The sequence below is a fragment of the Kogia breviceps genome, chromosome 4 (assembly GCF_026419965.1).
Source record: "Kogia breviceps isolate mKogBre1 chromosome 4, mKogBre1 haplotype 1, whole genome shotgun sequence".
In the NCBI taxonomy this organism is placed as follows: domain Eukaryota; kingdom Metazoa; phylum Chordata; class Mammalia; order Artiodactyla; family Physeteridae; genus Kogia; species Kogia breviceps.
The window spans coordinates 112,147,535-112,261,950 of record NC_081313.1 but is presented as its reverse complement, the minus strand read 5'-3'; the positions used below and the strand labels follow the sequence as shown (position 1 = coordinate 112,261,950).

The 114,416-nt window shown below is 38.2% G+C and overlaps 2 protein-coding genes and 2 non-coding genes across 17 annotated transcripts; 2 read left to right on the top strand and 2 right to left on the bottom strand.

The window, feature by feature from the left end:
- Nucleotides 1-3,482: 3,482 nt before the first annotated feature.
- On the bottom strand, nt 3,483-67,316 carry SEC24A (SEC24 homolog A, COPII coat complex component). 4 transcript variants are annotated; one of them, XM_059059909.2, is made up of 23 exons: nt 66,745-67,316; nt 52,840-53,328; nt 47,855-48,025; nt 45,875-45,952; nt 45,144-45,304; nt 44,693-44,865; nt 42,346-42,448; nt 41,199-41,325; nt 39,536-39,645; nt 37,007-37,119; nt 34,839-34,957; nt 30,238-30,293; nt 28,944-29,150; nt 27,745-27,865; nt 27,276-27,434; nt 21,140-21,313; nt 17,722-17,832; nt 15,609-15,784; nt 11,340-11,477; nt 8,736-8,840; nt 8,322-8,414; nt 7,053-7,156; nt 3,483-6,409 (listed from the first exon to the last, which is right to left on the bottom strand). In XM_059059909.2, the coding sequence occupies exons 1-23, from the start codon at nt 66,839-66,841 to the stop codon at nt 6,295-6,297; spliced, it is 3,300 nt and encodes a 1,099-aa protein (XP_058915892.1). In that variant the 5' UTR covers nt 66,842-67,316; the 3' UTR covers nt 3,483-6,294. The 4 variants fall into 4 exon arrangements, with proteins under 4 accessions (XP_058915892.1, XP_058915893.1, XP_058915894.1 ...); XM_059059910.2 differs by having other exon boundaries at nt 41,199-41,322; nt 66,745-67,306; XM_059059911.2 differs by lacking the exon at nt 45,875-45,952 and having other exon boundaries at nt 66,745-67,305.
- A 7,688-nt stretch (nt 67,317-75,004) lies between these two features.
- SAR1B (secretion associated Ras related GTPase 1B) lies at nt 75,005-107,448 on the top strand. 11 transcript variants are annotated; one of them, XR_010840239.1, is made up of 8 exons: nt 75,053-75,153; nt 85,370-85,445; nt 89,669-89,788; nt 97,527-97,592; nt 99,474-99,577; nt 100,651-100,782; nt 102,259-102,545; nt 105,501-107,448. XR_010840239.1 is itself a non-coding variant. In XM_067031666.1 (8 exons), exons 3-8 carry the CDS (start codon nt 85,388-85,390, stop codon nt 102,373-102,375), a joined length of 597 nt encoding a protein of 198 aa, XP_066887767.1. In that variant the 5' UTR covers nt 75,065-75,384; nt 84,682-84,797; nt 85,370-85,387; the 3' UTR covers nt 102,376-107,448. The 11 variants fall into 11 exon arrangements, 9 of the variants coding, with proteins under 9 accessions (XP_058915966.1, XP_066887764.1, XP_066887769.1 ...); XM_067031666.1 differs by adding an exon at nt 84,682-84,797 and having other exon boundaries at nt 75,065-75,384; nt 102,259-107,448; XM_067031665.1 differs by lacking the exon at nt 75,053-75,153 and adding exons at nt 84,085-84,243; nt 84,682-84,797 and having other exon boundaries at nt 102,259-107,448.
- Nucleotides 91,286-91,393, top strand: LOC131756557 (U6 spliceosomal RNA). The gene has a single exon (XR_009335715.1). It is a non-coding gene; the product is annotated as a U6 spliceosomal RNA (small nuclear RNA).
- On the bottom strand, nt 95,310-95,383 carry TRNAR-UCU (transfer RNA arginine (anticodon UCU)). The gene has a single exon. It is a non-coding gene; the product is annotated as a tRNA-Arg (tRNA).
- Nucleotides 107,449-114,416: the final 6,968 nt, after the last annotated feature.

Below are 114,416 nucleotides of genomic sequence, written 5' to 3'. Positions count from 1 at the left end.
GCATGCGGGATCCTCCCGGACCGGGTCACGAACCCGTGTTCCCTGCATTGGCAGGCGGACTCTCAACCACTACGCCACCAGGGAAGCCCATATGTTCTTTTTAAAATTATTCTTTTCCATTATAGTTTGTTACAAGATATTAAATATAGTTCCCTGTGCTATACAGTAAACCCTTGATGTTTATCTATTTTATATATGGAAGTGTGCATCTGTTAACCCCATACTCCCAATTTATCCCTCCCTTGCCCTTTGGTAACCATGAGTTTGTTTTCTTTGTGAGTCTGTTTGTTTTCTAAATAAGTTCATTTATTTGAATATTTTTTTAAAATCAGAAGAAAAGTGTAGTAATAATTTTTGTATAATGGTGAATCCAGCCTGGATTGTAGTCATTCTTATACTAACACAGTCATAAAATATAATTTTAAATATGCTTTTATAGAGGAAGGAGCCCACGAAAGCAAAATATCTACAGCCCACAAAAGTCATAATGCAGCCCTGGTGCACAGGAATGACTAAGTAAATGAGTAAATGAATGAAGGAATTGAATCCCTTGTCAACCCTTGCTGAGAGGACGCCATGGCCAGTTCATACCTGAGGCTGCAGGGGGTGAGGCAGCCTAGTGTGTCCCCTGCAATGAAGCCTGCTCGAAGTCAGCAAGTGGGTGAAACCCTGCTTAGATAGAAGGTAATAACATACTATTTTTAACTGTTAGTCACCTGACCCTGTCTCAGACAGAAAAGGATTTTGAAAAAAAGTGTAAAAACAAACAGCAACTTACCTTTTGGGTTCAACAACATAAGGAGCTCAGGTATAAACATTGAACATTCCCCCTTGATTGGATGATAGCTAAATCTCAGAGACATGCCCTAGCTAGTAATTTTAAAGCATTAGAAAAGGTTTCCCTGCATATCTGTACAGATCTACATCTCTGAGGCCCCAGACTGTGCCTTAAAAACTTCTACAGTTGAAATAATTAAGTACTAGTTATAAATGTGCAGAACTTGATGAGGTAAAATCCTGACGAGTCAAAACCAAATACAGTTCCAGGGTAAACAAAAGATGTTTTTCACTTGAGATAGCATATAGAAACCAAATGGATATTTTGATTCTTTAGATAGATGTGTTGATGTATAATGGCTGATGGAGTCAGGTAAGAATTTAAAGTGTCAAGATTTCATATTACATGCTTACTTATTTCTGGGAAACCATTTCCCTATGGGGTTTCCATAGTTATTAAATTTCCTTGTGCTTCTCAGTAGTATATGATTCCTTACTAAATGATGTGCATACTTAACGATTCTTGTCTTAATTTCTATCTCCCTCACTATAGACTTTACAAGGGCAAGCCCACCTCTATCTTTTTTTCTTGTGTGTGTTATTTTTTTGTCTCGTTTTTTTTCCTTTAAAATTTTTTAAAATTTTTTTTCCATTTTAAAATATTGACCACTTTGCCCCATGCTTAGCACTAAGAGCACTAGATTAAATTTACCTGTATAGTTGCAGAAATTTTTCTTTTGTGCCAAATCTTGGCATTTTCAATGAGTTTTATGTATAATTTTTATTTGATCCCAGCATTGTTTAGGTAGGCAAATATTAATACTTTGACAAATTGTAGCTATAAACTGACAAATACGTATGAACATATTGAGTCATAAGTAATAAAAGTAGAATTCAAATTCTGGGGTTAAATATAGACAGTAAGTTCATGCTTGGACACATCTCTACTACACATAGCAATCAGTAACAGTTAAAAACATAGAGGGAGGGACTTCCCTGGTGGTCCAGTGGTTAAGAATCCGCCTTCCAATGCAGGGGACGTGGGTTCAATCCCTGGTTGGGGAACTAGGATCCCACATGCCACAGAGCAGCTACGCCCACGCGCCACAACAACTGAGCCCATGCACCGCAACGAAGATCCTGTGCACCGCAACGAAGACCCGATGCAGCCAAATAAATATTTTTTTAAAAAAACATAAAGGGGGAAAAAAAAGAAATAGCTGGCTTCAAAAACAAGAGAAACATCTCAGCAGATCAAAGTATCAGAAACAGCACAGTGGAGCTAAAGTCAGGTGCCTGTTGGGCTGCAGATCCAGAAGCAGGCAATGGTAGCACATTCTATGTGTAAGAGGACCTGAAAGTGCTCCACGTGAGACAAAGGAATGAACAGGACAAACTCACTGCTTGAGGTCTGCCCTCCCTGAAAAATATTCAAAATATCATTTGCTATTGGACTTCAGCTTAATAAACAGAGAGGCAGAAGAGAGGGCAACAACTAGACTTCCCACTGTTGGTGACTGGAATGGTGATATCCCCTAATCACTGCAGGACAGGAGCCCTAAAACACCTCCATGAGCCCTAGTTTTGGGAAAATGCAACTAGAAAACCCATAGACAGGGAGGGGGAAAGCTTGGACAGAGAGAGATGTGCTAAAATGAAAATAACAACCCTCCCAATCAAATAAGTCTAGAAACCCAAATTCTAACAAATATGAAGAAATACAACATTTAAATTCTGCCATCCAAATTAAAAATTGGAATTCACTCCAGAAAGAATTTTATAGAACAATTTTAATATATTATTGAACAAAATAGGCAGAAACTAATCAAAAATAGTTAATTATACAAATATAAAAATCAATAGAGGAGATTAAACTCCAACTGGATGTAGTCACAGAGGAATTAGTCACAAGAGGAATTCTGGAGACTTCCCTGGTGGTCCAGTGGGTAAGAAAGATTCCGCACTCCCAGTGTACTCCCAGGGCCCGGGTTCCATCCCTGGTCAAGGAACTAGATCCCTCATGCACGCCACAACTAAGAAGTCTGCATGCCGCAACAAAGAGCCTGTGTTCCACAACTGAGAGCCGAGCAGCCAAAATAAATTTTAAAATAAATATATAAATATTTTTTTAAAAAAGGAATTCTGAAGGTAAAAAAAGAATAGTGGGAATGACAGAAGCAAATATTTTAAGAGAAAATATATGTCAATTATACCTAAATTTTAAAAATAAATAAAAATTTAAAAAATAACAGAATTTTCCAGAATTGAAGATAGACAAGGATCTCCAGATTAAAGCATGCTCTGAAAGGTAAACAGTAAACTCAGAGTATTAAAACTAGAATATTAAGGATAGAAGAAAAATCTTAAAAGCTAACAGATTATCTTCAAATAAACAACAATTAGACTTACAATAGGCATCTTATCAGTAACAAAAGGGTCCACAAGACAGTGGAGTAGTATCTTAAACATATTGAGAATAAAAAAATTGAAAACTCTTTCAATCTAGAATTTTAAACCTAGCTGTTCTTGAAGAGTGAGCATCCAGAATTTGGATTATGCCTTCCCAGACACTGACTCAGGTTTAAAGAACCTTCAGCAATAGTTTTCCATTTACTTAATTTGGGTGCAAAACAGCACTACTCAGTGACTGTCAAGTTATTCATACCAATTTAAATAACTAATTTAAATAACTAATCACAGTATGTAAGCTGTTTCAATTAACTTTATTGAATAGCCAAATTGATAAGTTAGCACAGTTCAAACGGTTATTTGCATGGGTTACAAATGACTTTGTTTTTACAGGAATAAAACAGTGAAAATTACAAACTGTAAAAAGGAAGACATCTTGTCTCTAACGTTTCAGAGAAGCAAGATTTAACACAGCACATTGAAGATCAATACATTTTTGAATTTGAAAACAAGAATTTAATGTTACAGTATTATACACTACTTTACAAAATTAAAATTTCTATATAAGGATTATATTTGTAATAGTTAACGAAATATTGAAATCACATTTGGTGGTCCCCTAGATAACAGCTGTTATTCATCTTTGATTAGAAGAAAATCTTTTATTCTAATTATTGTAAAACAGTCTATTAGACTCAATATATTACATTAAATTAAAACAATAAAATATATGCAAACTAAAATAAATGCTACAGCTTGAGGGAATATTAATGTGCCAGACTTACAGAAATGTTATTTTAAAAATCCTAGAAATTAGAAAAATAGAGTACTTTTTATGGTAGAACTGCCATGCTTAGATTTAAATACCAAGATTGCCCTTGTCAGTTATTTTAGTAGTTGCAGATCTGTAGAAAATTCAAGGATCTTTCATAATTTACAACTACAATAAAAAAAAATGGCATAGTGTAAATATTAGTTGCTTTACATCAAAAAGTAATACAAGATGAGATAGCAGGTAGTGCCCTAATTAAAAAAAAACAAAACTAAACAACACATTCAATATTGCAAAAAATAATTGCTTCATATCAATATCTCCAAAAGTTTCATTCATTCCCTCATTACTGGGAGAACAAATATTGTGAATCCTTACTAAAGTTATGTTTTTTATGACCTGGCTATTATAAAATTATTCTGGATTGCACATGTTATGCAATATCTAAAATAATTTTTTAAAGTAAATTTGTATAATACACTAACAAAGCATGTTGTAATAACAAGAGTCATACCCACTTAGGGATAAAAGTGAGGCACAAGGAAGATTATTGTCCCTAGGAGCACAAACTTTTCCCTCTGGAAGATTCTTTACTACTATTAAAAAAGAACCTACAATATAAACATTTAAAATTCACATTATGAACAGAATTTTAGTTATTTTAAGAAACATCAGTGCATAATAATGACTCAGTTTCTTCAGAAGAGGGGAAAATATAAATGTATTCTAACTAGCTACAATTTGAAAATTGCTTCCTAATAAATGAAGCAGCTTTCAAGAAAATTTCCAGTTCAATGTACCACTTGTATACTGAAAACAAACCTTAACACTGCTTAAGGGAGATAATATTTTTATACAACACAATTATTTTGATCTTGCTGGCAAGCAGTAGTATATACTCTAGTGGGACCTGTTTCTTCCCTACCCCAAAACAATTCAGTTAAAGTCAGCTCATATTGATGTAAACCTGAAAGTTACTATTTCATTGGTGATCATATGAGATCAAGATTGTAAACACATTTTTCTAACCCATTAAAACAAAGAAACAAAAATCTTTTCATCAAGTACTACTCATGAACAACTTTTACTTTAAGAAGTTCATATAAGACAAGATCAATCTGTGAAAACTGGACCAAACTCTTTTGAAGATATTCTATCACGGCACTTTAAACATACAGATGTATAATTTACCTATTTGTAAACAAAATTCACTGAATAGTTTTGACTATAATATTTCTCTGGCCAAATCAAAAAAGCAGTTTGTTGAGCATGTTCAGGAATGAAGTTTCTTTTGTAATTTTCATATATCAGATTTGTGTAGTCTTAATATCCACTAAACCAAACAGTGGCATTCATGCTTTAATTTTTAATATCCAAGAATAAATCTTATGAGCAGCTTCCAATTTAATTATTAAACTCCTTAGAAAAATGTTACTGATGCATTTGAGATAGTATTTAAGAAACCTTTAATTTCTTTCATTCATACTCATTTCACCAATATAATGCTTTTATTACACATCACAGAGCAAAAATGTACCAAATAAAACCCACTTAAAGGATCAAGATAACTTATCTCCTTATTATCATTGCCAGTCCCAACGTATTTATGAAGACAGCTCAGATTCTTTTCACTGCAGAATAAGACATTGTCCAACCAAGTCTTCTGCAGTCAAATCAGAAAACCACGTACTTCACTTCAAATCAGGGACTTTGTTCTTCAAGTATAGAGAATACTGACAGATTTTAAAGCTTGACTGTATCACTTCATAGTCTTCTCGAGCTAGACTAGAGTTAGTTTACTCTAGTTTTAGTTAACAAAATGATCCTTTTTCTTCCTAAAAAAACAATTGTGGGGGATGGATTCTAGTTTTCCAACATATTATTTACTTAAGAAATTTTTTGATTTTAAAAAGATCATTATCAATGGATTTGTAACTTCCCTGCAACATTTAGTCTTGTGAGGTTTTAAATGTAGCAGCCAAAAATTCAGAAAAAAATGAGAAATATACATTTGGAACACAGAAGTCTTTATTTTACAAAATGTACTTTGCCTCTGCAATACTGTCTTATTTCAATCCATAACAACTCAAACATAATTGGCAGCAAAGGAAAAAAGGTATCCAATCATATGTAGATATATTTTGATTTGAAAAATACAGTATTTCAGAGTTGCATGTTTGCTGTGTTCCTTTATTTGCTATAGTTTGTTGAGATCACAGTGAGAACATATAATCACATTAGTCCACAAACCTAATAGGAAAGGAAAGTATTACACATTTTCAGGTGTTCTGCATTATTGTAACTTTCCTTAGAAATTACTAAGTATCTTCATTTGTTCATTTATTCACTTGCTGTTGTATATGCAAGAGGAATTCATAATATGATAATGCAGATTCTGTTCTGTCTTCTACCATGTTTTGAAGGAAGTTTGCTTTCATTGGACTCTCATCCCTTAGGAATATAAGACAAATATTTACATACGTTAGACAAAATGTAATAGTGACATAAACAGTGGATTTGTCAGTCACAAAGCTTTTTTTTTTTTTTTTTTTCCTGCGGTACGCGGGCCTCTCACTGCCCTGGCCTCTCCCATTGCGGAGCACAGGCTCCGGACGCACAGGCTTAGCGGCCATGGCTCACGGGCCCAGCCACTCCGCGGCATGTGGGATCTTCCCGGACCGGGGCACGAACCCGCGTCCCCTGCATCGGCAGGCGGACTCTCAACCACTGAGCCACCAGGGAAGCCCTGTCACAAAGCTTTTGACACACATTTTGCTAATAACTGGATATAAAGCATAACTTAGTACTATTTATTAAAAAAAATTTTTTTTTTCTATATTCTTCTAAAGAGTTTGCGGGAATTCCCTGGCGGTCCAGTGGGTAGGAGTTCGCACTTTCACCGCTGGGGCCCGGGTTCCAACCCTGGTTGGGGAACTAATATCCTGTAAGCTGCTCAGTGTGGCCAAATCAATCAATCAATCAATAAAGAGTTTGCTTAAGCAAAAGGTCACACATATTTGAGTCACAAGGACTCAAAACAGGTCCTTGCAAGGCCAAATTGTTTCACTATCAGTAAATGACAAATTCAACTTACCTTATTACATAAAGTATTGGGTAAAATGGTCTCTGTTCTCTAAGCCAAGAGATGAAAGCTATTGTTCTGGCAGATTCTGGTGTATCAAGTTCTGGAAGGTCTGTCTATTAAACAAAAACCAGCAACATCCAACTTATTCTAATCATCTACAGTGTTTTTCAAACTTCATCTTGTATATGAATCACCTGGGGATCTTGCTGAACTGCAGACATTGATTTAGGAGGTCTGGGGAGGAGCCTGAGATTCTGCATACCACAGTTTTCTAGTAAGAGGTTGGAAACTTCTTAAAGGGACAGATAATAAATATTTTAGGTTTGCAGGTCATTTGGTCTCTGTTGCAATTCTCAACTCTGCCACTGTTCCACTGAAGTAGCCACAGACTATACATTATAACATCTAGAATTAACTGATCCATTCAGGCAGTTATTACAAATATAACCATTTCTCATCTCCTCATTACTTAAAATGCCTAGTCATCCAGACCAGCCATTAAGCTACTGCTTATCCTAGACAGAATCCTGACATATATGTCTTTTAAATATATAAATTTCATAATGACTTTTATAAATGAAGTTAAACCCATAAATATGAAAAGATGCTGACATAAAACATATTCCAAAGCTGGTGACAAACTGAGAGTTGAAACTGAAAAATATTATGTGAAATAAGACCATGTTATAATTAATTCTAACTTTAAAATTCACAGCTATCCAAATGGTACATAGTTTCACCATGCTTTCTCATGTGTTATTTCAAATACTCCTCCGTAAGCAATAGCATTCTTATTTTACAAACGAGGCTTGACCAGGTTTGACAAACCTGGTCAAGTCAAGGTTAGTAACTTGACCAAGGTCACAGAGCTAGTGACAGAGAGTCCACTATTACATTGTCCAATAATCAATATAAATCCAACTGACACTGGTCACAAGTCATTTGCTTGTGTGGAAATTAGCTTAGTTCTTACTCCAAAGCAGCGGTTAAAAGGACCCTGCCAAAGAACAATGAAATCACTTGCAAAAACACAAAACAGAAACAAAAAAGCCCTAACACTAATGCCAACAGCAGCAAACTTTTTTGGCCATTAAACCAAATTCTTTACTTTCTCCCTAAAGTAGTACACACACATAAGAATAAGTCAGTCAAAGATGCAAAATAACCTAAAGAATGCCTTTAAAATATAGCTATGATTTCAAAATAGGATGTTCATGTTTTTGCCACATTTGAAATGCCTTTAAGCCTATTATAATCACCATAATTACATAATCTTACCATAGTCTGTGGAATTAATGCATAGTTTTCAACTCCTAGAACTTGACTGAGAAAATTCTGTCCACAATTTCTTCCAACCCAAAGCATTAGTACCTAGGGACAGGAAGAAAACTATTTTGAGATGTGGCTTAACCGTAAGCTATTGACTTACCTTTAACCACTGACTATGTTACAAAAGATCAGAACAGTACGTTTACTGAGATTGTACAGCCTTCAACTGAAGTAATGATAACTACCATTTACCATGATGAGACATTTTATGCTTGGCATGAAAGGAGACCATGCAGGGAGAAGTGGCCAATACAAAAATATACAGATTAAATAGCATATAATCTGTTAAGGAAGAGAGGTATTAAGAGGAATGAAGGTAGTAGTATGCAGGGAGAAAAATCCAGCGCAGTCAAGACTACTCACAGAGCCTGCATCCATGAGGAAAGCTCCATCCCTGCTCAGCTTCTCCACTGAAAGCTGAAGAATAGGTGGCTGAGGTATAGTGCGATCATTGATGTTGATTGCACCCTAAAGAATTAAGCAAAAGATTAAAAGCTTTTAGTCATGTACCACAATGTTCACTGCAGCAGTATTTACAATAGCCAGGACATGGAAGCAACCTAAGTGTCCATCAACAGATGAATGGATAAAGACGTGGAACATATATACAATGGAATATTACTCAGCCATAAAAAGAAACAAAATTTAGTTATTTGTAGTGAGGTGGAGGGACATAAAGTCTGTCATACAGAGTGAAGCAAGTCAGAAAGAGAAAAACAAATACTGTATGCTAACACAAATATATGGAATCTAAAAAAAAAAGGTTCTGAAGAACCTAGGGTCAGGACAGGAATAAAGACGCAGACGTAGAGAATGGACTTGAGGACACGGGGAGAGGGAAGGGTAAGCTGGGACGAAGTGAGAGAGTGGCACTGACATATGTACACTACCAAATGTAAAACAGACAGCTAGTGGGAAGCAGCCGCATAGCACAGAGAGATCAGCTCAGTGTTTTGTGCCCACCTAGAGGGGTGGGATAGGGAGGGTGGGAAGGAGATGCAAGAGGGAGGGGATATGGGGATATATATATATACATATAGTTGATTCACTTAGTTATACAGCAGAAACTAACACAACACTGGAAAGCAATTAAACTCCAATAAAGATGTTAAAAATAAATAAATACATAAAGTAAAAAAAAGATTAAAGCTTTCAGATACAGGTAACAGGGAGCCACAATTAAACAAAAATTTTAATGAGTGTTACCTCTGAGATTTTGGAACTTATTTAGGTAAATCACAATTATTCATATTTAAATTTAAAGAAGAGGAAGAAATATGTATCCCTTATCTAAACAAAGTCACCATGAATCCCAATAAAGCCAAAATAATTTCTGATCTTAATTATTATTTTAAAAACTAATACAATAAATGCAATCAACATCATGTATCCTGAATGGATAAATGACATTAGTGAGATCCAAATAAAGTCTGGAATTTAGTTAATAATAACAGATGATTGCGTGGCTTAGATCAATGTACACATCCTGAGGGAAGAGTAAGTCTAATGCAAATGAGTTTTTAATAGTTCTCTCCAATTTAATATTTATTAAGGCCAGAAATAGAAGGTTTTCATTTATAATTGAGTACAGTAGTGCCATCTTAAAACACACACACACACTCACCTTTAAATATTTATAACTATTCATTTTTGACCAAAAGTTGATTTAAGTACTAAAACTTGGTACTTAATTAACCTTATCTAAAGGAGAAAGTAAATAAAATACTGACCTGTCAAGGGGTACTACCTTGATAAGACTTTAGCTCTACCAGGAACTATTAATCACAGCACCTTAAGATCTCTGGCCTTAGGGTGTATGGGCAGCAAGAGAGACTATAACTTAAATACAGCCGTTCAGAAATTAATGTGAACTAAGAAAACAGAGCCTTGTCCTTCTCTGGTGATAAAGATGGGAAGCTATCAGTGGCTCACTTTTCTAGTCTTGTAGAAAAGGCTAATCTGAAAGAATAAGGCAATGCAAGAGAGTCTATGAATCTGAGCTAGACCTGAGTTTAGTTATACCCTAAGCCTTTTGTGTGGTTTGTGTTTGAGTGCCACATCAGTCCCCTTTCCTTCCTAAGCTTACTTGCAAAAAAGAGAGTCCTGATAAATAAACCACCATAAGTCCTAGTAGTGCTTGTCTTTGAATGTATATGAGTGATTTATTTTTCTTCTTTCTAGTGGTTTCCGTATTATACACATCTAATATATTGCATCTGTATTTTTATGCTAATTTGCCTTTTTTTTAATGTGAGAAAAAGATAGGTCCAGTTAGTTGAACCTGTCAAACACAGGATTAATCTTGTTATTATTTTTGTAATACAAACTAATAATGTCATCAACAGTTTTCATTTGCTAAAGTTACCTCAAATTTCACAGGCAATTTCTCCTTTATTATGCAAGGTATCCTAAAATCTTTAAACTCCAAAAAGGTTTTAACCAAAATATTACTTCCAACATATATATCCTAATTTGATCACAATGTAGGAAGAAAGGTTATGATTTAACATTTTCATGCTTGTAGCTTTAACTCAGGTTAATTTCCTATCAAGGAAAAATAATGTTACAACTTAGATAAATATTTTCTCTTTAATTCAGGAACACCATTACACTAAACACTGACCTGAGGTATTTAAATTAAGTGTAATTTTACTCTAGGGATACTCCTTTCAGATCAATTTGCTTAAATAAATAAATCATAGGTTGCTCTGGTCAATCTGACAATCTCTTCATTTACTTAGATCTGCTCTAAAGATCTGTCTGAAATAAACAGTAAAGTTTATTATTTTAATAACTTAAATAAAGGTACTATTTTCAGGAGCTTCCCAAAACCAAAATTTCTTTATATAGGAATAAAATGAAAAGCTTTACAAAAGAAAACATCTTTCTTCATTTCTGCAGTGGATTCAATATAATTAGGCTTATAAACCTTTAAGTAAAAGCAACTAAAAAATGAATCAATCTTACCTCATCTGAGAGATTGTCAACTCTATACAAACTGGGATGAGTTGTGAGCATAAGGTAAACCAAAGGCTGATTTTTCACTTGACACATAGCAAAAATGCGTTCATCTAGACATGCATTTGTCCCAGTCTGAAATGATTTCTATAACAAAAAAAATACCCCCATTAAACAAAAGAAAAGGTATTTAACAAATACATGTAAAATTTTGCAAATATCAGTTGTTAAAAGAATATCTTCAGACAGAATTAACAAATTTACCGTTAACTATTCTTTCAAAAATATATATTGGGACTTCACTGGTGGCACAGTGGTTAAGAATCTGCCTGCCAATACAGGCAGATCTTCCCTGGTCTGGGAAGATCCCACATGCCGCAGAGCAACGAAGCCCACAGCTACTGAGCCTGCACTCTAGAGCCCGTAAGCCACAACTACTGAAGCCCAGGTGCCTAGAGCCTGTGCTCCACAACAAGAAGCCACCGCATGAGAAGCACATGCACCGCAACGAAGAGTAGCCCCTGCTCACCACAACTAGAGAAAGCCTGCATGCAGCAACGAAGACTCAACGCAGCCAAAAAAAAAAATATATATATATATATATATATATATATATATATATATATATATATACCTAATAAGTCACACACATCTATTAAATCGTGGCTATATCCTCACCTGAAAGTCTTGACAAATTAATTATCTGACCATGGCAAAGTCATTTAATCTCTCCAGCATGTTTCCTAATCAATGAAATCGATCTAAACACTCTATCTACCATATAGCAATAGTGATGTAAAAATCTAAATAACATCGCAAGAAGGATAAAGTTATACTGCAGATGACAAAAATAAAGACATGGGGCTTCCCTGGTGGAGCAGAGGTTGAGAGTCCGCCTGCTGATGCAGGGGACACAGGTTCGTGCCCCGGTCCGGGAAGATCCCACATGCCGCAGAGTGGCTGGGCCCGTGAGCCATGGCCGCTGAGCCTGCGCGTCCAGAGCCTGTACTCCGCAGCGGGAGAGGCCACAACAGTGAGAGGCCCGCGTACCAAAAAAAAAAAAAAAAAAAAAGACATGTATGAAATATGAAGGACCAAAGATCTAAGTTTCTGTAAAAGCTGGGTGATGATTAATGGTGGTTAACTACCCTTGTTTCTCCCACAGTTAGAGAAATTAAATAATGTAACAAAGCTCACAAATCAATCAGGAAAATTAATAATTTGAAGACAACTGCTTAGCACAATACAGATAATAAGTAATTGTGAGTTTCAACTGGAATATCAGCTCCATGAAGAATAATGAAGTTCTGAGGTAAGGTTTTAGTCATTTCTATTGATGGAAAGGAATAGAAAGAGGCAGAGAGATAACAGCAATGAAAGTATGCCTTAAAACAAATGCACTGGGACTTTCCTGGTGGTCCAGTGGCTAAGACTCTGTGCTCCCTATGCAGGGGGCCTGGGTTCAATCCCTGGTCAGGGAACTAGATCCTGCATTCCACACCTAAAGATACCACATGCCACAACGAAGATCTTGCATGCCGCAATGGAGACCCAGTGCAGCCAAATAAATAAATAAATATTTTTTTAAAAACAAATAAAAAAACCCAAATGCACTGACTATAAATAAGCAAGAAGAGATAAGGTTCTTAAAGAAAGAGTACTATGGGAAATGAAAGAAGTTCCATTTATTCATTCAAAAAATATCTACTGAGTGCCTACTATGTACTAAGAACTGTTCTAGATGCAGGGACAAAGTGGTAGACAAGTTAAAAATCCTTGTCCTTGTGGACAAAAATCCTAGTAAGGGAGAAGTAAATAATAAACAAGCAAAATATGTGGTATTTCAGTGTTAAGTGCTACGGAGAAAAACAAAGGAAGAAAGAGAGATAAAGAATGTCAGGGTGGGATGGGATGAGAGTACTGCATATTAAATGGGGAGATGAGGGAAGGCAGGCCTCAGTGAAGGAGAGCATTTAATGAAAGACCTGAAGAGGGAAGAGCTCAGATTCTTAAATGTTAAAATTTAAGTATTTATGTAACCTCTGTGCATTTACATTATATTCAGAAGTGGAAATACATAATTTGAGTTAAAGAAACTAGAAGTATATTCAAAAGCTATTTCTATCAATGCGTAACAGGTTGCCCTTCTTGCCTGGAAGAGACAACATACACCTGACAGGCCAATGCTGGAGTTCAGAAAGTATACAAATTGACAAGAGCAGTCCTTAATTCATCCTGGAATCTGGAATGGTTCCCCAGGTGATCTGTTAACGTGAGCTTTTTAATAAAATTTTATAAGGGAAAGTTATACTAAGCCTACAAGTTTAGACATTTTTTATTAACTGAAGTATAGTTAATTTACAATGTGTTAGTTTCAAGTGTGCCTCAAAGTGATTGTTTCCTCTTTTTCAGATTCTTTTCCAGTATAGGTTACTTTTTTTAATATATAAATTTATTTTATTTATTCATTTTTGGCTGCATTGGGTCTTCGTTGCTGTGCACAGGCTTTCTCTAGTTGCGGCAAGCGGGGGCTACTCTTCGTTGTGGTGCATTGGCTTCTTCATTGCGGTGGCTTCTCTTGTTGTGGAGCACAGGCTCTAGGCGCAGGCTTCAGTAGTTGTGGCACTCAGGCTCAGTAGTTGTGGTTCGCGGGCTCTAGAGCACAGGCTCAGTAGTTGTGGCACACAGGCTTAATCGCTCCATGGCATGTGGGATCTTCCCCGGCCAGGGCTGGAACCCGTGTCCCCTGCATTGGCAGGCAGATTCTTAACCACTGCGCCACCAGGGAAGCCCTGTATAGGTTATTATAAGATGTTAAGTACAGTTCCCTGTGCTATACAGTAGGTCCTTGTTATTTACCTATCTTATATATAGTAATGTGTATGTTAATCCCAAACTCCTAATTTATCTCTCCCCTAATCCCCGCTATCCCTTTTGGTAACCATGTTTGTTTTCTAAGGACATTATATTTTGGACATTGGAAAAATAAGCCTCCTCCACCAGGCTAGAGTTTCCTTTTTTTTTTTTAATTTTTATTTATTTATTTATTTATGGCTGTGTTGGGTCTTCGTTTCTGTGAGAGGGCTTTCTCTAGTTATGGCAAGCGGGGGCCGCTCTTCATCGCGGCGCACAGGCCTCTCACTATCGTGGCCTCTCTTGTTGCAGAGCACAGGCTCCAGATGCACAGGCTCAGTAGTTGTGGCTCACGGGCCTAGTTGCTCCGCGGCATGTGGGATTCTCCCAGACCAGGGCTTGAACCTGTGTCCCCTGCACTGGCAGGCAGATTCTCAACCACCGCGCCACCAGGGAAGCCCTAGAGTTTCCTTTTTTTCTTTTTTCAGGAGCCAGGGGTATGGGCAAAAGGTAGGCAGGGGAGACAAATAAATAATAATATAAAAAAATTAAAAAATAAAAAATAAATATTTTTTTAAAGTCCTCTATAAATAAATATATGCACAAAGAGCTACCAGATCATAGAAGGAAAGGCAACTGCCAGAGAGACAACATTTGAGCTCAAAGACAAGGATAGGAGAGCATAATGTAGATCATGGAAATAGGTACACATGTATAAGAAGGCATTTCTAAGATTAAGAAATGAAATATGGGACTTCCCTGGTGGCGCAGTGGTTAAAGAATCCACCAGCCAATGCAGGGGACACAGATTTGAGCCCTGGTCCAGGAAGATCCCACATGCTGCAGAGCAACTAAGCCTGTGTGCCACAACTACTGAGCCCGTGCGTCTAGAGCCTGTACTCAACACGAGAAGCCACTGCAATGAGAAGCCCATGTACCACAATGAAGAGTAGCCCCTGCTCGCTGCAACAATAGAAAGCCCGTGCACAGCAACAAAGACCCAGTGCAGCCTAAATAAATAAATAGTAATTGCACTACAAAAAAAAAAGAAATGAAATATGGCTGAAATATTGTAGGGAGCAGGAAAGCATCATAAGAAGAATCTCGTGTGTGACTTGTTGCTGTAGCGGTAAAATATACAGTTCCTGTTTTGAAAAACTGGAAAACCGATCATTTGCATGTTTGATAACATCAGTGAATACTTCATCAGTGAGCATCTCTTACAAAGAAGGCACATACTTTAAATCAGTATTTTGTAAATTTTTTTGGTTACAAATCCATTAAGATACAATAGGAGTTAAGGTCCCTGTCCTCAGAAAACTTAACTGATGTAAAGTTATATATACAACGTTTAGTGGTTCACAGGACAAAAACTTTGGCTGTTGACATTTTCACTGTGTTAGTTTCTGATACTGATTCTTTTACCTGTTTAAGGAGAGCCAACACAAACAGTGGGAAAAGCCGCAAAGAAAAAGGAACCATAAGTCCATGTTGCTGGTTACTTAGGACTGAAGAACGATAAGCTGAAAGAGAGTCTATGACAGCATTCACTAGGGCATCCCGAGCATCACTCAGACTGGCAGTCACAGACCTGTCAACAGCTAACAGAGGTTGAGGTAGGGACAAAAGAGAAAAAAGATAGAAGTTTAGCTACCCCACTGTTAAGGAAAGAAAAGTTTTTTAAAATTATACAAATTTTTCTCTCAAGTTATTACATACGCAAGGAACCAAACATAGCAGTTAAAAGCACATACTTTGGAAAATCAAACCAACCTGTGTTGAAATGTTCTTCTGCTATTTCCTAGCAGTATGAATATGTGGCAAGTAATTTAACCTTCATGAGCCTCAGTATCCTTACTTGTAAAATGCGAAAACTGTATTTTGCCAAATCTAAGATGTTATTAATTGTAACCCACCATTTTATTTTATGTATCATTGAGAAAGAAAAAACCCTGCAATTAAACACACATACTTTCTTAACACAGAGAATTTTTATTTCATATTTATTGAAAGAACTCTTGGCTATTTAGATGATCTTCATCATCTGTCATGCCACACTGTTTTATGCTTTTCTTTATACTCAAAAAATTTCTTCAATACTAAAAACACTATAATTGTTTTGAAGACTTCTCAAACTATAACTAAACTCAATTCACGTGCTATCAAAAATACACTCAATGGGGCTTCCCTGGTGGCGCAGTGGTTGAGAGTCCATCTGCCGATGCAGGGGACACGGGTTCGTGCCCCGGTCTGGGAAGATCCCACATGCTGCAGAGCGGCTGGGCCCATAAGCCATGGCCGCTGAGCCTGTGAGTCCGGAGCCTGTGCTAGGGGAGGGACTTCCCTGGTGGTCCAGTGGTTAAGATTCCACGCTTCCAATGCAGGGGGAATCCCTGCTCAGGGAACGAAGATCCCACAGGCCACGCAGCATGGCCAAAAGATTTTTAAAAAAATACACTCAATGAGGTGTTAACTGCTATGACCAAATTTGTACATAAGCAAGAAAGAATGAAGACTACTGTTTACCTGATCAACAGTAACTCTAAGACTTTATCAACTGAAGACATCCTGATTTTAAAGATTTTGACAAAATGTGAAAAAAGTACATATTGGGATCAACCAATTTTAATAACAGAACTATAATTTGTTGTGAAGATTTTTTTTTAATCCACAAATACTGCCTGATAGACAGTTGTTGCTGAAAATAATAATAATCACACTGTTACCAAAACATACCAGTTTAACTAAATATAAAGGCAATGACCCTCAAATTTCTTAGGTCACAATTTTTAACTTTTGACAACACATGAGACTAAAGTGAGGTTAGATTCTTTACCATGTTCCATTAAAGAAAAATTTTCCCAATAGGAAATTCAAGAAAATAGGTAATTATTCCTATTATAGGCAGATTTGAGTTTGAAGCAAATGGACCCACTGGTAGTCATCTCTGAAGGAGAAAGGGAGCAAGAAACAAAATGATGTTAAGCTTTATGTATTTGAAAAAAGGATCAAAAAAAAAAATCCAAGAAAGCAACTCTATCTGAGATGGAAAACATTAAGGAAAACATGGTTATTTAAGTCCATAGCAGGCAGATTGTGAGGCAGAAAACAGTTTAGTGGTTGCCTAAGGCCAGTGAGGGAAGAAAAAGGGAGTGAGCAGTAAGTGTTAATGGACATGAGGTTCTTTTGGGGGTGACAGAAATGTTCTAAAACTGGATTGAGGTGATGGCCACACAAATCTGTATATATACTCAAAACAATGGAATTGTATACTTAAATGGGTTAAGTGATTGTTATATCACTTGTATCTCAATAAACTGAAACTACATTTCAATAAAGCTGTTTAAATTAAAAAAAAAAAAAAGAAAGAAAAAAAAAGATCAGGTTATCTGCAGCAGATCCATTTACTTATCAGGCATACACCGGATCCAAAATATTGAAATCGTAAAGCTAATTATTTAAAGGAAAACAAAACTATGTGGACATTTCAAATGTTACTACTTGCAATATATTTGCAATAGGTGATAACAATTCTTACCCATATTGGCCAATAACCCTGAAATTGCTTGAACATCAGCTCCAAGAAAGACTTCATTTAGAGTTGAAACTACTGGCAAACACAAAGTATGAACACGAATTCTTCTTTCACCTTTGGACAAAACATACAAATGATAGTGAAGGACAGCACTATAAAAAAAAGTTTGTATTAAAGTTACTTGGAAAAATCAGTTCTTTTCAATTTGGAACCAAACAGGGTTATGTATAGTAAGCAGGGATAGTATCAAAACTTTAATTCGTGAAAACTCTAAAGCATTATTTCTTTTGTTTTTTTTTAACTACAAAATTATTTTTCTTCAAGGTATTACTGAAAAGACCACAGGGATCATATCCAAATGATGGTAACATGCTAGCTTCTTAAAAATTTCTTTTCTGAATTTTTTGGTTACTTTATCCTTTTTCATAAACACAATTTTGGGAAAATATACATACTGTAAGACAACACTACTCCAAGATGTGTTCTAGAGTTTGTTTTGATATTTAAAGTCCAGAGAAATTTCTTTCTTTTTTTTTTTTTTGCGCTACGTGGGCCTTTCACTGTTGTGGCCTTTCCCGTTGTGGAGCACAGGCTCCGGACGCGCAGGCTCAGTGGCCATGGCTCACGGGCCTAGCCGCTCCGCGGCATGCGGGATCTTCCCGGACCAGGGCACAAACCCGTGTCCCCTGCATCAGCAGGTGGACTCTCAACCACTGTGCCACCAGGGAAACCCCAGAGAAATTTTATGTTTCTTTTTAATCACAGGAAAAAAATTTAAAAGTAATAGACTAAAGTGCTCAGCACAGCCAAATTATAAACAAACAAACAAATAAAGCTTTCATTAAAAAAAAGAAATCAACTCATAGTCACAATACATCCTCTTTGGTAATTACCCACAACAATAAAAATCAATAAATACAAGAAACAAAAATGAAAATCTTTTGAGAGCCATAAAATATCAAATATCATGTCAATCTTTAAAAAATTACTAATGAGCAAGACCTTGAACAACAAAGAAAAAGAACAAGTAAAAAAAACTAGAGAGGATACCCACACTACAACCTGCAGGGACACATGAAGACTAAAGTAATTGTATCTAGGAGGAGCTCATACAAATAACTTTTAAAGAGAAGTGACATCTACAAAAAAGGGTAACATTGTTTAGTGCTTCTTGTCTAGATAAAAACATTGAGAACTAAAAGACATAAGGTACAATGTTTAGCCTATCATATTGGCAACAACAACGATTACACACATAGATGCAGGCACACACAGATACATGCACACAAAATCAGAAACTGAAATGAAAAGGGCACTGGATGGGACTACAAACGGGTAAAATATTTCTGAAAAGCAATCTGACAATACCAAGATTTTTCTAAACAGTTGATCTCTATACTTTTTATTTCCAATCCTAGAAATCCATCTCAGGGAAATTTTCAGAAATGACAAAGATTTGTGGACATGGATAGATATTATAATCACATTTTCCATAAAAACAAAACATTAGAAATAAACTAAACTTCAAATAGTAAATATATAAAAAGATATCCAATGTTAGTTATTAGGGAAACATGAAATAAAACTAAAAGTGATATCACTATACTTTATTAAAATGGCAAAACAGACAAAACAAACAAAAAACCTCAAACAAAACACAACAAACAAAAACTAAACACTGATAACAGCAAATGCTGGTGAGGATGCAGAGCAGCTGGAACTCTCATACACTGCTGGTGAATGCAAAATGGTACAGCCACTTAGGAAAAGTTTGGCAACTTCCTAAAAAGTTAAACATAAGCTCACCGATACAACCTAGCCATCCATCAAAAACACTGAAAAAGTATTAACCGAAGTGAAATCACAATTTATGCTCACACAAAAATCCACATGCAAATGTTCATAGGGGCTATATTTGAAACGGCCAAAAACTGGAAACAACCCAAATGTACCTCAACTGGAAAGTGAATAAACAAACTGGGTACAGTGGAATACTACTTAGGAATAAAAAATAACTACTGCTGGATGAAACAATATGGATGAATCTCAAATGCACTATGCTAAGTGAAAGAGCCAGATACAAAAGGCTACCTACTGTATGATTCTATTCACAAGACAGTCTTACAAAGGCAAAAAAACTACAGGGTCAGAAAACAGATCAATGGTTGCTAGGGGCTGGGGATGGGAGAGAAATGACTACAAAAACACAAGGAGATTTGAGGGGTAATGGAACAGAATATGATACCTAAATTGTGGTGGTGGTCACACACACATTTGTCAAAACTTGTGGAACTATACATTAAAATGGTAGATTTTACCATAGGTCAATTATATATTATTAGTTTTTTGGTTTGTTTGTTTGCGGTATACGGGCCTCTCACTGTTGTGGCATTTCCCGTTGTGGAGCACAGGTTCCAGACGTGCAGGCTCAGTGGCCATGGTTCATGGGCCCAGCCGCTCTGCGGCATGTAGGATCTTCCTGGACCGGGGCATGAACCCGTGTCCCCTGCATCGGCAGGCGGACCCTCAACTACTGCGCCACCAGGGAAGCCCCTAGTTTTTTTTTTTTAATGTTAAGAAAAATCAATGAGCAGAAAAAGGATTGGGATGTTCTTCTGTCAAATAAAAAATGATACCTAGAGACAGAAATCCATCTTACTTTCACATTTATGACATGCAATATTACAATCACAGTACAAAAACTGGACTTCTCTCATACTAAAGGTTTTCATTAAAATATCTGTATTATACACTTTGTATAGATTTTGGTGGGGCTGTGAAGGTCAGTAGACATAGCACAGAAACAGTTCCAAAACCTTTTTTAAGGAGACACAACAGAATAGGGTGAGAGCTGTGAATCTTTAAAATAATAAAAATAAATTTAACCAGCCTTCACATCATCTTTAGGACAAAACACATTACAAATTAATTAGTACTAAACAAATTATACGCTTAAAAAGTGTTTATCTTCCATTTGAGCTCCTTCAAAACTTAACTCAAACGTCACCCTCTGTGAGACCTTTCCTGGCAACCCTATCTTAAAAAACAATCCCCTAAGCACTTCTTAAACCCTTCACCTGCTTTCTGTTTCTCCTTAACTGATATTACTATGTAACATACTACTATTTTACTTATGTATCTTCTTTATTGTTTGTCTTCCCTACTAGAATAAGCACTAAGAGAAAAAGGCTTTTAATTCAGTTTTATTGACTGTTGTATTACCAGAACATATTTCAGACACTAAGTAGACTCTCAAGGAGTTTATCACAAGCCATAGACTACATGGCCAAATCAAAAATCTTACCTTTGCTATATCATTGTGCTTATAGTTAACAATACAGTATTTTAGACTTAAATTTTGTTAAGAGGATAGATCTCATGTTATGTGTTTTTGCCACAGTAAAACAAACAAAAAGCTTACCTTTGCTGGATGTATACAAGAGTGCTGACTGAAAGGAAACCAACTGAGTGTCAGTAAGACTCTCTTCCACTGACATCTGTACTGCATACCCAGCATCTGGGTTTACATTGGGTAAAGACAGTAAGTCTGTGGACCGAACAAAGAAGTTCCCATGGAAAGTATGAATGGAAAGACCTAGAAAAGAAAAATATATCAAAATGATTTATATACACCTACATATAGATATTTACATTTTATCCTTGTCACTTATCAGAATAGCACAGAGTAAATTAAAAAGTTTAGATGTGATGTTGTGGTTTATAAGAAATATATACTTGGTCTTTACCAGTTCCTGGCACAGAGCTCCTAAAACCCTTAGAATTCCCTAAGTGTTGACAGTCATAAAGGTATCTTTTGCTATGTTAACAAAGTGGCTTTGGAAAGCACTTAGGTAACCTAAGGATGGGGGCTGGTTGTCAGAGGATTCAACCATATGATAAGAGGGTTAGATCTTCCAGTTCAACCCCCCACCACTACCTCCAGGGAGGGGAGAGGCGTTAGAGGTTGAATCAATCACCAAATGTCAGTGATTTATCAGTCATGACTATGTAATAAAGCCTCCATAAAAACCCAAAAGGATGGGGTCCTTTAGAGAGCTCTGGGATTATGAATACATAGAGATTTGGGGAGAGTGAAGCTCTCAAAGAGATCAAGGAAGCTCCAGAAGCTCCATGCCCTTTCCCTTTCCCTATATCTTGCTCTATGCATCTTTTCTATTTTGCTGTTCTTGAGTTATATCCTTTAAAAATAAACCAGTAATCTAGTAATTAAAATGTTTCTCTCAGTTCTATAAGCCACTCTAGCCAATAATTTCAACCAAAGGAGGGATTTGTTGGAACATCCAATCTATAGCCAGTTGGTCAGAAGCACAGCTAACAAACTGGACTTGCAACTGGCTTCTTAAATGGGATGGTGGGGGTGGGTAAGGATGGGAGACAGTCTTGGGAGACTGAACCCATAACATGTGGGATCTGATGTTAGCTCTACATAGACGATGTAAGAACTGAGTTAACTGCTTGGTAGTGTGGAGAAAAACAACCCACACATTGTAACTGGAAGCAGAATCATATTAAAGAATACACAGTAGTTAGTGAGAGTGTGGAAGGAATAAAAGACATCTTCCTAAATGAATTCAAGTTTTCAAAAAACTTTTTTCAATAATAATTTGGCAATATCTACCAAAATTCTAAATGGCTACTTACTTTGACTCCAGTAATTCCATAACTAAGAATTTATCCCAGAATATCCTCGTAAAATATCCTTGTAACAGTGTTTCTACTAACAAATCTCACAACTGGTATTTGCTCACACTGACAACTCAAAAAAGAATAATTTATTCTATAGATACAATTAAGTGCCAAATTCGTATGTGTAAAAAAAAACTAAGCATAACAAAAAAAATCAGAAATATCTTCAATGACAATGAGTAGGAAAATAACTAAATTGTGATTTTTACATTCTACTGAATACTGGGTAGAAGTTAAAAAGCATGAGACAGATCTACATAAAGTAATATTATTAGATCTTCAAGATTTGCTGAAAACATGTACGTTATTTATGCTACTACACTGTACTATATATTCTCCATGGAGAGGTACATATGTATGTAAATGTATAGAAAAACTTAGCATTACCACAATGTGGTTATAGTGACTACATAAGGATGGAGTGAAAGTGAAATAACACACACACACAAGCTTATACAAGAGGACTTTAGCTTTATCAATAATGTTTTCAGTTTTTACAAATAACAGGTATATATTTTGCTTGTGAAATAAAAACCAACTTTACAACAGTAATCAGGAAAAAAAGGAGGATGTAGTTCTGTACATACAAAAACAAAGTATATACAGAAAAAGAAGCCAGATGTGATCCTCACTGCTTTTATTTGAAGGCAAAAATATATTCCCATGCTTATATATGCACGGGAAAACTTTTTCAAGGGCATATGAGAAACTCTGAGGTAGACCATACTGGCTTAAGTTTAATTTCTCATTTTATATCTTTTTGTGCTGTACCTTTTTTTTTTTTGTAGCTTTACCAAGAGCATATTACTTCATGTAATATGAATTTAATGTAATTTATCATTAAAAGAAAGAGAAACCTAAGCAAATTAACCACAAAGATTTAGTTAAATTAAGCACTCTAGAAAGAGGGCATAGGTTGGTTTCTATGTCCAAGCTCTTTATGCAAAGTTAGGTATATATAAAATAGCTTCTGTCCTGCCAAATAGAAAAAGTCTTAAAAGCACTTTTAGGACATACATTCCCCTTAATTTAGAGCCAATATCTGCAGAAATAATCATTTATGAGGTCCATCAATCTTGAATGAATGGGATACAACAAATGGGCCCTTTAAAACATAAATATTAAAAAACTATTAGAATTAACAAGCAAGTTCAACAAAGTTGCTGGATACAAGATCAGTATACAAAGAATTAATTATATTTATAGGAGAAAGAAATTTTAAAAATAATTCTATTTAAAATATAATGGAAAAAAATATTTAGGAATAAATTTAACAAAAGAAATGCAAAACTTACATTCTGAAAACTGCAAAATATTGTCGAAAAAATTAAAGAAGAGACATACCATGTTTTTGGATGGAAAGACCCATTATTGTTAAGATGCCAATATTCCCCAAATTTACCTATTAAATACAATTCCTACCCAATACCAGCTGGCTTCCTTGAAGAAACTGACAAGATGAAACTAAAATTCATACAGAAATGCAAGGGACCCAGAATATCATAACAATCTTGGTAAGGAAGAGAAAAGTTGGGAAGACTCATACTTCCTAATTTCAAACTTATTATAAAGTCACAACAGTCAAGAAAGTTTGGTCCTGGCATAAGACAGACATAGATTAAAAGAATAAAATTCAGAATCCAGAAACAAACCTTCACATTTATGATCAACTAATTTTTAACAAGGGGCCATGGACACCAAGACAATTCAACAGGGAGAGAATAGACTTTTTAACAAAAGGTGCTGGGACAAATGTATATCCAGATGCAAAAGAATGAAGTCAAACACCTACCTCATCAAATACAAAAATTAACTAAAAATAAATCAAAGACTTAAATATAAGAATTATAACTATAAAAGTCTTAGAGGACAACATACATATAAATGTTCATGACCTTGGATTAAACAGTGGTTTAATGCTACAATAAGATACCAAAAACACAAACAGAAAAAGTTGATAAATGGAATATCACCAAAATTAAAAACAATTGTGCCTCAAAGGGTACCATTAAGAAAGTGAAAAAGGCAACCCACAAAATGGAGAAAGTATTTTGCAAATCATATATTTGATAAAGCCCTTGTATCTAAAAATACATAAAGAACACTTAAAACTCAATAATAAAAAGACAAACAAACCAAGTTTTTAAATGGAAAAAGGATCTGAATAGACATTTCTCCAAAGAAGATAAATAACCAATAAGCACAAGAAAGGATGTTCAACCTCATTCACGAATAGGGAAATACAAATCAAAACCTCAACAAGATACCACATCACACCCACTAAGATGGCTAAAAAAAAAAAAAAAAAAAAAAAAAACAGGACAATAACAAGTATTGAAAAGGATGTGAAGAAATCAGTACTTTCACTGTTAGTTGGAATGTAAAATGGTGCAACTTCTAGAAAACAGTCTGGCTGTTCCTCAAAAAGCTAAACATAGTTACCTTATGACTCAAGTATATACCCTAGGTATAGACCTGAGAGAAATAAAAACAGGTCCAAAACCCTCTACACAAATGTTCATAGCAAGGGACATCCCTGGCGGTCCAGTGGTTAGGGCTCCGTGCTTCCACTGCAGTCGGCGTGGGTTCGACCCCTGCTTGGGGAACTAAGATCCCACATGCTACACAGTGTGGCCAAAATTTTAAAAACAGTTCATAGCAATACTATTCATAATATCCAAAAAGTGGAAACAACCCAAATATTCATCAACTGATGAAAGGATAAACAAAATGAGGTTATCTATACAATGGAATACTATGAGAAATAAAAACAAATGAAATATATTTTGGGGGGGGGTAATGAAATACAGATATATGGTACAACATGGATGAACCTTGAAAACATTAAAGTGTAAGAAGCCAGTTACAGAGGACCTCATATTGTATGACTCCATTAATATGAAATACCCACAACAGGCAAGTCCAGAGAGAGAAAGTAGACTAGCAGTTGCCTATGTGGGGGAATGAAAAGTGACTCCTAATCAGTACAGGGTAGCTTTTGGGAATGATAAAGTGTTCTACAATTGATCGTGGTAATATCGTGGTGAATATATTTAAAACCACTGAATTGTACATTTCAAATGGGTAAATTGTATGATATGTAAATTTTATCTCAATAAAGCTTCTATTTAAAAAAAAGGAAACAGAATGCTATTGTGGAAACTGATCAGTTATGGGTGACACCAATATCTGTGTGCTGTCTGGAGATGTGGCAACCTCTTAAGTGTTTACCTGATACTTCATTTGACACATCATTTGATCAACAGATTTTAACATCTATCTAGTGGACAGGTTTGTGGATCCTCATCTTTTGATACCTATTTTTTGCTACATATTTCACATAATCTTTCCACTGTAAAAAATTATTGCTTCATACCCTTTTACAGAGCAATAATATTTTAAAATTTGAATAAAAGTAGAAACAGGTTGATAATGTGGAGAAATGAAATATCAAGAATTATAATTTCCCACTTTCATAAGAAAATAGTTGTCATATTTAGCAACCACAAAACATTTATCCTGAAAAACATATTGAACATACGCATTCTGAAACTGTGAGACTATTTCCAAAGCAACAGTGCGGCAAGGTATTAGTAGCAGGTACAGAATGAGAAGAACACAAACTAAAAGATACCCTACTTCTGGAGATGGATGGTGGTGATGGCTGCACAACAATGAGAATGTACTAAATGTCACTCAAATGTATACTTAAAAATGGTAAAATGATAAAAATTTTTTAATTTTTAATTTTTTGGCTGCACTGTGCAGAATGTGGGATCTTAGTTCCCCGACCAGGGTTTGAACCTGCAACCCCTGCATCGGAAACATGAAGCCTTAACCACTGGACCACCAGGGAAGTTCTGTAAAATGGTAAATTTTATGTTATGTCTGTTTTACCACAATTATAAAAAATAGTTGTAACAAAAAAAGATCTTCCACTACTACTGTTCGATACGTGGAATAAAAATCCACCAGTAATATATATATATATATTTTTTGCGGTATGCGGGCCTCTCACTGTTGTGGCCTCTCCCGCTGCGGAGCACAGGCTCTGGACGCGCAGGCTCAGCAGCCATGGCTCACGGGCCCAGCCGCTCCGCGGCATGTGGGATCTTCCCAGACCGGGGCACGAACCCGTGTTCCCTGCATCAGCAAGCAGACTCTCAACCACTGCGCCACCAGGGAAGCCCAGTAATATGTTTTATTTTCTTTGGAGATGAGATATTTTTTCACTGAGATACAATTCACATAGAAAAAAACCCACACTTTTCAAGTGTACAATTCAGTGGTTTTTAGTATATTCAAAATAGTCCCTAGGGCTTCCCAGGTGGCACAGTGGTTAAGAATCTGCCAGCCAACGCAGGGGATGAGGGTTCAAGCCCTGGTCTGGGAAGATCCCACATACCATGGAGCAACTAAGCCCATGTGCCACAACTACTGAGCCTGCGCTCTAGAGCCTGTGAGCCACAACTACTGAAGCTTGCGTACCTAGAGCCCGCACTCCGCTACAAGAGAAGCCACCACAATGAGAAGTCCGCTTGCTGCAACTAGAGAAGGCCCGCTTGCAGCAACGAAGACCCAACACAGCCAAAATAAATAAATAAATAAATAAATTTTTAAAAATAGCAATTCCTATAAAAAAATAGTCCTTAGTTTTTCAAATGTGTCTTCTCTTTTCTTAATTGCATAGCCTGTCAAAGTAAGTACAATACCTTAAAAGAACAAATCTTTTTTTTTTTTTAGAAGAACAAATCTTATGAGAAAAGACTAGGTGAAAATATGTGTATATTTATTCATATCAAAAGCAACATTTACGCCTTTGTGAGTGTAAAAAAAAAAAGTGCCCCCACCTTTGGTACACCGAATCCTCATGACTGCCTCAAAGCCAATCTTCCGAGTGAGGTATCTCTGTAGTTCCTTCTGTAATTTCTGCACTTGCACTGGGTTGTGCTGATGGTGGTAAGAGGGATAATAATAGACACTACCTGCTGAATACCGAGAAATACAACCTGGAAAAGAACACATACTCCTTTTAAATTCTGCCATTACTACACCAGAGTAACCACAAGCATTTGAATCAATCTTTCCTTAGCCTCCTAAGATATTGGCAAAAAAGAATTATTTCATCCCTTTAAATAGTAATATAGAAATTTCTCTATTATAAATATTCAGAGTATAAGACTATAATGTTTATTATAAACTAAACTAACTTCCCAAGGGAATAAGAATTCTTCCACTTTGTCCTCTCTTTAACATATCAATCATAAAAATACCATTTTGACATTCACATGAGAAAAATAATCACTAGGAAGAACTTACCCAGAGAAGCCAAATCAGAATACTGTCCACTCAGAAGGAATAAGTCAACAGCTACCTGCTGACCAGAACAGTCCAAGGCTAATTTCTTATAGAAGTCAGTTGATGGTGTCAAGTGAATTTCCTATTCATAATTACAAAGAGAAAAAATTTTAAATCATTAAATTGTCATAAAATTTATACACCTATCAATATATACCAAGGGTTAACAATTATCCTTGGGCATTCTACAAAATCCTTTTGTTTTGTGATATTTCCTCTTTTTTTTTCAGTATGAAACATGTCCTGCTTAAGAATTTACTATTTTGTTTTACTTTTAAAAAGAAATATACTTATTATACTAATTTTGATAATCTATTAAATGTTTATTATGCTGGGGCTTCCCTGGTGGCGCAGTGGTTGAGAATCCGCCTGCCGATGCAGGAGACACGGGTTCGTGCCCTGGTCCGGGAAGATCCCACATGCCGCGGAGCAACTAAGCTCGTGAGCCATGGCCGCTAGGCCTGCGCGTCCGGAGCCTGTGCTCCGCAACGGGAGAGGCCACAACAGTGAGAGGCCCGCATACCGCAAAAAAAAAAAAAAAAAAAATGTTTATTATGCTGGAAGCTTCTAAACTCATATGTAATACTTTTCATCTGTCATAAGAGATGGGTACTATCGATGTTTTCATTTTATAAATATAAGGAAAAAGAGGGGCAAAGAAATTATGTAACTATTCAAGCTCACACATCTAAAAAGCAGTGAGACTTAGGCAGACTTATTCCAAGACTGACACCCTAATCATTATAGTATATGGCCACACTATCATAATCTTTTGAGAAATACACATCTCAAACTAAGTTTACACACCACAAGGTGCTCAAAAGCAATCCATGGCAGTCAATATACCAAACCATGACTACTTTTTTTCATCATCCAGGTTCTACTTTGTCCCTGGCAAGCATATTCTCTTAGTCTGCCTGACTTTCTCATCAAAGGCAGGTGGCATTGCTATGGCCTGCTAAAGATCTATACATAAGGTAAGGTGATTCAGATAGAAAATAATGTAATAAAATAGAAATGTCTACACAAAAGAGGAGAAACGCTTTATCCATTTCCTTATATTCCCTCCTTTTCACAACTGAAAAATAAATTTGAAATAAGCTCTGTACTCAAAGGGACAAGCACCCACATAAATCTTGATGACTTGATGACTTTCTAACCTTAGCAGATGACCTTTGGTTGGGTTCCTCTCGTGGTTTCAGGGCTCCCACTCCAAGAGTTGGGAGTTGTGTTTGAAAAACAGACATTCGACCACCAGTTGGGGACATCAGCTTAAAGGCAGCCTGAAGGGCTGGACCCAAGGCACTCTGGGTCTCCAGGGTCTTGGTGAACATTTGCGGCAAAGTTTTCAGCAAATCTTGGACGAGCTTGTGAAATAAAGCAAGAAAACTCAAGAGTGTTACAATAAAAAAATTTTTTTTCACATTAAGTCACTGACGCATACAACAAACAAGACATTGAGTCATGATGATGGTCAGAAAATCTACAGACAGTAAACAATGAAGTTGGTCAAATGACAAGAAAGCCATTTTAAGTCAACATTATAAATTGGCAAGCAAGACAAATCAAAATTGGGGCCTTACAGTTCTTGCACATGCAGTAGTCCAGCAAGACTATAAGTCCAAATGTATCCAAAAGAACCATCACAGTTTAGAGATTTTACATATTTAAATGCCATGAAATATGGCCTTCTCAATCACCTCTATACACTTTATTCTTTTCAGTTCCAAAGTGCGTTTAACTCTTCCCTACTGCAAAATCTAAGATAGCCAGTAAATTTGCCAACTAGTAATATTACTACAAAAGAAAAACAAAACAAAAAACAACTACCTATTCAGGTTAGGTTGTACAAATAAAGAGAGTTAATGGGAAAAAAATACTTCACACTATGGCGAAGTCACCATTGCCAACAGCTGAGACCATAGACTTGCTAGTTAAAATGTTACCCCTACGGCATATATGCATGTACAGGGTAGACAACATCCCCCCTTCAGACACATTCTGTTCACCTCTCACTGTATTATGTCATGGCAATTTCCAGGCAGGTAATAAGAGTTTCTTCTGAACTGACCCCAATGACACTCTGTGAATCAGAAAAGCAAAGGGCACTGAAAGCAGCCTAAAGTGCTTCTATGTAGTGACCAGAAGCTTATCTCAGCAACCCTCCCAATTTCCCAAATGGCTGGCAAGGCAGGTTTCCTTCAGGTTTCTCTCATTTATGGAATAGGCTTATCTTCTACCCTACTACAAATGGATACATTAAACTTAAAAGCAATCAGTTCAAGGGCAAAATCAAAAGCTGTTCATCTGATGAATTTTAACTAACTGCAAATATAAATGTTATACATCTTAGAAATGTCACAGAGAGAAGCAAAATTCTACTTAAAGTTCATTTAAAAAATATATTCCTTCAACATTTCAATTAAACATGTCAGATAGGAAAGTGTTCCTTACCTCTTTACTTTCATTTAAATTTACTAATAAGTTCTCTGGCATAGGTATAAAAACATCTGAAAGAACAAATAAATATTTCTCTTAAAACTTAATTGTTAAAGATGTTCCAAATACATAACAGCAATATAATTAACCACCCCCATACTTAGAGAAGAGCCATCTCCTCCGTTTGTACAGCAATGTCTACATATGTTCAGAGTCACCAAAAGAGCACTGATTTAGGCTTTTACTGCAGCTTATCTATTACCATGTAAAAAGTAAATAGCCTCCCAAATAGAAAATACTGACCCACAAGCACTCAGTAAGGGTTTGTACAAGTACTCTGCTTCTTAGGTTAAAGACAATTTAGAATCCTGCTTTAGAATTCTTGCTTAGCCCCAGAAGCCAGCCAAAGAAACACTCTGGCATTAAAAAAAAAGAGTTGACTAAGATGACAGACAAGAATTCTGCGTCTTGACATGGAAGTAATACAGCCCACCAACAGCTCTGTCATTCGTAAAGCACATATTTTCTCATAAAGAAGGCCCCCATTCTACTTATGGGACTACAAAGTCAAGTGAATCAGGAGGTATGCTAAATGGCCACATCAGAAGAGCTTCTCAGGATTCAAATTTATTCTTTCTTAGGAATTAAATATCTTTTCTTAGAAGGAAGCAAACTGGGAAGGAAATGTGGGTGGTGATGCAGGTTCATGAGGGGTCTCACTTTCTACATTTTTGTACTGTTTATTTTTTATTAAAAAATTACAAAAATGAGGCTCATAATGTTTATGAAAAATAACACCAATAATTTGAAACATTAAATATTTACTTTAACTATCACATAAAAAATGTATTATTGTTTAGATTTCTTCCTTTTTCTTTAAAATTAAACAGATTTTAATAAAAGTTTTAAGATATAATTCACATACCATAAAATTTACCCTTGCAGAAGATAAAATTCAGTGATTTTTTAATACATGCACAGAGTTGTATAACTAACAACACTATCTAATTCTAGATCCTTTTCATCATCCCAAAAGGGAACCCCACACCAATTACCAGTCATTCCTCAATTCCCCATCAACTCCCACAGCTCTAGGCAGCCACTTTCTGTCTCTGGATTGGCCTATTCTCGACATTTCATATTAATCGAGTCACATTATGAGGTCCTTTGTGACTGGCTTCTTACACTTAGCTTCATGTGTTCAAGGTTCATCCAGGTTGTAGCATTCATCAGTACTATTCTTTTTTATTGCTAAGTAACAAAACATTTCATTGCGTGGATATTCTACATTTTGTTCATGTTGGGTTGTTTCCACTTCTTGGCTGAGTTGCTACCAACATTCATGTACACATTTTTGTATGCACATGTTTTGTATTGTTTTATTTTTAATAATTCATATTTAGCAATTTTAAAAAATTGAAACGTAGATGCTTTACAGTATAGACATGTTTTTAATTTCCTTGAGCATATATACCTATTGAATAAATTATAACCAGTATAATTGCTGGTTATATGGTAACTCTATGTTTAACTTCCAGAGGAACTGACAAAATGATTTCCCTAATGGTGGCACCATTTTCCATTCCTACTACTAGTGAATGAGGGTTCCAATTTCTCCACATCCTTGCAAATACTTGTTACTGTCCTTTAAAAAATTTTTTGCTATGTGACATCCAGCAAGGGATAGTCCATTTATCAGCTCATGTATAAAATTGAGAGGCTGGACCACATCAGTAAATTCACAACTTGGCCCATCATCAGAATCACCTGTTCACTGATTTTATTTTATGCCAAATAAGTACCTGGGTAAACAGATAAGGGAAATGAATGACTGACTTGGCTGCTCTGTTGTGAGACCTGGAACAACCAAGACAGAAGGGGACTCTATTCAACTATTTCATTTTAAAGTTGTACGGTCAATTCTCCTCATTCATAGATTTTATAGTTGCAAACTTGCCTACTTATTAAAATTTATTTGTAACCCCAAAACCAATACTCATGGAACCTTCCCAGCTATTCAGATATGCTCAGAGCAGCAAAAAATTTTGGTTTTGAGAATTTTTTTTAACTGGTGTGATGTGGCATTTCACTGTAGTTTTCATTTGCACTTCCCTGATAACTCATGATATGGAGCATCTTTTCAAGGGATTATGAGCCAACTGCACATACAGAATATTGAATATACTGTATTGAATAGAGACATGTCTATTCAAATCCTTTGCCCACTTTTTAATTAGGTTGTCTTTTTAATAAGTTGTAGACTTTTTTACATAATCTAGATATATATTTTGATCAGATACATAACTTGCAAATATTTTCTCTCATTCTTCACTTTCATGATGGCATCCTTTGAAACACAAAAGGTTTAAATCTTTTTTGATTAAAAAAAATTTTTTTTTTTGTTTATTGAAGTATAGTTGATTTACAATGTTGTGCTAATTTCTGCTGTACAGCAAAGTGATTCAGTTATACATATACAATTCTTTTCCATATTCTTTTCCATTATGGTTTATCACAGGATACTGAATATAATTCCCTGTGCTCTACTGCAGGACCTTGCTGTTTATCCAAAAGTTTTTAATTATTAGGAAGCCCAACTTATCTGTTTTTTCTTTTGGTGTTTGTACTTTTGGTGTTATATCTAATAAATCACTGCCTAGGGCTTCCCTGGTGGCGCAGTGGTTGAGAGTCTGCTTGCCGATGCAGGGGACATGGGTTCGTGCCCAGGTCTGGGAAGATCCCACATGCCGCGGAGCGGCTGGGCCCGTGAGCCATGGCCGCTGAGCCTGCGCGTCCGGAGCCTGTGCTCCTCAACGGGAGAGGCCACAACAGTGAGAGGCCCGCGTACCGCAAAAAAACAAAACAAAACAAACAAACAAAAAAGAAATCACTGCCTAATTCAAGGTCACAAAGACTTACTTCTATGTTCATCAGTTTTATAGTTTTAGTCTCATACTCAGATCTATGATCCATTTGGAGTTAATTTTTTTAACTGTGGTAAAATATACATAATATACAAAATGTATCAACTTAATCATTTTTAAGTGTACAATTCAGTAGTATTAAGTACATTCAAAATGTTGTGTAACCATCATCATTATGTATTTTCAGAACCTTTTTCATCATCCTAAACAGTACCCATTAAATAATTTCTCCCTTCCCACAAGCTCCTGGTAATCTATAATCTACTTTCTAACCTATATCTCTATGAATTCACCCATTCCTGGTACCTCATATAAGCGGAATCATATAACCTTTGTCCTTTTGCATCTGGTTTATTTCACTTAGTATTGATATAATGTTTTCAAGGTTCATTCATGTTGTAGCATGCATCAGAATTTCATTCTTAGGGATGAAAAATATTCCATTATATGTATATACCACATTATTTAACCAATCATCTCTTGATGGATACTTAGGTTGTTTCCAACTTTTGGCTATTGTGAATAATGTTGCTAAGAACATTGGTGTATGAGTATTTGTTTGAGTTTCAATTCTTTTAGGTATATACTGGGAAGCAGAATTGGTAGATCATAATGGTAATTCTATGTCTAACTTTTTGAGGAACTGCCAAATTGTTTTCCATAATACTGCACCATTCTACATTCCCACCAGCAATATACGACAGTTCCAATTTTTCCACATCCTTGCCAGCCCTTGTTATTTTCCATTTAAAAAAAAATAATAACCATTCTAATGGATGTGAAGTGGTATCTCATTGTGATTTTGATTTGCATTTCTCTAGTGACTAATGATGTTGAGCATTTTTTCATGTGTTTATTGGCCATTTGTACATCTCTGGAGAATTGTCTATTCAAGTCCTTCGTCCATTTTTGAATTGTTTTGTCGTTGTTGTTGAGTTGAGAAGCTCTTTATATTAATCCTTCATCATATGTGTGATTTGCATATGCATATATTTTCTCCCATTCTGTGACTTTTTTACTCTCTTGACAGTTTTCTTTCATGTACAAAAGGATTTTAACAGTGCTAACATCCAATTTATTTATTTTTTCTTTTGTTGCTTCTACTTTTAGTGTCATATCCAAGAAATCACTGCCAAACCCAATGTCATTAAGATTTTCCCCTATGTTTCCTTCTAAGAGTTTTACAGTTTTAGTTCTTAAGTTTAGGTCTTTGATCCACTGAGTTAATTTTTTTTATATGGTTTATGGTAAGGGTCTAACTTCATTCTTTTGCATGTTTGGCTTTCCCAGAACCATTTGTTGAAAAGACTGTCTTTTCCCCATTGAATGGTCTTGGCGTCCTTATCAAAAATCAACTGAACATATATGTTGAGAGCTTATTTCTGGGCTCTCTATTCTGTTCAATTAATCTAGGTCTATCCTCAAATACTTCTTGAATGAGCTTTAACATTAACTTGTTTTTGTGGACTTGTTCAGAACTCACTATACCTCCATAATTGTTTCCTCTTCTATAAAATGAGAGATTTGACTGAGGGACTCATAATTCCAAACATCTTATGATTTTATACTCAAGGTTTTCCTCAGTATGCTAGAATCATACCATATGCTGCTAGTTTGTTGAACAGTCATGAAATATTTCTAAAACTAAAAATTCCTCAGGCAGTTCAATAATTTTAAGTATATAATATATACCTTCAATATCTGAAACTATTAGCATCTGAGGTTGAGATAGACCTTCTTGAAGGCTGTAGAAGTGGATTGTACTATCAAATGTTACGAAGCCAATTTTTGTCCTAGTGTTGCCAGGAAGCCTAAAAACAAATTCAGAAGAGTATTTTATAGTTTTCCCATATACATATATACCTAAAATATCTGCAAAGAGTTAAATACAAATATCTACTTCTGTGTTATGAAAACTGCCCCAACATAAATGTTTTTAACCTGTGCAATGTTTAATCACCATGAAAACATACACTACTCAAAAGAAAACACTATATATAAGTCAAACAATCAACAAAACCCAGCAATAATACAGCAATCCAAAACTCATTATACCTATATAAAGTTATATCAATCACTTAGGAAATGATATATTAAAAATACTGGAGGGGGCTTCCCTGGTGGCGCAGTGGTTGAGAGTCCGCCTGCCGATGCAGGGGACACGGGTTCGTGCCCCGGTCCGGGAAGATCCCACATGCCGTGGAGTGGCTGGGCCCGTGAGCCATGGCCGCTGAGCCTGCACGTCCGGAGCCTGTGCTCCGCAACGGGAGAGGCCACGACGGTGAGGGGCCCGCGTACCGCAAAAAAAAAAAAATACTGGAGGGCTTCCCTGGTAGCCAGTGGTTGAGAATCTGCCTGCTGATGCAGGGGACATGGGTTCGTGCCCCGGTCTGGGAAGATCCCACATGCTGCAGAGTGGCTGGGCCCGTGAGCCATGGCCACTGAGCCTGTGCGTCCAGAGCCTGTGCTCCTCAATGGGAGAGGCCACAACAGTGAGAGGCCCGCGTACCACACACACACACACACACACAAAAAAAAAATTCTGGAAAGTATATACAGAAATTTGTAGATGTTTTAATTTATTAAAAATACTTCAGGGCTTCCCTGGTGGCGCAGTGGTTGAGAGTCCGCCTGCCGATGCAGGAGACACGGGTTCGTGCCCTGTTCCGGGAAGATCCCACATACCGCGGAGCAGCTAAGCCCGTGAGCCATGGCCGCTGAGCCTGCGCGTCCGGAGCCTGTGCTCCGCAACGGGAGAGGCCACAACAGTGAGAGGCCCGCATACCACAAAAAAAAAAAAAAAAAAAAAAAAAAAAAAGAAATGTAAAAATACTTCAAAAAAATTACCAACCACCAACTCTAAAATGTAATATAAATTTATGAACTGCATATCTTTTTAAAAAAATTGCCCAAACCTCTTTTTATATTGTTTAATGCATTCATTTAAGAAGATCAACATAAAGACCTGTTTTTGAAGAACTTAAATATGTAGACCATAGTTTCATAAGGGGAAAGACACACTAGTTTTCATTTTTGTTGTTCATGCTTGGGTGAGTCAGTGAACTCTCTCATCAACAGACAATCCCCATACATAACCTACAACATTAAAAATACAAATGCTGATAAGAACATGAATGCCTTTCGCCAAGGTGAGGGAGTTAGTCCGCTTCTGATGAGATTTGGTCCTACACATTCTTCCTTCCACACAAGAGCACAATAGTATTTCCTTACACTGAAAGGTCACACTAGCTTTTACGTGTTACACTAAGTATCTAAGAACCACTTAAAGTATAGTTATTTTAAGAGGCTTAAGAGATATGACCAGCAAATGCAATGTGTAGATACTGTTTAGATTCTTATTACAACAAACCCACAGTAAAAAGACATTCTGGAGACAACCAGGAACAAAAATTGAACTGGGTATTATATCACACTATGGAATTATTGCTAATTTTGTTTGATGTGATTCTCATATTTTAGTTAGGGTTAAAAATAATTCCAAGTATTTCTAGGTAAATGATATACTGACTGAGATTTGTATTAAAATACTCCAGGGAAAAAAGGGGGAAGGGCAAGGTTAAATGAGGCAAGAACAGCTGAATGCTAAAAATATTGAAGTTGAAGGATGGGTACCTGGAACTTCATTACATTCTTTCTATTTACTTCATATTTGAAATTTTTCCATAATAAAAAGTTAAAATAAATTAATGTTTCTCAGAGAAAGTGAGGCCTAAAGTTATCTACTGATTTAAGTGGACTTTTAGAACATAATTACATAACTTTTAAAATATAGTTTGAAACTACTTATTCATTTTACAAACACTGTTAGTTTAGAATTTAACCTGAATTAAGATACTTACAAATCCAGATTGTCTAACAAACTCTGGCAAACTGAATTCAAGTACCCAGTTTCAACTGCATTGTGAGACACATCAAATACAAAAAGGTACACTGGAGGTTGAGGTGGTCGTAACTGAAGGAGAAAAAGGATCTCATTAAATACAGTTAACAGAATTAAATTTAAACTTACCATTTGTTGTGTCTATATATAGCAAAACAATAAAATAAGCATTATTTACAGATTAAGTGGAGACCACAATAAATAATAATACATTAATAAAATAATATAGAAAAACTTTTTTTCAGATGCATACCTAGAAAAAGGACAATGAGGATATGATTATCATAGGTCAGAAGAGTATTTTTTCTAGGACAGGAAGAGGAAGAAATGTGATCAGAAAGGCATTTATGAGTATCGGCAATGTTCAATTTCTTGACCTGCGTGGTGCAACAGTGGTGCTATGATTATTTGGTAACCTAAATATTTATGTTTTATAGGCTCTTCCATACGTACATTATATTTCACAATTTAGGGAAATGTACAGCTCTGAAAATGACAAATCAAGTTAGCCTGAGCTGGTTATTTAACCAACACATTTCAGCCAAGTTCCAGAAAAATGTACAAGTATATTTTAAACTTCCAAGTTCGAAGATTTGTTTTCGATTCAATAAAAAGCCGGGGGGGTGGGGAGGCAGGTACAAATTGGGAGACTGGGATTGACATATACACACTACTGTGCATAAAATAGATAACTAATGAGCACCTACTGTTTAGCACAGAGAACCCTACTCAGTGATCTGTGGTGACCTAAATGGGAAGGAAACCTAAAAAAGATGGGATATACGTATATGTATAACTGATTCACTTTGCTGTACAGCAGAAACTAACACAACGTTGTAAAGCAACTATATTCCAATAAAAATTAATTTAAAAAAAAAAAGCTCAAGGTCATGAAAGACAAGGAAAAGCTAAGGAAATGCCACAGATGGGAGGAGACTAAAGGAACAAAAACTAAATGCAATGTGGACTGAATCCTGGGACAGAGAAAGGACGTTAAGTGGAAAAACTAGTGAAATCCAAGTAAAGTCCGTAGTTTCGTTCATAGTGTTGTGCTAGTGTTAATTTAAGCTTGATGACTGTCCTAGAGCTACATAAAATGTTTACATTATGGGTAGCTGGGTGAACTCTTTGTGCTATTTTTGCCACCCTTCTATAAGTCTAAAATTATCTCAAAATAAAAAGTATTTTAGGGCTTCCCTGGTGGCGCAGTGGTTGAGAATCCGCCTGCCGATGCAGGAGACACGGGTTCGTGCCCTGGTCCGGGAGGATCCCACATGCCGCGGAGCGACTGAGCCCGTGAGCCATGGCCGCTGGGCCTGTGCGTCCGGAGCCTGTGCTCCGCAACGGGAGAGGCCACAACAGTGAGAGGCCCGCATACCGCAAAAAAAAAAAAAAAAAAAAAAAAAAAAAAAAAAAAAGTATTTTAAGTTTTCAATAAAAATAATAATAAAATAAAATAAAAAGTACCAAATAACCACAATCAGAACTCCACATGTAGTATACTTTTATATTTTTTTGCACATATCACTTGCAAAATCCGTAGAATCTGTTGCCCAACAGTTAAGTCAGGAAGGAAGAAAACCTCTTGCTATAGGCAAATTTCCAAATTTAAAGGAAGCCATTTTTACAAAACCCGGGAGTTAAAGAAACCCAGGAAGGCCAATTCAGAAGAACAAATGCTTCTGATTTTTTGGTTTTAATTCAACAGAGGGACAGCTACACTACAGAAAGCAATCACCAGCCATTTAAGTGTCACAAAAATGTTTTCTACACTGAAATTTCTATGTGATGAAGAGACTGAATCTTCGTAATATCTATACTAAAATGCCCCCAATTGACCAGATAGAGACTATCCCACAAAAATATACTAAAATAAAATATTAAAAGTTGGTATTAAATCTTATCTTCATATTCCCTTTCCTTACAGGGAATTATTGCATGGGGAAAGAGAAATCAAATCAAAAGTCCTAAATTTTTATGAGACCTCTAGCACCTGCTAAAGATCTGGAAAGTCACCTAACTAAATTTGTTTCATATCCATAAAACAGGATTAACAGCTTAATTAAGAGTTATTTGTTATGATCAAAAATATGTAAGTGCTTTACAAAATGCATAGTGCTAGATAAACATAATTATTATCTTTTCAAATGCAAGACCTCAGATATTCACACAAGTGTATAAAAGTAGTTGCCAAGAGGATGTGCATCACATCATTATTTGTAACAGAAAAAAACTAAGTGACCTAAAAGTAAGTATGATCCCAATATTATATTGCAAATTTCTGGATGGATGCCCAAGAAACATAAGTGGAACTTTACATACACTTTTACTTTTCAAACTTACCCTTATATACAAATTAACTACTTTTATAATGAACAAGGATAACTTTTATAAATTAAAAATATAAAATTTTGGTTAAAGGACTTTATATTTTATTTAAAACCAGGTATAATGAAATATTTGTGCTATATAAAAAATGAAAGTTTACCATGTATTCTGAAGGAGCCATAAACTCAATAGTAGCATTTTGAACTTCAGGTCTTCTGTGAGGTTCTCCATAGACTCTGGTCAAAGGGTTGTACATGAATTCTTCAGGAACTATGTGAGTTAACAATATATAATGTTAAAACTGAAAGAATTAAGTTTAATATAGCTCGCATTTGGCTGTTTTCTTAATTTAGGAATTTATAAATAATTCAATATAGACTAAATATTAAGGGCTAAATACACTTTGTTTTTGAGTCCCATTCAATTCCCCTCCACACTGAATGGCACTAAGTATGTTTTGCTTTTACAACCACAAGCACTATGATTTTTCTTTCCCTATCTTCTAATATCCTTTTTTCTCTTAATTCTTGGAAAGCTGCTTTCCTAAAGTAGTTTGAAAGGATGATAAAAATTCATTAAATGCCAATTATTTTCTTAAATGCAAGGCTAAACTTTGTCTTAAATTTCACAGTGGTACATGGATAATAACATTTGACTTGTGAAATGTACAGACTCTGCTTGCCCCTAGAAAGCTATGGTAAAATACTTCAAAGGTTAAAGCCTATGGGTATGGTGAGTTTCAACAGTTATAAGACCTCTATGGAATATCAGTTGCCTACTGCCTATAAAACACTAGTGCTCAAAGAGTATTTTCTAAATTAACACATTTTTGACCAGAGACATATTATGGCCACAGGCGTTAGTTTCTACAAAAATCACCCCCCCCAGCAATAATGTGTTAATTATCATTGCATCTGTCTTCCCAGTAACTGTTTAAAAGTTCAAATTCCTATATATGCTAAAGGGTAAGCCATAGTTCATGAAATGGTCTGGGCTGCACACAAAAGTGACTTCAACTCTTATTATAATTTAATTTCATATATTGAAGCATATATACATAAGATTTTAAAGGTGTACTAAACACTATACATATATTTTCTGCATTATTACAGAGTAAAATGAATGTTCTTTTTCTACCCTCACTTCTTCTACTCTAAAAACACAAACAATAAAAATGGTTTTAAAAAATCTCTCAAGTTCCTCTATTTCCCAATGCTGAATGAAATTTCCTTCTAAACAGAGACCAAATTTTCAATGTGGGTAACAGCATGCCCTTTTTTTTCTTCTCTAATCCTAATAGAATGTTGTTGGTTAGATGATATTCCTCAAATATAAATTGTGAAACAGTTACTGAAGAAGATCTCCTCCTCATCAGTTACTAAAAAAACTACATTCAACTAACCTTCTAGCACTGCCCACCTCCCTTCATACAGCAGTGAATGAAGCTAATGGCAGCTACTCTGTGGACTTATTTTCTTTCACCCTAGAGAAAAGGCATGGGACAATTTCTAAATAAAAATATTTCTTAAATTACAGGCTTAAATAATACCATGAAATATGCCATTTATTATATACCCAATAGAATAAATGTAAAAAAGTGGTATTAAAGTAGTATTATCACGTTTTTTGCTTAAGAAGTATATAATTATTTATATGTAAGTATAAATGCCTAGAAAAAAGTTAAAAGAAGTTATATCTGAGTGAAAGGACTACGGGTAAATAAAACTGGGTTTTGTTCTGTTTTTTAACTTCACATTTGTGTTATCTGATTTCCCTACAATGCATGTAGAAATGTTTGTTTAAAAAAAAAAAAAAAAACATACCATCGTTGACTCGGTAACATAAGTTACATTTCCATCTCCTTTGATCAAGAAAGCTGACAAAAGGGTTGATGTATGTCCTGCATGAACGGCATCTCACAATTGTACTAGAGGTAACCACAGGCAACTGCTGAAAAAGAAGGACTAATTTATTAAAGGCAATGATGATCATGTCTAAAGGTCAAGCAATTAATCCATACCTTCCAAATAATTGTTGGGATGTTATAATTTTAGAGAAAAAACTAGGGTAAAAAAATGTGTCCAAGCTGCCAAACAAAAAATTATGTAATGAAATGTATTGGTTCTTAAACCCTAGTGATTTTCCCCAGGACCATTCTCATTAAATTTTGCCTTTTAAAAAGTATTTATTTTCTCATTAAAAGTTTACATTGCAAAACCAACATAGTAAATTTACAACGTATCTGTGAGATGAATGGTGAAAGAAGGATCATTATTCTAAAAAAATGACTAATTAAATCATTAGGAAGTTTCTTCATGTTATATTAACAGGCTACTAAGTTCTCATAAAAGAACTGTCACAAAGGTATGGTTAAATTATATTTAAATATTTTATTGGACTTTGCAATTATGCTTCCTATTTAAAGTTTATCCTACGTTTTAAAAGATCTAAAGTTAAAGTCAAAAATCAGTAAAGGCAATACAATCCTATTACCAAAAGGAAGTTTGTTATGGGAAAGCCACTTCACTTATGGACTGATTCTCTCAAACCGTATGTGGTCACATGTCAAGGTCCCAGAGACTTAGGACAAAAGTAGAAGGACTTCTTTTCTTTTCTTCTTCTTTTTGGAAACAGCTTCTTACAGCAACAGATTTTACTCCAAGAATGGAAGAACTGGGAGACTGGGTAAAGTATTTTAATGGGTAAACAATTTACAACTTGTCAAAATAGTATGGTTAATTTATTTATTTTCTTCAGTACCTCTATTCTATTCAATACCTCCTGAATTTTTCAACAATATGTTTATTTTATCTCTTTGTGAAAGTGTTTGATAATATTTTTGGTTGAAATACAAATAAAGGAATTGGCCAATGGTCAAACTCCTAAAGACAGCTCAAACACATTCTTGCACTATTCCTTACCACCAAAATAATTTTCCACAAGACATTTACATTTACTAGTAAAACATACCACTAGGTCTTTAAAAGGATGAAGCAGCAGTCCCAAAGGAAGTTTGGCTTTATTCAGTAAGGCCTGAGTCTGAGGAATGCTAGTCAGTGTGCATCGAAATAACCTATATCAACGTAAAAATCATTTGTCAGTTGTTACTATGACTATTTTTGGACAAAAATAAAAAGACTTAAAAGGTACACATTTTAACATTGGATCAGATTACAAATGAAATATTTCAATAGGCCCTCACAAATTTTATCCTTTTTAAATATTTAAATCCTCTTCAGAAAGAAAGGGTAGACAGTTATGATCCCATTTTATATAACTAAAATAAATTTTCTTCTCAGCTTGTGCATAAGACAGTCTAGACTATCAAAGAACTTATTTTTCTTTATATAAATCTAGATGGCACTGGAATTTCAAGGTGATGACCCAAATTTGCACATGCAAAGTCAAGTGTATTACTGGGACTTCCCTGGTGGTCCAGTGGTAAAGAATCTGCCTTATAATGCAGGGGACACTGGTTCAATCCCTGGTCAGGGAACTAAGATCCAACACGCCTCAGGGCAACTAAGCCTGCGTGCCACAACTACTGAGCTCACACATGCCTCAACTAGAGCCTGCGTGCCACAACTACAGAGCCCATGCGCCCTGGAGCCTGCATGCCACTAGAGAAGAGAAAACCCACTCGCTACAACTAGAGAAGCCCGTGCACCACAACGAAGAGCCCGCGCACTGAAATGAAGGATCCTGCACACCTCAAGGAAGATTCTGAGTACTGCAACTAAGACCCGATACAGCCAAAACTAAATTAAATAAATAAATAAATGTATCTTTTAAAAAAGTTAAGTGTATTACTGAAAAGCTCAGTTTTGCTGAAGGTTTTAAAAAGACTATTTAAAAATAACAAAATTGGGCTTCCCTGGTGGTGCAGTGGTTAAGAACCCGCCTGCCAATGCAGGGGACATGGGTTCGAGCCCTGGTCTGAGAAGATCTCACATGCCGTGGAGCAACTAGGCCCCTGTGCTACAACTACTGAGCCTGCGCTCTAGAGCCTGCGAGCCACAACTACTGAGCCCACATGCCACAACTACTGAGCCCGTGTGCCACAATTACTGAAGCCCATGCACCTACAGCCTGTACTCTGCAACAAGAGAAGCCACTGCAGTGAGAAGCCCGTGCACAACAATGAAGAGTAGCCCCCGCTCACCACAACTAGAGAAAGCCCATGTGCAGCAACACAGACACAATGCAGCCAAAAATAAAAATTAATTAATTAATTTAAAAAAAATTCAGGTACTTCCCTGGTGGTCCAGTGGTTAAGAATCCACCTTCCAGGGGCTTCCCTGGTGGCGCAGTGGTTGAGAGTCTGCCTTCCAATGCAGGGACACAGGTTCGAGCCCTGGTCTGGGAAGATCCCACAAGCCGCAGAGCAACTAGGCCCGTGAGCCACAACTACTGAGCCTGTGAGTCTGGAGCTTGTGCTCCGCAACAAGAGAGGCCACGACAGTGAGAGGCCCGCGCACTGCGATGAAGAGTGGCCCCCACTCGCCACAACTAGAGAAAGCCCACGCACAGAAACAAAGACCCAACACAGCCAAAATAAAAAAATTTTAAAAAAAAAGAATCCACCTTCCAATGCAGGGGATGATGGTTCGATCCCTGGTTGGGCAACTAAGATCCCACATACTGCAGGGCAACTAAGCCCATGAGCTCTGGAGCCCACACACCATAACTAGAGAGCCCACGCACTCTGGAGCCCGAGTGCTGCAACTACTGAGCCCACACACTCTGGAGCCTGTGCACAACTAGAAAAGAGCCCGCACGCCACAACAGAAGATCCCACATGCCACAACAAAGATCCCACGTGCTGCAACTAAGACCCAATGCAGCCAAATAAATAATAAATTTTTTAAATAAAAAATAAAATTCAATTTATCAGAAAGTCTTCATATACACTTAAACTCACAATCAATTTTAAGAGAGAAAAGAGTATTATAATTATGTTGGTTATGAAAAACAATTTAAAAGGAGAGCAAATAAAGGATTATATAGAATCAAGTCTCTGTCCTTTGGACTTTGAAAATATAATGTAATCACCATAATGATAAGGAATATCATAGTCCCATTAGAGGTGATAAGAGTAGCTATCAGATCAGGGGTTACAACTCTACTTCTTGACTTAGAACATTTCAAATATCAAGTAAGCAACTAACAAAGTGCTGTTTTCTGCATGCAGAACTACTTTCATAAATTAATACATTTGTATAGCTTGTTCGTAACACATGAAGCTCAAAAAAATCAGGAAGAATTTTAGAACAAGTAAAATGTCATATTTAACAAGAAGTGCTGTTTGAAGCCTTACTCTGGGTTACAGTTGAGTTTCTGAATATCTTCATGCAAATTTGGAACGGGAGGCTGCAAAGGTGTCAATGGAAGCATGTTTCTTTCTTGAAGTAGATTGATAACCCTTAGCCCCTCTGGCTGTAGACTTAATCCACTCATGCTTGCAGGTAAATGATTAGCACCTAAAGGAGTCTAAAGATATATAATTTCAAAGTAAGTAGCCTTTATTATGTCTTCAGTTGAAAAGAGAAGAGTATAAGGACTTGGTTACTTAATTTCTCTCTAAATAACAACACTGTAATCTAGATTTCCTGGTCAACTTTTTGGTTCTGGAGAAAGGCCTTATGAAATATTCATTACCATTCTAACTGGTTAAAAATGTTCACTATACCTTCTTAAAATTTTTTCATGTGAATACAGTTTAAACTGAAGTGGAATACAGGTAAAAAAACAAAAAACAAAAAGTATACCTGAGTAAATGCCTGTGGACCACTTGGATAATTCAAGGAAGAGGGTGGCATTCCTGTTGTACTAGGTGGTATTGTGTTCTGATAACCAGGTGGTAAGGAGGGATATGAATATCCAACACTTCGGCTCATTGTAGGATTCTTATTAGTAAGCTGTGGTGTTGCTAGAAACAACGTAACTTTTAAGTTCTATTTTACACTCCAGAGTACTTTAAAATCAACACACAGATCCATTATAGAAATTATAACTCTAAAATCCTTTGGGTAATTTAATACTTTCATTCATCAATTTTGTAAAATAAAACAAATAAACACTAGTAACAAAGTAAGAGCAATGATTAAAATCTAGCTAAAGTGGACTACAGCTGTAAACACACAAAAATAAGTTTAGTATAATTAATTTACTCTCATAGCTCATATCATGTACTAAACTTTGTATTCAGACTAAAATTTAAGTCAAAACAACTTTAATTAAAACATACTAAATGTTCAACTGGATAAATAAATTTAAATAGATTTAATTGACAAAAATACTCTTCGGTCATAACATAATAATAATAAAGCCCATAATCCCAATCCTAAAGGGGAAAAAAACCTAACAAAAAATCTAAACGCATGGAGATAAAAAATGCTAACAGTAGGTATCAGTTTGTGACATAATTATGAAGTTTTCTTCTTTGTTTCCTACAAGGAACACATATTAAAAAAACAAAAAAACTTTCATAGCATCTCACCCAAGAAGCCACCGCCTTCAATTTCATCATAACTATTGTGAACCACCATAGATCCATTATTGGTATTTGGTATAATACCTAAGGAGGAAGTTTATTAACAATATTTAAATTAGAACCATTATTATAATTTTTGCAAGATTTGAGCTAATGTCTAAAATTTATGATAACTTTCCAAATGACAACTAGTTTAAACCACAGCCCAGGAAATGTGAAATGTTGAAATAAAATTTCCAAACAATGTAAGATTTTAAATATACAAAATATATAAAAGTTTCAAATAACTTTATAAGTTTCCAAAAACAATGGTACTTTGTGTAGTTTATAAAATTATATACTATCTGAAAGATTTTACCAGTTGTGAGAGCAGCATTAAAAACTTCTAAGGAGCAGTACGCACTAAAATAAGTCACCAAAATCAATACTATTTAAGGATGAAATAAATTTATGAGGATAAAAACTTTTTAAAAAAATATGTAAGTAAGTCAGAAAGAAAAACAATATCGTATATTAACGCATATATGTGGAACCTAGAAAAATGGTACAGATAAACCAGTTTGCAGGGCAGAAATTGAGACACAGATGTAGAGAACAAACGTACGGACACCAAGGGGGGAAAGTGGTGGGAGGAGGGGGTTGGTGGGGTGGGATGAATTGAGAGATTGGGATTGACATGTATACACTGATGTGTATAAAATGGATGACTAATAAGAACATGCTGTATAAAAAAATAAATAAAATTCAAAAAAAAATAGAATACAAGAAAAAAAATTTAAAAATAAAACTATGGAACAGAGTAGAATCTAGAGTTAACTTTAAGGTGATATATATTAATTAGAACAATTGCTTTGGTCTAGCAAACAACCACTAAAATGAGTAATAAAAATTTATCATTAGGTACCTCTGCTATTTATTAGCTCTAATTTGGGTACAGAAGAAACTAAAATCAATGAATAGCATCAGCCTCTAGCACCTAAGTATAAAGGTGCTAACTTTTAACAGTTTTAACACCAAATAGATAAGTTTAATGGTTTCAATAAAGTTAGTAACTCCTTTCCAATTCTCAAGACCACTAAGTCTTTAGCCATGAGTTGATACAGAAAACCTTAGTAAAACTGTTTTGTAGAAACAAACAAAAACACTGAGCATTATTTTTAGTTGGTTAAAAGTTTAAATACTTATTGTAGCTTGATATTCAAAATTATCACGTGGCAACCAGTGGGACACAGCTTTATCATTTTGTTACGCATTGTTAACACCATTCTTTTCAAATTATACACAGGTCAGTTTTTTCCCTACTAACAATACTAAAAAAAGGAAATGGTAGAAGAAAATACAAAAATGATAATATTGATTATATTGAGTAGTAGGATATGGCAGTGGTTTTTTCCCCTCCTCTTCTGTTTTCCTATTTCCAATCTTGTTGCAATGGTTATATTATAGCTAAAATCAAATTTCTTACTTTATAAAATATTGTTTAAATTCATAAACTTATATGTTAAAGTTACCTCTGAAGACAATGCTTTAAAACGATAAAACATCAAAATGTTTGTATATTTGACTTTTTATTTAAGCTCATAAATATTTGTTACATTTACAGTAAGAGTGGCAAGCAAAATACTGCTTCCATAAAAAAGGGCCAATATATTAAAAGGATAGTTCTAACATCATGTCCAGAAAAGCAAAAGTTCCTCTCTCGCCTCCCTCTTCCAAAAGACATGTAACTTTAAAGCCATGATTTTTAAAATCTGCACAGCAACAAAAAAAGTCAACAGTGATCCCAAAAGCTATTCCACAGCCCAGAATAGGGCAATGGAATACCGAGAAACTTTTTCAAACTCTAAATTCCTGAGGGGCAATCCTAACCCAAAAAACTAGATTTTTCTGTTAGAATATGACTTGAATGCATGGAATTCAGATAATATTCATCTTCCCACCCTGAGTCAAAACTTTAGGACGTGACTTGGTTTTTGTCTTGCTTACCTTCTTGGTTGCTAGCTGAATTAAAGGTGGGCTGGGGCACAGCTCTATGTGTTGATTTCTGAGGCATAAGAGCCCTCACTGGAGGTAGTCCTCCAGTTGGAGGGGGCCCAAGAGGAGCTCCTGGTTGAAAAGTGGTAGGCAGAGGTGGATTCACTAAGGGGGGTGCAGATCCTATGGAAACAGTGGTTTTTCACATGTCACTTAAGAACTTAAGAAAAAAGCCAAAACGGCCTTTTACAGAATCTAAGTAACTTCCAAATCTATATTTCAACTACAAACCAAAAATTACTAGAAATAAGTTATTAACCTCCCAGATGAGTGACTTTCTAATTTATATGCATACTTTACACATTTCCAAGTCTCTCCTACCATAATTCTTACCTGTCAATTATTAAAGCAGTATAAATATAAAGTCAGTATCAAATCACTTATAGAATAGATACAATGCCCTGTTTATTGATTAATTTTTCATTAACTGGTCACAATTTCAACAGGTCACATCAAATATTCCAGTAGAAATTAACATTAATAAAACTTTATGAATACCTATCAATATAGTCCATTCACTATCATCAATTAGGTTTAGAGTTAGCTTTCTAAAACTACCAACTATTGTGGTTATCCTAAATTCTCCAAGTTTTATTTCATTTTGCTTATTTTTATTAGGGGTATAACCCGTTAAAATAGATAATAAATGTGTACACTGTTCAGTGTTTACCTAATAATAATTGAAAGTAGTTTACTTTCAATAATTGCTTAAATACTATATTTAGAACACTCCCTAGGCTTCAAAATCAGGAAATGATCCAAAGTTTATGTATAAACCTTATGAAACACTGACATCCAAGAGGTTTAAAAGTCCCCATCAAACTAAACTAAGAAATGACAAGATATTTGTCCTTGTATCTACCAGTATATCACTGACTCAATTTCACCAATTTTCTATTAGGACAGTAAGTTCTAACTACTGTAAAAACATTGTCAGTTACTCTTGGGGAAATTCTTCTGTGTGACATGGAAAGTTCCAAAACCCACAACCACCTGTTCATTCAAATCAATACTGCTTCCACCTTCTCATTTGCTAAAGAGGAGGAACAAAGTCTGTAAGTAAATAAAATACTACTGATAATACTACTGATAAAATACATGTGATTTAAATTTTCATTACAAGACTTTTAATCCTCTGAATTTTTGAGTGAAATAGGTAATAAATTTTACATATAATATATTCTACCTGTATTTTGTAAAACCCTGTATTTTGTAAAATCAAAGGAATAAAGATACCCAAATATGAAAATTTCAATATGTTTCTTCAATACTGTTCAATTCTCCAGGGCCAAATTGAAAAAAGATCTCCCAACAAGACTAATCGGTGCCCTGTTGTCAAAAGTGAAGACAAAGATTACTGCCATGTAACTCCCTTATCAAAGCAGCACCCATACATATCTATGGTAATAGAGACAAGTCAAAGGAACAAAAGGGCAAGGTACATTTGCAACTCAGCATGAATAAGAATGTTTGATACATCCGGCCACAAAGATGTAACAACCTAATGTTTAACAGAATACAAGTGAGCTGATAGAGATTTTTCACAGCTTTAAGAGGCTACATTTCATAAAATAGACATTATTTTTTCAAGTTGAATGACTCTTATTTAGAACACTAATAGTTAGAGTTGCAGAATCTGCCTTCTGAGATCCCTAAACTAATTACATGCTAAAAGGCATCCCATTAGAAAAAAAAAGAGAATTTTAATATGCGAATTAGAAATTTGCATAACTTAGATACAGGGGCTTTTTTAAAGATTTTTTTGATGTGGACCATTTTTAAAGTCTTTATTGAATCTGTTACAATATTGCTTCTGTTTTATGGTGTTTTTTTGGTTTTTTGGCTGCAAGGAATGTGGGATCTTAGCTCCCTGACCAGGGATTGAGCTGGCACCCCCTGCTTTGGAAAGCGAAGTCCCAACCACTGGACCACCAAGTAAATCCCTAGATACAGTTCTAAGATCAGACAATCAGGCACCTACTAACAATGATAAAAAAAAGAGGTAAAAACTGGGGAATTTTTTTAGAGTTCTCATTAAGAAAAGAGAAGGGCAGTCATACATTTCTTTTAGATTCATTTTATTAGTTTATGTATCTTTCTTTCCCCTTCTTTTATACAGAAACCTTCATAAGTTTTGGCACTTCCTTATGTCTCTTTCACCATATCTGTGCTGTAATCAAGGTGCTCTACCTGAGGGCTTCTGTTATAGCCAAAAAAATATTTCAGATTGTTGATCACGTGCTTTTTAATGAGAGGCTACACCTACTTTTAAATAGTACCTTTTCCCAACCTATTTTCTTGTGGCTTTGGGAAAATTATTCAAGTCTCACATTTCTTATCTGTAAAACGTACTGCTGTAAAGATTAAATAAGATAACACACATTAAAGTTTAGTAAAGTGCTGGAAAATAACAAACATTCAATAAATGATACCTATATAAATGTTACCTAAAAATGTTACCTAAAAAAAATGAAAATAAAAAAAATGAAAATAAAAATAAATAAAATAAAAAATAAAATAAAATGTTACCTAAAATTCTATATAATAAATGTTACCTTAATAAAGAAGTGAATGTTCATTAACTTCAAGTGATTGATGCTCACTCATGGTGTCAAATGAATAAGAAAAAAAGTAATCAGAAGGATTTTCCGTCTAACAATTATGGATCAGAAGATATCTCCAAAGAAACTAAGTTTCTAGAAGCAGGCTTAATCTTTACAAGTCCAAAATGCATTCACCAGGGCCAGTGGCTGGTCAAGAGGCTAAGAAAAATAGTTTCAGCAGTTAACAAACTACAAAACTGATGAAGTGCATGTAGTAACTAGATGCAGAAATACATATGAATATAAAAAGGTAATGGATGATATTACTATTTCACGTGAAAACTTTTACTAGTTCATTTCCTTGAGGATGTCTGCTGAGCAGAATCAACCTGCAGATCCCAATATAGAATCTGAAATGCTATTCAAAGTAACACTATTAATGTTGACAAGTGTTTAAGACTAATTTTTTTTTTTTTTTTTTTTTTTTTTTTTTTGTGGTACACGGGCCTCTCACTGCTGTGGCCTCTCCCGTTGCGGAACACAGGCTCCGGTCGCGCAGGCTCAGCGGCCATGGCTCATGGGCCCAGCCGCTCCGCAGCATGTGGGATCTTCCCAGACCAGGGCACGAACCCATATCCCCTGCATCGGCAGGCGGACTCTCAACCAGTGCGCCACCAGGGAAGCCCAAGATTAATTTTAATATAAAAAAAGGGAATAGTGAAATGGTTAAATGAACCTACTTTTGAATCATATATGACCAAGCACTGAGGTTAAAAAATAAAATGATCAAAGTCAGTCCAAGAGTGTATAGCTTTCTTCCCAAATTGAAGTACAGATTCAGCACAATCCCTATCAAAATCACAGCTGTCTTTCTATTGCAAAAATTGACAAGCTAATCCTAAAATGCTTATGGAAATGCAAGGAACCTAGGACAGCCAAAACAATCTTGAAAATAAACCCCAAAAGGTGGAGGAGTCAATCTTTCCAAATTCAAACCTTACTACAAAGCTACGCTAATCAAGATGTTTGGTACTAGTATAAAAATAGACATATAGATCAATGGAATCGAATTCAGAGTACAGAAATAAAACCTACATTTATGATCAACTGATTTTCAACAATGGTGTCAAGATCATTCAATGGGAGGAAGACTAGTCTTTCCATCAAATAGTCCTGGGACACCTGTATATCCACATGCACAAGAATGAAGCTGAATCCCTACCTACTAACACTGTACACAAAAATTAACTCAAAATTGATCAAACACCTAAATGTAGGAACAAAAGTTATAAAACTCCTAAAAAAAAAACAGAGATAAACCTCCGTGCACTGCTTTCTGCCCACGGATGTGGCTCAATAATACTCCTCACTCCAAAAGTACTGTCTGTTTTCACCTGCCTCTCCAGGATTCTCTGGTTTCTGGAGCCAAAAATGGTCTATGCCATAACAAATAGACAAGACAAGCCTTAGATCAGTTCAAAGAGAGACCACAGGGATTAAGCTTCCCTAGAATACAAGATAGAAACCCATTAATAAAAGTAATGTGTGGGGCGCGGCAAAGCGTTGCCGCAAAGCAGGGTAGAAAAAGCTGAGTCATCCATCCTGTAGCCAGTGCGCATGCGTTGAGATATGCTAACAAGGTTTTAGAGCAGTAACCAGTCCGAAGGCGACGTGTAATTATGCCTTCGATATGAACCAATCAGAGACTTGCACAGTATCCCGAATCTTATATAGGCAGCTGCCGTTACGGCTGCGGGGTCTTCCTTCCATCTTTCTCTAACCAAGCTGTACTCCAATAAAGTGTGATACGAGAAGAATCTAGCGTGTGGCGACTGTTATTCTGCTGGTCAGACGCAGCTCGCCATAGTAATGGCCAGTACTTAAGTAAGTGATTCTGCATGCATACCTGAAACCCTGAAGTATCATGGGTGACTCAGAGAAATTCAGAGGATACCTTCAAAGGAAAGAAGCAGGGCAGAAACAATCATGATTTTAAGTTGACCCAAAGATTACAGAAGTAATCTATTTAAAGATTAACAATGGGACTTCCCTGGTGGCGCAGTGGTTGACGGTCCGCCTGCCGATGCAGGGGACACAGGTTCGTGCCCTGGTCTGGGAGGATCCCGCATGGCGCGGAGCAGCTGGGCCCGTGAGCCATGCCCGCTGGGCCTGCGTGTCTGGAGCCTGTGCTCAGCAACGGGAGAGGCCACAGCAGTGAGAGGCCCGTGTACCGCAAAAAAATAAATAAATAAATAAATAAAAATAAAGATTAACAATGATCAAAAAAACAATAGCATTCCATATGATTTTAAGGTTGAAACAGTAATTTTAAAACATTTAAACAAGCAAAATTTTCCCGTCTCTACATTTTAAGCAGTCCTATAAGAACTCTACCTGATTTTATGAAGTTGTTTTGAAGTGAAGTATCTCCAGAAGAAACATATTGAGGACTTGTCAAATTTGTATTCCCAGACATGGTTTGTTGGGATGATGCACGAGGACAATGGTTTGTCTGTGACAAATAGTTATATTGCCAATTCAAAGGTGGTGGTATGTTGGCTCCAGGAAGAAAGCTACCAGAAGGCATTGGTGTAGCAGCTGGGTTCTGAGAAGCAGGTAGTGGCATTTGGGGAACAGGACCACTACGGAGTGAAGGTGTCACTGGATTAGAAGCCACAGATGGTCTATAAACAGTCTGTCCGGGTCCCTGATAATTACTTAGTGGAGAAACAGTCTGGGAACCACCAGAGTTAGACTGTCCAGAAACTGGATTCAAAGTCTTTGCTGGTATTAGATGAGGGTAGGATCCTGGAAGCTGAGAATTATATCCTTGGCCTTGGCTCACTGACACTTGTGAAGACATCAGTGCATTTTGGACAGGACCTTTCAATAAGAGTAGGAAAAATTAGTTTTACAAACAAATAAAGCAATACTTTAAAAAAATACAGTAAAACATATGGTGCTCTTAACAACTCAACAATGAAAAGACAAATAACCTAATTAAAAATGACCAAAGGGGCTTCCCTGGTGGCGCAGTGGTTGAGAGTCCGCCTGCCGATGCAGGGGACACGGGTTCGTGCCCCGGTCCGGGAAGATCCTACATGCCGCAGAGCGGCTGGGCCCGTGAGCCATGGCCGCTGAGCCTGCGCGTCCGAAGCCTGTGTTGTGCAGCGGGAGAGGCCACAATAGTGAGAGGCCCGCATACCGCAAAAAAAAAAAAAAAAAAAAATGAACAAAGAAAAGATGAATGGATAAAGAAGATGTGGCACATATATACAATGGAATATTACTCAGCCATAAAAAGAAACGAAATTGAGTTATTTGTAGTGAGGTGGATGGACCTACATACAGTCTGTCATACAGGGTGAAGTAAGCCAGAAAGAGAAAAACAAATACCGTATGCTAACACATATATATGGAATCTAAAAAAAAGAAAAAGAAAAGAAAAAAATTGTTCTGATGAACCTAGGGGCAGGAGAGGAATAAAGATGCAGATGTAGAGAATGGACTTGAGGACATGGGAGGGGGAAGGGTAAGCTGGGACAAAGTGAGAGAGTGGTGTGGACATATATACACTACCAAATGTAAAATCAATAGCTAATGGGAAGCAGCCACATAACACAGGGAGATCAGCTCGGTGCTTTGTGACCACCTAGAGGGGTGGGATAGGAAGGGTGGCAGGGAGACACAAGAGGGAGGAGATATGGGGATATATGTATATGTATGGCTGATTCACTCTGTTATAAAGCAGAAACTAACATACCATTGTGTAGCAATTATATACCAATAAAGATGTTTAAAAAAATGAGCAAAGGCTTTAAATAGCATTCAAATACATTTCCAAAGAGGTAAACAAATGGCCAGTAAGCACATGCAAAAATGTTTAACATTATTAGTCATTAGAGAACTGCTAATCAAAACCACAATGAGGGACTTCCCTGGTGGCGTAGTGGTTAAGAATCCGCCGGCCAATGCAGGGGACACGGGTTCGATCCCTGGTCCAGGAAGATCCAACATGCCACAGAGCAACTAAGCCTGTGCACCACAACTTCTGAGCCTGTGCTCTAGAGACCACGAGCCACAACTACTGAAGCCCACGTGCTGCAACTACTGAAGCCCGCACACCTAGAGCCCGTGCTCCACAACAAGAGAAGCCATTGCAAAGCGAAGCCTGCACACCACAACTAAGAGTAGCTCCCACTCACAACTAGAGAAAGCCTGCGTGCAGCAACAAAGACCCAATGCAGCCAAGAAAAAAAAAAAAAAAAACCACAGTGAGATACCGTTCACACCAACTAGGATGGTTAAGAAGAAAAAGCTGGAAAGTAACAAATGTTGACAAGGATGTGGAGAAACTGGAATGCTCATACATTGCTAGTGGAAATGTAAAACGGTGCAACTACGTTGGAAAATAGTTTGGCAGTTCTTCAACGTTAAACACATAGTTCTATAATCCAGCAATTCCACTCCTAGTCTGCATAAAACCTTGTACACAAATGTTCATAACATCATTATTTGTAATATCCAAAAAGGAGAAACAACCCAAATGTCCATCAACTAATGAACAGATAAACAAAAGAGGCATAACCATACAATGGAATATTCGTTGGTCATAAAAAGGAATGAAGTACTGATGACATGCTATAATACAGGTGAACCTTGAAAACTTTATTTTTTTAAAGACTATTGAGATTATTAGTGTTTTGTGGGTTTTTTTAACATTTTATGTTTATTTGTTTATTTATGTATTGCATCAGGTCTTAGTTGTGGCTCGCGGGATCCTTCATTGCAGCACGTGGGCTCTTCATTGCAGTGCACGGGCTTCTCTCTAGTTGTGGCACATGGGCTCCAGAGCATGTGGGCTCTGTAGTTGCAGCACATGGGCTCTCTAGCTGTGGTGTGTGGGCTCAGTAGTTGTGGCTAGCAGACTTAGCTGCCTCACGGCATGTGGGATCTTAGTTTCCCAACCAGGGATCTAACTGGCATCCCCTACATTGCAAGATGGATTCTTAACCACTGGACCACCAGGGGAGTCCCAACTTTATACTAACTGAAAGGCATTAGTCACAAAAGATCATACACCGTATAAATCATTTATATAAAAAGTCCAGAACAGGAAAACCCACAAACACAGAGGTAGATTTGTGGTTACAACAGCTGGAAGGAGGGAATGGGTAGTAACTGCTAATGGGTATGGGGTTTCTTTTTGGGGGGTGATAAAGATATTTTAAAACTGATTGTAGTGATGGTTGCAATTTTCAGTGAATACACTAAAAATCATTGACCTGTACATTTTAAAGCTGTTATTAAAAAATTAATCTCCAGAATCACCACTTCTCAGGAATATGCTGTCATTTTTGCCCATAAAACTAAACAATGAAAAGAAATAAGATGAATATTTTTTAAAAGATGGCATGCATATAAACCTAATTTCTTTGGACTTTTTACATTCAAAAGGTATAAAAAGAAAATACATATCTTCCAATCATAACCCCTCAATCATGCAACCAATGTACAAATATCATCAGCCTAATTTGAATTGTTTGATAAATTACACAAAACTTATACAAACATACATAAGCATATACATATATAGAGAGAGGTAAGATTGGGAGGCCTACAAAAGCATACACACATAAGTAATACGTAGCTGGGGAGAGAGAGTCTATACGCATTGCTCTGCAAAAAAAAAAAAAAAAAACAGGTATCCTTCCAGGACAAAAGAAGTAGATCCATATGTGTTAGCTGCAGCAATGTTTATAATAATGAAAAATTGGAAACAAATTAAATATCCATCAGCAGGAGACTGAATAAATTGTAGATTAGTCACACAATGGGCTAATTATTAATAAAATGAACAAACCAGATGTACAACTATCAACTGAAATAAATTACAAAAAGAATACTAAGAGAAAAAAGGGAAGTTATAGAGAGGTAAGTATGATATCTTTCTTATAAACCTTTTTATTATGAAAATTTTCAGACATACACAAAAATATAAGACTACTTTATGCAGTCTCCCACACAAAAAAAGTAAAATGTCAATAGGAATTACATTTGATTTATATATTCATTTTGGATTGTTTGACATTTTATGATAGAAAATCTTTCAGGAATTCCCTGGCGGTCCAGTGGTTAGGACTCCGCACTTTCACTGCCGAGGGCCAGGGTTCAATCCCTGGTCAGGGAACTAAGATCCCACAAGCCATGCAGCACAGCTGGAAAGAAACAAAAACAAAAACAACTTCCTTTCTATCATTAACATGGTATATATCTCTCCATTTATTCAAAACTTGTTTTATATCTTCCAATTATATTTCATGCTTTTTTCGTAAAGATGTCTTATACCTTATTTAAATTAAATTTAGGGGCTTCCCTGGTGGCGCAGTGGTTAAGAATCTGCCTGCCAATGCAGGGGACACGGGTTCCAGCCCTGGTCCAGGAAGATCCCACATGCCACGGAGCAACTAAACCCGTGTGCCGCAACTACTGAGCCTGTGATCTAGAGCCCACGAGGCACAACTACTGAAGCCCGTGTGCCTAGAGCCCGTGCTCCACAACAAGAGAAACCATTGCAATGAGAAGCTGGCGCACTGCAATGGAGAGTAGCCCCCGCCTGCCACAACTAGAGAAAGCCTGTGCACAGCAACGAAGACCCAGCACAGCCAAAAATAAATAAAATAAAATAAATAAATTTTTTTAAAACTTAAAAATTAATTAATTAAATTTAGTTAACTTGTTGCTAGGGATTTTGTATTTTGTAGATACTATGGATAGAACATTTATTTTCACTTCTAAGTAGTTAAAAGGGTATCTATTATTCAAAGCACCATAAATGTCCAATTATAAGGTGACATTTTCCTCAAAAATTATTTCTCAAAAAAGAAGTCACCTTACATATGAGTCTCTACAAATGTTCTCATTGTACAAGGATGCTTTGTCATAGTAGATTAACACTGTTTCAAACAGTGGATACAATTAATTAATGAGTTATGAAATCAATGAGTTACAAACTATCTTTTTAGTAATGCCATCCGTGGGACCATCATTCTGGCCAAGCTCTCCATCATTCCCGTGCAGCGAGGCTACTGGGGGAACAAGATCGGCAAGCCCCATACTATCTCTTGCAAGGTGACTGGCCGCTGTGGCTCTGTGCTGGTGCACTTCATCCCTGCCCCCAGGGGCAGTGGCATCCTCTCAGCCCTGTGCCCAAGAAGCTACTGATGATGGCTGGAACTGATGACTGCTACACCTCTGCCAGGGGCTGCACTGCCACCCTGGGCAACTTCACCAAGGCCACTTTTGATGCCATTTCCAAGACCTACAGTTATTTCACTTCTGATCTCTGGAAAGAGATGGCGTTCACCAAGTCTCTGTATCAGGAATTCACTGACCATCTTGTAAAGACCCACACCAGAGTTTCCATGCAGAGGACACAGGCTCAAGTTGTAGCCACCACATAGTTTTCTCTGAGGAAAATAAAGTGAATGAAGTTAGTTTAAAAAAAAAAAAAAGATAGTTAAGAATGGAAAATATCAGGCTTCCCTGGTGGCGCAGTGGTTAAGAATCCACCTGCCAGTGCAGGGGACATGGGTTCAAGCCCTGGTCCAGGAAGATCCCACATGCCACAGAGCAACTAAGCCTGTGCGCCACAACTACTGAGCCTGTGCTCTAGAGCCCGTGAGCCACAAATACTGAGCCCACGGGCCGCAACTACTGAAGCCCACGTGCCTAGAGCCCGTGCTCCATTACAAGGGAAGCCACTGCATTGAGAAGCAAGCACACTGCAATGAAAAGTAGCCCCTGCTAACCGCAACTAGAGAAACCCTAAGTGCAGCAACAAAGACCCAATGCAGCCAAAAAATAAAATTAATTTTTAAAAATGAGTGGAAAATATCAATGAATTACAAACTATCTTTTTAGTAATGAAAAAGAACATAGTTAAGAATGAAAAATATCACAGGACATTATATGTAATAAGGCAAGTACTGTGAGGTTTCATTACAAATACATACATATATGAATATATATACTGGGTCACTAAAATATTTCTTACTGTAGATTATAGTCAAAGTCTGAAAGCCCGTGACCAACTGATACATTTGCATCCTCCTTTATCCCTCTATGATTTATTTCCTACACATTCTATTACCTTTTAAAACATGGATCATATCAACTTCCTACTCAAAACTTTCAAAGTCTTTGTCTTAGCTTATAATATCCTCTATGTCCCTGGCCTCCTTTCTGGTCTCATTTCCGACTTCCTTTTTTTAAAATATTGAACATTCATTTTCTTTTAATGAAACAGTGCCAGGATAATACATATGTTCTTTCTGATCTGGAAGTAAGTAACCTGTAGTCTTCTGATTCTATTTGTTTTTTACTTGTTCTTTAAGCAAATTTTAATATAAAGTTCAATTTTTCTTTAAGATTAGGTTTAACATAGACTATGTCAACTCAAACAATAAGCCAATGTCTTGAACCACAGATTCATTTGTTCTATCTTTGTTGTATTAATTATGCATGGTTCTTCTCTTATTAGGCTGTTTCCCTCCTAATTTGACTTTGCTATTAGTGAATAATATCTGTTCATCTGTATAGGCCAAGGGGTCTTTTTATCTGATATCTCTAACTTTGGAAAGATGTCTATGCAGGCTGTATTTAAGCCGACTTGGAGCAGATTTGCAGTTCCAAATAAACACATACCTCTACAATTCTACCTTATAACAGTTTATCATACAATCCAAAATGGCTTAATGAATAATTTCCACTAGACACTGAAAGCCCTGTCCGTATAATGGAACACCAATTCTTTGAGTTTAGTAACTGCTTATGGTAAGGTCACTATGTGAACTGACATCAATTACTCTGTTTTAATGGTCAAAGGCCGTTACTAGCAAGCTATTCAAAGAACTTCCTACTCTTCCTCTCTACTCAGCTCCAGCCACATCCACCTTCTTAACGTTCCTTCAACAAGCTTAAAAATGCTTCTACTGTAGGGTTCTTCACTTTTTACTCTGCCAAGAACACTCTACTACTAGCTTTGTACATGCAGATCTGGATAATGTAAACTGTCAATACGTGATTTGATGTATACTCCTTTGTCTCAAAAAGGTATATAACTGTACTTTGACCTCTAACAGGTGGAATATTCCTCAGAGCTCTCTAAAAGACTGTCTTCTGGGTTATAATCCTCAGGTTGATTGGAATAAAATTTTCATTTTTTTCTTAGATCTTAGACTATTAATTAATTTTATTGTCAACACTATATTTAGGCTAATCATTCATTTTATTACAAATGGTTAGGAACACTCCATTCATTGACTAACTGAAAAGACAGATTTTACTAAATATCTACTGAGGACACAAGGTGAGTAAGGTCCACTCCATCCCTGCCCTCAAGTAGCTATAGTCCAAACAGGAAGACATATAACCAGGCAGGGACAAAACAGAGTGAAATCTTAAGAGATAATAGGAGTTAGCCCCAGGAAAAGGATTGTCAAGGGTGTTCCCAGAAAAAGGAACAACATGTGCAAGAAAAAGGAACAACATGTGCAATCACCTGTGGTCATGAAAGGGCAGTCTGAAAAATCAGTATGGCACCAAAGAGTCAAGTGAATGAGTCAAATGTCTGAAGTGAGGCAGGAGGTTAGAACATAAAAGAACCTGTTGGGAATTGGAGGAGAGATCAGAGATTGGAAGAGATTGGAGTCTACAGCAGTACTCCAGGTAAGAAATAATTGACTAAACAGCAGCAGTGGGAATACAGAGCTGTTTGAATCAATGAAAACATTTGTAAAAAGTTAACGTATAAGCATATTTTAGGTCATCTGGATAAAAACCAACATCTCACAGCCTAGTATTGCCACAAGATTTCATGGCCCACTCTCGTATTTTTATTTATTGTTTTATCACAGGCCAATATGCTAGAGGCCTTCAAGCCAAGTGCAGCCAAGTGAAAGCCAAATATCATCAAAATGCACAAAATAAGCAAAAGTCTTACAGTATATCAATGAAGAAAATGAAAAGAATATGCAGTCATAAGACCACAGAGTAGAAAGACAAATACAAAGGAACCTGCTTTGTAGTAGTCATTATCATAGATACATTTTGAATGACTTATAATGTGAAATTTTTATTTTTATATGTATCAACTTGCAATAGTTCATTAGAAATGTAGTAGTAAATATGTAATGAAATTTTCACTAAATGGATTTTAATTATATTATTTTAAAGTCATTAATAAATTATGTAGCCCATCAAAATAATAGATCAGAGACATTAAAGGGGTCCAGAATATACCACCATGGCATAAAAATTATTTTGAGTACAGGGCATGAGTTTTGGGAATCACTTACCTGCCCAAAAGCAGAGCTTCCCAAAAGAACTCAAAAGAATTAAGTTGTCATAAATCTCCCCAGGAGCAACCAAAGAAGACTGCCTCATTACCTGAGATGAGAAGTCTCCACATCACACCTAAACATACACTGTCACAAAATGATCAAGTCTCCCATCTATTCTACTAAGGACCAATTTATCTTTCCTAAAAATTGTTTTCCCATAAGTACCCTTCTCTCTCTCCTCTTCCCCTATTAAGATGGTATACAGTATATATAACTAAGATCCCACAAGCCACGCAGTGTGGCCAAAAAAAAAAAGAAAGAAAAAAAAAGAAAAACTGATAGAGGAAATTGAACCAATGGAATTTGATGTGGAATTGAATATGGGGACTGAATATATGAATTGATGTGGAATTGAAGTGGGGAAGGAACCAAGGATGATTCCCAGGATTCTGACCTGTGCAAGTCAGTAGATGGCAGTGCCATTCACTGGGACAGAAGGAGGAGAAAAGAACTGGGGAAGGCAGGGAATAGCAAAGGGAAGAGGGAATGAAGAATTATTTTCAACATACTTTAGGTGTCACCAAGAGATTCAAGTGGAAATGTCCACTAGAAAGACATCTATCTAGATGGGTTTCAGCTTATAATATAACTTTGGAACTCACTGGCATATGTATTTGCTATCATGACAATTAATATCATGCAGGAAGTATGTACAGAGTAAGAAAAGAGCAAGCCACAGAAACTATGTGAAATAATAAATGTTTACTGAGTTTATTGTTTTTTTTGTTTTTTTTAAGAAAAAAAAGAAGGGAACCAGGTCAGAAAGCTCTGAGGAACACCAACATTTTAGGAAAAGAGAGCAATTAAAAGATAGGAATAAAAAATATTTTTCGTACTTAATAACCAAGAAGTCATTTGTGGCCTTATTAAGGGCAGTTTTGGTGGATGTATAGAAGTAGAAGCCAAATTAGAAACAGTAGAAAATAAACAAACTGAGAGATTAAAATAGATGCAGGTGATTGCTTCTCAATCACCCAAACAGCAGCTTCAAAAACAAAGAGATACTAGGTTCTATCTTTATAAATTCCTATTCTATAGGACTCAATCCCAGAATCTACATTAGTAAAATTTTTATGTACTGGTGATTCTCACATACTTCAAAATGAACTTTGTGAACTTTAGAAACCAGTGACATATAAAAATGACTGACATATTATTATTCATGAAATCTAGAATGTAAAAATTAAAAGATACTTCTGATACACTGTCTCAGTGAATACAAAATAAAGGTTAACTTTACAAGTTTCTTCAAGAAAGCCTACTGAACAGTCACAAGAACACAGTGAATGAACTACCCTTTTACATAAATTTAATAGTAAGGTAAGGGGAAAAAGATGCTGCACGGGAAAAAGATGCTGCACATCAAAATACATTCTGATCACTTAAAGAGTTAACCAGTTGAAACTATAAGTGTAACAAATGGATGCTACTGCATGAAAACAGCTTGTGGGTCACTCACTAGACATACAGGCTTTAAGAAAGCAATCAAAGAGGAAGAGCAAATGCTAAGAATCAAAGTGGGGGTATGAGCAATTTCAGGGTCTACAAGACATTTATGAAATGTGATACAGAAACAGCAAAGAAATAGACTCAATACTAACAAAAGTGAAGGTCAGGTCATATATTAATTACAATCCAAAGGAAACTAAGCTAGGTGGCAATTTCAAATAATATCAGCAAATGTTTAATTATATGTACCCACCAACATAAAGAAACGAAAGAGAAGGTTCTGATCCTTGATTCAGGCATAACTATCAGGTAAGTTGAATAACAGTGGTTAAATAAGACTGCCTAGTTTAAATCTAGGTTCCACAACGTATTAGTTGTGTGACCTTGAACCAGTTGCTTGACCACTCATCTCAGTTTCCTGGTCAGTAAACCTAACAGTTCTCTTATCATAGGGCTGTTGTGAGGATTAAATGAAATGATGCATATAATGCAACCCTAGCACACTGACTGGGCATACAGTAAGTAAACAGTAAATGTTAGTGCTTATTGTTACTATTTTATGTCTTTCAGGAGTTCCCAGTCTAACAGCAGAGACTAACAACAAGCTCAAAGCAGTAAGTTCTATTAGAGGTACGCAAAGAGTCTTATGAGAGTCCAAAGTTACTGTGCCCACTGAAAACATTAAAGGGAACTCAGCCACAACAATGTTACACACCACATGCCAATCTTATTCTCAACATGCTTTGATCACGACTAAATACTTCCTATATTAAAACATCATAAATATGGTTTTCCTCATAGTGAACCTAAAAGAGATTGACATTTCTGTCATGCCTAAAAGAGAGATATGAGCACAAGTCTAGCATTTAAACTGATGACCAACTCCCCCATATTCTACTGTGTTTTAGCTGATACTATTGTACAAAAATCTACAGAAAATTTCACCAGAAAAAAAAGAAGTTGAAAATGAGCTCAAATCTTATCATGAACAAGTTAATATGTGTTTAGTGAACTAAACTGCAAAATACCCAATTCTAAGATATTCATTCGATAAAACTGGTAATTCCTTAAATGTGCTAAAAACCATGTGAGTCTGCTGGAGAGAGGATGATGAGCAAAAACAGATATTCTTGTCCTCACAGGACTTATGGTCTAGAGGGAAAACTAATATTATTTTATAACAGGGTAATCTGGGTGGGAGAGAGGGTGTAGAATATCCTTCTCACTCTTAATCTATAAGGGGAAAAGTTGAATATTACATAATATTACAAAAAATACTATTAATAAAACTATAGTTTCTAACTGCCTTGGTGAATTGACTCAAATAGTCAATAAGGAAGCTAATTAGAAGTGGGAGGCATGGGACTTCCCTGGTGGCACCCTGGTTAAGACAAAAAAATGCTAATTCAGACAGATGTGTGTACCCCTGTGTTCCCTGAAGCATTATTTACAACAGCCAAGATATGGAAACAACCTAAGTGTCCATCAGTGGATGAGTGGATAAAGAAGAAGTGATAAATATACACACACACAATGGAATATTACTCATCCATAAAAAGAATGAAATCCTGCGATTTACAAGAACGTGGATGGAACTTGAAGGTACTATGCTAAGTGAAATAAGCAGACAAAGACAAATACCATATAATTTCACTCATATTTAGAATCTAAAAAAACAAAGCAAGTGAACAGACAAAATAAAACAAAAACTCATCAATACAGAGATCAGATTAGTGGTTACCAGAGGTGAAGGGGGTTGGGGAGATGGATGAAATGGGTAAAAGGGTCAACTGTGTATGGTGATGGATGGTAACTAGACTTGTGGTGGTGATCACTTTGTAGTGTATACAGATGTCAAATTATAATGTTATACACTTGAAACTTATTTTTTTTAAAGTGGTGGCTAGGGACTTCCCTGGTGGTCCAGTGGTAAAGAATCCACATTACAATGCAGGGGACTCAGGTTCGATCCCTGGTCAGGGAACTAAGATCCCACATGTCGCAGGGCAACTAAGCCTGCATGCCACAACTACTGTGCTCACGCGCCTCAACTAGAGCCTGTGTGCCACAAACTACAGAGCCCACGTGCTTTGGAACCCACACGTCACAACTACAGAGCCCACACGCCATGGAGCCTGCATGCCACAACTAGAGAAGAGAAAATCTGCATGCCACAACTAGAAAGAAGCCGGAGCACCGCAACAAAGAGTCCGCACACAGCAAAGAAAGATCCCACGTGCCTCAACAAAGATCCAACACAGCCAAAAATAAATAAAATAAATAAATAAATAATAAATCTTTTTTTAAAAAAAGTCAGGGGTACATATTTGCAATCCTATGATTTCCTTCCCTATCTGACTCCAGAATTGCCCCTGAGCAACCTGTGTACAGGAACTCTTTTCTTACTCTTTCACATTCCTAAGGACAGAACTTAAGTGTGCAACAAATGTCTGTCGGACTGGATCAAATCAACATAGTGACAACATCTCCAATATAGTACATACATTGCCTAAATTGCTTTAACATTTCAAAATTTTCAAAAATATACTTACATATAAGTTTACATGCATATTCACAGGATTTGCCATTTAAAGCTCATGTAAAACTGCAATTTGTAGATTATAAGAAAAAAGCCACAGACATATGACATCTTGCTTAAGAGTTTTGACCTTAAAGCAACCTAAATGTCCATCAACAGATAAATGGATAAAGAAGATGTGGCACATATATACAATGGAATATTACTCAGCCATAAAAAGAAATGAAACTGAGTTATTTGTAATGAGGTGGATAGACCTGGAGTCTGTCATACAGAGTGAAGTAAGTCAGAAGGACAAAAACAAATACCGTATGCTAACACATATATATGGAATCTAAGAAAAAAAAATGTCATGAAGAGATTAGTGGTAGGACGGGAATAAAACACAGACCTACTAGAGCATGGACTTGAGGATATGGGGAGGGGGAAGGGTAAGCGGTGACGATGTGCAGGAGTGGCATGGACATATACACACTACCAAATGTAAATTAGATAGCTAGTGGGAAGCTGCCGCATAGCACAGGGAGATCACCTCTGTGCTTTGTGACTACCTAGAGGGGTGGGATAGGGAGGGTGGGAGAGAGGGTGATGCAAGAGGGAAGAGACATGGGAACATATGTATATGTATAACTGATTCACTTTGTTGTAAAGGAGAAACTAACACACTATTGTAAAACAGTTATACTCAAATAAAGATGTTTAAAAAAAAAAAGGATTTTGACCTTAAAGTGAAATGTCTTAAAATAATTTCATCCTCGGTGAAAATGTAACTAAAGAGCCTAGAATAAAATGTAGTTTACATAATGTTACCGTAAATTTGAAAAAGAACAACTGATTCAACTTAACACCATTTCAGTGCTTACCCCCACTTATTCTTGCTTCTGCCTACATACCTGCCTACTGATAGACATTTTTTAAAGTCTTTTAGAGCCTTCTTTGTAAAGAAAACAGTAGTCTCTAAAAACAATGTAAATCAGCTATTTTAGTCATTGATTATTTTCTCGAACTTCACAGCAATCTTAGATTCCAATGGGCAACTTAAGCATTTTAGTATTATTCTACCAGTTTTGTTTCCAAGAACCAGATTTATAAGTAAATTGGTATCTTCCCAAGCTGTTGGCAGAAAATCTGTCTTTATTATAACGATTATAATAAACTTAGCAAATCACAACACAGGACAATTTAAAGAATCCTAGAAGGGGTATAAAATTAGAAGACACCCTCACACCAAATGACAAATTATAGTGCCACATGTACACTCTGGTCAGAGGTTCAGAGACTTGTGTCCAACCACCTTCCAAGCGATGTAAAGACCTCTGGAAATCAAACAGGAGATCCTCCCCTTCTAAAGCTGAAAAACTAAACGAGGGGGCCTAAGTACAATTCGGGAAGGTTTCAGGGAGAGATGAAGCAGGCCCTAAGGAGGTCTCGCCAAAGCACAATCATCCATTCGTCTCCTCAAATTCACACTGAGTACGACCCTCACGTCACTGCAGGCCCGACGGGACCGAAATGAATCAGACCCCAAACCCTGCTCTCTAGAAGACATGGGTGAAGGGGCGAGGAGGGGAAAGGCATAAACAGACACTATGAGCCTTGTATGCCAATTTTGAGGTACGGACCGAATCTGTATTCTTCACCCATGTACACCCAGGGCGTTACACACACCAAGTGCTCAGCGACTGTGTGCAAATGCTCAGCGACTGTGTGCTGAACGAAAGAATAAATAAATAAATATTAAAAACAAAGACGACCCGCGGTGTCCGTGGCTCAGCCTCCCACCTCCAGCCGTTCCTGACCCGGGCAGGGAAGTCACCCTCCCCTCAGACGGCGGCAGCAACCAAAGGTCAGCTCGAGCCAGGGCCCAAACTTTGCCGTCCCCACCTCCCACCCCCGGGCGGCACTTACCGTTGGTGTAGGGAGACCCCGAGGCCCGGGCGGCCCCGTTCTGGGCCTGGAGGCCGATGGGGGCGCCGCCAGAGGCCGGTATCCCGGGCTGGGACATGACGACGATGTTTACCGGGGTTGGCTGCCAAGCCGAGAGTTGAAAGACGACTGCTGGAAGCGGAGGGAGGGGGCTAACGACTTAGGACTGAAGGCGGGATAGAGAGAGGGCGGCGCAGGAAGCCCTAGGCATGGCGCCGCATTCTCCCTAGCCCGCCGGCGGTGACTGCCTGGTCTGGGGGCTGAGGCTTGGAAGTCGGGCCGGTGGGGCCGAGAACGCCGGGCTGGTAGGCAGCAGCCAAGCGGAGAGAGACGGAGGGAGGCCCCGGCCGGAACTGCCTGTCAGCCCCCGGCCGCGCAGGCGCAATCGGGACACGTGGCACTTCCGGCTCCGGCCTGGCAGCTGCCGCCGGTATAGGTGAGCTCTTCTTTCCCCGCAGGGCTGCCCTGAAGCCACCTGAAAGCTCCGGGTGTCCCGGCCCAAAGGACGGAGCTCAGCCTCTCCTGCCACGTCACTCTCACCGTCGGCCGGAAGTGGCGTGTGTCACCGATACGGAAATCCCCGCCGTGATGAACGTCATGTAGCCGGCACGGCCGGGATCTGAGGGCAGTCAGGGTTTCAGTGGAAGCTTTCGTGGGGTGGGAATGACAGTTCCTCTCCTCGAGTTTCTGTGAAGATTACCTGAGAAGACAGACGTCATCGTCCTCTGCTGAGACTATGCCGAGTAGCTGAGCCGATTAATATTCGTTGCAGTATTTCATTTCACATTTCACCATCATATTCCAGGTGTAAATTGTAAGGGATTTTTTTAAAAGGAGTGGTTAATTATGTACATGTGTTCAGAGTAATCAAATCGAAGAGGAGGCCTTTGCTTTTTGACCGGAGGATTCAGAAGTAATTTTAATTTTGAAACTCGCCGATTCATATAGCGTAGTCACACTAAAGTTCATTAACAACATATTTAAATGGCAGTTTTATTTCCTCTTCTAAGAGTTTGCAGTAAGGTACAACATTCAAACTTCCTTTCTAGTCAAGGAGAATTTTTTTTTTTCTTGCAAGTAGAAGATTTTTTTTTTTTTTACTTTTGAGGCCAAAGGGAGGTAGAAACTGGAGTGATTAGACAACATAATTAATGATCTCAGTAGTCATCTTAGCCATCTTCATTATACTTAGGATTTCCTGTTCTGAGCTGATAAAGCCCTTCTTTAGACTGCAGATTTCTACTGTTCATTAAAATGTCATGCCAACGGTTTCAAAACCGGTGAAGGGTGAAATACATCTTACTTAATTCATTTAATATCAAATGCCTATTATGAAATGTTATATTACATACAAAAAGAGTAAGAACTAAACTGCTGTGTGATGCCTGAAAAACAAAACAGTAAGAATTCAAAAAACTAAATGTTAACTTTTATCCTTTTTTTATCTTTTGCCTCAGATGTGTAAAAATGTGTTTGCTGTGTATGAAATTGAAAAATTAAACTCCTTTGTACAATATACAGGACTTCTGTAGGATGAAGATGATACTTTTGGGCAAACTGTTTTCAGCTTAGAGCCCCTAAAACCAAATCCCAAATCACGTATCCCAAGAACACTTGAAGAGATATACAAACACAAGCCTCTTAATGGTTTAAAGAGAAAATAGACCTCAGAAACTGAACCTCCCTGAGGTCAGACAGAAAGTCAGCGTCGCTCTTCAAAAGAGCAAATCCTTAGGCCTGGTCCCAAACTTGCTTCAGTTGAATTCTTTTTTTTTTTAATTCAACTTTTAAATGATCTTGGTTTGTTGACCTTGGCACAGGAATTTGATTTGGTTAAATCAAGGTTTCTCTGGACTTTGTTCTGTTTAAGCAATATCTGTACTGAGAAAAAAAATACTGATGAAGAAGAATTAGCCATTTTAAAAAGTAAATAACCTCTGGTTAAATCAGGTTAAATAAACATAAATAATTTGCTAATAACTAAACAGTGCTTCTTCTAAAATGTGTTCCACCCCTAAGTATCCCTGTTACTATTATCACCCCCACTCCAAAAAACAAAAACAAGAAACAAAATTAATGGTTAAGTCTTTCAAGTGTTTTTTACATTTTCAATGTAGTCAGCTTTAAAATATTGAGGAAAAATGCATAATTTGTCATCTGCACACCCTGAGGAATAGTTGGAAGGTAAGTGTAAATAACTGAGGTGAGACAACATATTTAAACAGTTAAGTGCTTTTCCTATTAAATATTATCCACACATTACCAAATCCTTCTCTGGCTTCTTTAAGTTGGCCACATAAATTTTATGGAAAAATTATTAGTGCTTTTACCAGTTGTTAAGAGTATCAGTATTTCTTTGGTCAATTATTTATATCTACCCTACAGTACCATACACTTTTCTAAGCTAATGTCAGTAATATATTCTACTTTCTTATCCTTGATTTTCAGAACAACAGGACCTTTCTACTGCATATGCCCCTTCATATTTTTATCAATGTATCACATTTTCTGCAAATTATTTTCAGAGCCTTCAACCCTATTTAAGAAAATTATATACAACAAAATAAGTGACACAAAAATGTTTGAGTAAGGAGACAACACTGTACAAAGAATATTTCATTAAATTTGATTACTTATTTAGACCCAAAAGAGGGAGATGCATTCCTAATAAAATTTGCTGATTCGCAGAAGTGGACTTAGGTTCACACCAGCCTAAGTCCACTTTGCCTGCCTGCTCATGACTATTGAATTGTCAGCTGATAAGCAGGATCAATCCTGTTTACTTTTCAGGATAAGGGAAATTATTTTAGGTCTTCTAGTTTGGGGGTTTTTTTTTCTATTTCTATTTCAAACAAACAACTAGTTTCAATTACAAACAGCAGGTTTGTTCTGAAACTCTCTTGTGGCTCCACTTTAGGAACAGTTCCTCTGGCCTCATTTGCCTCTCACAGGACATCTGTCTGTATCTGAAGTCAGTAGCTCTGAAGGTACATTACAAGTACAGTCATCCCACACCAACCCAGTAAATCCCATTGCTTTCTTTGAAAACTTTTCATCTTTTTGTAGTTCTCACTGCCCACTCTGGTTAGTTATCATCATCTTGCACCTGAGCTATTGGAATGGTCTTACTGGTTTCAATCTCTCCCATCCATCCTTCCTGCTGAATTGAGCTCCTAAGTACTGACTCCATTTTTATTTTCCTATACCCCTAAACCTGTAATTGCTCCCTTTGCCTGCTCCATCAAGTTAAAGTTTCTCTGCATGGCTTTTCTCATCTCATTCTGAGTAAAACCCAAAGTCCTACTCATAGCCTACAAGGCCTCAGATGACTTGACATTGCTATTTCTCTCTCCTCATCATCTTCTACACTCCCTCTCACTCAGCACGTGCTATCTCTCTAGCTACCCAAGCACAAGTCGGCCTTAATACTTATTTCCATTACCTGGGATGCTCTTCCTCAAGACACCCATCTAGCTCAATCTCTCACCCCTTCTTTAGTCAAATGATACCTTATCTGAGCACCCTATACAACAACATACCCTCCATGCTCACTTTCTATCCCTCTTACCCTGCTTTTTTTTCTTCATAGCACTTCTCATCATTGTTATATACTTGTGTTTATGTTTATCTTTCTTCAGTGGAATAAAATTACATACATATTGTGACAATTCTAAGGTAACCTTTTTTAATATAAGTTTATTTTATTTAGTTATGTTTGGCTGCATTGGGTCTTTGTTGCTGTGCGTGGGCTTTCTCTAGTTGCGGCGAGCAGGGGCTACTCTTCATTGCAGTGCGCGGGCTTCTCATTGTGGTGGCTTCTCTTGTTGCGGAGCACGGGCTCTAGGCACGCAGGCTTTAATAGTTGTGGCTCACGGGCTCTAGAGTGCAGGCTCAGTAGTTGTGGCGCACGGGCTTAGTTGCTCTGTGGGATGTGGGATCTTCCCGGACCAGGGCTTAAACCCGTGTCCACTCCATTGGCAGGCGGATTCTTAACCACTGCGCAACCAGGGAAGCCCAAGGTAATCCTTTTGATTTCATGTCTGTCTCCTTATTTAGACTGTAAGAAAGTAGAGACCAGGGCCAGTGTCCTATTTACCTCTGTATTCTCAGCACTTGGCTTGAGGCCTCACACTTGACAGGTATTCAACAAACATTTCTGAATGGATAAATTTAAAGCATCATCTCTTCCAGTCTTCTATTCTGAATATTTTGAGCCTCACTAATTCACTACTGTAAGTTCATATTGCAACTGTAGCCCAAACCACACCACTAGCGCTTGTTTCTAAAATATGTTGTTCTCTAATTCTTATATTCTTAACTATTACGCTGTATTGTGTCCCATCTGATACTGACCTGGTAGTGTAGTTGAAATAGTGTCAGCCTCTGGTCAGACCCTATCTCCCCTGAGTAGCACTGGAGGTATAATATCAAATGCCAACTCTTTTTCCTTTTCTAACTCTAAAGATATCGCTCTGTCCCTGCCCCATCTACACACACCCTGGCACCATGGTATCAGAGATCTGAGATATAAATTCCCCTTTAAACCTATCTTTTCATCATACTTTCTACTCATCAGCTCTTTCATTGATTTATTCATTCATTCAACAAATATTGATTAAATGCCTTCCATATGTCAGGCACCAAGCAAAAACAGAACAGGATAGATAGGATCTCTTCCTTCTGTGGAGTTTACAGTGGAGGAAATGCAATAAAAATGTAAATAAATATATCTTTATAAATTTCGAATTTGGTAAGTGCTGTTGAGGTATTGGTAGTGAGATAGAGAATAGGAAGCAGGGATCTGATTTGGATAGGAGGGTTAGGACATGAGGTAACATTTAAGCTGTGATCTAAAGTACAAGGAAGCTAGCCATAGAAAGGGAGAAGGTGGGGAGAAGAAGGACACTGGGCAAAAGCACCTACAAAACCCCAGAGGCAGGAATGAGCTTGCTGTGGTGAACAAGGTAGAATAGCACAAGGTGAAATTCGAGAAATACAGGAGGCAGAACAGCAAGAGGCTTCCTTATAAGGCATTGTAAAGAGTTTACTGACTTTGGGAAGCAATTGAAGAATTGTAAACAGCGGAGTAATTTGATCTAATTCATGCGTTAAGATGAATCCATTAAAAAAAAAAATCAGGGCTTCCCTGGCGGCGCAGTGGTTTAGAGTCCGCCTGCTGATTCAGGGGACACGGGTTCGTGCCCCGGTCTGGGAAGATCCCACGTGCCGCGGAGCGGCTGGGCCCGTGAGCCATGGCCGCTGAGCCTGCGCGTCCGGAGCCTGTGCTCCGCAACAGGAGAGGCCACAAGAGTGCGAAGCCCACGCACCGCAAAAAAAAAAAAAAAAAAAAAAAAAAATCAGTCCAACAGCTGTGAGGGTAATTGACTGGTGGGGAAAGAGGAGTTGTTGCAGTAACCCAGGCCACAGATGATGGGGGCCTGCAGTAAGGTGGTTGTAGTGGAGAGAGAAGTAGACTCACTAATCCAAGTTAAAATTTTGAACTTTGGTATTTCCTTTACTTTTGCTACCAACATGTAATCAAACATGGCTGACTCCCTACTTCTTTGTTCCCACTGACCCAGCACTGCCCCACGTTACCTCTCACCTCTGTGACTGCAGCTGTCTTATTACTGATCTCAGCTTTCAGTCCTGACCTGTTCCAAGACAACCCATGTACTGCTGCCAGAGCAAACTTTCAAAAATATGACTGACCATGTTCCTGCTCTGCTCAGAACCTCCGAAAAGCTCTACAGTTTGGGAGTCAAGGCCCCTGGTAGTCCAGTCGAAAGCTAGTTAGTCAAACCATAATACTTGACTGATGCTTTTCCCATCTCTATTCCTTTCTGAATGTTATTCTCTCATTATGATATATTATCCCTACTGGATATTAATCCCCATTTTTCATATACAGGAACTGAAACTTCAAGTGGCTAATAATGTTAGAACCATAGTCTATAGCTAGGGGAGGTACTCTTAACTATTATACTCTATTAAAAATGCAGCCATTGGGCTTTCCTGGTGGCACAGTTGTTAAGAATCTGCCTGCCAGTGCAGGGGACATGGGTTTGAGCCCTGGTCCAGGAAGATCCCACATGCTGCGGAGCAACTGGGCCTGTAGCAACTGGGCCCATGTGCCACAACTACTGAGCCTGCGTTCTGGAGTCTGCGAGCCACAACTACTGAAGCCCGGGTACCTAGAGCCCATGCTCCGCAACAAGAGAAGCCACCGCAATGAGAAGCCTGTGCACCACAGTGAAGAGTAGCCCCCACTCGCCTCAACTAAAGAAAGTCTGTGTGCAGCAATGAAGACCCAACACAGCCAAAAATAAATAAATTTTAAAAAATGCAGCCATTAAAATTCATGATTTAGAAGAATACTTAATTACATGGGAATGTTTTTAATTTTAAATGTTTTACAAAACTGTTCATAGTATGATTATAATCTTATAAAACTGGTTATATCTGTGAGGTGTGACAGAGGGTGATTTTTGTTTCCATTATGTTTTTCTGGATTTTCCAAACTTTTTTTTTTTTTTTTCCGGTATGCGGGCCTCACACTGTTGTGGCCTCTCCCGTTGCGCAGCGCAGGCTCCGGAAGCACAGGCTCAGTGGCCATGGCTCACGGGCCCAGCCGCTCCGCGGCATGTGGGATCTTCCCGGACCGGGGCACAAACCCGTGTCCCCTGCATTGGCAGGCGGATTCTCAACCACTGCGCCACTGGGGAAGCCATGGATTTTCCAAACTTTTTAACCATGACTAAGTATTATTTTTATAACAATAACAATCTTCAAAAAGATTGGGGGTAAATATCTAATGTATCCTTTAGACTCTCCTCAAACACTGATATCTCCTGCCTCTCCACTTCCTCACCCCTACCATAACTTTGTACTTGCTATCCTTTCTCTCCTCCTACCTTCTTTTATAGTTAGTTGTGAAGGAACACATCTCCCTGCCAAACCGAAAGGCCCTGGAGGAAAGAAACTGTCTTGCTTATTGTCATTCCCCCATTCCTAGTTGATTTACAATCTGTTGCTGAAGTCAGCAGGAATCATAATTTAGATTTCTATCTAAAGGCTCACTAAAATGCCAGGGATATCAGGAAAGAAAGGCAATCCAGGAAAAGAGCTGTGGAGTAATCTTGAGGCGTCTGGTGAAGTGCCTCAAGCTACTTAAAAGTATTTATTAAACCAAACTGAATTTAAGACTAGGAGAGTGGAAAGGAGAATAGAGGTGAACCCAGACTGGAACAGCAGGCTCCTCCAGCTCAGACCAATGGACTCCAGGGAAATTCTTTAACCCCTTGAGGACAAAAATGTACCTAGGAGTCCTTCATATTATGAATGAATCACTTGCTCATATGTATTAAGCACCTATTGTATGCCAAGCACTGTAAACGGGTTCAAGAGGGGAAAGGCAGATATGGTTCTTGACCTAAGGAAGTTTCTAGAATGCCTGTTGGAGGAGGCTATAGATAAATAATCATACATATTTAATTGTAAAATTATAAGCAAGATAACTTCAATGATAAGGTAAATTGTACAATTGCTGGGGAAACCTGAAATAGAGGGCTTAGCCAAGTCTGAGAGGGAGGCTTTGATGAGACAGCTATCTGTGCTGAGACCTGAAGAGTGTGTAGGAGTTAGCTGGGTGGAGAGGAGAGATCTGGGGAAGCAGTTCTGGCAGAAAGAGTGACAAGTGCGAAGGGAGGACCAATGGAGTAAGGCATTTCCTGAGGCTAGAACGAAAGAGGGGGAGATCCAGCTGAGCCAGTTACAGGCTTTGTTGGGAATCTATCGAATAACTCTGCGTCAGTCCCCGTACACCTCCTTGTTCTGTCCACATCACCTAGAATCCTAGGCTTAAGAGCAATCTTGGAAGCGCTATCATCACACTTTCATTCAAGGCACCCAAGTATTCCCATTTGAATACATTTAAGAAAAGTAACATCCATGAGCAAAGAACGGCCGGGGCCAAGACAGTCTTGTTTAAAGCTCATAGTTACATTTTGTAAATTACTTGTTTAACTCAAGAAACAGGTGCACTTTGAAAATGTATTTTTTCAGAAAAGCACGTCACGTATAATCTCCCCAAGCTAGGAACCGGTGTTACCTTCTCTGCCTAGGCCCGCAGCCCCTGCAAGCCCCTTCAGGCGTGTATGGGGAGCAGGCCCCAACTCTGGGAGCGTTCAACGGTAGGACTGGCCGCGGAACCGCCAGGAGGCGGAACTGGAGGCGCGCGGCGCTGCTGTCCTGCGAACCTTCGGGAGAGAAGCACCCACCGGCCCGGAAGGAGCTAACGCAGACTAGGGCCGCGGCAGCCATCGCGCTTTGCTGTTCGGTGTCGGAGTGAGTAGGGTCGACGCCAAGCAAGCGTGTTCTCTCCAATCGCAGGTAAGTGGCGGCCTCTCCTACCTGGAGAACCGGCGGGCGGCAGCTGTGGGTCCCAGGGAAGGAGCGCCTTTCGGGCCTGGGCCCACCCAATGCCCCTGCCTGTAGCCGGGCGAGGAAGGGGCTCCTGTTTTCTGCCCTGGAATCTGGCCGCGGGAAAGAGGACGGGCTCCTCTCGTGCTTCGCGGGGCCTCTCTGACGGTCATCCGGATAGAACACCGCTGCTCTCAAACGGTGGGTTATTTCAGGAATGAACGAGATGACTCTGAACTGCAGGCAAGCCCTTCCTTCCCCTCGGCCTCAGTTTCCTCACCGAGTAAGGTGAAGGCGGCGGGGATCATTGACAGCTCAAGAGGCTGTGACGCGGCGTGTTGTTCTCAGCTCTCCCACTTAGTGTGGGGAGAAATCGAACTTCCTTTCCCACTAGTGGTTAACGTCTTCCCATAGCCCAAGTCCCAGTTGAGTGGGAAAAAGATACACTGTTGGGGGAAAACTGCAATGATTTAGGGATTATTTCAAGAATTTCCAACAAGATAGAAAGTGATTTTGACAACAGCGAAAACTCTGACATTGTTGACCACAAAAACCAAACTCGTCAGGAATTTAAGGTGTTAGGTACATGGGGCAAAATGAGGTGAAGAAATCCTTTTAATTTGAAAAACTAAACCTAATATTAGTTGCATGTTTTTATTGATATATCAAGATCTATACTACCACTGTGTCTCACACTGAAAAATGTCCTGTGTTAAGTGTTAGAATACGAATTAGAGTAAGTCTAAATGAAGCAAATGAAAGAAGGAAAGGAACATTTGTTTTCTACTATGTGTAAGGCGCTAGCTATGCACACAGCAATCCAATGAAGAAGTAATAGTATCATGTCTATTTTACACATGAGGAATACAGGAAGGTTTACATTTTATCAATAATTAGTGGTGCTGATATTTCAAAGCAATGTGTATATCAAACGTTGTTTTAGTGGGCTTGCGTTCGTCACCAAAATATTTTGAACTTTAAAAACTTTAGGATAGTTCATTGGTGTTTTCTGAGTTTGCAGAAGAGGAAAGTGTTGCCTTCATTTTAGAAATATTAAAGAAACATTGTCATTAATTATGCAGATTAGCAGTTTAAATAGGGTACATTTTAACCTTCCTTTGCCTTGCACTTCAAGCAAGAATTGAGACCAAATAGTGGGCTATCAGAAATGAAAATCACTGCCACATCATTTGAAGCTTATAAATCAGAATTCTGTAGTAACGATTCATTATTTCCCCACCCTCTTCTTTAAGTACACTTGGCTGAAACTCATTTAAATTATTTTTCTGCAAAACATTACTAAGCAAATAATTTTCAAATCATGGTATTGAAAAGTTTCTCTTACTTGTATATAGCTTTTAGAACAATTTGAGTTAAAAGTATTTTAATGATTGAATTTGTCATTGCTTATGTCAGGTTTTTTTTTTCTTAATTCATTATAGGCAAGTTCAGTACTTAGGTGCACAACTTTTTTAATATAGAGGTTTTTTTCCTTTCCTCTTAAAAAATCCTATTTATATTTGTCATAGATTTAACCTTATTTCAATCGAGCATCACTTTCCCTTAAAGGAATATTGATTATGTACTTTTTGTTCATTACACGAACTAAAAGGTTTAGTTTTCAGTTCCATTATTATAATTGCTATACATTAAATCCTAAAATGTTTTCTAGAGTTTTTTTATTTGCATCAACGTTTCGATAAAGGTTGTAAAAAGAAAATTTAACAGTTTTAGGGGTGAGTATTTATAAAGTAACATTGTCTTAAAACATTCAACATTGTCACTGTCCGTACTTTTAGCAGAGTTGGCCCTCTATATCCACAGGTTCCACTCTAAGGATTCAACCACGGATGGAAAATATTTGGGGGAAAAAATTCCAGAAAGTTTGAAAAAGCAAAACTTGAATTTGCCAAGTGCTGGCGACTATTTACATGGCATTTACATTGTATTTACAACTATTCACTTATTATTTACATTGTAGTAGATATTATAAGTAATTGAGAGATCATTTAAAGTATACTAGAGGATGTGCGTGGATTATATGTAAATACTATGACATTTTATATAAGGGACTTGAGGATGGGGTGTAGGGGCCTGGAACCAATCCTCTAGGACACCAAGGGACGACTGAAAGGCATAGAGCCTTGCTGAAATTCTACAAAACATGGTCAAGCAGAGTTTGGCCTTTGTATTTCTAGTACTGTTTGAATCTGAGAGAGAGGTATGTATAGTTCCAAATTAGTTTACAGATAATATACTGATCTTACGGAATTTGTATATATTTTAATCATAAGCCTGACAAAATTGTGTAGAAAATTGTGATTAATCTCTCCTAGTGAAATTTCCTTAGCTGGATTTGAAGGAAACTCTTCTAATGCCTTTTCTGGTGACAGTGATGGTGCTATTAATATTTAAAGTAAAATCAGAACATTATGAAAAAAAACTTTTTCATATTAATAGTTGTTAATATTGAAGTTAACTTGAAAATTGGCATTTAAAGTTTTGTGCTTTGAATTTTAATTAATTTAGTTTGAAAGAATTAATACCACCTTATATGGGGTAGTATTCAAAGTGTTTTCATGTACATTATCATATTTAATCATTCTTAACATTCTGTGAGGCAGATGGTATTTCCCTTATATGGAGAAGCAAACTGGCACTCAGAAAGATTGGCTTTCCCAGAATGAAATTATGGTATTTCGAAAGATGCACATTCAGGACTTACCTGGTGGTCCAGTGGTTAAGACTCCGAGCTTCCACTGCAGGGGGCACAGCTTCCATCCCTGGTGGGGGAAGTTCCCCTTGACGCATGGCGTGGCCAAAAAAAAAAAAAAGATGCACATTCAGTTTAGATTTTTTAAATTCTAGGAGAGGCACTCCATCCATTTTATCACAGCTCTACCATGCTTTGCTTCCCAAAGTTATTAATGTATTGATTCTAGAATTCTATTCTGAATAGGATTTACCTTCTTAGAATATTTTTTATTTTCTATCAGCACTACTTTTTGGAGTATTTATATCTTGTTATCTTATGTGTATTTTTTTCCCTTATGTATATTTTTTAAAGTTCATACCTAAATGATTTTACTAAATTACTTATATTAGTTATAACTATTAAAACTCCATGTAAATTTTCAACATTAATTTTCTTTGTTTTTTAATAATAACTTTATTGAGAGAGAGTACATACCATAAAGGGTACTTGTACATACACTTCTTACCGTTATAAGTGTACAATTCAGTTTTTTTTTAGTTCATCATGTTGTGCAACCATAACCAGTTAACTCCAGAACATTTTCATCACCCCCAAAAGAAACCCAGTACTTCCACTCCCCATTTCACCTTACCCGCAGTCTGACAGCCACTAATCTATTTACTCTGAAGACTTGCCTATTCTGGACATTTCATATAAATGGAATTGTCCTTATGAGTTTAATGGGGGCAAGGCTTTCAGAAGTTATTTGTAATCTGAGAATTTCTGTTCCATTACACCCTTTGCACTGATTTTCATGTTACTTGAGTAGATCACTTTTCTAATCTGCTTAGCGACTTTTCCTGTTTGGTGTTCATGCAATAAATAAATCTGCTGACGTGTATATGTTTCCTTGTTCTTGACCTTTGCTTTTCACATGTCTTAATAGTGTGTTCATGGTGTTGTGTAACCTGTTCTCTGGGCTCAGGTATCTGTTTGTGGCTAAGTAACTTATTCTTAGCCACATTTTTACCTCTATTTTATTTTTTTAACATCTTTATTGGAGTATAATTGCTTTGCAATGGTGTGTCAGTTTCTGCTGTATAACAAAGTGAATCAGCTATACACATACATATATCCCCATATCTCCTCCCTCTTGCATCTCCCTCCCACCCTCCCTATCCCACCCCTCTAGGTGGACACAAAGCACCAAGCTGATCTCCCTGTGCTATGCAGCTGCTTCCCACTAGCTATGGGTTTTACATTCGGTAGTGTATATATGTCCATACCACTCTCTCACTTTGTCCCAGCTTACCCCACCCCCTGCACCATCCTCAAGTCCATTCTCTATGTTGGCGTCTTTATTCCTGTCCTGCCCCTAGGTTCATCAGAACTTTAAAAAAATTTTTTTTTAGATTCCATGTATATGTGTTAGCGTACAGTATTTGTTTTTCTCTTTCTGACTTACTTTACTCCTTCTACTTTAAAATGACTAATGACTCCTAGCTTAAGGAGTTTCTGTTTAAGGATCTCAGAAACCGTGACTTTATAGAAATGTAAATAGCTCATTAATTTCTAAAGAAGAGTTTCCCCATATATGTTATTAAATTAGTTATCTTGGGACAAATTATACAAAAGCAAATTGGTACCATCCTTATGCAAAAAATCCATTTACCTGCATGGCTTACCCACTCTACCCTCCCTGAGTCCTCGTGGCTCTCACCTACCAACAGTCATCTTCAGTAAGGATTTTGCCACTTGATTCACAGTCTTGCTTTCTAAAATGCTGCCCTCCAATCTTCTAGATGATTCCACTGCCTGTCAGTGTGGAATAGCCCAGCTTCCCGAATCCTTCACTTCTAATTCTCTTCAGCTGCCCATGCCAGAGCCAGGCCTTGGAGCTGGCCACCACCCAGACCCAAACCTTTCTTGAATTCTGAACCCCACATTTTCCTCCACTGTGCAGGCACAATTCTGACCCACCTTTCACTTCTCGCACCCTTTTACTACATCTACACCTGCTATTTAGCTAAAGACTCTTGGGGCTTCCCTGGTGGCGCAGTGGTTGGGAGTCTGCCTGCCGATGCAGGGGGCGCGGGTTCGTGCCCCGGTCCGGGAGGATCCCGCGTGCCGCGGAGCGGCTGGGTCCGTGAGCCATGGCCGCTGAGCCTGCGCGTCCGGGGCCTGTGCTCCGCAATGGGAGACGCCGCAGCAGTGAGAGGCCCGTGTACCGCACAAAAAAAAAAAAAAAATAAGACTCTTCCCCTATTCTTCCATTTCTATTCTGTGAGGAGCCTGCCTTTGATCCCCACCCCATTCCATGCGCTATCTGCATTTATACCTTATCCACTCAGCCTGAACCTCTGATCAGATTACTTCAGTCTCTGTTGCTAGTACTGTCAAATTCCTGCTCCCCTGTTCTGGAAGTCCCTAAACCCCATTCGCTCCTTGTTCTCTAAAGCTGAGCATTGCTTGGGGTGGGGGGGGTGAGGGATAGAAATCAGTACAGATTGGTACTGCTATGAATGTTTTTCAACCCTAGCAACTGGCTCTTTTTATTTTTAAAAATTAATTTATTTTTTATTTATTTATTTTTGGCTGCGTTGGGTCTTTGTTGCTGCGTGCGGGCTTTCTCTAGTTGTGGGCTACTCTTTGTTGTGGTGTGCAGGCTTCTCATTGCGGTGGCTTCTCTTGTTGCGGAGCACAGGTTCTAGGCATGTGGGCTTCAGTAGTTGTGGCATGTGGGCTCAGTAGTTGTGGCTCATGGGCTCTAGAGCGCAGGCTCAGTAGTTGTGGTGCACGGGCTTAGTTGCTCCGCGACATGTGGGATCTTCCCAGACCAGGGCTCTAACCCGCGTCTCCTGCATTGGCAGGCGGATTCTTAACCACTGCACCACCAGGGAAGTCCCTGGCTCTTTTTTTTTTTTTTTTTTTTTTTTTTTTTTTTTGCTGTGGCCTCTCCCTTTGCAGAGCACATGCTCCCGACGCACAGGCTCAGCGGCCACGGCTCACGGGCCCAGCCGCTCTGCGGCACGCGGGATCCTCCCTGACCGGGGCACGAACCCACGTCCCCTGCATCGGCAGGCGGACTCTCAACCACTGCGCCACCAGGGGAGCCCCCCTGGCTCTTTTTAGCAATCTTTTAACTTGATCTTTTCCCCACAGTAGCTATTCTTTTTTTAAAAAATTAAATTAAATTTAATTAATTTTTAGCTGTGTTGGGTCTTTGTTGCTGTGCAGGCTTTCTCTAGTTGCGGCGAGCGGGGGCTACTCTTTGTTGCGGTGCGCGGGCTTCTCATTGCGGTGGCTTCTCTTGTTGCGGAGCACGGGATCCAGGCGTGCGGGCTTCAGTAGTTGTGGCTCGTGGGCTCAGTAGTTACACCCCTTCTTCATCTTTACTGGCCTTCCTTCCTTCATCTTAGAGAAAGAGTGTGCTCTCTGCCCAGGCTCCTGTTGAGACTTTGACCCTTTTGGTTAATTCCTTCTCTTTCTCATTCTTAACCTCTTCCTTGCCACTAGCTCCTTCCTTTCAATTTATCAACATTCTCAAGCCTCACCCTTCCTTAAGAAGAAAATCTCATTTCCCTCATCCCATTTCAAACTTTTTGAAAGAAGAATTTCCTCACTGCCTCCACCTGTTAACCTGTCCCATTCTCTTCTCAATAATGACAGAAGCCAGGTTTTAAATATTGATACTTTGTGCATTGTATCTCATTTGCTCTTAAAACACCCTGAGAGATTTTAACTTTTTCAAGGTCACACAGCTCTGCTGTGCTTTAAGTACCGGCCATAGGCTCTCCTGTATTTACCACTCACTGCAGGCTACTCATGCTGTCAACTGTTGTCTCCTTGTCACCAAAGCTAGCTGTGACATCTCTGCGTTTAATGTGGCTAACTTCTTTCCTTGCCTCTCTCTTCTAGTTCTTTTACCCTTCCTGGGTTCTTTTGGTTCTTCCATCTATATCTGTCCCTCAAGTGAGAATTAATTTCTTTCATAGCATTTGGCTGGTGCTGGAGGCAAGGAGACTTTAGGCAGAGATAGTGGGAGAACATTCTGATGCTGGGAAGGATAATGAGCAGAGGTTTTAAGGTAGTAAAGTCCAGGTCACCAGTGGTGAATGGCAAGCAGTTTACTTTGGCCTGGGGAAAGCTACAAGTAGGGAAGTAATATGTATTAAACTTGGAAAGGTAGCTAAGAGTGGAATGTGGAATACTGGCCTAGGAGTTTGATTGTATTATTTCTTAGCTCACAAACCTCCAGTGGCTCTCCATCCACAAGCATAGAGTGACCATTTAATTTAACCTAAATCAGGACCCTTTTGAGAGTGAGAGGAAGCACTGTTAATTACACTGAAATAACTTTGCTAAGACTGTCCCCAGCAAACTGGGAGTTATAGTCACCCTGACTATGCAAAAAGTCCAAGATGACATTTTGGGGAAGCTACTCTGGAGGGCATGTACAGATGGGTAGAAACACATTTTGATGTTAAGATGGTAGTTTTGGAAAGTGACAATAAGGCTCTTGACTAGGTGGCTCCTGTGAGAATCAATGAAAGCTTGAGATTTCAGTGCAGAAATTGATAGAACTAAGGAATGACTGGGTGTGGGATGTGTGGGAGAGGAAGGAATTACATGTCAGAGTCATGAGCTGGAGTTATTAAAAAATGGTATGTAATGACATAAATAAATTTAAACCTTTAAAATTATTGTTACAAAGCTTTAGAGAGCCAATGCAATGTAAGGGAAAGGGGATGGATGTGGAAGTTCGACTCATGTTTGAAACTTAGTTGTGCCTATCATTAATAGTTGAGTTTTACTTACTGTAACTTCAGCTTCTTCTGTAAAATGCGAACAATAATATATGTACTCTGAAAGGTTGTTGGGGTATTTAGTGGTGATATCTGTAAAGTGTCTAGTACTGTGGGCCATGTAGTAGAAGAAATAATAATAACAGCAGCTAAAATTAAATGCTTCCTCCATACGAAATACTAAATGCTTTGCGTGTACTAATTAATCTTCACAATAACCATCTCAGGTAATATTGTTATCCCCATTTTACAGATGAGGAAAGAGAAGTAACTTACCTAAAGTAGATAGCAAAGTCCTAGCACCAGAGGTCCTGCTCTTAATCTCTAGACCATAATGCTCGTAGGGGTTCAATAAATGGTAGCTGATATTATTTTGCTTTGCTTTGTTTTATTAAATTGAAAGGCAGATTCAGCATCGTTTCTTATGTCCATATATTAAAAGTAGCAGGCATGAAGACCTAATGTCTAAATTTAGTCTCAGATTTGTTTATCAATCTGGCTTCTGCATCACTAATTAGCACCCGTTGATTTTTTACTCTCAGTTTGCGGTCCCCTAACCCCAGTCATATTATCTAACAATTCCCGACTTTTTGCTGTACCCATTCAGGCTAAACACCATCTAAGAAACCTTTCCTTAACTGTACCCTGGTGTCACCATAGAACTATGGAAATAGGACTTCGGCTGTAGAGACAAGCAGGACTGGTTTTCTCTTTTTTCATACAAAATATAAAGTGCATTTGTGAGCATACCATACCTCTTTCTGTTGGTATGCACATAAATACCTAATATCTGTTATTTATTTTTATTAATTTGTTTTTATGCTCTTATAATCATTACTCCCCTAGTAGCTTAGGATTTACAGTTGGGCATTATTTTTCCCTTGTGTTTGAATGAGTCTTGAAAATCTATAGGGTGAGTTGTTACCATTTTAGATAATATCCTATTCAGTTTGAACATTTTTCAGTTTAATTGCATTTGTGCAGCTAATTTATCACTCTATAATCTTTTTGAGAGAAAGAGCTATGTTTGTCATCAATATTTGTATTCCCCATGATGTCTAGCTCCGGACTTTGGATGTAATATGAACTAGGTAAATATATATTAAATTAAATAAAATATCTCAACACACCACTGCTTTATTTGATTCTCTACAGTGAAAATTATTATGATTCCCTTTGAAAAGCATATACCTCAGAATCTTCAGAAAAGACAAGCCACCTGTATATATTTTCTCTGACTTTAAGTTTCAATTTCTACATGACCTAAAATGATAATAGTAGAAGGAGGTGTAATTTTCAACTTGAGTAAAACGAGAACTTCAAAGATAATAGATTCTTATATATTTATGTTGCTGTTGTAGTTCTCATTCTTGTGATACTGACAAATGAAACTATTCATAGTTTGCCAGTCACTCTGTCTTAATCAGGAATCAACTGATTGCAAGAACAAAATTCTGCTTACGCTAATTCATGTAAGAAGTTAATAGAAGAGGGGAGAATCTATTGCCAGGATCCAGGGGATTTCCTAGTAAATACTGCTAGGCCTTGTACAGACTGGAGGTAGGCTGTCTCTTTTCTCTGTTTCTGACTCTCAAGGTGATATGCTCTCAACATCTTACCCTCTAGGTATATTGAGTTTGGTGGACCCATCTGTGTCTAGATTGGCAGCCCACTGGAGGGAGAGGCAGTTACAGAAAGCAGTGTTGTGTGTCATACTTAGTCTGAGAATATCAAAGATAGCACAACCCTTCAAACTTTTTGGACTTGGCCCAACTTTGGGGCCTGGGTTTTTTTGTTCAGCTCTAGAAAATGAACTTTGTTGATCTGAAAGCATATTTTGTATAAGTGATTTTTTTTTTCTAAAGAGGATTTTTTTCCTTTATTTTCCATATTAGCTATATTAGTTTATCAAGTACATGTCAAGTAAATGCTGAATTGAACTATGCTCTGTATTTTCTACTGTGATTTAATCTTTTTTTTTTTTTTTTTTACATTTAGTAACATGATTAAAATTTGAAAAATGCAGAGAGATAACAAACCCAGAAATTTACTATCTGGTACCAACTGCTACAAAAGAACAAAAGAAAAAGAAAAAGGGTTTTTACTCCACATAGGTAAAATCAGACTTGGAAACTTATTTCATGATCAATTTCCTTTCTTCTCCTCTTTTCTCCCTTCTCTCCCATCCCCCACTCCAAGGTTTTGGTAAATATTTCATATGCCATAGATACTATATTTAATTTACTATTGAACATAGATTATTTCTAAAAATTTTCTTATGGAACACTTTGATGAACATCTTTATACATAAGCTTTTCCATATTCAGGACAATTTCTAAAAGTAGAATTCTTGGTTCAAATGGTATCAACAGATACATTATTGTCAAATTGGTTTTGAAAAAGATTTGTACCAATTTATACTGCCACTAATTCTTTTACCACATTTTTTCTAGTCTTGACTGATAATTTTTTCATGTTTGCTACTTTGAGGGGCAAAGAATGGTCTCTACTTGGTATTTTAATGACATTTGTTTTTTATTCATCAGTATAGATCAGGTTAGACTGGCATGGAAAAGAGTGTTTAATTCTTTGTAGTAAGGTTGTAGGATTATTTACTCACAGTTGATGTTTAATGTTGTTGGTGTTTAATGTTGACTACTAAATTCAAAACACTTTTTTTTTCCAGACCCTATAAGATTTGGCTATGTCCTTCATATTTGACTGGATTTACAGTGGTTTCAGCAGTGTGCTACAGTTTTTAGGTAATGTTGGCCCTTTGTTCTCTTTTGTTATCCCATTTAATCCTACTTATATAAAAGTGTCTTTTATTTGTACAGAGCCTCTTTGTATGTAACCCAGTAGTTACAAATGTGGGCTCTGGAATCATACAAACATGTTCAATTACTCATTATACCTGTTCCAAAGTAATCTTAGACAAACTGTTTTCTCCACTTTAATCTTAATTTCCTTATCTGTAAAATAATAATTCCTATCTTCTAAGGTTGTTGGTAAGCATATTACTAACAGGAATAGCTACCATTTATTAGCCAGTTTGCACAAGAGCTTTACATGCTTTACCTCATGTAATCCTCACAGGAATCCAATGCATTGTTTCTTTTTTAATTATTATTATAAAAATGTATGTTCCATAAAGTACCTCATATATTATAAATGGCATTTTATAACCTACTAAATGAGTCTTGTTTACCCAGCAATTCTGACTAGTGATTTTCCTCTCTTTATAGATTTTAAAGATAGGAAAAATCTTTGCTTCCCGTTCTTTTATTGACACCCTTGACTTGTCACATTTTTCGGTGAAACAGGCTTTTTTTTTTTTTTCCCTGAAACAGGCTTTTGATTAACTTTTATGTTGGGATATACACAATTTTATTATTGTAATAATTAATGAAAATATTTCTAGTCTCCTATTTTCAAATTTTGTCCTAAGTTTAGTCTTTATAACCATCATCTTGTAAACTGGCAGAAAGAGAAGCATTTCATGTAATTTCAGAGTGATCAACATAGTTCTAAACTGGCCACAACCATACTTATGGAATGATATTTCCTATATAAATATTTCTTTCTCCACAAACATAATCTTGACTGAGGAAATAAATTTTGATTGGGAAATATAAATTTTGTTTGACTACTATATATTAAAAGGATTAAAATGTAAGATCAAATATTGTCACTGTATTTTTATTTCTTAGTTGAACCTTAATTGCAAATTTTTAAAAACCCAGAGTGTTTTTTTTCTTTTTAAAAATATAATTCCTGGGCTTCCCTGGTGGCGCAGTGGTTGAGGGTCCGCCTGCTGATGCGGGGAACGCGGGTTTGTGCCCTGGTCCGGGAGGATCCTGCATGCCGCGGAGCGGCTGGGCCCGCGCGTCCGGAGCCTGTGCTCCGCAGCGGGAGAGGCCGCGGCAGTGAGAGGCCCGCGTACCGAAAAATAGATATATATTATACTTTTATAATAATTTTATAATTATAATTTTATAATTTTTATATATTATATTATATATATATAATTCCTCACATTATTTTATACTGTTGCTCTACTACAGGTCAAATGTCAGATCTCTCTATACTACCTCCAAGAGAATTCTTAAATCTTTTTATCAGAATGCAATATTTTGTCACATATTTGCAAGAACTGGGTCAGAAATAGAGGCTTTTAAACTTTATTTTGCTGGGGCTTTGGGTTGTAACATGTTGGAATCTATATCTCAGTTTATAGAACAATGAATCTATGCTGAATTATGTTGAAAAGGCAAAATAGATTGCATCACAATCAGGAACAAGAAGGTTAATAGTGCTAACTTTAGGAAGCAGTATAGAGAAATGAAAATGAACCAAAGCTTTGGGATCAAACATAGGTTCAAATCTCAGATCTGACTTCGGCATTTGACCAAGTTAACTCCGAGTCTTCATTTCCCCTCTGTAAAAAAGAGAATAATAATGCTACTTCACAGAGTTGAGGATTAAGTGAAATAATGTATGCAGGTGCTTAACAGAGCCTACCACAAAATAAGAATTTAGTCCAACTCAGTTTAAAGATTAAATGCTCTAGTTGTTCCCTTTTAGTATATCATCCTGTACACTTTTCCTATTTAAAAGTTAGGGTGGTAGGGACTTCCCTGGTGGCGCAGTGGATAGGAATTTTCCTGCCAATACAGGGGACACGTATTTGTGTCCAGGGTTTCCTGCCAATACAGGGGACATGTATTTGTGTCCAGGACACGTATTTGGGACCAGGGTTTGATCCCTGGTCCGGGAGGATCTCACATGCCATGGAGCAACTAAACCCATGTGCCACAACTACTAAGCCTGTGCTCTAGAGCCCGCAAGCCACAACCACTGAAGCCCACATGCCTAGAGCCGGTGCTCCCAACAAGAGAAGCCACTGCAATGAGAAGCCCACGCACCGTAACGAAGAGTAGCCCCTGCTCACCGCAACTAGAGAAAGCCCGTGCACAGCAACAAAGACCCAACACAGCCAAAAATAAATAAAATGAAATATTTTTTTAAAAAGGTGGTAAGATTGGGTGCATTGGTTAGAAACAGTCTATGTAGAAACCTTTTAAGAAATAGAAATGTTTAAGGAGATTATTAGTCAGATTTATAATTAAAGGAGAGATGTAGTATCCCAGCTCAAGTAAATATGGGAAACAATCTTCTCTTTAGGATTGGAATTGTTGGTCAATATGTGATCAAAAGATTAGGACTTAAATAATTTCCTTCTTAAACTTAAATGCGGGTAAAGAACTAGATGTTATTTTGGCATGAACTTATTAGAAAATGGATGGCCTGAATCTGTTAATTGCCTAATGTCTTAAAATGTTCATTTATTGATTATTTTTTGAGCTGCTGCTGCATTCCCTGTCCTCATGTAATTCCATGGGTATTAGACAATTAAAGACATAAAAAATAAAGTTCAGTACCACTACACACCTATTAGAATGCCCCAAATCCAGATGCTGACAACACCAAATGCTGGTGAGGATGTGAAACAACAGAAACTCTCATTCATTGCTGGTGGGAATGAAAAATGGTACAGCCACTTTGGAAGACAGTTTGTTGGTTTCTTATAAAACGAAACATACTCTTACCATTCAATCCAGCAATTGTGCTCCTTGGTATTTACCCAAAGGAGTTGAAAACTTACGTCCACCTGAAAACCTACGTCCACCCAAAAACCTACATCCACCCGAAAACCTGTACACAGCTGTTTGTAGCAGCTTTAGCCATAACTGCCAAAACTTGGAAGCAACCAAGATGTCCTCTAGTGGGTGAATGGATAAACTAGACAGACAATGGAATATTATTCAGCACTGAAAAGAAACAGACTATCAAGCCATGAAAATACATGGAAGAAACTAAAATGCATATTACTGAGTGAAAGAAACCAATCTGAAAAGGCTACATACTGAGTGATTCCAACTACATGACATTCTAGAAGAGGCAAAAATATAGAGACAATAAAAAGATCAGTGGTTGCTGGGCCTTGGATGGGATGGGATGTATAAGCAGAGCACAGAGGACTTTTTAGGGCTGTGAAAATACTCTGTATACTGTTGAATATGTGTCATTAAACTTTTGTCCTCTTGGGGGAAGATATGTATGTGTGGGGACAGAGGTATATGGGAAATCTCTGTACATTCAGTTTTGTTGTAAACTTAAAAGTGCTCTAAGAAAAGTCTTTAAAATACACACACACACATAGCTCAATATGGAATTTTGCAGTAAATGCCAGTCTACTGTAAATTGGTCAATGCTGTCTTTATCTGTTTATCAGTGTATCTATCAATGCTTGATTCATATGTTTAAAATTATGTGCTTGGATATTTTTGTTGTTACTTAGTGTTATGCAATCATGTGAATAGTTTAACCTTATTCTCAGGGAAATTTGACAGTGAACTAAACTTTTTTACTGAAAAAAACTCACTGTAATTTTTATTGTCAAAAATAGTTAATTTATTTTTATCTGTGGAAAAATACTCTCTAATTTTTCTTTTGGTCTAGCTTCATAAGTACATGATGTCAAGTATTTTATGAGTGTTTCGCTAGTAGAGGACACAGATATTTGTCAAGGGATAAACTAAAATAAAATAAAAGAGGATTTAAGATAAATTGTCAAGGGAATTGGCATTTCGGCATTGCAAGGTAAGTTTAGGTCACACATACATTTGTTGATCAGGGCAAAGTTTAGTTTCATAATGATTTGACTTCCCAAATCATAATAGATTTAAAATAGCTCTTCAAAACTAAAAATAGGTTAGATATCCAAGTTTTTTCAGCCCAATTTATAAAATATTAAAAGTTCAAAAGGTTAATAAGTGTTTCTTTATCAAAAATCTAGGGTAATTAGGAAAAGTATCTAAATAACTAAATTGTGAATATTATATTATACTTTTATTTAAAGTCATTTTATTTGTGTAGTCTGTGTCAGATATCACTTTGACTAATCATAGCTCTTATTCTGCAGGATTATATAAGAAAACTGGTAAATTGGTATTTCTTGGATTGGATAATGCAGGAAAAACAACATTGCTACACATGCTAAAAGATGATAGACTTGGACAACATGTCCCAACGTTACATCCCAGTAAGTATATTCTCCCATACAATATATTACTTGATCAAGTGATACCAATTCATAGGCCCTAACCAAAAGGTTTTGTTTGTTTTTTTGATGGATAAATTATGATCAGGTCATTTCACCTGTCCTTAAAATAGTATAATAAATAGTAAGTGACCCAACTCTAGGGAGTATATTTAGATCTTGAAATAATACTCATATCTTCTTATCAGTTAGTATACCATTGTCCAGCTAGAGAAATTTAAAAGTTATTGTCTCAGGGATTATGATATGATATTCAGCAATATATTGCTTAGGTTATAGTCACCATTAGCTTGTTACATAACCTAAATTTCTTTCATATTTTAGAACTGTACTATTTTAATCATTATTCAATGGAGAGATTATAGTCTTATACTTTGCTGGTAGCTCTTAACTTATTAACCAGTTATTTTTCTAGTCCTAACAACCTGAACTATTTCTAATATAAAGACCATAGAATTATTCCAAAAAACAGGGCATGTATTGATACACTTATAGAAAGGTTTTTGTTTTTTGGTTTTTGGTGTTCTTTTTGGCCACACCCCATGGCTTGCAGGATCTTAGTTCCCCAACCAGGGATTGAACCTGGGCCCATGGAAATGAAAGCTCCAAGTTGTAACCACTGGACTGCCAGGGAATTCCCTAGAAAGTTTTAAAATAATTAAAAAATAATTTACTGTGCTTCCTTTTAGAAAGACTACCTGAAAGACATTAATAATGATTCTATAAATCACTTAATACATATCATCCTGTGTTATAAGATTATATAATAGGAACTGTTTGAGAAAGTAAAGTTAATGTTAAAGTGATAAAATTATTAGAAACAGAAGTCTAATCTTAAAATACTTGTGAACTTACTTTTACTGTTGAAAAGACGATGAATCAAGTACACAGAGAGTTTAAAGACAAGTTAATCCATAGATTAATTATGAAATAATGAGTGTTGGCCTTAATAATGAGTATAAAATTGAGAACTGGACTAAAAAGTAGATAATATGATAGTTAATTTAATTCAGTAAATATACAAAGAACAAGGAAGGAAAACAGAGCAAAACAAATTACCATTTTATATCTAAAGCTGTTAGTGAGTGAAGTTGGAAAAGGAAGATTTTGTAAAATTGATACTTTTTTTTTATATTAAGAGAGGAAAGTGAGGCTTGACAAATAAGATTCTGATACAAGAACAATACTGTTAAAGGAAAATGATCATGGTGAAATTGAGTATATAAAATTATCTGCAAAAGCAAGAGAAATGGAAGAGATTACACAGTGGTCTTATATTAGGTGTAAGTCATTTTAAAAATTTTATGATATTGCCCTTTTTAGTTTATTCAACAAATATTTTTTCAGCACCTGCTCTATGTCAGACATTGTTCTAAGTACTAAGAGTAAAAACAGTGGCACAAAACAGATGCTATCTCAACCTTCCTGTGGGTCACATTCATTTCAACTAATATTTTTTCAATTAATCAAAAAACATATGTGTACACACTTGGCAGCACATATACTAAAATTGGAATGATACAGAGAAGATTAGCATGGCCCCTGCACAAGAATGACACACAAATTTGTGAAGCATTACATATTTTTAAGAATGAAATTAAAAATACTCTCTAACATCATATACAAAAATAAACTCAAAATGGGTTAAAGACCTAAATGTAAGGCTGGATACTATAAAACTCTTAGAGGAAAACATAGGCAGAACACTCTCTGACATAAATCTCAGCAATATCTTTTTTTAAATTAATTAATTTATTTATTTTTGGCTGTGTTGGGTCTTTGTTGCTACGTGCAGGCTTTCTTTAGTTGTGGCGAGCGGGGGCTACTCTTCATTTGCAGTGCGTGGGCTTCTCATTGCAGTGGCTTCTCTTGTTGCAGAGCACAGGCTCTAGGGTGTGCAGGCTTCAGTAGTTGTGGCTCGTGGGCTTGGTAGCTGTGGCTTGCGGGCTCTAGAGTGCAGGCTCAGTAGTTGTGGCGCACGGGCTTAGTTGCTCTGCAGCATGTGGGATCTTCCCGGACCAGGGCTCAAACCTGTGTCCCCTGCATTGGCAGGCAGATTCTTAACCACTGCACCACCAGGGAAGTCCCACAATATCTTTTTTGATTCACCTCCTAGAGTAATGAAAATTAAAAAAATAAACAAATGGGACCTAATTAAGTGTAAAAGCTTTTGCACAGCAAAGGAAACCATAAACAAAACAAAAAGACAACCCACAGAATGGGAGAAAGTATTTGCAAATGAAGAGACCAACAAGGGATTAATCTCCAGAATATACAAACAGCTCATGCCACTCAATATCATAAAAACAAACAACCCAATCAAAAAATGGGCAGAAGATCTAAATAGACATTTCTCCAAAGAAGACAGACAGATGGTCAAAAAGCCCAAGAAAAGATGTTCAACATTACTAATTATTAGAGAAATGCAAGTCAAAACTACAATGAGGTATCACCTCACACTGGTCAGAATAGCCATCATCAAATATCTACAAACAATAAGAGCTGGAGAGGGTCTGGAGAAAAGGGAACCCTCTTGCACTGTTGGTGGGAATGTAAATTGGTACAGCCACTATGGAGGACAGTATGGAGGTTCCTTAAAAAACTAAATATAGAACTACTGTATGATTCAGCAATCCCACTCCTGGGCATATATCCAGAGAAAACCATAATCCAAAAAGACACATGCACCACAATGTTCATTGCAGCACTATTTACAATAGCCAGGTCATGGAAGCTCCTAAATGCCCATCGATAGATGAATGGATAAAGAGGATGTGGTACATAAATACAATGGAATATTACTCAGCCATAAAAAGGAACGAAATTGGGTCATTTGTAGAGGCGTGAATGGATCTAGAGACTGTCATACAGAGTGAAGTAAGTCAGAAAGAGAAAAACAAATAACGTATATTAATGCATATATGTGGAACCTAGAAGAATGGTACAGATGGACCAGTTTGCAGGGCAGAAATAAAGACACAGATGTAGAGGACAAACGTATGGATACCAAGGGGGAAAAGTGGTGGCCGGGTAGCAGGGAGGTGTGATGAAGTGGGAGATTGGGATTGACATGTATACACTGATGTGTATAAAATGGATAACGAATAAGAACCTGCTATATAAAAAAATAAATAAAATTTTAAAAAACCCAAAAAGGATCCACCTGCCAATGCAGGGGACACAGGTTTGAGCTCTGGTCCGGGAAGATCCCACATGCCACGTAGCAACTAAGCCCGTGCGCCACAACTACGGAGCCTGCGCTCTAGAGCCCGCAAGCCACAACTACTGAGCCCGCGTGCCACAATTACTGAAGCCCACGTGCCTAGAGCCCATGCTCCGCAACAAGAGAAGCCCATGCACCGCAACGAAGAGTAGTCCCCAATCACCACAACTAGAGAAAGCTTGCGTGCAGCAATGAAGACCCAATGCAGCCAAAAATAAAAATAAATTAATTTTAAAAAAAAATTTTTTAAAGTAGATAACTAACAAGGACCTACTGTATAGCACAGGGAACTCTACTCAATATCCTGTAATAATCTATTTGGGAAAAGAATTTGGGGACTTCCCTCGTGGTCCAGTAGCTAAGATGCCTCGCTCCCAACGCAGGAGGCCCGGGTTCAATCCCTGTTCAGGGAACAAGATCCCATATGCATGCCACAACTAAGAGTTCAAATGCCGCAATGAAAGATTCTGCACACTGGAACTAAAGATCCCGCACATGGCAACGAAGATCCCATGTGCCTCAACTAAGACCCGGCGCAGCCAAAATAAATAAATAAATAGGAACTTCCCTGGTGGTCCAGTGGGTAAGATTCCGTGTTCCCAGTGCAGGGGGCCTGGGTTCAATCCCTGGTCAGGGAACTAGATCCCACGTGCCACAACTAAGAAGTCTGCATACCGCAACAAAAGATCCTGCATGCCACAACTAAAGATCCTACATGTGGTAACGACGATCCCATGTGCTGCAACTAAGACCTGGCGCGACCAAAATAAATTAATAAATAATATATAAATATCTTAAATAAATAAATCTTTTTAAAAAAAGAATCTGAGGGCTTCCCTGGTGGCACAGTGGTTGAGAGTCCGCCTGCCAATGCAGGGGACACGGGTTTGTGCCCCGGTCTGGGAAGATCCCACATGCCGCGGAGCGGCTGGTCCTGTGAGCCATGGCCGCTGAGCCTGCGCTCCACCACGGGAGAGGCCACAGCAGTGAGAGGCCCACGTACGGCAAAAAAAAAAAAAAAAAAAAAAAAAAGATTCTGAAAAAGAATGGGTATATATGTATAACTGATTCACTTTGCTGTACACCTGAAACTAACACAACACTGCAAATCAACTATACTCCAATAAAAATTTAAAAAGAAAAAGCATTTGTGAAAAAGGTAACATATATCTACCCTATGATCTGGCAGTTCCATTGCTAGGTATTTATCTAGGAGAAATGAAAAACGTGTTCACCAAAATCCTCATACAAGAATGTTTATTATACCAGTTTTATTTATCTGTAATAGCCCCAAACTGGAAACAGCTCAGATGTCCTTCAAAAAAAGAATGGATAAACAATGGAATTCTACTCAACAAGAAAGAGGAATAAACTGCTGATACATACGATGCATACTATATTGCATGGAAGAGGCTGGTCACAAAATTTATATACTATATGATACCATTTATATAAAATTCTAAAACAGGCAAAACAAACCGTGGTGATAGAATTCAGATCAGTGCTTGCTTCTGGGAGTGGAGGTGTAGACTGACTGGGAAGGGGCAAGAGGGAACTTGCTGGGATGTTAACAGTGTTCTGTATCTTAATTAATCAAATTGGGACTTCTTTTAGAAAACACAGAGTGTACTGGGGATTGTAACCATAGAAGTAGTTTGCCAACAACATCCAAGCATTATCTTTTCCTTATGGAAAGGATCATGCTTTGAACACAAATTGTATTACTTATTCATTCACTTGGCAGTCTTCATACAGAATTTTTAGCAAGATAAACTACTCTGGGGTCTCATAGTTATACTGAATAGTTAACAATTATACTGAACCTTTCATTGTAATTGTAGGGGATCTTCTGCTTTTGGCCATGAGGGAATAACAGAGTCTGGAATTATCACCCCACTGTAAATGACTAGAAAACTGGACAAAAATATATACTACAACTGTTTTCAGATATTGGGCAATAGCTAGCACAGGGCTATGATTCCTGAGAGAAGAAAAACAAATGCTTCTCTATTCAAGTTTTATCACAGGCGGTAATTTTCAGATCATGGTGTAGGGAGAGGAAACCCAAACAACCCAGTAGTCTTACTGAGTTGAGGAGACAGAGACCAGAATTTGGGGAGGCTGAGGTGACTAGAATTTGCTGGGCAGATTACCACAGAGGAAGGAGCTCTGCAGAGAAGGAACTCCAGAAATTAAAAATATATATATATTTATTTAGGCTGAGCCGTGTCTTAGTTGTGGCATGCGAACTCTTAGTAGTGGCATGCATTCGGGATCTAGTTCCCTGACCAGGGATCAAACCTGGGCCCCCTGCAGTAGAAGCACAGAGTCTTAAACCACTGGACCACCAGGGAAATCCCAGAACTCTAGATATTTTCATGGCTGAATACCAATCTGTGCATACATAGGGTGAAACTACACATGGCCAGTCAAAGAATAATTTCTGGAAGAACAGTTATAGTGGAGTTGTTAGCCAAATAATTCCCAGAGCTCACATGGGGCCGGGAATCCAAGTTCGCACCAGCCAAAAAGGAGAGACCTTGTTGAATACTCCAAAGAATCATATCTCAGTAATGGGGCTAAAGTAGCTCCAAAGTAAAGGCTACTTTAGATCTGCCCTAACAAAACTTAAAAACTGATCTGCAAGCAATTTAACTGCCTGCCAGAACAAAGTCCAACTTTCTTTTCTTTTTTTTTTTTCGGACGTGTCCCGTGGCTTGCAGGATCTTAGTTCCCGACCAGGGTCCCTGCAGTGAGAGCGCTGAGTCCTAACCACTGGACCACCAGGGAATTCCCAAAGTCCAACTTTGTTGAAAAGGATACAACAAAATCCAACATCCAGGGACTTCCCTGGTGGCACAGTGGTTAAGAAGCCATCTGCCAATGCAGGAGACACGGGTTTGATCCCTGGTCCGGGAAGATTCCACATGCCGTGGAGCAACTAAGCCCGTGAGTGCACCACAACTACTGAGCCTGTGCTCTAGAGCCCGCGAGCCACAACTACTGAAGCCTGTGTGCCTAGAGCCCATGCTCTGCGCCTAGAGCCCATACTCTGCAACAAGAGAAGCCACCTCAATGAGAAGCCCACACACTGCAAGGAAGAGTAGCCCCTGCTCACCGCAACTAGAGAAAGCCTGTGCGCAGCAGGGAGGACCCAGTGCAGCCAAAAATAAATAAATTAATTAATTTTTTAAAAATCCAACATTCAATAAAAAATTATTAGACATGCAAAGAAGCACAAAGTATGATCCATAACCAGGAGAAAAATTAATCAGTAAAAACAGATTGTAACAAAGATGATGGCAGAAGTAAAAAAGATGATGGAATTAGCAAATAAGGACATTGAAATAGCTGTTATGAATATGCTTAAGGATTTAAGGGAAACATGAACATAATAAGGAGAGAAATGGAAGATATAAGACAGAACCAAATGGAACTTATAGAAAAGTAAAATAAAATATCTGAAATGGGGCTTCCCTGGTGGCGCAGTGGTTGAGAATCCGCCTGCCGATGCAGGGGTCACGGGTTCGTGCCCTGGTCCGGGAAGATCCCACATGCCGCAGAGCAACTAAGCCCGTGAGCCATGGCCGCTAGGCCTGCGCGTCCGGAGCCTGTGCTCCGCAACGGGAGAGGCCACAGCAGTGAGAGGCCCGCATACCACAAAAAAAAAAAAAAAAAAAAAAAAATATCTGAAATGAAATTTTCACTAGATAGGATTAATAGCAATTTTTTTTGTTGGGTGGAGGGTGTCCCACACTGCACGGCATGTGGAATCTTAGTTCCCCAACCAGGGGTTGAACCCGCACCCCCTACAGTGGAACACAAGTCTTAACCACTGGACCACCAGGGAAGTCCCAAGGATTAATAGCAAATTAGTGCCAATACTGCAGAAGGAAAGACCAGTGAACTTAAGTCAATGCAATAGAAACTAAAAGAAACACAGAGAAAAATTACTGAAAAAAAAAAAAAAATCAACAGAGCCTCAGTGACTTGTGGGACAATATTAAGTAGTCTAGCAAACCTATCATTGAAGTCCCAGAAGGGGAAGGAAGGGAGCAGAAAAAATATTTGAAGAAATATTAGCCAAATTTTTTATTATAATTGTGTTTGTCATTAAAGACTGTCGCCTGTGAAATATGACAGCCATGAGAGAATACTGTTATTTCACCTTCATCGTTTAAGATGAATTACAGGAAAAATTATTAGGTTGGAGCAGTCACTTGAATTCACAGTAAATAATTGTCAATTTCAGCAGGATAGAGAAGGAAAAATAAGTAAGTGTTGGATTTGTGGTGGGTAGTGAATACTAGAAATGAATATTACCATTTACGTGCATTATATTGGCAATGTGAAATGGAATATAGTAGTTACAACAGAGAATTGCTTTTTGATTTGACCTTATTTGCAATTAAAGTAAATCAAACTTTAAGTGGCAATATATACCAGGAATGGATTTCTAATTTTCGTGTTGTTAAAATATTTTGTATTATTATTTAGCGTCAGAAGAACTAACCATTGCTGGCATGACATTTACAACTTTTGATCTGGGTGGACATGTTCAAGGTGAGATTCTATTGCTTCATTTTATTTAATAAAAATGTGACTATTATGTTCCAGTGCATGAAATCTCATTCTATTCAAAGAAAGCCAGAGTAGACTTAAAATTTAGTAGTTATTACCCCTAGATAAATGCTTTAAATGCAAAGGATGATTTTCATGGTACTCCAGTTTAAGTCTGAATTGCTTTTTTTTTTGCGGTACGCGGGCCTCTCACTGTTGTGGCCTCTCCCGTTGCGGAGCACAGGCTCCAGACGTGCAGGCTCAGCGGCCATGGCTCATGGGCCCAGCTGCTCCACGGCATGTGGGATCTTCACGGACCAGGACACGAACCTGCGTCCCCTGTGTCAGCAGGCGGACTCTCAACCACTGCACCACCAGGGAAGCCCTAGCCTCCATTCTTTCACTGCTCCAGTCCACCTTTTGCTTACTGTCTTAATCATGTTATGAATGTTATTGCTCTGTATGAAAAACCTTCAGTGGCTAACTCATTACCTATAAAATAAAGGCCTAACTCATTGACCTGGCACTCAGGTTCTCTATGATCTGATTGCACTTTACTTTTTGAGTCTTTATGTCCCACTATACCCTTTCCCATTCTCTTTACTCTAACCAAACCAAACCATCTTGGTGTTCTCCCACCTCTGTGCTTATGCCATCTCTATCTGCACATAGGTAACCCACCTTCAGGGCCCAGTGTAAGTCCTGCTGCCTCCCCTGAGAAGCCACTCCCAGCTGGGAGTGCTCTCAACTATGCTTACGTAGCAATTAGTGCGTTTGTATACATATCTGCAAGTTTGGAATGACTGTCTTATTTCCTCTACTAAACTTTCTGGGACTGAAATCCTAGTTATTTTTTAATATTCCCAAAAGGACTTAGCAGTATCCACCACGTGATAATTCATAAATAATGAATATTACAAAGCCTGTGGCTAGTGAAAGCACATTTGAGACATATATCAATTGTTTAAAATATACATAAACTGGGCTTCCCTGGTGGCGCAGTGGTTAAGAGTCCACCTGCCGATGCAGGGGACACGGGTTCGTGCCCTGGTCTGGGAAGATCCCACATGCCGCGGAGCAGCTGGGCCCATGAGCCATGGCCGCTGAGCCTGCGCGTCCGGAGCCTGTGCTCCACAAAGGGAGAGACCACAACAGTGAGAGGCCCGCGTACCGCAAAAAAAAAAAAATATATATATATATATATATATATATATACATAAACTAATTTCTGGAATATAATGATTAGATTTAGAACGTAATGGAGTTTGAGACTTCATTTCTATATTATTTTAAGGTATATTATAAAACTGAAGTCAGAAAAAAAAGGTTACCTTCCCCTAGGGTACCCCCAAAACTGTTTTCCCCTCTAAAAGAGAATGTCATGGCAAAAATTACCCTAATGGTTTCATAAACTTTAACTTCTGTAATGAATAGAACAGTTTGCTTTATTATTTTAACTTAACAAGTCTGTACCTGATACTAATTTCCTTCTGTCACTGACTCCAGATTTATCACTGGCAAAAAACTGATCAACTAGGAATGTCAAAAAAATGAATACTGCATATAAGAAATAGTAGTGGTCCCTCCAATGAACTTAATGTGCATCCTTGTCCATTAGTAGCAAATATTAATTCTTCTTCTAACATAGAAAAATTGGGGCAAAGTGAAGTATTTGACTTGCCCACAATCAAGGAAAACCTGTTATTTCTTCTTTGGTCACCTGGAAAGATTTTGGCAATATTGGGTGAAAGATTAACTCGAGTATATAGTGAAGTAGCAGCAGCTAAGGGATAATTACACTTGATATCTTGTTGGACTCTTCCCTCAAACTATCTGCTAGGTTTGACCAGCAAATAAAATCTAACTCCTGATTGTTTTTATTAGCTCGAAGAGTGTGGAAAAACTACCTTCCTGCTATCAATGGCATTGTATTTCTGGTGGATTGTGCAGACCATGAAAGGCTGTTAGAATCAAAAGAAGAACTTGATGTAAGTTAAATAATTAAAACTAAACATAGTTGAATCACTCTGGTAAGCCTGAGGAAATAGGTTGGATATGTAGGTATCAGAGTGTGGCTTTTTTGCAGCCTCTGATGTAACTCCTGACAATTTGTGGAGTTCTGCGATTATTCTACTTAGAATGTAAAGGAAGTAGCTTGGAGTAATTGTAGCTATTGAGGAGGTACTAACACAGACTTCTTTCCTGAAGGCTTGGGCTCACTCTTTGCAGAGTGTGCCCTTGTATTATATTTCATGTCTGCTACATTCTTGTAGTGGCTTGGTCTTACGCCCCTGGTCCTCCTAGGATGCTGGTTTCTTCAGGAGTTAGCCAGAACCTGGAAATGGCATAACATGCTATCTTTGTCACCGCTCCCAGGAGTGATCAGGACCATGTGTAGCCCCCCCTCTCCCGTCTCCCAGGTCACATGCTTCATAAAAGGGTTCAGAAGCAGTAGGCAAGGTCAGTGCTAGATCTGGGTCCACAGAGAAAGCAGGTCCATGATTTGATGGAAGGTTGACCTGACCATGCCTCTGCCTAGAGCAAGCAAACAAGTACTTATTCATGTGGAAAAGTCCAGATAGGTTCTGTGGTCTTGGAACAGGGTCAGGGAATTCCTGAGTTCCTACTTTGTGCCCGGCATTGTGCATATTACCTCATTTAATTCTCAAATTAACTCCATAAGGTAGGTGGTACTATTGCAAATTCTCTTTGAACTTCAATGAGCCTTATTTGTGTAAGATCTCAGAACTCAAAAGCAGCAGAACTAGAAATGAAACCAGGTCTGCATGCTTCAAAGTGTTGGGTCTATTCACAGAGTGAATAGATGCTCACAGAGTGAGCATTTACAGAAGGAGACTTAGGGAGGCAGAAGAATTGAACTTTGGGTTTGTTGAGCTCACTTTAAAATGTAGGGGGAGTTTGCCAAAGAAAGTTAGCCAAACTGATGGGTATGATAGAGAATGAGTCCTTGATGCCCATTTGGTAGCTTGTCACAATGAACCCTTTAGATGGTTTCATATCAACATCTTGTCGTTCATTTTGTTTTGTTTTGTTTTTTCAGTCACTAATGACAGATGAAACTGTTGCTAATGTGCCTATACTGATTCTTGGAAATAAGATTGACAGACCTGAAGCCATCAGTGAAGAGAGGTTGCGAGAGATGTTTGGTTTATATGGTCAGACAACAGGAAAGGTAAAAAAAAAAAAAAAAAAAAAGAAAGAAAGAAAGAAAAATTTTTGACAAGTGTGAATATTTCATTCAGTAGTACAAATATCTTATTTATTTTTAATCTTCTGAAATAGTTTGTTCCCACACTACCCCTAACAGTAATCATGCTTATCAGTTTAATTGGTACAATCTGGCTTTTTTTTTTTTAAATTGGGTTATAGTTGACATACAACATTATACTAGTTTCAGGTGTATAACCAGATGTCTTTAAATTATTATTGTCCTACCTCATAAGCCCATTTTCATTTTTTTTCTTAAAAACTGTCATTTATACGTTTGGGTCTTTTTTTAATGTCCTCATTTATTTTCTTTCTACCACTGAATGAAATGAAACCTTTTCTTGGTATCAAAAATGTCAAAGCCTATGCTTATGAGAAACTAAATGAAAGTTTTCAAAGTTTTATTTGTCATAATTTTTCAGAATTAGCCACTAAATAATATACTTGAATGTTTAAGCATACCAGTAGTGTATTTAGGCCCTCAGTTCAGTGTTCAAGCCCTGAGTTCACCACAGATAAAAATAAAATATAAACTTGGCCATAGCAGTGTTGGGGTTTTCTGAACATATACTTTTTTTTTTTTTTCGATATGCGGGCCTCTCACTGTTGTGGCCTCTCCCGTTGCGGAGCACAGGCTCTGGACGTGCAGGCCCAGCGGCCATGGCTCACGGGCTTAGTTGCTCCGCGGCATGTGGAATCTTCCCGGACCAGGGCTCGAACCCATGTCCCCTGCACTGGCAGGCGGATTCTTAACCACTGAGCCACCAGGGAAGTCCAAGACACATTATTTTTGCATTCATTTTTACTGGTATTTGTTTTGGGGAAGGACCTTAGTATTGAAAAATCCCTGAGTAGAGAAATATTGCAGCCTATGGAAGGAGACTCTTATGTTAGATATGGTAGACTTTGGTCTATTTTCTGTTTCTTCTTTTTAATAACTGAACTCCACATTAATTATTTATTTTTTTTTTGCCATGCTGCATTGCATGTGGGATCCTAGTTCCCCAACCAGGGGTCGAACTGGCGCCCCCCCACATTGGGAGCTCAGAGTCTTACCCACTGGACCACAAGGGAAGTCCCTGCTCCACATTAATTTTAAGAAATGCCTTGTTTAGTCATAAACCTACTGAGAGAATGTTTGTTTTTAGTATAAGTGAAGCCAGTTGTCCCAGGTAACTTGAATTTTTTCTAAGTCACAGATTATTTTCACTCTTGAGGGCCTCACAAGCTCACTTCTGTCCCACTGAGCAGACATCCTGTCCTTCAGTTGAGTGAGAGGAGATGTCCTGTGTGTTTAGGGGAGGGTACTCGGATGCCAAACAGCCGTGGCTTTATCACAGTCACCCTTTGTTCTAAGATGTACGAGCTGCAGTTCTCCTGGGGAGTGGAGCTTTTATTTCATTAAGGGGTCATTCAACATAATGTCTATCTTCTCTTCTAGGGCAGTGTATCTCTGAAAGAACTGAATGCCCGGCCCTTAGAAGTTTTTATGTGTAGTGTGCTCAAAAGACAAGGCTATGGAGAAGGCTTCCGCTGGATGGCTCAGTACATTGATTAACACCAGCCCGCATCGGTTCAAGGTCTCACCATTCAGGCCTACTCAGAGATTTGATCACTCAACATGCATAACTTGAATTCAATAGACTTTTGTTGGTTAGAAAACAGATGTTTTTTAGATTATTAATATTTTATCAACCTAATTTGAGTGAGAATTGAAGACTGATTCAAGTAAGCTGAATATCACAATGTAGCTTTCTAATTCCATATAAATAATTAGATTTTACAGTTTATAATCTGACATTACCCCCAGCACCATTTTTAAAGAGCAACTTTCCAGACTACCTTTGAAGCACTTTTTAACAATATGAAACTACAAATGTAAACCATATTTAAAAGTTCATCATGTTAAACTTTTTATGTACTTTTTTGTAACTAGTTTTTAAATTTTAGATTATGTGTCCACCTGTCTTAAGTGAACAGTTAATAATTAGCTTATTGATGATTGCATGATGCCTTACAGTTTTCATTATTTTTTCTTATGCAAACGTCATGCAATAAAACAAACCCTAATGTTTGGCATCCTTATTGGGCAAATGTTTCATTTTAATGTGTCTTATCTGGCTAGTATGCTCTGAAATTTTGTATGTTTACTATTAGGTATATGAGGGGGTTACTGGGAAAGGAGACTGCTTCAGAATATTTAGAATAATGCTTAAGTTCCTAGAGGCTTTTGCATTTTCCAGGAGACAAGTTGTGTTTGGTTGTACCTTATACCGCATTTATCTCTGAATCATGTGTATTTTTATCTGTAACACTACCATTACCAATGCTGATGGGGTCCATGTCCTAGTCCCTGTGGGATCGGCCTTCTGCAGAAAAGCACATCTTCTGGTACAACCCAAGGTTAATTTTTGGTTTGATAGGCCCATTCCAGTTGTCTGATTCTGAAGTGCTCTGTCTTACTGGTTTGGTATTCTGTGCCTCTTCACCAAAAGTAGTGACAGGCACCAGTCTCCCCACATTTAGAGGTACTCTCCAGTCTCTTTATACTTAATGGTACTCTCCAGGGCAAATGACAAGTAGAGTCTTATGCACAGTTTCATCATGGAGGCGTGCATCTGAGAAAAAAGAGCCTATTCTCCTTCATTTGTCACTGAGATATTTGGGGATTTTGCTCCTGTCCTACAGCTCTTTTGCATTTTTGGCATATTTTATTTCTTGGTGGAAAGAAAATGAATCTATGTATTTAATTTTCCTTTTTTTAATTCTCAGCTAGCTCTCACTTTATAGCACAAAAGGCTTTTGTTTTTTGATACAATTCTTGCCATGCGATAGTATCTGCAAGCCTCATTGATAGGCTTTCTAATAAGATTTTAGTTAGCTTTTTAAAGCATTATAATTTCCTAAGAAATTGAGTTCTTTTTTTCCATATGTCGGAGATTCCCATAATTAGCTGAAAGACAAGTGCCAAATATTTATTTTTAAAGGCTGTCAAGCTTAAGGTTTCCTCTCTTCGTCATAAACCAAGGTTTTATAATATATTTAACCAATTCCATTGAGACTAGATTGCTCTAATTCCATCAAGAGTAATTTTAATATCAGAATTAGTGTTTTCTCTAGCTATTGTCCAAATCAGAGTTACTGTAGTCCTTTCTGTCATCAATAATGTAATATATGAAGCAAATAAGGATTGAAGGATATGCCTGGAAGGAATTACCAGTTAGCTAAACCAACAAGGTCATTTCACCATGACATTAGGTTTTAGGAATTCACCTATTCTATTTCACTTTCAGCTTCCTTCTAAACGAAAATAAAAAGCTTTCTCCCTGCCTAGAAACATCAGTAGCACCATGGGAAAAGTAGCAAATGACGTTTTAGCCTTTTGGTTTATTCTGCCAGATATGTTTATAAAGTTCTCATTTTTAACGTCTTGACTAGACAGAACTTAAGCCTTATTAAAAGAAATTGCCTCTTGTTGATGGTATCTTTTCAATATTTACAGGGACATGCCTTTCTTCAAGTATTTCCTAGTATCTATTGTGATAATTGAGAAGTTAATTATCTGTGTTATAAATTGGTATAAAGGAAAAAGCTTACTGGTTTCTCTAGAGGGGATTTGCTTTCTGGTACAAAATATATTGTTCCAGAACTCTCATTCTAGGTCTGTCACTGGGATCAAAGGAACAAAGTCACTTTGTGGACCACACTAAACTGTGGATATTTTCCCAATGATGTAAGAGTCTTATGGCCTGAACCTCTGGAAATGAAGCTGCACTTTCCTGCCAGCTCCAGGGAGATGGGCCTCAGAGTTCCCCAGCCATTGGGCTTACCATCTAGTTCTGAGAGCTCCTCAGAGCATATACACTGAGTCACTGCTTCCTTCAGGAGAAGCAAGTTAAGAGAATGCCAAGAAGCAGTAAAAGCACATGGGGAAAACATATACTCTGTATATGCCTGTGCAAGTGTGTACATTTGCGGAGTAGTTTTTGGGTAAATGATAGTATTGGGGACATAGGTTAATTTTGTTCCTCCCACTGTAAAGTGTGAAAATGTAATTAACACTATTGTATACAAGTTAAGATTGGATTCCATATAAATCAGGAAGTGTTCAAAAGATGTTTTAAAATCTTAAGTCCAAAACTAAAAATAGAAGGTCTCAGCTGGCTTTTGTATTTTTAAAGAGCTTCTCAACCTCACACCTGTTTCAATGACTGCTGTTAATTATACTTTTGTGTAAGTGTTTAAATTGATGGATTCCAGTTTATCTTGGTGAATTTTTAGATTGAAGATTATAGCATTTTTAAAAATTGGAGCACAGATATTTCCTAAAGCATATGAAAAAATATTCTTCACCATTGGCTTACCTGACCCAGTATCTTTGAGTACCAAAGAAGTATAAATTCAGATATTGCCTGCATAGATCTAAATTTTAGTTTTGTGTGCCTGTGTACATATACAAATTTACTGTGGTTTACAACGTATACACAGAACATTTCTTTTCTTTAGTTTTCAACTGGCTCACACTTCTGTGTAGTGCTTTCCAGCACATAAGCTACTTGTAAATCATTAAAATAGAGTAATATTTGCTAATAGTGTTTCTTTTTTTTTTTTTTTTTTTTTTTTCTTTTTTTTTTTTGTGTGTGTTACGCGGGCCTCTCACTGTTGTGGCCTCTCCCGTTGCAGAGCACAGGCTCCGGACGCACAGGCTCAGTGGACATGGCTCACGGGCCCAGCCGCTCTGCGGCATGTGGGATCTTCCCAGACCAGGGCACGAACCCGTGTTCCCTGCATCGGCAGGGGGATTCTCAACCACTGCGCCACCAGGGAAGCCCGATATAGTGTTTCTTGCCTTCTGTGAAATGATTTAATTAACCCAGCATTTTCACATGTTCCATCATTAAAAACAGAATACCTCTAGTTGACATGATTTGAGAGTTTCAGGAGACAGGTTTACATTTTCTGAAACTGTACTTGGTATGTGACTCAACATAGCATTTCAGTCTTAGTCACTTACAGGACTGAAGTTTGCAAGACTTCTATTGCCAAATAAATTTTGACCAGAGTACATTGAAAATAGCTAATATAAAAGGAAGTCTCTCAGAAAATCTTGTGTTGATTTTATTTAGAGTATATGGTTTGGATTTTTTTTTTTTCTGGCCGTGCCATGCAGCATGTGGGATCTTAGTCCCCTGACCAGGGATCACTGTGTCCCCTGCGTTGGAATCATGGAGACTGCCAGGGAAGTCCCTGTTTGGATCATTTTAAACATATGTAAAATTTGATGAAGCTTCAAAAAGTCTCCAAGAGAGCATGAAAAAAATAGAGATTAGCAAATATAAACTTCTGGATGCAAAATTAATAGGGAATTAAAGGTTTTCTATAAACATTAAAATTTTTTTTTGTAATAAATAGTTAAGAGTTCAGAAAACAGTATATCTTCAATTAAGGACTAAATTCTCAAAGCTCCATATTTATGTTTCTGGTCATTTCCATCAGTGTCCTTTTAAAATGCAAATTAGTGCTTTTTTTTTTAAAAAAAAAAAAAGAGGAAAAAGAGAATAAGCTCTTAAAAATATAGGACTGTGCCTCTGTGTAAAGTGATTAGAATTTTGTTAAAACCATGTTTCTACTCTTGAACCCTGGAACCATTACCCCTCACATACCCCAGCCCACACCTGGATAAAAAGATCCCTGAGTATAAAGGGAATCTACAGGGTCTGTTGAAGATGCAATTTTGAACTAATTTTTGTCCTCATAATTTGGAACATTAAGTAGCTAATATATTTAATACCTCATTGTTCTGGGCTTTGACCATGCTTTTAAACAGAATCCAAAGTAATCACAGTAAAGTAAGCAAATTTATCCAAAGTAAACTTTGTTTCAGGAGTGCCCCTACCCCAAATAGATTTTAGGACAGAAATGGGAAAGGCTTTTGAGTGATTTCATGCAGAATTATTTTCTGTGGAAAAGCCACACTGGAGTGGATGAATTCTTCTTCAGCATGTATTTTAAATGAAGCAGGGGAATTAGATTTAATTTTAGTTTTAAATATTTGAGGGTAAAGGGAGGTGACAGGTCTACAGTTTTTGACATACAAGTTGTCCTTGAAATTGTTTTCATTATCAAGTATGAAGATTCACATCAGAATGGCCAACTTCACATGGGTTTCTGGATTCCCTGGTGCTGCTCCTAACCTGAACTCATACTCAGTTGCCATACTGAGGCAAGAGCACTCAGGGTGAATGTAGTCACATAACTTTAAAAGTGATCAAAGTGTTTTCCGTGGTGAGGCCTTCAGTATTTGACTGAATGCAGAGTGTGTTGAAGTGGTAAGTCGGTGATAAGTTTTTCATCACTAACCTTGTTTGTACTTTTGTACACCACTGCTTGCACTAGCATCTTAGCGTGAATTTTAACAATTGTTTTACAGTGTATACAGATTGTTAAGCATTAATTTATATAAAGATGTTTGTTTACCTTTATATATTTTACAAAGAACAGCTATAATAGTTGGTTAAATGTCCTTGAATTGTGTTTGTGTGTTATTTTGATTACGTTCTATTGTCTTTTCAGCCCCTATGAATTTGAGTGTCAGGAATAGAAAAATAAAATGATGACCTGGTCTTTGAAACACTCTAGTGTCAAGTCCCATTTTTACCATCCAATTGTAATTTTCATTGTGCTTATTAGAAATTTCTTGGACTTCGAAATTATTAAGATTATAGAACATACCCTTTGTGCAAGGATTCCAAGGAACCTTTGCTTAAATTAAGTACCAAGGCCTAATTTGCCTTGTAAGACTGAAAACAATTCATGGGCACATTGTAGTAGGACTTACACAATGCCAAGTCAGTTGAAATGTGAAAAATAAGGCAGCTGGTTGGTTGGTTTTATCTACATCAAGGTTCTCTAGCTTTAGTATGCATCAGAATCTCCTGTGTGTGTGGTAGGGGGTGGGGGGAGCTGACTTTAAAACACACACAAGAAAAAAATTCCCACCAAAAATTGTGATTCAGTAAATCAGGGGTGGGGTGGAGGGCAGAAATCCGAACCTTCAACAAGTTTCTCAGGTTCTTCGGGTGCCAAAGTGTGTGGATTTGCATTTAGGAAAAACAGTAATATAACACTAAATACTAGTAATACTAAATGGTCATTGGCCAATCAGTGAAGAAAAAAATTTATCTTTTTTCTTTTTCCCCTGAGAATTCATTTATTAGTAAATCCTATGTCGAAGTAACCTGTAGTCGGTGGTTCTCAACCTTGGCTGCAATTCAGAATCACCCAAAGCCCAGGCTGCCCTCAGCAAGCAGACTTTTTTCAACTCCTCAGGTGATTCGAATGAAAGATTTTATCATTTTCTTAAGGGTTATCAAGCTACTTTTGAGACTTAAATCCAAATATAAAACCTTTCTACAGCCACATCCCTTTAACCTTCCCACTAACAGTGTGCAGGACATCAAGCTTTGTGCTAACTCTTCACATAAACAATCATGATTCTATTACAGTTGGGTCCATCGAATAGAGGTTTAGTATGGACTCAAGTTATTTGTTGAACTGAAACTAATAGGTAGGTAGTGAATGTACTGAAGGGATAAATGCTAAGAAAATAAAGTCCAGTTTATTTAGCTCATTTTCTTGAATTTAGCTATATAATATCCCACTAGACTATCTGATACTTATACTAAAGCTACACGTAATGCAATGTCATAGCCCCCCAAAGAGTGTGAAAAGCACCTTTTTGGGAATAGAGGAACTAGGAAACTGTAAAAGAAGCCCTTTGGGTGGTGGCCACCATCCTCACCTAATTGAAAGGTGAGAACAACAGCTTAGAAACCTGATGATTAACAAAGGTCCTAAAACAGGCCCTGTTTCTGCTGCTCCCTTATAAAGGGTTCAGCTGGGGATTCAGTTAATTGACAAAGGTCAGAGCCTGTGGTTACAAAGCCTCTTAATTTATTTAAAATCAGACACCAAGACAATAATTTCCTGGCTATTATTTGGTAAACAAAGGAAGCCTTGCTTTGGAATGCGGATTTTGACTGGGGGCATTATGGTGAACCATTTAACATGTTTATTAAAGTCACTATGACTTCGTGATGGCACTATGCCACTACAAACAAGCTGGTAATGTTGCAAAAAGAAACTGAAGAGCTTTCTTACCTGATTGTATTGAAAGGGCCTGGGTTAATGGGTAACAGTCCTCCAGTCAAAATCTTCACAGGTGTCATGTTTCATGGCTGGTAAAAGTAAACAAAGGGAAGAAATAATTGGAGGTGAGGTACATACAGGTGGACAGAGAAACACTTGGGGGTCAAAAATGGAGATTTTTGTTTACCAGTTCCTTGAGCTAAAAGGAACTGAATGTGAACCTCATCAGTGGAATTGTAGTCTCATTTCATCGGGGATTAGCAAAATCTCAGAAACTAGAGATTATAAACATTACCAAGTTACAGCACCATTTTCAAGGTTCTCTCCTAGTCCTTGGTTGAGCTCTCTAGATCCACCTTTTGGTTGGGAAGCCACGTCTGGAGAAAAGCACGTTGACTTTCCTCCATTCTAGAGACTTCACTTTCGAGACCTGAATGGCCAAGAGCCCCTATTTGGGTAAGGGGCAGAACAGGAGAGTTCCAGCCCCGTTCTGGGCCCCAGACCTTATTTACAGCTAGGGGCTCTATTGCCTGGGGACACAGCTCTGACAGCTCCTGAAGGAAACCACACAAGGCTGCTTTCTTTCCCGACTGCAGCAGATGGCAGTGGCACAAAGATATTTAGAGAACAGTCTGAGTCTTTCTCCACCTCAGCTTCTATTTGGGGCCAGGTTCAGAATCCACAGGCCTCTGGCAGTCAGGTGGCAGGGGGACCCCTCTTGGATTCTCTGGGGCCTCAATCTGCCTTCTGTCTTTGGAGAAGCAGTGCCTGACCCTTCTGATTACCTGGTATGTGGGCAGGCTTTGCCCACCACCACTCCATGTGCAGGGCTGGGCTGGGCCAAGTAGGAGGCAGGGTCCCTACTCACCAGTTTCTTTTTTTCTCTCTCTCATATACAAAACCTTACTCGTGGAAAACCGTTATCACCAGGGACTTTGCAAGTATTGTGCTGGTATTGGATTCAGGTTGGGACATTTGGCCTTACTTTCTGTCTGCCCTTCCATCAGTCAGTCAGCAGGAATTTCCTCAACACCTGCCTGCTGGGGACTGGCATGGGATGATGAAAAACGGGCAGAGATCTGCCCAAGGCACCATGGAAGACAAAAGGGAAAGGCCCCCAAACACCATCGAGGTTTCTAGAAAAGGGGCACCAGAGCTGAATCTTGAAGGTGTATAAACTGGTTAGTGGAGAAGGGGTGAGAGAGGATAGTGCGAGCAGACAGAACAGTGATGACAGAGGCACGGCAGAAAACGGCACGCTGTGGTTTGGGGCCGGTAGAGTCCAGAGCCTGAAGAGGTGCTGTGTGGAGAGCATCTTAGACGGAAATGTCATTGGAGGGAAAGACGAGAACATGAGGCCTGAACTGAGAAGGAGGCAGAAGAGCGGGGCTGATCTCTCCCATCTTTCAACCTGCTTCTCACCTGTCATGATAAGTAGGCTACTTCTAACACCGATTCCAAAACCAACATTTTATGACGTATGACCATGTTCTCCCACCCAAGGCAGGAGCCGGGGATCCACCAGGAGAGCTTGCTCATGGGGCCATCAGATCAGGCTACACTATTTGAAGCTGAGAACATCTGGACAGACATGTATCCCCCAAATGCCACACTGAGCATGTGCACCAGAATGTGTGGCACTGACAACGGGGAAGACACATGTTTGAGGTCAAAATAAAACACAAGCTGGAGCTGTTGACACAGCCACACAACCTACAAGACATCGGGCTGAGGGAGTGGGGCTCCCTGAGGGTACTGCTAGGAGTGGGGAGCTGAGACCACATCTGTCCCTCTCTGACCCCCCTCTCCATGCACCTCTTACCTGGGACTGGAGTTGCCTGCACAGTGTGGGGATCTGGTGGTTCCATCCATCGAGCAGGAGAAGCGTAATAGAAGTAGATGAGGGGAGTACCCTGCCTTCTAATCCCCTAGAAAAGTCCTGAACTTGAAAAGTCAGGTGGGCAGGGTGTCCTAACTCATCACACAGCCCAGCGAACACTGGACTGGACTTGACCTCTGTGGCTCCCGGGCTCAGAACTGCCTGTGAATAGAAACATTGTTTCAGAGTGACAATTACAGTTGAATTTAAGGAAGACGTTTTTAAATTTAATACAGATGGCTTAGCAGTGGGTTGCTTATAAAGTGACAGGCTCTCTGTCACTAGAATTCAGAGGCTGTCCTAGAGAAGGTGGTGGACAAGACGTGCTTTCACGCCCCCCGACCCTACTAAACACTGAGGTCCTATCACCCAGATGCAGCTCCTCAGACAGATGAGGGCCGAGTAGGACCCAGGACTGACGGTGCAGGTTGGTACTGGTCCCATACACTTTCTTGACCAGAAGGTTGTGCTCCTGGAGGGCAGAGGGGTCCCTAAGATTTAAGCATCCCCTCTGGTTCCTGACGTCCCTACAGGGCACACTGCTCCCTTTGCCGTGAACCCATTTAGGAGTCTTACGTTGGAGGAGGCAGCTATCAGGCCAGTCCATGGCAGCTCCTTCCCAAGCCTCCTAGGCTTCCTTCTGTAAGCTGTTGAGCATGAATATTACAGCCGGCGTGTGAGAAACAAAGTTTTGTATACCAAGCACCTGTCGCCAGAACCCGGCAATCACCCAGAGTCCCACGATAGCAGTTCAAATATCCACAGGTGATGGTTTGTTTTGCTGAGTCACTTTTCTTACTTGGCTTCTCCTGCAAACCCTGGTGCTCTTCTGAGCTTCGTGTTGCTCCCAACATTCAGTTCCTAGCAATGGAACGTTCCTTCTTTGCAAAAGGGGGTGAGGGTACGGGACAGGAGGAATTCGGCTACCTCGGGCCTCCCGGGTTACAAGGTTTCAGGATGGCCACCGAGGAACTGGGAATGCTGGGAAGGTGAGTGTTTCTCAGGCATAGGCAGCTGACTTGCTCAGGCATCACGTGAGTGGCTTCCTTGATGAACACAGGTGCTTACAATCCGCCCTGAGCCGGCCCCTACCGGGCACACGTGGCCAATCCCTGCCCTGCCCCCAGACCAAGGGTGTCCTGGTTGGGGTAGGAAGGCCCGTGAGAACTTGTAAACAGCGAGACTTCACCTCTAGGATTCTGGGAGTCAGTAAACAAATCCCTCGGGCCTCCTGGCCTCTGGTCAGTCTGCCAGCGTTAGAGCGCCCTCTGCCTAAACCGCTGTTCCCCCTCCCCTCACCCAGTCAGTGGTTCCTCATTCTGTTCCCTTCACATCCATGCCCACTTTGTGACTCTCAGCCACCCTGCATGGTGGGCCCAGTAGGACCTCTCATCCTCATTTGACAGATGAGGAAACTGAGGCCCAGAAAGGGCCAAAACACAGTCTCTAATTCTCCATTACCACAAGGCCCACAAGAATCCATTTCTAGTCACTTTCTCCTTTGTGGTGTGTTCATGGATGAATTCTTTGGACCCGAACGGCCACAGTTAGCTAATGTTAACTGAAGATGGAGGGAGAATAATGGGGAATTGCCCACTGAACCCAAACCCCTAGACCTGGACAAGCCCACCCTACAATTGCTGTCACCCAAATCACAGAGCGCCCCCAGCCCTACCAGCGAGCCCTCGGCCCCATTCCCAAGCCTGGAGGACGGACACCTCATCTTCCTTCCAGTGCCTGCAGGCCCTGCTCAGTGCTTAACCCTGTCACTGTCCCAACCGGACCTCATGATCACACCCATGGCTAATGCTATGCTCGTACTGACCCCTCACCTGGTGACAGATGAATCAGCGGCCACGATGGCATTCTGATTGTGTGAAAGCCTGCAGCGTCTTCCTGCTCTTGCTCTGTCCAAGTTCAGTCTGGAGGCTCACGTGGCCCCCTCTTCCAGCCAGCCCCACCTCACCCAGCTGGTCTTAAGGTAAAATGAAGGGTCCCAGCAGACTCTCACCTGATCCTCACTGACCACATCCTCTGACCATGGACCCTCCCCCCAGGACCTAGAGAAAGCAGTATCCCCAACCTCTTCTCCCATTTTACAGATGGGAAAACTGAGGTACATCAAGTCAACGGCAGAGAGAAGACTAGAACCCTGGTTTCCTCAGCCTGGGTCAACATATTTTCCTACAGCGCTGTGCAAAAAACTGTGAGGGTTGGGTTAAAATAAAAAGAAGACTTGAGTTTGAGTTGGGGGCTCCAGGGGAGTCATGGGTGCTCTAGGAAAGGCAGAGAGGCCCAATATGAACTCTTTTATTTTTTAATTTTTAAAATTAAAATTTATTTTTAATTAACAAAATTTGTTTGGCTGCACTGTGCAGCTTGCGAGATCATAGTTCCCCAACCTGGGATCGTAGCCGGGCCCCCAGCAGTGAGAGTACAAAGACCTAACCACTGGACCGCCAGGGAATTCCCCTCTTTTTTCTTTTTAATGTTTTAGAACGGCTTCTTTTTCCTTAACATTGTGTTTGTTGTTGCAGCAAAGCAGTCATACGTTATTAAATGTAGCAGGGTTACTTTTTTTTTTTCCTATATAGTATTCTTTTTTTAAAAAAATGGTGGCAAAAAAACCACATATCATCCCGCATCAGGGCTGGGCAGCAGGTGGCGTCCCAGATCCTACCCTGCAGGAGTTTCACAAGAACAAGGCAAGTTCAGGGTGGGCACGAGAGTCCCTCCCCGCTGCCATGCAATCTGTGTCATTGCACATGGTTTTGGGACTATCGGATTAAAGTTTGTCTACCACATTGGCCTGGTCTCTGCAGAGGGGCATGTGGTCACCCCAGAGTCCTCAGGGCCCAGCAGCTGACGCCCCGTGAGTGCTGAGTCAATCTGTGCATGAACGAAACGGGGCGGGGTGGGGGGAGTGGACACCTGGCCTCCCCTTGGATTCCTGTGCCATTGGCTCATTAGTAATTATTTTATATTGATTACAGGTTCACGTGATCATATTTTGGATATAATGCATTAAATAAAATGTTATGAAAATTCATTTTCTCTGTTTCTTTTTACTTGTGAAAAATGTGGCTACTAGAATTACATATGTGGCTCACACTTTATTTCTACTGCACATTGCTGCTTTGGACCCACAGGTACCTTGACCTCTCCTGCTCCACAGTTTTGCAGCTGCAGGCCTGGCCACCGAGCCCCTGCATCACTCTTCTGGAGCACTGTGGCCAAGTGGGCCTGGATTTGGGAGGAGGGAGAGGCTGGGGTGCCGAGCCCAGGGCAGCTGGCCCAGAGAGCTGACAGCCCCAAACCACAGCTAGGGGGGCTGGCCGAGCAGGAGCCCCCTCAACCCTGGGGCTGATCCACCAACACCTCATGCTGACTGCGGCTGAGGATGCTGAGTGAGCCCTTCTCACTCTCAGCTGGGTGCCCTGAAAGAACCCACACAGCTCTGTCAGACAGGGTTCCCAGGTCCCAGCAGCAGGGATGTGGCCCCTCAGTGAGGGACACCTCCCTCCATAGGCGTTCAAAGCACATACACTCGCCCCAGGTTTCTTTCCATCACT

What these genes read in the sequence shown, in the direction of transcription:
- SEC24A (XM_059059909.2), bottom strand. Translation starts at nt 66,841, where the DNA reads ATGTCCCAGCCCGGGATACCGGCCTCTGGCGGCGCCCCCATCGGCCTC. An exon ending in TGAAGGCGGTGGCTTCTTGG is followed by an intron (nt 45,305 to 45,874) that starts GTGAGATGCTAT and finishes CGTTGTTTCTAG; the next exon opens with CAACACCACAGCTTACTAAT. An exon ending in TGTTGGCTCTCCTTAAACAG is followed by an intron (nt 11,478 to 15,608) that starts GTAAAAGAATCA and finishes TTTTTGTTATAG; the next exon opens with AAATCATTTCAGACTGGGAC.
- SAR1B (XM_067031663.1), top strand. Translation starts at nt 85,388, where the DNA reads ATGTCCTTCATATTTGACTGGATTTACAGTGGTTTCAGCAGTGTGCTA. An exon ending in CAGTGTGCTACAGTTTTTAG is followed by an intron (nt 85,446 to 89,668) that starts GTAATGTTGGCC and finishes CTTATTCTGCAG; the next exon opens with GATTATATAAGAAAACTGGT. An exon ending in TCTGGGTGGACATGTTCAAG is followed by an intron (nt 97,593 to 99,473) that starts GTGAGATTCTAT and finishes TGTTTTTATTAG; the next exon opens with CTCGAAGAGTGTGGAAAAAC.